Below are 144,179 nucleotides of genomic sequence, written 5' to 3'. Positions count from 1 at the left end.
CTTTCTGGCAACACCAGCTTGCATCCATGCAGCTGTCTCCAAAATGAGCTGACATTAATGAGCTGACAACATGCTCCTGCCCAAAGGAAAGCGGGATCTAAAACTAAGTGTAGAAAAAGTATGGAACAACCTAGGACTGTCCATTGCCCTGTTTCAAAGGACACGGAGGAAAGAGATTTTTAAGCCAGAAAGGGTTGCTGGAGCACATGATACAGTCTTTGACACATTACAGTCCACTGTGTTTCATTCAGACCCCTCATCTTTCAAATCATGGACTGCAGATACCACCCTGTCAAGCAGCCATGTCTCCCAATGCCAAAGAAGATGTGGGAGAGGGTGTTAAAAGACGAGCCCAAAGTTGGACCCCAAACTCAGAAAAACCTCTGTTAGTCTGCTTGGACAATTGGCCTAGAAATAGCTTCCCAGCTCCAGCTAGACTACAAATGACTACTTGCAGTTGTGAGATACAGCAAGACAGGATGTTTTGCATCCAAAAGGTCCCCAGTGCCGTGGTGATGGATGAGCTGTAAACAAACACTTAAAGTAACATCAATGTTGTCTGGTTTTGAGCTGAATGGGGAAAGGAGGAAGACAGAAGCACACACTGTTGTATTTAGTGTCTGATTCCAGCATGCTCTCGAAAAAGATAATTGGGGTGGAAGGGTCTGATTACCAAGGGAACTGGCATCCAAAACAAGCTGATGTTGCTTGTTTGCAGTCTCTCTCAAACCATAAAGCTACCAAGTGCAAACAGGTTAAACCACTTGACAGTGGGAGATGGGTAGGGGAGAAGGAAACAAAGAGGAAGGATGAAACATGATGATGCTGCTTCCAATTTTCCAGTCCACTGAGGACAAATATCGAAGGAACTACTATCACTCACCCCCACTTCAGCAGCAGCAAGAGAGCTTTCTAGGAGTTTGACACCAACATAAGCATAAAAATCTCCAAAGCTGATTCAAGGCACTGATGATAACATGGATACATCGCTTAAAGCTTTTTGCTGTCACATTGAACAAGCAATATCCAATAAAATGAAGCTAAAGACAAGATGGACATGGAGAACACAGGAATTAAAAATTCTGTGAAAGAAAGGCACAGGACTCAGGTATGAATAATACACAGCACAATATGAGACCAAAGTCTTAAGGCCCTAATAGGGAAACAAACTGTAGGAAAATAAAATGTCTGTTTTGCTGGCATTAGGTATCATAGAAGATGCCAAACATGCCAAGCAAACTGAAACAAAGCAAAATAAAGCAACACAAAACAAAACATCTCAGGCTTTTTCTATTGCCAAACTTTAGTGTGGTCTACAAAATACAGGATGACAGACTGGTTGGATGTTGGTTTCCCTCCAAACACTACACAGATAAACTTCCATGGTTTAGGACATTTCATCCTCACACTACCATCTTGAAGATCACCATGGAAAGATAGGTCAATTCCTTATAGATGAGATGATTAGACTGAATGATAATTTTCTCACATCTCAGAACTCATTTTGTTTAGGAAATGCACTAGGAAAAATGTGATGTTTCTGTCACCAAAGATATGTGACATTCATTCTTGGAATCTGAAGCCTTACTGCAAAAGAAATAGCAAAAAACATGCTAAGGTCCCAATGAATCTAGAGATACAGGCATTCCAATGCTGTCCAGATATTTCCCCTTTGAAGTTAATGGGACCACGTAAGCATTTCTAAACTCTTTAGACCTTGAAAAACCATGATCATCTGTGTTGTTTGACTGACCCACACACAAACAAGCACAACCATTTCCACCAGACTGGTATTCCCAAAAAAAGGCAAACGCCCCCTGCCATCTGCTGGGAACAGAGAACTCAAATTGCTGCAGCACATGGTGGCACCAAATGGAACTACATAAGTGCCAGAAGGAATGGCAGCTACTTTGAAGATTTAGGAATACTTTAAATGTGTTTCATGTAAGGCAAGATGAGAAGACAGACATATGAAGACAGGAAACCAGCACGCTTGATACTTTTTCTTAAACTTCATCAGAAAACCATGAATTGCAATGAATTATAGAAACAAAGCAAAGGGAAAACAACAGCCCAGGGGTAAAACTGCATGTATTAAACCTATTACTTGCCTGCAGGATGATGAGAAATAACTTTTAATGTGACTATCACGAGACAGCTAGGAAAACAAAGGATCTCTACAGCTGTCAGAAAGGTTAAAAATAATGCCAGTGGATACTTCTTAAAAGGGTGTTTTAATACTGATATAAGGCAAAAGCCTTCACTGAAAGGCTGGGTATCAGCCCTGGAAGTGTTCAAGAAACAACTGGACATGGCACTTAGTGGCTATGATTTAATTGATGTGGTGTTTGGTCAAAGTTTGGACTCGATGACCTTAGAGGACTTTTCCAACTTCAGTGGTTCTGTGATTCCAATTTTTTAACATTTAAATTGAATTATACCAACTGCACATTAGTTTGACAAAATCAGAACTTGTTCACCCTCAGCCCTAGAAGGCAGGAGAAATCCAGGTGGCAGCAGGACAGGAAAAAGTGACAACCAAGGCCAAAGTCAGCTGCCTCTCCAGGGAAAAGGACACTTTCCCAGTCATTGCCATGCAGAACTAATGGTGTCCTTCTCTCTCATGGACAGAGGTGGCAGAAAAGAGGAGAGGAAAAATGAGGGGGGAGAAACGGGAAAAAAGTCACACTTCCCAAAATTCCACCTCCTAATTTAAAAAGAAAGAAGGAAAACAAACAAAAAAAACAAACAAACAAACAAACAGAAAACCCACAAAAACAAACAAACAAAAAGACAACAAAACCCAAAACAACTCTTAAAAAATAATAATTGAAAGGGGAGATGTTTATTCTTTTTGCCAACCATGGTATCTTTTGGCTCCTGCAATTTCACCATATGCTGGGCTCATCTGTAAGGAGATTTATTTTTCAAAGTCTCCAGTTAAGGTGATAGAAGAGAGGGAAAGATGAGCCACTGAGAACAGACAGTGCAGAAGACAATAAGAGAAAGGAAGGTGATTCTCAGTCAGCAGCTGAGCCACCTCAGTGCCCAGAGGCTGAAACAAGCATGGATCAAACTGCCAAGACCTGTTCATGCCTTACTGGGTGCAGTGGAACTGCCCTACATGTAGCAAAACCTCTTACCAACTACAGTGCCAGGTAAAATTACTGACTGGACCAAGGAGGTTCAGAAAATTACTACACTTCTAGTAGTGCAGGAATCTGCTATCTCTCCATATATTCTAGTTCTGAGATGAAGATTCTTTTATTGCCTTTGGATGTCTGAACCCATGTGAGAAAAAAACTACCAAAAATGAGAAGCTGCTTATTTTATTTTGCCAAAAGTACAACCTCCAGCACCTGGAGTTAGGAAATTATCTTTATATTCTTCAGTATTCAGTTTTCAGCTCTCTTAACAAAATAATTACTTTCCTACCATAAAGCTATATTTTTCAAAGTTCCAATATCATTAAAAATGTAAAAAAGATAGTATGTTTTCCTCTCTTTAAGCTAAAAAGAAGATTTGGTGATCAGTTTCTTGTCTATCAACTTAATTTAAACATTTAATTCATTTAAACAGCTCTGCACATTTCAGAAAAAAAGAAGACTGGAATTACCAATGACCATTAACAAGTCTTAAAAATGATAAAAGTTACCTTTCCCTGTATTGGCAACATAATCAAATTCTTGATAACTCTTCTACTGAAATTAAACATTCTGCTTTTAACAATATTTTCTTTTGGACTGAAAAAGCATGCATAATAGACTGCAGAAATGTTAGTAAACAATTATATTTTCTTATTTCTCATTGCATTTAAAGAGAAGGTTGTATACAAAGAAATTATGCTGGTTTTGAAAAAAGAGCTAGAGGTATGATTTTTTTAATGTTCTTTGCAAAGTAAGTGAAGAATTGACCATTTAAGTGCACGGAAACCATGGCCTTTTTGGGGCAGTTTTTTCACATTTTTCAGAATACAACCTAAAATGCTTATGTAACAACTCAAACTAATAGAATGGATCTTTGATCATATTACAAGTGTACAGAGATTACACATAAAGTACTTTAACGTCAAAAGTCTCAATACGTTAACAGAAAAAAAAAAGGAAAAGAAAATAAATAGTTCCATTGACATGAATAGAAGTAGGATTTAATCCCCAAATTCTACCATATTTGTAATATCTCTCAGCTTTTTACACTGAAGCTTCACCTCTCATTGATGCCCAAAGGCTTTCTGCTAGCCATTGCTTCTTTTGAGAATGCTTGGTTTTTCTCACATTTTATCCTCACAAACTCATCAGTGACTGGGCTGTTTCAGAACTTTGCTCTTTTTTTACTCACTCTAGTAAAGAACCAATATCTACTTTTGGCAACAATAATCACAGTTTGCTATTGGATACACAAACCATGGTTCCCTTCATGCATAAATTAGAAAACACCAATAGTAAAAAAATGGCAAAATATTTAGGCAAAAAAATGTTAAAAATAACGTTAGAAATATTGCTATTAAACTTCTTGCCTCATTGCAGTATGATTATCCAAACATTAGAAATGGCAAATCTGTGCTTCTTAAACCAAGTTTTGCTTACTGCTGTATACAGTTACTGATCCTCTATTAATCATGGCATTAGTGAGGGATTTGGGGTCATTTGAGCCATAATCCCTGCCATTCTCTGTGAATAAACCTGGAGCTAACAGATTGTGGTAGTAACACAGAGAAAGTGTTTATGAGGAATCCCAGCATTTTTTTTTCAGATTCAGCTTCTAAATAGCTTGGGAAAATATATGGCACATTAAAAAAATATATGACATTAAAAAAATATATGACAAGAATAAGAGTTTTATTCTAAGCAGTTTACACTTGAAGAATCTCCCTGGATGCTCAGGACACTCAGAAAATAGCAACTCTGTTCTGAATTTCAAGGTCAAGCTCAGAAAGCCCACACTGTGGTCCAGGCACAAAAATTGAGACAAGCACTGTGCATGGGTTGGTGGACAGATTGTACTCAGAACCCTGTATCAGTCCTCAGGAGACATGACAACAAACTGATATCACCTTGATAAAGAGTCATGTACTATTTCAGGTGAAGCCTGCTATGGATTTCACCTTCCACATACAGACCGGGTAACTGCACATCCCTTTTTTTGAGCTAGCCAGCTGAACAAGCCAAATGCACTGGTAGCAGGCAGAGGAATACATTAAGATAATGAAGACCTGGTAAAAGAACAAATATGAGTCTCCAGGCACTAACTGTAATCAAATTATTCAGTAAGTCAAGGTTCCTATGAAAATAATCCATGCTGCACCACACAGTGAAGGTGGAGCACCCTGTGTACTTTACAAACATTTCAAGCTCGGGCTCGGTTCTAAAGACAGAAAGGTCAGTCACTCATCTGACTTGGTGCTGAAATCAATGGAGCAATCCTGATTGACACCAGCTGATGATCCTGCTAATGAAGACAGGGAAGTTTTCTGATTTACTTTTACCTCGGGAGCTGCCCTAAGAACTAGTCTTTTGCAATTTAACGGCAATGGATATGCATATTCTCTTACTAGCATATAACATTAAACTGATGACATCACACTCCCATTTGGCCACTCAAACTCTTCTGGAGGACACTGTGACAATGCAGCACATCTCAGACTGCAAGGCTGAACACAATGTTACATTGCAGTTGCTGCTATTAAATATTATGCCTGAAATTAATGCATTACACCTTTCAGACTAATGTTCTCTAAATCAGACTTAATTTATCCATGGGTATTTTTAGGTAAAAATACATCCTCACAAGCAATGTAATGATCAGCACTTTTCCCCCAGATGCTCTAATATGGAATAAAGCCTATGCAGTAATTAATATTTATGAAGTGAATGAGTTCCTGTTAAACCCTAAATCACAAACATACGGGATTTGAACTATAAAAATGCAAACCCAAACCAATATAATAAAAATATATTTACATACATATTAATTGTGAACTTTGGTCAAGTTGTTATACATTGCTTTAAGTGAATTCAAAATTAATAATTACACAGGTCTATAAACTTAGGTACTGATCGATGTGATTTCTAGATTAGACATATACAACTGAGGAAGTTTCATTTTAGTACATTACGGCACCTATGAAACTTGATCAGCAAAAACTTGATCTTATGCCCTTCTGTTGTCAATACTACCTTCTTTCCACTCTCATGAGTGCTTTCCCCCACTGGAACTCAGAGAAAACATTATGCACAGAAGGAAGCTCCTTGCAAGATGAAATTATTATGATTCAACCTGTACCCTAGGAAGAGATTGTTTTACCGGTTATTAAAAATGAAAACAACATGGAAGGTTCCTGGAACATTCTCTATACACCAAGCAGTGGAAGAAGAGTAAATAACAGGTTTTTTATGTAGTCCTTTTTATCATCAGATTTTGAATTGCTTTATAAAAATTGCTATTCTACATATAAGCCACTAATACAAAATTAAAGGTTTACAATCCTTCTTATGGTGAATGATGCTGAAAATGCTACAACATCATTCAGAAATAATGTGATTTAGCAACACGAGACACATATTTGAGAGCTCCTATATGAATTCAGTAGGCTAACTTCAGGCACCCAAGCCAGAAAATGTTTGCTTTCATAAGGGCGTAAAAGGATTCAAAAGAAATGCAAACTAATTCAAGCTAAATATAGTAATGCCTCCTGAAACCATTATTAAAGTTTTATTAGCATTTGTTACTTCCTTCCCCTTTTCAGATGGCACAGTGCAGAGCACCCTGCATAATGCCATCAACGTCATCGTTGAAATGCAGATGAATCACTACAACAGACCAGCTTTGTGAAGGCTGTGCTTTTTTCATTGATAATGTATTAAAGCAAATGAGAAGAAAACTTTCTCCCTCTTCTTGTCCTGATTACTCAAGAAGCTGCCTTAAATCTGTTCAGGATAGGAGGACACGAATGGGAGAGGATGAAATGTGTACTTTCCCTTCCTCTTCACGCAGGCTATTGGTGGACTTCACTGGTACCAAGCCACCAGACATGGTAATGCCCAGAATATTTTAAACTCACCAACAACTTGCCATCATATGTCATCCCATTTTGTTCACCGATACTGAAGGCATTCTCCTAGAGGATACTGTTTATCTTGCCTAAGCTGTCCCTTTTCCTCTCCCTACTAAAAATACAAGCCTATTTGACTTCACATTTCTCCCTTCTTTTGAGCATCAAGAAATGCAGAGGTGCTTGACAAAGCTGCAGGTAGAGTGGAATTTTAGACTGAACAAAGAACACTCCAGCAAACTACAAGTAAATAATTTAGGTCTGGGCCTGAGGCATTACCTTTTATTCAAAGAGGTGTAATTGATAAAGAATGTTAGCAGAGTAATTTACAAAATGTTAACTATGCAATAGCAGAACATCCTGTTACAAAGTAAGATAATTATTTTACATACAAGAACCTCAAAAGTAAATAGATGAATGCACAGAATCTTCAATGTTGTTAGCAGATTAATGGGCAGATGAATGATATTGAAGGCAATGTAATCCCTCAAAATGTTCAGCCAAAAAAAAAAATAAAGTGTTCCAGCTTATTAAAAACACATGTTTGTTTGCTTTTATTTTCCTCATTAAGTCAAAACTTCTCTGCTGCACTGGATAACCACACTGGGATCCTGTTTATCATCTTCATAACAATGGGAATGATGGGGCAGAGCCCACACTCAGCAAGTTTGCAGGTGACACAAAACTGGGAAGAGCCATCCAGAGGGACCTCATGAGGCTGGACACCCCCTCATGCAAAGGGGTACAAAGTGCACCTCGTGGAGTCAAAAGGATAAATGCAAAGTCCTGCACCCTCAGAGCAACAAACCCTTGCACCAGTGTGGGTTGGGTACTACCCAGCTGGAAAGTACCTCAGAGGAAAAAAGCCTCTGGGTTCTGGGGAACACTGAGCTGAACAGGAGCTGCATGTGCCCTTGAGGCAGGGAAGTATCTTGGGCTGCATTATTGAAAATTAAGTTCAAGTATTGCCAGCAGGCCGAGGAAGGCGATCCTTCTCCTCCACTTAGCACTATTAAAGCCAATCCTGGAGTGCTCTGTCCAGTTCTGGGCTCCCCAGCATGAGAGAGACATGGATACATTGGAGTGAGTCCAGCAAAGGATCACAAAAATTATTAATATGCTGGAACACCTCTCCAGTGATGAAAAGCTGAGAGAACTGAGACTGTTCAGCCCAGAAAGGACTAGGGGGAATCTCATCAGTGTGGCAAATACCTGAAGGGAGGGTGCAAAGAAGATAGACCTAGGCTCCTACTTTATCAGTGGTGCCCAGTGGCAGGACCAGACGTGATGGGCACAAAGTTAAGCACGTGAGGTTCCCTCTGAACATCAGGAAACATTTTTTCCTGTGAAGGTGGCCGAGCACTGGCACAGGTTGCCCAGAGAGGCTGTGGAGTCTCCTTCCCTAAGGGTATAAAAAAACCATCTGGACACAGTCCTGGGGAACAGGCTGTAGGTGGCCATGCTTGAGCAGATAAGACAAGATGACCTCCAGAGCTCATTTCCAGCCTCAACCGTTCTGTCATTCAGTGATACAGATCCCATTCTTTCTCCTTACAGGAAAGCAGCTCTATTCTAGTCATGTGTTCAAGGAATATCCTACCCTGAAAGATGTATTATTTATGTCTTTCACCTGCATCTTCCCCTGATTCTGCAGTTACAGGAGACAGTGGGGTTGGGTGTTTCCACCACAGCAACTTTTCAGTCATCTTCTTTAAATCAGCACAGTAGGTGATTGCTAAACATCTTGTGCCTTCCTCCCCAGTCTGTCCCAGCTGGAAAAACTCACCAACCTGTTTCTTTCACTGGAAATGCTCTTGGACACGTTCACAAAGGTAACTAAATAAGCATCAGGTCTGCAGGATGTTGTTTAGAGCCAAAAGTATTTCTGCAATATGTGTATCTCTACACCGCTGTACACTTGTCAGTACTGCTGAAAAAGAACTCTGCAAATCCAAGATACATCACCACTTGTCTGTCTAAAAAATAGGATGTTTACTCTGCCAGGAACCGCATGGCTGACCAGGAATTAATTTGGAATCATTTCCTGGACTGGGCTGAGGAAAAAGACAAGCAGGACTAATGTACAGAAGCATAATTAATCACAGTTAATTGAATATTTACTTATTTATTTATTTAAATGTGGCTTATAACTCTCAGTTAAAGATAATCTATAAATTAGCATTTTGGGTTTTGCTTCCTTGTCTTTTGTTCAGGCAGTGTCTGCCTATTTATTCCCTCATATGGTGTTGTTTCCATAATGTAAGCCCCTAATTTCAGCCTGCTAAACACAGGGAAGATCTTTTGTGTGGTTCTTCTGTGATGAAGTAAGTAGAAATGAAATTAAAACACTATTCTCTTATATAACATATATAATATGTTATATTATATATGTTATATACAATATAATATATATATATAATAACATATAAAACAATATTCTCTTATGAAAACATGATCTATTCAGTTGTTGAGGATGATGAAAAGCAGCAGGTCTTGGAACAGAAGCAACTGTAGAGGAGGTCAGTCCATGCCTGTAAGATCTATTCTTGACATCACAGCCATGCCAAGGAAGCAGAGTGTGTGTGAAGGCAAAACAGGAGCTCTATTTCACTGTGCTAATCTAATAAGGATGCATCTACCAGGAGCATAATTCAGAGCTTCTCAGTAAGAGCACCAAGGAACTTGGGGGCCATCTGTCAGCACTGGTTAACAGCTCTCCAGGGCTGTCTCTCACACAGCAGAGTATCTGCCCAACTGGACTTAATCTTCTTGCTAAAGTAACCTCATCAAATTCTTTTAATTGCTCTTTAGAAAACCATAGCTGGTCTGTCACAGAGAATGGCCAATCTCATCAAACCTGAGTCTTAAACAGAGGAAACAGAGAACTTAATTTTCAACAACAGCAGTCGCACATGATTAAAACTATCTAACTATATTTAACTAAAACTAACTCTAAATGGAAATTGATTACCAAATCACTCAAACTCACATGGCTTTTTCATCAGTTTGCTATTCTCTTCCCATGGGAAACACAGACTAAGATAGACAAGATTCCTACCCAGCCTGTCCAGAAAGACAAAACATGATATCATATGCTGGATCAGCTCAGCAATGAGCTTAAAGAGAGACCAGTAATAATTAAGTCTAACATTTACTATAGGGAACAGAAGCACAGGGATATCAGCTTTGTCTTCTGTAATTGTGAGAAGCTAAAAGAACAGCATTTTCATGGTAGGATAGCTGAATTTCAAGCACAGCATATTGAGAGTAATTTTTTAAGGTGCTTGACAATGAAATAATGAAGAGTTTTACTGTGGATTGACTCACACACAGTGTGCACACTCAGACATACATATGGTTCTCTGTAGGTGAATGAACATACTGCCCACACCTCAGCTTTAAGGGAATAAATTCATCCTCCATCGGACTGATTCCTGACACAAAGATGAATGATAACCATCATATCATAGCTAAATTCAAGAGCCCTGCACCAAGCTCAGATAACTGGGGCTGGCACTGAGGAAGTGCACAGATGGGAGGAATCCTCCCCCACCACCTGGAAGATCTGCTACACCTGTAGCAGCAGCTGCTTTGATAGACACAAACTCTCATATATCCTCCCCCTCAGAACAAAGAAAATAAAGGTCTCAGCAATGGCAAAATTTCCAGGTTTATATGTTGTTGGTGCCTATTCCCTTCCTGTGAGTCTTACCTCATGCACAAACATAAATTCCTACCTTATTTTCTATAAGCAAAGCTCTTTGAAAATGAAGATGTTGATCGAGTGGAGAGATAGTGGGGACAAGGGTGAAATAGAAAATAAAGTACTGAATAAAGCTTGGCAGATAATGAAAACACACATTTATCCAAACTGTAGGTATTTTCTTAAACCTAGAAAACATTGTTAGTTCACCCATACAAACTAATTTGATTTTAAAACATGAAAAAGTCTTCTTGGACGTTTTGGCTTAATACTGCCAAAAATATCAATGTGACATAAAATATGCATTATGAAATGTGTACAGACATACATGCACAGGAGTCTATTAAAACTGAAAGCTGAGATAGTTTCTCATATAGAAATTCAAAACAGAAGATAAGAAAGCATAACCAAAATATTCTGATTTGAATCACTTTGCATTTTTCAGGTGACGGATTACTAAACTGATACTTGTATAGGCTCAATGTAAAAACCAAATTTCTCAAATGAAAACTCATTCATCAGCAATTTTGGGCCAAGTCCCCTATGATGTGTCATGCTTGATTAAATCCTGTGACAGCAGCAACTCCAGTTTTTAAACAAGGAAAAAAAAAAGACAGATAAATTTTCACCAAATATTGCTTTAAGGAAAGTAAGCCAAAACAGTTAGAAGGCCTAAGCAGTTACTGCTCTACAGTTGAGCCAGAATAAACATCCTGACTCTGCTCCTTCATGCCTTAAAGCAAAGCAAACACAAGGGCTTTTGAACTCCTTAGATAGAAACTCAATTGTTTTTCGTTGTGTGTTCATATGCTAAAGACAAGACCCTCTCGTGCAGTTTGGGAATTCTGCACTAGAAAATGACTGTCACCAAGCTAAAATGACATAGAAACCAATAAAAGTTGCGAAGAGAGAGCTCATGATAGTACCACATCGACAATAAAATGAGTACCCAGTAATCCTCACTCATATCCCTAGGCACAGCTGTTCATCACTCGGCATTGCTCAGGCTGTGACAGGATCAGACAGAGATTGACAGCTGCCTGTTGCATAAGGAAAAGCAAGGAGCCAGCATGTGCTTTGCCAGCTTCCAGCTAGGAGAGTAAACAAACAAGCCAAAGGGGTGTACAGTCATTTGTGTATAAACTATGATTGACTGAAGCTGTGTGAAAGTTCTGCAGAGGAAGCCCCAGACAAGGTTCTGTGCCTTTATGATGCCTAGGTTAATTTTAAACTGGACACATAGATTAAGTTTACTAAAATATTCACAAAAGTGGGCTAAACTAGAGGACTAGATTTGAAAGAGTCATTTAACTTCATATTTGAACTGTGTTTAGGCTCGTCAGGGCTGCATAGATTTTCAGATCACACAGGTTCAAATTTACATTTGATGTTTTACATTGATTTTTTTTTCCTGTTTGTCTTATCTGACTTTTACAAGGAGTTTTAAGAGAGAACAAACAACAGTAGATGTTTATAAATCTGTATCAATACATGCATTACTCCACTGAGAAAGCACCAGTAGCGTCAGCACAGCTAAGAGTCATCTGCTCTCCCATGCACAAGGAACTCAGTCAGTCATGCTCTCCCTTTCAGAACAATACAATTCAGAGTCTGACCTACACTGAAGCAAATTTTTTGGGAAAAAATCAACATGTATTAAATCATTACGGTAAATCTTATTTGAGATGGAGCTTAATGGGGCTCATTTCTTCTCATTATTGGTATCCCAAGTGAAAGGGATTTGGAATCTTCCTCTACTGGGGGCCTTTCTCCCACTTTATCCCCCACAACTACCAAGAGGTCTCAGCAGAACAGTCAGACAAGGATTATGATAGTGAATATTCTTTACCTTCCACAAACTTCAGCATACTTATTCTGTTCCCTGCAGGACAGTATGCATATCTGCTGGAGGAAGTAGTGACATTTCTTTGTATTTCCTGGGTTTATTTTAAGACTAGCCTTAACTCTAATGAGATGTAGTTTTATATTTAGTACTCTAGACATGGCCTTGTCTCCATCATGGGACTATCACAAATAAAAATGTGATTTTTTTTTTTTTTGTTTTTTAAACAAATCTTTGCACACTAGAGTTACATTTCCCAACACATGTGACTTTTTCTCAAGATATGTGACTTTTCTGACCATAGAAGACAACGCATCCATGACTAAGTCTGTGATCCACTGGAGCCAATTCTTTGTGACAATCTCAGAACCTCTCTGTTGAAATAAGGACTCAGTATAGTTACTGTGGTGGTTAACAAAGTTGTCATATATAGAGCTGGTGGATTAATAAACATTCCCCATCAGCAGCCTGGACAATGTTTCATGTCCAGTGCTGCTGCCGGAGATCAAGCTGCTACATCGTCTTCATTTCTTTCTGATTTGCATCTTGAATTATAGCAAACTAAAAAAAGGGGAGGCAATGGAAACAAACTGCAACACTGTAGATTTCCACTGCTGGGAAAAAGATTTCACCTTGAAAGTTGTCACAGATTGGGAAAAGGTTTCCAGGGATGTTGTGGAATCTTCCACCTTGAAGAAGTTCAAAACTTGACCAAAGAAGATCCTGAGAAGCCTAAGCAGCATAGGCCCTGCTTTGAGCAAGGATTTGGATAAAATTTCCTGCAGAGGTCCCATCCAACCCAAATTATTTTACAATTCTAAGAAAACACTCTGTGAATTTTCTTGCACAGAAAGAAACAGCAGCAAAACTGAGAGGAAACCCAGAACTTTTGCCACTTACTATTTTCTAATTGTCAGTGATTTGTTCATTAATTCCTCCCAAGAGATTTCAGAAAAATTTCACCTACCAGACTGAAATAAGACTCCTCTTTACCAGGTATCACTGCATTCACAGACTATTACAGAAATTTTTGTTCTTCAGATTTTGCTCCTGTCCACTGTCTTTCAGTAAACACCTGATACATTTAAGGAAGCAGATTAGAATCCAGTGGGATTAAATCTTATTGGACATTTGTGCTGATCTTAATTTTGAGTGGAAATTGAATCACCTTATCCAGTTAAGGTTAAATAGCATGGCAAGAAGCCAACAGTTAACCTTTGGGGCAACTTAAGTCTTGTTTTTGACAGGAAGTGCTAATTGCTGCCCAGTAGATCCATTAACTAATCCAGCCTTCTTGAAGCTAGCAGACTTATTCTCAGTCCTGACTAAAACACTGAGTGAATCCACGTATCCAAGCAATCCTTCTGGTTGTAGTAAATACAAACTTGACCATAAAAAGAAATGTTTCCATTTGTAAGGAAAACTGAGTTTGAAATATGTGTTGGAAAGCAGTGTTATCTAAACTCAAGCCAATGATTTTATTTTCATTGACTTACACATATAATTTTATTGATTGTTATAATATGTATTCTTTTTATTTCAACATAGCAAGTACAATCTGCTCTAACAGCAACTCACTTGACATCTTTCAAATACCTTTTTTATCATTTTTGTACCATTTCACTAGCTACATGTGCAGTTACTGAATAGAAGATGTTTTAGTAGAGTCCATGCCCCAAATCACTTGAGTGATACCATACGCGAGTTCTTGCAAAATTGCTATTTCATTTGGTCACATAAAAAGAGGCAAAAAGCAAAATTATGTATTCTACATAAATTCTTCTTTGGTTTCTAATTTTTGGGGTTGTCCTGCGGGGGGTCAGGAGATGAACATTACAATCCTTGTGGGTCACTTCCACCTCTGAATATTCTACGATTTTATCTGTAGATTTCATGGAGATGCCTGGTACATATGCCATCATTCATTCCGTCCTATACAACGAAAAGATTCTGAAAATGTTCTGCATTAAGCAGAAAATACAGCTATTCTATTTCAATAAAAAAATCTTTAAAAGTTACTGTATTAAATTATACACTGTTTGAAACTGTAATTCTTTCCCTATGTACTGTTTTCATTTGGACATCACCGAGTTTCTTGGTAATTACAATGCCTTGCACCTCCATTTACACTACAATGGTGGCACAGATAATTTATAAAAATCAAATCTAAGGTGCTATAGTAGTCAAGAGGCAGAATGAATCATGTTTCACACAGCTGGAGAATTTGCTATGATTAATTAAAGATTCGCAGTCAGACTTTTCTTGCTTTCGTAACTTAACGAGTAAAATACAAATTAAATATGAACGTTCACAGACAGTGATTTTCTGAGAAAGGTCTTCTGTCAATAATTCAGGAAAAGAGGTGCAAAGTATTTTACAGTCTCTCAGAGAAGGTTATAGAACATAACATCTTGAAGAATAACACTGAAATATTCTCATATTTTAAAAAAAGAAAAAAAAAAGTAAGAAAAAAAAATGAGAGAGAAAAACCAAACAAGCTCTTTGTTTGGGTTCAGAATAGGTAGGGTAAAGCTCAGGTGGTGAACTACATTGTATTCCCCTGCCCTTGCAATCAGCTGAATTAGGAAAATCTGCTGAACACTGTCTCTCTATTACTTTGAGTCAAGAGAAATTGCATCACTGAACTTATGAAATGGCGGGCAAGGTATTGATAAACCCATCTCTGAGAACGTAATTCAGAGGAGCCTTTGGAAGAGGTATGAACATACTGTCAACATGGGGCTTTATTCTGATTTCACCAGTATCAGTTTAAATACTGCGACAGATATAAATGAAACAAAAATAGGCATTATAGGAGAATATCTTCAGATTTCTGCATAAAGTAAATTTCTCAGTGATAGATTTCTTCCACTAAAGATTAGCAGGTTCTGAGAGAAATTCTTTCTGCAGTGTTGGAAGCTGCCAGTACAGCACCCATCAGATCTGACAACATGGACTACAAGAGAGAGCAGGTTATGTACTCTAGGTGTGTAGCAGATCTGACAATACGAGATCTGTAGGAGCACCAATAAACTCATAATTTCATTTCAGAAATAGTCTTGTTTTGCATTGTTCAAATGAACCCATTTAACATTATGACACCCTGCATACATTGCAATCAGCATTTCTTTAAATGTTATGAAAATAAGCTTGGCTTGAATTTTCAAGTGTATGCACTGACCTTAGCAACTGATGGGTAAAACCAAATTACTCGTGCTGCTGAAGGTTCCTCAGAAAAATAGTTACTGAGGTTAATATTTCATTAATCACCTTGTATGTCAGACATGGGGTTTTTTTCTCCTAGCCATCAAGCAGGAGAAAATAATGAAGGCAAATGTTAAAACCTACATCACTGTCAATGACTTACTAAACATATGAATGTATAGGTTGATAAATGAAGGAGGGAAAAAGAACAAGAAAAATGGAAAGAACACTCAAAATGGCATGGTGCTAATGAGCAGTGAATACTGTTAGAGGATGCCAGTCATCCAGCCATCTGCTAAAGACAGACAAAAGAGCAAACAAGGTTAAAGGGAACAGAAGACTTTGAAAATTAACGGTTCACTCAATTCTCATCTGAAGTTTTTTTATTGAAAGAAATATTTTGTTAAGGTTCTGTGGGGACCCTAGATGCCAAGCTTAATTTTAGCTCTCAAGGGGCACATGTCAGGTAAATAGCAAAATAGGACACAAGAAGTTTATGTTTTTATTTTCCAGCCTTTTTTAAAGGATAGACAAAGAAGTTAAGAGAGATTATGGTGCCAAAAAAACCGCAAAACAAACAAAAAATATTTTTGCTTAAATAATTTCTTTAAAAGAATCCAAAATGACTCAGCGTCTCAAGGATAAAAGGAAAATAACTATTTGAATAAATTTATTTCTACACTGTAAGAGAATTATAGAAGTTACCTCATACTTTCACATTTACTTTTTTATTTCTTTTAAGATTCCATCAAGCTGCTTTTATCTTTTCTTACCTGTATCTCAAAAGATAAAATAATTTGGGTTTTACTGGGGTTTGTTTTTTTATAACAAAAGTGACTGGAAGCATTTCATTACTCTTTTGGCTTATTTTATGCTGTAAATTTCCATCAGCTCAAAACCAGTCTTCTGGAAAAGTACCTGGCACTTTAGTCCAACTGTAACATCTTGAACACCAAGAACTAATATTTCCAGAAATTCAGGAGAGAATGATTTTTTTTCAGTCTGTGCACTAAATATTCATAAAGAAAAATAATGGTAAACATTAGTGGAGTTAGAAAGAATGTCAGTGTCCTTTTAAATTAAAGATTCCAGTTTGTTTTCTCGCAATTTTCCTGAAATTTTGGACAAGTGCTTTAAAAATTCCTTCACTCTTTGCTCATGTTGTGAAAAAAGATTTCCAATAAAAATACCTTTTGAAATCCACAAATATTCAGATCTTCAACTAAACAAAAAATGGCTATTGGTTTATTCCTTTGTAAAGAGACTTTAGTTGACTGAACAGCAAAATAAATCCATTCCCATATTTTTCAATTAAATTCAGAACTCAGCTAGAAGGCCTCACTCTAAGTGGTTTGCTAGGCATGAGTGGGTGATAAATTATGCTGATGCAATGACCAGAAATCAGAAACATCCTATCAAAACAATAGTCTTTAGACCAGGAAACAGCCTTTGCAAGAATTTAAGAGCCTCTAACTTATTTAACTCTAGATAACTCAGTAAATCCCAAGCATGAATATGAAAATAATGTGACTTTGTCAATATCAAGCACGTTTTTTAACACAAATTAATACAAAGATGGCAGAAGTTCCCTAACTATAAAAGTCCACACTCATAAGGAACCATTTGATATTTACAGCACTCAAATTCTTGGTCCATGTGCTATTGCAGTAGCACCAGGCAGGGCCAAACCTCTGTTTCCCCATTAGTGTCTCTGTCTTCCCCATCATCTCTGATGTGCTTCTGTTTATGCCTCTCATATCCTGTTTGGCACCTTGCCTCTGCTATTTTGATTGGAAAAACAAGGAGACAGCTGGCTGGTGGATTCAGAGAACCTCTTGCTCTAGTTAGAGAAAATGATTGTTTTCTACATAGCACTTTTTTCCACTTAAATAGCAGACTATAGCATTCACAATGACCTCACCTTCTGCTGGAAAACATTATTTCAGAAAAAAAAAACACTACCAGAGAATAGCCTGAATAGGTAAAGAACGGCATCTGCAGACTTCTGACTCATTGCAAAAATCCAAAATTCACCATCTAAAATGGACCTAAGATTCATAAGATTATTGCTTCTGGCTGCCCCTAGTTTGTAGTGCTCAATATGCCACATCACTAGTCCTTGCTTTTACATTACTCTTGGTGCATATTTTATCAGGAACACTTTGGTGTCTCCTTGTTAGATCCTCAACTGCCTTCTCTCAGAGGAGGCTTGGCACACTGTGAGAGAATGAAACTACTCTCTTTCATTATTTTATCTAAGGCATGAAAGAAACCATCCCGAAATTTATTTCTGTCTCTCTAACTTAGGAATATCTTTCTCACTCCTTTGCTATATCAGGAAGGCAAAAAATAATACTGTCAATTGAGACTTGCAACAATCACAAACAGGCTGATCACCAAAACACAGGGAAGTAGTCGCAAATGCACACATTCCCAAGCTGAAGTGATTCATATCTCAGCTTGTGCCTTCGGTGGCCCCTCATAAACTGTGTTTTTGCAGCCTCTGTGTTCTGTAAGCTGCAGTTTGCAAAATGCTCATTTTGCAGAGAGCTTGCTGGAAGAAGCCGCGTTGGTGAAACTTGAGAAACAAGTGTCATACACAAAGCCCCACCTAGCTCAAGAGGAGGAAGGAAAAGGAAGTAGGTTGAGAAACTGGTGCAGAGAAAGGAAGATGCCAGGGAGAAAACACTATGCAGGGGAGAGTATAGAAGGAGACAAAAGTAAAAACATATTTCTCCTGTAGGAGCGTTGTCTCAAGCTGGTAAATAAAGGAACAAGAGCAACTCTGCTCACTGTACCACAATTCAACATAAACATTGAAGTCCATTTCTTAGAAACAGAAACATATGCACCACATAATTTTTTTCCCTGTGACTCAAGGAATAAAGGACTGTTGAGGCAATATTCACAGCTATGCTTCAGAACTTGTTACCTTGTCCAGAGATGATTACTCTGTTTCTGTCTGAGCTGGATCAGCTAAAGGAACAAATCCCCAAAGCATGCTTCTTCCAAAACCTCATAAACTAATCTCTGCTAGGAAAACAGAGATAAGGCAGCCTAGATGTCTCTGAATCAGTATCATCATTTGCCTGATCTCTTCAGGCATAGAATCCAAGTCATGGAAAACTTCTGTTAATGTTGCCAGTTCAGCTTCTTGAAGAGCACACATTCCAATACCATCCCCCTCATTATCAGACACCAGATTTTCTATCCTGCACATGTGAGAGGCTTTTAATTACCCACATTTTAATGAGCTTTTATAGTCACAATAAAAGCCACATCTCTGGTGAGTGGTCAGGTTTTTTTGCTGAATGCCAAATACCTACTCTAGTAAAGTATCAAAGTGCCATAATTTGTAAATGAAATATTAACATATTTATTATTTTTCTTTAACAAGCATAGAGCAATGCACTTTCCTCTAACCTTGTTACAGAAAATGATTGAATCGTGTTATCTGGAATTTGCACACAGCAAAAACACACACACATACACATACACAGAGTCCTAGGCAGACTCTCAGCCTAAAATATTTCATTGCTGATTTACGTATGGCAAAGTTATAAGCAACTCAAAATGGAATTCCATCATGGAAAGCATCAGACTTCTTTAACTGTAGGCGTCAGTACTATCTGTCTAGTATATTTTCAACATTTTTCTAAATTTACACCATGGCTGGATTTCTCAAGTGTTTGCTTATCCACTCAAGTACTGTCAATATCTGTAGACACAATGAGCTCTGGTTTACACATTTTGGAAGTGGGTCTGTGCTTTGTCTATATGGAAACGTCATTGACAATATTTAGTGTTTGGTTTTAGATATTGCCATTGGACTGTCCCACTATAGTGCATCAATCCCTTTGATGAAACAACTGTTTCTGCATGCTGAACAGGAAACGTATTTTGGTCATGGTATATTTCAGCTGGCTCAGCTGGAACACAATTTCCTGGAAAAAGGGAATGTTAGCAGACTAAAATTAAGTTCCATAATTAAAGCTTCCAAATATTTGGAATAAAGTGAAATCTCCTAGAGCAGTACCCCTGCCACCTCCAATTGGTGTCTGATTGAGCTAGCAGGGGGTATGAAGCAGGTGTTTGCTCCTCACTCCAGGAAGCACCATGTTCCAGGAGTCCCTGCCATTCTCAGAGCTGCATAACAAACCTTCAGAACCCCAGCTAGAGACCCAGCACTAGCCCAGGCAGCACGAGAAACTCACAGCATACACCCTTTCACCCCCTCAATTATAGCAATGGTGTTATGAATTCCAACACTCTCGCAATTATTTGTCCACAAATAATAAAATGAAGTAAGTAAAAGCAAGAAAAAATAGCAGCGAAAGCTAGAAGAAACAGTGTGTTTCTTTTCCCCCCAATCCAGTAGCCTAATTTATATGCAGAACACAGGCAACAAGCCTACATTATGCAAAATGAGAGCACATATTAAATTCAAAGTTTGGGGGCTCTGTAGGTCTTGTGTACACACATTTCCTCCTGTATATTTAAGTTAACTCTAAACAGGAATGATTTCTTTATTAGTAACATTACTAGCATTTGAAACACTCTTTTCCCCCCTGCATTGTGAAATATTTCTAACACACAATTCAGAGGGATTTGTCTATATTGAGCTTTTTTAAGGAACTGACATTTTTTAAGGAACCAGAGCTCAAAAGCAGCTCGGGAGGAAATATGATTGCCCAACCAAGGGTCTTTGCATAGTTCTTTCAGGAAAGTAGCACCCAACAGCAAACACCACATGCTGTTTCTAATGCATAGCAGATATGGAACACCATTACTTCAACCATGTTTCAAATCATGCACCATTTTTGTGGTTTAACCTGAAGTGAAGCTTTCTTGCAACTACCAGAGGGTCTGGCCCAGCGTACTGTCAAGTATCCATTTTTACACCCTCTTTTCCCCAAATACGTTTACCAAGAAAAGGCAGTGCAGCCTGCTTCAGATATAGGTCTGACATGGTTGCAAGTTCACACAGCCCTTAGTACCTACTCTGGAATGGAAAAAAAAAGACTGAAGAAAGGTCCATTTTGAAATAGTACAGAGAGTTCATGCTGCTCTCTATAGAGACAGTTGTCTCTTTAGCACAGACTGTTGAATAATATTGTAGGAGAAAAAGGGAAAAGCTCCTTAAAACAGACTAGAACTAATAAAAGGAGAATATTTTGACTAGCTAATTACTTTTGGTAATTAAGAGGCTGCTATTGAGATGTTCTAGTAGTGATGGAGTTAAATATGTAAGATCCATACACTTGGAATAAGAGATATTAATACATCTGAGTCTATTTACAATGTTATCACACCTCTGCTTTTGCAATTTTGCTGATGTCTTCTCTAAGATACTCAAGCACTGTACTGGCACTGACCTATCTCATTTTTCTATTTTCCATTTTTCAGTAATGGGCACATTCTGTACCTGGAAGACTTCCATTATAATAATGGTTAATTATTAATATGTAGCTTAAGCAATGACATGAAATAAAGCTAATATTTTCCTGCCTTCAGAAGATAAAAATACTTTTGTTGGAATTTAGCAGCTAGTAAATTGTTCTGTAAAAATACAGCTCTGCAGCAATTTTCATTTTATGCGTACAAGTTACTGTGAAAGAAATCCTGGTCTTGTTGACACATAAGCCAAAAGTCCCACTGAATTCAAGGGAACTAGGGTTTGGTCCACACAATTTTACAAAGTAGTGATTTACACACGTACACACACACACACACAGTCGTGGCTTCAACAATCAGATTTTGCATCTCAATAAACAAGCACAATGGAGGAAGCTAGTTGGCACAGACCTAATTTCCAAGAAAACAAAACAAATCAAATCAGCAAGCAAAGGGAAGAGAGGAGAACCAGGAGAGAGAGAGAGAACAGGAAAGGCAGATGTTCTGTATAATACTGGGCTAGGTCCTGGCTTCTAAGCATTGCTACATTAAATACCTCAGTACCTTACTTCAGGTATCCTAATCTGCCACCTCCAGACACCTGCTCAGACTGCTACACTGAGGCTCTCCACAAACACCAGGGACCTCACAGCCAGAATATTCCACTAGGCCATGAAAACCTTGGATTCTCTATCTGCAGTGCACATTTCCCAGCAGGTTGACATAAGGTACTCCTTCCTCCTATAGCAAGTCTTCACGTTTCTTTCTGTGAGTTGATAAAATATTCCCTGTACTAGAAAAAGGTAAAACCTACCATATTTTGGAGCATAATATTTTCATAAAGGAAGCACCAGTCTGTATGCTGAGGTAATTAATTTAGGCTAATTGAAACCACTTCCATATGTAAATTGAAAAAACACCTGTTTGGAAGTTCCCTTATGGTTAGACAACTTACCAGGGACAGTAGGAGACTGGGATTCCTGATCTTGCTCCAATCTAGTTCTCCAGGAAAGTTTCCCAGTCATGTTTTCCACACTTCCACTGAGCAATCCAGTCTGTAGTGAGGGGTGTTAGCATAATTTTCTCTTTTTTGTTAATAGCTTAATGTTCACCCCTTTACCACAACCAACACTGACATGACTCTGTTGCTTACTAGGTGACAAGGTTTTCAAACAGTCCCAAAAATGTAGGTGACTATGTGGAAGTAGGTGGGAACAGATGCTCACCTGGCCACCAAATGTTTCATATTTGGTTCCAGTGCAGGGTAAGGAGATATTTCATCTCCTTACCCTTGCCCCTCCTTGCTTCTATCTTGCTGTATGATCAACCAAACAGAGCTTATCCAGGTGAAAGTGGCTTTTTCTTGCTGGTTTGATTTTCAGTCCAGAGGAGATAAGATGAACACAAGAAGAAGCCACCAAGGAGAGAAAGAATACAAAAACTGCCAAAGACAACATCACTGCTGGTAACTCTCCACAAAACCACATCTGTAGGGGTTGGGTTTATAATCTGCTGCAGTCACCCAGTGTCACACTGTCACCAAAAGGGGTGTGCCAGGTCCCTACTTCTTGCCACTGTTAGCACTCATGTGTGGTCATCTGGACCCAGGAATTCACAGAATCACCAGACAGGGGTCAGACTGCCCTCTTTCCATGAGGATTTATATCAGCTTAAACAAGACATGAAATTTTATCCCAAATATTTTTTTGGCCTTAGCTCATGCATACCTATCTCCTTAAAGCTGAGCTGCAATATCCCTACAGCTCCAGGTCTGAGAGAACAAGAATGGCAGAAACAGACTATGTGGGATAATTATACAATTTAATATATAAACACCCGTGATCTTCTATAATTACCTTTTTCTTATCTAGCTAGAATAAAAATAAATAGAAAGAATATATCTCCATAGTCCAACATTTCTTTTAAAACAAATTTCAAAGAAATTTTATGCTAGTTACAAAATAAACCATATTTTTGAGTAGCTAGAATCCTGGCATACCAAACAAAATATGTTAATTACTAAAAATCAACTGTCATATTTTACTCTAGATCTTTGAGTAAAAATGGTTACCTAGCTTTTTCCCAGATGTACAATTAGATTTTTTTTCTCTTCCAAGTACTGTTAATATTTGTATGCACTGCCCTGCACATGCAAATAAGCATAGCAACTTTTAGGAGCACAGTTAGTAAGATGATTTCCAAAGACATCACCCACAATGTCTAAACCCATCCCAAAGGGCCCTACAACTTTCACTGCTGTGTTCCAGGTTGTGGAATACATTCTGCACTGCCTTCTTATGCCCTGGTGACTTCTCATTCATTCTTCTGAGTCCTTAGAGAACATTTTTTTTTCCAGCACCTCTAGGGGAGAGGAACAAAGAGCACCTTTTCAATCAGCACTTCCATAGACATCCAGCTTATCTCAACCTCTAAACACTTCTTGAGGCTTTTGTTTCTAAACATTTGGCAATAAGTTTTTCCATTTTCTCTTTCTTTCTCTGCTAGCTGCAGCATGTCTCCGTGAGCATTTATTCCACTCCTTTCTCCACCAGACACACACATCTCCACTCTCAGAAGTAAGCCCCATTTTCCAGTGGCATTCTTTAATGGATTTCACTGTGGAACAACATCTGCATTCAGTTCCAGAGAGCCTGGAGATTACAGGTGAAATGTTAGCAAAATGCTTGCCAGACCTAAAAATAGATGCAGCAAACTAGCAGGATTGCCAGGAAAAAAGGCCATTTATGTCACTTTCGACAGGGACTGTAGGATCAGGCTTTTAACAGGTGAGATTTTAGGCCACTATTTTAAATGAAATTAATAGCTATTTTTGCACTTCTGTGCCATCAAAGTCTTGCTACTATTTTGTAGCTTTACCCTCTCTTTTTGTTTCTGAGAGAGAATCATTGTGAAAACTCCTGTCAAATTTATTCTACACCACCAAACCCAAGCTCAGTACTGTCTCTCTATTCCCTTGTGGCCAGGTAGAGAGACCAATAATGAACATACACAGCCAAAACCTGAAAAGTGCATGCTTGAGTTCATGCCAGCCACAGAAACTAGAGACTGTTTCCTCATCTGACTTTTCCTGTAAACTGCTAAAAGCTTTGAGAGAATACTCTGGGTCATTTTCTAGGAACTAAGGTATGTGGTTCCCCAGGCTGAATCTGAGGGGATTCTTCCTGCTCTCTCTTTACTATCAGAAATCATGAAATTAAAAATAATTAGTAACAATAATAACCACTAACTTCATTGTGGCCCTTTGAGCCATCATTAAAAATATTCTTGGGCAAGTGAATCTTATCTAGAAAATGTAAAAACAGAGTTACTGAGGCAGGATACAGTTGTCTCCATCTAGAGGGCAAAAAGGCAGTGGAGCAAGATGGAATTAAGGGATTTAGGGAAGAGATCTTTATGCTGCTCCTTCCCGTGCCCTTTCCTAAACATCACCACTGGATTGTCCCAGTCATGGGCAGGATACTAAGCTTGATCAAAAAATCAGGCTAACTATAATACGCATTTATGCTCCCATCTGGCCTCTAGATTACAATAACTCAGCCTCTCAGATTTTTTAAGAGAGTTGCACCTGTTTTGAAAGGAGGTGCTATTCCTCCAATTTTACAAAGAACTGAGAGAACGGAGGGGTAAGGAGTCCCTAAAATTTGCCCAAAAAGGTCTATTGCAGACCAGGATCCTCACCCCAGAGTCCTAAATTACAGCTACTGAAAAAGACTTTTTCCTTAATCAGGTGTGTTCTTTCCTTGTATCAAGTAAGATATATTTCCAACAGAAGAAAATAAAATGCAAGGCAAAATTCATCATATATCATGTCAATGAAGAGCATGAGGTCTCAGTTTTTGCATACTTTAATTTCTACAGTTTCCTAAAAGCAGAAAGCATTTAATTTGAGAGGATGAGGGAAGGAACAAGGTAAGGAGACTGCAACCTCTCCAAAACCTACACTGGTGTTCTGGTTCTGTAAACAACTAATATAGATGAAATCCTCTGAAAACTTGTATCTCCCTTCAGTCCACATACAGGATGACAATCTATGGTTTTCAAGTTCAAGTCAGTTCAAGGGATAACAGTTTTCATCACAGTTCCACACAGCAGACCTTAAATCCTCCACCTCAACATCAAGCCTGAGAAATGTGCCACTTGCAGAAATTTGCTCTTGACGTAGCTTCTTTAGCAGTAAAATCCATTACTTTTACACCTCCAGTTCAGCAAAGCCACACCCTCCAGCCTGAAGTAAAGCCAGAAAGAATATTCTTTTTACTCCTAATTTGGCCTCCTTTTCAAAGGCCATTACAGTATGGTCCAACTATGGGGTCACAGCCAGTTTTGCAACAGACCTGCCTTTCCATTTTGTGAGCACTGCGCTTCAGCTCCACAGCCAGTCCAAGTGCACAGGGAGAACATTTTTTAAGACCCTTGCATTCTTTGTCAGAGAAATTGGAAGAGAGCACACATCTATACGCTCACTTAAGCACCATTAACATGCACTTAAAGACCACTAACACTTTTCTCTGAATGCTGACACAAGAAAATAAGAAATATTTAATTGTCTTAATCAATCATAGGATGACCCTCAGCCAGCAGTATGATATGGGCATAGAAAAAGGTGAATATTTACACTGTGTGACAGATAGAACTAATAATACTGTTGCGGTTTTGAGGATGTTGCAGCAGACTTTACCCTAGAGCTTCTCTACCCGGCCCAGTTCAGCGCCTCAGTGCTCCAAACCCTCTGTCCCAGGGCTGGACACTGCGCTCTCACCGGCCGGGGAGCCATAAGGCTAACTCTGGTTCGTCTGCTTCCACAACCGGCGGTGATAAAGGAGGCGAGGAGGGTCTATGCGTTGTGTCCATGGAAGATGTTTATTCGCATGGTGCAGCAGAGGCCAACGACCTCCCCGAGGCAGAGATGCCTCGAGGGCTAAGGCCTCACATGCACAGCCACATGTGGAGCATAAACACACGTGGAGCATAGACAGCAAGATGGCGGAGGGTAAGGGGTTTTATAGGGAAACAGAGAGGGGCAGGGACAGCACACAGGCCCAGTGACCTCTGGGCACAGGGGAGGTACAGGGGCGGAGTTAGGAGTACAGGAACCAATAGGGGAAACCCGAGGGAGTGGCCAGGGCCACGTGGGGTTAGGGTACAGGAACCAATAGGGAAAACTGGGGGCGTGGCTAGGACCACATGGAGTAGGGAAGGCAGGACAATAGGTGACAAGTACAGTCGTTAAGAAAGGGGTGTGGGGAACTTGCAGCCATTATCCCAATATTTCCCCATTTTTTACTAAATTAAAGAGGGAAAGGCTTTTCCTAAAAACATTCATAGCAAATTTTTAAACAACAGGAAAATGGTAAAATAACATAATGTAAAGCAATAACAAAATTAGTTTTGCTGTGAGTATGGGGAAAACGATGATGCAGTTGGCTGATTTTGATGTTGGAGTTTAGTACAGGTTGAATTTTCGGACTGCAGTCATGTTTGTAGTCTGTTTTTCTTTTGCTGGGGCTGCTAAGATGAAGGCAGGGTTTGCAGCAGCAACGGGGTTGTCACCGAAGTCTTTCTCAGCTTAGGAGAGGGAGAAAACTTTGGATGCAGCGCAGCTCCACTGGGTGACACACAGCTCTTCCCTGCTGTGGCTCTGCCGGGTCTGGAACAGTTCCACTAGGCCCCAGCACGGCCAGACAGCAGCACAGCTTTAGGGATTGCTCTGGCGCAGCTCCACCGGGCTCCGGGGGCAGTGTCTGCCGCAGGGAGCTAGAGGTGCAGCCCCACCAGCTCCTCCGAGCTTGCCGCGGGCAACTGGAGGTGCGGCTCCGCTCCCGGCCAGGCCATAGCTGTTTCTGGCTGAGAGGGAACACCTGAGAGGATGGGAGGAGGGGCCCGCACCGAAGAGAAACACTCAGATGGGGAAGGATCTGTAACCGAAGGGAGCGCCCACCGACGCGGGGGGAGGGGCTACAACGGAACACGAGGGATGCAGGGGGTGGAGCTTCGGCAAGCCCGGGAAAATTTCAAGGGGAAGAAGACAACATGGCGTGCCTGACCATGCGGCCGGCGCCATATTGGAAAACACGTGGAGTCAGCTCGGCTGAGGTTTGGGGCACAGGAAAGGAGGTTAGCAGGGATCTCGAGTTAGAGTGGCCAGTTCTAACCCGGGAAAGGGACAGGAGAGGCTGAAAAACATACGATCAGCTGTCTCCTGAGAGACAGAGGGGGAGCACAAGCTGGTGGAGGAGGAGGTGCCACCAACACATGGCCGGCACCATGTTGGGGGATACATGCAGGGGAAGGTGCTTATCAGGGAGAGAACAAGGGTTTTTCACTGCTAGATAACTAAATAAAACAAAACACAGATTAGTTTACTTTATCTCTCGCGCGCAAAAACTTCCCACACAACAGCTGATTCCCCTTCCTTATAAAATATGTCTAATTTTATAAGAAAAACTTCTCCCAAAATGGGGGCACAAAACTTAGGTCTCCCCTTGTTAGAAATGGGTTTTTTCTTGTCGAGATTTCGCATGGAGCACGACTCCCTTCACCTCGACAAGACACCACCTCTAACCCTCCACCCACCCCGAGGCAAAAAGAACAAACTAAAAAGAAAAAAGGGACCCCCATACCAAGCCGACCACGCCTTCACCGGCTCCCCTCCCAAGTGGCTTTCCAGAGGGCTTACCAAGCACGGAGAATCAAAAAAAAGCACTCGGGATGGTCCACTGCCATTCGGCCGACCTCCTTGAAAAGCGCGACTTTTTTCCAGAGGCTACCAGCCGCCCCTTCGGTCTTCTCGCTGAATGCAAGCTTCTCGTCGGGGAAATGGCTTCCCAAATGCGACTACTCCCCTGCCGCAGTTGCGGCTTCAGGGGGATGCTTTCCAGGGTGGCTTCTGCCCCACATTGGGCGCCATTTGTTGCAGTTTGAAGGATGGTGCAGCAGACTTTACCCTAGAGCTTCTCCACCCAGCCCGGTTCAGCGCCTCAGTGCTCCAAACCCTCTGTCCCAGGGCTGGACACTGCGCTCTCACAGGCCGGGGAGCCATAAGGCTAGCTCTGGTTCGTCTGCTTCCACAACCGGCGGTGATAAAGGAGGCGAGGAGGGTCTATGCATTGTGTCCATGGAAGATGTTTATTCGCATGGTGCAGCAGAGGCCAACGACCTCCCCGAGGCAGAGATGCCTCGAGGGCGAAGGCCTCACATGCTCAGCCACATGTGGAGCATAAACACACGTGGAGCATAGAAAGCAGGATGGCGGAGGGTAAGGGGTTTTATAGGGAAACAGAGAGGGGCAGGGACAGCACACAGGCCCAGTGACCTCTGGGTACAGGGGAGGTACAGGGGCGGAGTTAGGAGTACAGGAACCAATAGGGGAAACCCGAGGGAGTGGCCAGGGCCACGTGGGGTTAGGGTACAGGAACCAATAGGGAAAACTGGGGGCGTGGCTAGGACTATGTGGAGTAGGGAAGGCAGGACAATAGGTGACAAGTACAGTCGTTAAGAAAGGGGTGTGGGGAACTTGCAGCCATTATCCCAATATAATACCTCAAATTTTGTATAGAGTTTAGCATGAACTGCAACTGAAATGGCAACAAACTGAGAGAAGGGCTGCTGTATACCTGAGGAACGAGATATAGCAAAATAAAGGCAAAGAGAAAATAAAATTGTGTTCTGTAAATATATCCACAGAGGTAAACATAAAGAGTAAAATAAATACTTAGTACAATGAACAATATCTACATTAGCAGAGATATGAATACATCTGACCATAAATAAATTAAGGCTAGAAATCAGCCAAAATGTTTTCAATCACCAGTATTGGTGGTTGGTTGTGCAGTATCTTTCTAAAAGGCATAGTGCAATTTATCAGTTTCAAGAAAGGACATGATTAATTTCTTAAAAGTATGATATGATTTGTCTGAGTGTGATAGAATAGAACAGACTTGATGATGAAGTTATTTTCCTATGACATTATCATTAAAGTAGCTGGATCTTGTCCGGAGGACTGGATTCAGTCCCTGTTGCTATCAGGGGGCTCCTTTAGGCTATGAAGTAAGGCATTGTAACCAAGCTTTTTCACAAATGCTCACATATTATGCTTATAAATTTCTTCTTTGTTTAGGAGACCCAGTCTAGAGCTTCTGGGCTCTAATTTGAGTCTGTGAGGTGCAAGTGCAGCTGCAACTGAAGTCACAAGGAGCTGGGCTTTGAACACAGAATACTTTCCAGTGCTAAGCACCCAGAAAAAATAGACACTAATTATCTTGAGGAGGGTATCCAAAATAAGTGGTTTCATACCTGTGCATCCACGCTCCACATCACTACAATGGAGATGAATCTGAACATCTCAAAAAATCCTCTGTAACACTAGAAGAATTTTTTGCACAGGGCACATGAAAGGTGATGGTTAGAAAAAGCCTAGGGGGAAAAATGAATAATGTGGATGTGAGAACAGTCTTTGCACAGCATGCACTGAATCAGGCTTGGGTCTGAACATTGACTAGCAAAGGGAAAAAATAGCTATTGAATTGCTGTTCTTTCAGTGTGCACAACTCTTCTGTGCTCTGAACAAGGCAGAATTCAGGGGGAAACCCAGTATGTGATCATGTAATTAAAGACTATATCGTGATGATGATTAAATATTAACATCAATGAGCTGGCTGCTGTTACTGTGTAGGGCTGAATGCAAATTATTTTTCTTTTCAAATTCTGCCTTGACTAACCAGGGAGATGAATGGGAAACACCAGTTCTCTCTCTTCTGTATTCCATAAGACTTTGATTTCCCTTTGTAACTCTAACACTCCCTTCCCTTTTACTGTCCTTGGATATCTTATCTTTCTGTTTTTGAGAAATAATGCCTTCAAGAGATGTTGCTCAAACTTTATCTTTTAATTGTGTGTGCTCAGCCTTAACAGAGTAAAAATAAGGGGCTTAGTATACTAAGAGTAAGGTGTTAGCATACTATGAGAAAGGGGCTAGTGTATTGTGGAAATACTTGCACTTTCCAAAACTCCTGTGAAGACCTAGTGCTATCATTTATTCTCTTTAGCCTTTATTAACAAAAATAGAAATAAATCTATATAAAAGCCATTTTCAGAGCATGACATGCAAAGAGCTTTTAGTTGACAACTGGGTTGCCTGCAGGCTGGAAAAACTGTGTATGGGGTTTTATTTTATTTACAAATTTAATTCTTTAAGAACTAGTGTAAATGTTTGAGAATATGCTGGGTTTGGGCTGAGGAAGTAAAAATCTCTGTGAAAAGTGTATCTCATTTAACACAATCAATTGCAGTAGTGAAGAAAGATGCAGCATGGAGCTTTTATGTCAACTACTAAGACAATGACACACATAAAACCACACAGACATACACACACAGGGTCAGATCTAGGCCAGTTAATCTTTTCACACCTACTGGAGTGCACTCATTTATTTTAAATGTTTTGTTTGGACATCAGTTCAGTTTGAGTGAAGAAATAATGGTGTTCCTTTCAGAGACGCTGAACAGAGGATTCTTGGTGAACTCAGTGCCAGCTCTTGATACTTTATCACACCAACTCACTGATTTCATGTATGTAGGATTCATTTGGAGAAACAAACACATCATTTTATATTCATTTAGTTAAATTAGAGGATGATGATGTGCTGTTTTATTTTGTAACATAGATCTGCTTTAAAAAAAGAAAAAGATCAATTCCACCCCAGTGTTTGGTATATCAATCTGTTTTACAATAGATTTGTCCAAACAGGCTTCTTAGAGACAGCTGAACATATTTCCAATGTTTATTTATATTTTATGGTGTGAATTAGCCTTTGACAATGTCAAGGTTTTTTCAAGAAAATTTCTTCTGTCATAGAAATTTTTCAGGTTTTAATTAAAAATCCATTTCAAGCACTTAGGTCAACCTGAGCCAGAGAAAAATAAATGGAGAAAGAGCACAGAAGAAAAAGCATACAGGCAAACTTGAACCAAAAAAAGCTGACAAACTTCTTCTTAACTGTACCAAAATGACAAAGGGCGCAAAGGTTTATTCCACAGAGTGAATTGTAAGAAATAAAAGCATTTATGCTTTGGCAGGAGATTGCAGGGAACATGGATCAGGAAAGGAATACTTGATCAGGGGTCGCAGAATGGGGGGCGAAAATAATGAAGTGTCTTTGTCAAGCAATCAGAGGAATCTGTGTTTTGGATGTTGGTACTACACCATGATCGATGATGATTTGATGTTTACATCAAAAACAATACAACCCAAATCTAATAATACTGCCATTGTACCCACAGAAGAGACAAGGTGAGTATGAGAGAGCAGAGAGTTGCAAGGCAAAGAGATAAGGCTCCAACCCTAAGGACTGTTCACAGGGATTGCTCCTGGCTAGTTTCTATTTTTTCTCCTCAGTAGATGAGAAAAAGGCACCTAATGCAAACAGCAAGTAGAAACACAGTGAACGGAATAGCAATTCATCAGACACAAGGCAAGTTGTGAGCTAGCAATTAAGTTCATCCCACTAGTTTATATCTCATAACACAGGAAAATTAAACCTTTTTTCTTTGCTTTCCCTCCTTTGCCTTTGCCTACTCATTTGTCTTGCACCTTGTTCCTTGAGATGTTTTTCTTTTGCAATCACAAATATGCTTCCACTACTTCCAATTCTAGAGCACCTGTGGAAGATAAAGATATCTGTGCTACAAATTGACAAATCTGTCTGTTCAGTGAGCACTGCTACTGCCCGGTGAGCTGGGGTAATAAATCATTTTAGCAGATGAATTTGTCATCCAATACAGTAACAGTATAAGAACAGCAGAGGCAACAAGCCTCCAGGCAAAGGAATAGTAACAAACCCTAAATTAAAATCTGAAAGGGAAAATTGCAACAATAAGGAGGATATTAGGAAAAAAAAAATTTAAAGAGCATGTAATCAGTATAATCTGTAAACCTGGTATGGCAGCAATTCAACTGACCCACATATTTTGGCTCATTCTAACCATTCCTATTAAAGTGAGCTGAAGGGAAAGCCGACTTGGGAGTGCAATGCACTTGCTTCCCCTCTCTCCCATTTGATAGGCAGGTGTCAATACTTGTTCCTACCTCCATGAGTTTAGTCACTGTGAACTACTACTCAGAATCCATCAATTTTGTGTTCATACTTGTCAAGTGATTGCCTGACGCTCTGAACCACAACAAAACTCTGGTTAGTGTGTCCAGGGGTGGCTTGGCTTCACTACACCCTTATTACAAGTAGGGTAAACCTCCCTATCTAAGGACCGAGTAAGGCCCTGTGTGCCCCATATGATGAACTGCCAAGATCAGTTTCTTTTAAAGATGACATTTCACGTGTGTGGTTTCAGAAGAGGTCTGTGGCTAACGCTTTCCACTGTTTAGTTCTTTGCTGCAGAACAGCAGCCAGTCACTACAAATTAAAGAGGGCAACAACATATAAAATTATGTACAATTAAACTTCCTGTAAACCCAAGCCTACAGAGCAAAGGAGTGCAGTGAGTTTTCTACAGTTCTTTAGGCAGTCAAAAGCCAAACCAAGAAAAGAGTAAATCTAACATATTAAGAAAAAATAAAAACTTCTAAAATTAAGAAGGCAGGAAAGCAGTGGTGAAGGCTGTAAAAGGTCAAATCCTATCAGAAATCATGGAGTTGTCACATTCCCTTTCAGGGTCAATACCTAATTGGTATGGCCAAAAAAATCCCAACTATCCAAGCTTAAGACAGGAAAAAACAGAGCTAGATTATTTTTGTGTATTAGAACATGTGTTAGTCATCACTGGAAAAGCCACAGTCAGAACACAGAATATACAGGAAATGCCTCATAGAAAGAAGAAAAGTAAACAGCCTTTCTCTGCATAGACAATGTCAAGTCTACAACACAAGTGTACAGTGATCTGCTTCAGACTTCAATTCCTGTGACAAGCCTCAGCTGTAAAACTGCTCCAGAGGTGTTGCAACAAAGAAGAGACACCACAAATGTCCATCAATATGCAAACATCTATGCAAATGCACTTGTCATCAGCACTGCCTGTAGGACAAAGCAAAAATGCGCATGGCAAACACACAGGAAGGGAGCTGCTGGCATCATGCAAGTCTCCCAAGCAGCAGAAATCTCTGCCTCTTGAGGATGGGGATACACCATGTAAGATGCACAGCGTGATTTTACAGCAGTGAGTTTTCCTTGATGAACCACTGTGACCCAATGGGCTCACACAGGATGATGCATGAGGGGCTGTTAGTGTAGACCGGCTGACAAGCCTGATAATTAGCCACCCAGATTAATTTATGGTGCCCTCTTTAGGCAAGCTTGAAGCAGAAACTGTGCCAGCTGCTGTAATTAACAGAATTCCTTGTAATATGTTGATTTAATTGATCTTTGATACCTTTAGAAGTAAACTACAAAAACTTGAACTAATACAGGATTATTACACAGACTATTCCTTTAAAATGAAGGTGCAGGTTGATTTTACTGGACAGAGAAACATATCTGTATATGTGACTATGCCAGAACCAGATGTTTTGTTTTTTTCCTGAAGTACCTTGTGCTTGTGAGGAGGGTGGGGAAACTAAAAAAACTCCAAAACATAAAACCCCCAAGTATTTCTGCCTAGAAATAGAAGTTACCCTTGGACCCAGGACCACACACCACCTCTGTTCAATCCATGCATACTAGGAGACAACCATACTGTTAAAGCACAACAGAATTAGCTCATGATTGTCAGCTAGAATAAGGGGACATATTTTGGGGCTTTACAACCTGCTGCACATCCAGTTATTTACCACAACTCAAGTACAGAGAACAAAGCAAAATACATCCTCCAATCCTGAAATTCTGATTGCAGATTTCCAATAAGCACAGAGAAACTTCAAGAATCAAAGCATGTCATGTGAGCCCCATGTGTTGCTGCACAAGTACTTCCACCTGTGGTGAATATGTGTAAAACACACCTCTGTGAAATTCTGCTGGTTGCTGTCAGCTAGTGCAAAGTAGTTCATTAAATCTCAGAAACTCAGTCATGGGTCTCAACCCAAAGCACTGCTCTAGACTGCTGCTTCTGCTGTGGGGTAATTTCCTATGTGCATATCCAAGAAAGTTTTAATCTACTCACTGAGTAGCACCAGCAGCTAATGCAAGAAATTAGGTAACAAAGCTCTGCAGCTAGATCCAGTGCAGCGTTTCAGCTCTGCAGTTTACAGTATTTAACCTTGCTGTCTCTGACCCCACCCCATATGCTGTAGTCATCAAAGTGAGAGCAGTACAGGTAAATCCTCAGCTTCTGTGATAGAGCAATAACTGAGCTTTGTCCCATTTTATTTAAATGCTTTGAGACCCACAAAACCTGGCAAGCATCCTATGCTATTGCTCAAGATTACTTCTCTGACAATGAAATTCTGGCTATCCTATCATCAAAGCACTAAAATACACTATACCTCAGCAACACAGATGAGAAACACAGCTGTAAAAGAAATATACAAACAGTATTTGAACTGCTTGGAGGAAAAAACCCAAAGTCACTGGCCTCTCTCCATCACGAAAATGCACTGAAATATTTTCTGCACAGCATCTACCATATTATAGCACTAAAGGATATAACGAACAAAAAGCCTAAGGAAAATCACCAGAAGTGTTTTTAGGTGATATAAATGAGCAATAGAATAATTTCCTAAAATGATTACCAACTAATGATAGCTTTGAGGTGATAAAACACAGAGTCGGTGCCAGATCACACTCTGGAAAAACATGATAATTTTTTCTCTACCTAGGTAACTGGAACAATCACACCATTTATGATAATGACATTATAAACAACCTTATGTCTCCAGACTAAATACTCCCTGTAGTTAGAAATGAAGGGGCGGGGGGAGGGTTTATACCACTTGCAAAAATGCTGAAAATGTATGCAAGGTACATCTGTGCTCTTGATACTACCTATCTAAAAATCAGCATGCAACAGTTTACATGATTTTGACAGATACTAGACCCCATCACTGCACAATCATGTGATGATCAGATTTGCACCCCACTTTGGAATTCATGAGGGTAGGCAGCTGCGGGCCTCCCTATCTTCAGAGAATTGCATATGCATAAAAGATGATCACAGCTTTCATTTATATTTTTACAAAGTTTCTATCCAATTTTCTGTCAGAGATAACCTTGAAAATGTAAAGGAAATAAAAATGATAGACAGATTTCTAGGCTTGAAAGGATTGAGAGCTATATTCAGTTTGAACAGAAGGCTGGAAGTGAGAAACCCAAAAAACACACACTCGCATCCAAAGAACTCGATTAAACTTGATTTATATCAAAAATCCATGCACAAAAAACCCCCAACTCTCCCTTCCAGATTATCTAAGAAAGCAAAGCAGGGAGACCTTTATCTCTAAAGAGAGGAAACTGCACCTATAAGTAGCTGGAGAAAAGTGAGCTGCGTCTCATGGCGATGAGGAGAGTGCATAGCAATCTTATTTTAGCCAGAAAAGACTAGACAAGAGGCTGTCTTGCAGGCCTTTCCCAGCCTCAATTACTATACGGTTTCTTATGGCTTATCTCCCTTCTCCTTGAAGAGTTGCCCTATTTTCTTGACATCATCCAGCTTGAGAAATATTTCCCTTTTGTCTTCATATTTATGTGCCAGGGAGAAAATTGGGGAGAGTGACAGAGAGCTATCTTCAAGTACATAAAGTGATGTTATAAAAAGAACAGGAATCAATTATTCCCCTTAATTAATGAGGACAGAAGAGGAAGTAATGAACTTAAGCAGCATCAAGGGAAATTTAGGTCAAATACAGTTACTGCGTAAAGTTTCACAGAGTAAGAAGAGTTAGGCAAATGAACCGACCGTCAAGGGAAGTTAAAGAGTCCTCATCAGTGGTACAGAGCCAAGGTTAGAAATTTCCCTGGAGGACAAGTAAGGAAAAATGAAGCTATTCCTATTCCCCCAGTGGGAAAATGGACAAGAGGTTAAACTCAAAGCTCTTCTTTGAACATTCACAATTCTCCTTCCCTCTGTTGTTCTTCTCTCCTTATCAACATCTTCCCTTCTCGTTTTGTCTTTTGTGAAGTGTCTATTGATCAGCCAACATTCTTTCAATGGTCCACAGGACTATTATACAAACTAGACATATATATAATATGCTCATATTATTTTTTTATTAATTTTTATTATTTATTACTAAACATTTTTGTTTTCCAAGCTTCATGGTTTTGTGTGATCAGGACTTCTAACAGTAAAAACATCCAAGAATCAGTATGGTGGAGATCCCTGATCCTTTCCATGCCTACAGATGGAATCTAGGCAGTATCCAATATTTCTGAGATTTCTGAAGGTAACTGAGAAAGATTTCAGTTTTGACTTACCACAGCTCTAAAGTCTGTACACACAATCAGTGAGGTACTGATTACTCCTAAGGAGCTTACTGTCCAAACAGAGAGGTGAGTGAAGACAAAGAAGCACAGAGTGATGGTGTAATTCAAAGAAAATAAAGCAAGGCAATGACAATAAGACAAGTTACCACCTCAATCAAGTGTCTTCATCATTAGAGCAAAGTAGTGGAGAGAGCAAAGGTGCTTGTACCCTGCTTGCTTCCACTCTGAAAACTGCAAGTCTAAATGCTGAAGATAAAATACACTCCTGACTTTAGGTTAATCTACTGCATAGTTACACAGCTGTGATTGCAGCTATTTCCCCTCTAGCTTTAATATAGCTAAAGAAAAGGGCAGCACAAGGGGTGGAATCCACTAACCATGAGACATACCTGTACTAACATATTCCACAATGAAAACATCACTGGCTCATTTCACCACTACTGCTGACATTGTCATCTAGGTTAGATATCCATCATTCCATCCACAAGGACATTATCCACTTGATTATTGCCTTGATAAATATACACAGATATCCCCATATCTTACCTTTATTAACACAACAGTCCAAGGCCAGCCAAATGGTTGAAAGATTCCACAATTCTGTCACAGTTGCCAATCTCACTATGCTTCTCCAAAGTTGCAACTGAAATTCTGAATTTGTCAAACCAAAGGACTCCTGTGACTATATATATTTATTTTTTAGAACCGACTTCTTTATGAAACAGAACTTTACTTCATGCAACACCGAGTTTAAGCTTTGATCCAAGAATGAGCTAATAATAAGGACGTTAAAGCAGTCATGATTAATTTTCTTCTGCTTGAGTCCAAGTTTAGGCTTTCAAGCAAACCCCCTGAAAATTCCAAATTCAGTAGAAGGGCTTCATCAGGCAGAAACTTAAGTCCAGCTTCTGAGTTTAGAAAGTGAGTATATGAGCTAAGTATACGAGTCAAGCCCTGATCAAAGTCCCCATTGATAGGAAGACTTTCCCAGTGTTCATATTAACATTAGGAAAATTTAACTTGACAAAATAAAACTTAGAAAGCCTTTCAGAAGCTCTGCATTGGGCAGTCAGGAAAGGGATGAGAAAGCATGTGCACCAGGTGATATCCTGTTATCTATTCACATTATCATTGTGGAAAAGAGCAAAGAATTTTGAAAAAGGGAAGAAAGAATGGGAAATTTAAGAAGGAGACAATGATAGGCAAAAGAAGGAAGACAAGTGGAGCGTGACCAGACATGAAAGACGATTCCCCATGGAAAAAAAGGAAGGTGCACAGAGAATCTAAAACTGGAGTCACAGGACTGAGCAGAGAAGTACCAACAGGTGAAACAGCCAGAGAAAATTCATGTTGACAGTAACAGATCCCTCTGGCAGTCACAAAGGAGAAGCACTACCTTGTGAAAAGCCAATTTAGGCAGCAGGATGTGGCAGAAAGCAATTCCAAAATGCAGGTGAAGGCAAGAACAGTCTGGACTGGCCCAGTCACTGCAGTATGTGCTGTGCTGCAGAGAACAAAATCCAAGTCTATTGCTATGCCAGTTATTTCTTTCCTAGAACAAAAAGGGAAATTTGCAAAGGAAGAAGGGGTCACTGAAGTTGTGAAAACAGAAGCAATTAATATATCTGGGCAAATTGTAAGCAGCAGTAAAAAGCTGCCACCAGGCTAGAAATATTTTAATTGAATCAGAGTGAATCCATGTTAAAATACATCACAGAAAAAAAGATTCCAGGGTCAAATACTGCTCTAGCGAATTAAAATATCTGGGAACTTTATTGTCTTCCAAGTTGTGTGACATCTTTTTCTTGTGTGGCTCAGAGTTATAGTAATTTAAAATGAATTTACAGCATGTTTGTCTCTGGGAGTAAAACTAGTGGTCGTGGAGATGATTATGAGGGGGGAAAAGATTTGTAACTCCCACTTCTGGATAGTAACGCTTTTAGAGACAAATTAAAACCCCTACTTCTATGCAAATATCCCCTACACTTAATCTGCAATTTGTACCAGAACATTTATTTCAAGATTCTGCATGATGCAATACAGCAGATGTGCCCAGTTTGCTTTGAGAGGCCCAGGCTGGGCGGCAGGTGTGGTACAGCTCAGGCAGGATGGAGTTAACCAGCTCTGCAAAAATGGGAGAGGATTTGTTCCCAGTCAGGACATTGAGCTGACACAGCAACATTTCTATCACTCGACCTATCTCATTCAAAGCTAGGTAAGCTGGGGTGTCTCTGCATGGTTTAGAGGCAATCAAAGAATTAGTTTGCTGAAGGAAAAATATTCTACAAAGTTTTCAAAGGAGGCAGCAAGAATATTTCTACATTTGGACTTACAGCTTAGCTCCTTCCCTTGCTATGCAGGAAAAATGCCATTTGGAAATCCAAATTTGAAGGCTTATTCTTCAAACTCTTATTGCAGGAGAATGATAACCAGTCCTTTTAAACCCCTGGAGCTATACATATGGCTGAAAATACTTCTATATATTAGATATAATAATACCTATTATAGATATTTTTAAACATATCTCTCTTCATAGCTTTCCTTCATCTATACTTAAAATAATCAGTTCACCCTGCTGTTTTAAGGCCCTCATGTCTAAAAATTCTTCTTAGCATTCCATGCTGTTGTTTTTTTAATAGACTCTACAATACATCCTGTCTTCATTTCATTTGCTTTCTGTCATATGTTGGTGTAAATAACAGCAACAAAACCAAACAGTTACAATCATTCTCACTACTTGAATTAAAAGTATTTATTGCAAAACATATGGTTCATCTGCCTCAGAAACAAAACTGCACAGGCTTTTCAAACCATAAATTAACATCAGCATCATTCTAGCACAATGAGCAGAAGTTTTCATACATGTAATCTTACCACTTAAAGCAGTCTCTAACTTACTGAAAGAGGAAATCTAATTTTCTGAGCAGTTTCAAAACCTGGTGATAATCAAAGTTCAAACATTTTGGTTTCTCTGTTTTATTTGGGTATTTTTCTTTTAGTGGAGGGGTCTTTTTTTCTACTTCAGCAAGCTTAGATCAGAACCGTCTAGTGTTGATTTTGACTCTTGTTTGGCTAAGATAATTTATTGTATGGAAAATAAAATTCCTAGTGAAACAACATTCATCCTCCTGTGTTGGAAAACATGTAGTCTATCTTGCCTTCAATGAGCTTGTTACAAAATATAAATCTGTGCAGAAATGCAAAAGGAAGGAAAATATCAAAAGACACCTGGGATGTGAACACTGATCAAACTTACTTTCACCTCAGGTTTAAAATTATAGCTTCAGAATTCACAATATGATTTAAGAATAATGTTAGATATTTAAAATGCACTTTGTTCCACCATTGGATCAGAAAAGAGCAACAAAGCTTTTTATCAGGCAACATAACCCCCATTAATATATTTTCCTCTGATTTTAAAAACATATTTTGTATCACTCAATGGATGGAGAAACAGTGATAGAAAGTGCTGTCACTCTGCCAAAAGCACATACAGAACAAGACAAGTGAGAGTAATTAAATTTCTGATCAGGATAATAATTTAACTGCAGATCTAGAGACTATAATCATCTGGAACATTTGAGCAGTATAAAATATTACAAGGACTATGTTCCATAAATTATCATACACAACTTGTCACCTGAAGGTACTTCACCTGAAGGGGTGTAAGCAGTTTCCTACCACTCTCCCAGAGATACTATTTCTCCTAACAACAAAGGCCTCAAAAAATAGAAGGTTACAGTGCATATAAAGAACTGTTTGTGTATCTACTCAGAGCAATACAGAGAGAAATCCCAAATGCAGGGTCATCATTCTGCTAGCTTCCTTTGGCAAGGTAGTGCTTTTATTGCCAAGACACTTGATTTATCATGAAAGGAAAAAATAACCCAATGCTTTGAGTAATCCCTTGTCCCATTCACATACAGAGTGAACTGGATGTTGGCCTCCTCACAATAAACTGAATTCATATTTCAGCATGATGAGGATAAGGTAAGGTGGGTGTCCCATATTCAGTCACTGGACAATGTCATGCCCCTAACAACTCAAAGATTCAGCACCATATTCAAAAACACCAACAAGAGGCCAGTCCTCGAGATTTAAAGGCGCCTTTTCACTGACATTTCAGTACCTCACAGGCCTTGCTGCTTGCACAAGAAAAGGTGGTAAGTGATGATTTCTTCAGCTGAAAGAGGAAAAGCATGGCTACTTGTTAATGCATCAGGTGCAGCTGCTTTATCACAGCAATTCTGAGGCAAATAATTTGGGGTGACATTCCTCTCAGTTCGTTTAGCAGTCTAAAAGTCAGGAGTGTAATCTAATCTATTCATTTAGCTCCACATGAAAGTCAGTGAAGAAAGCCAGATCCCTCTAGCAGACTCAGGATGAGACAAGTCCTCAGTGCATCCTAAAGCAGCTGGATGGATTGTCCTCCACTAGCACAGGAGAGACACATCATCTGTTTAGCCTCAACGTCTTTTACATTGCTAGAGTGAGGCAAGATTAATCCAACCATCCAAAGGACATTTGTCAAATTATTTATACCCCATGCTCTCACATAAATCTTACTAAACCTTTATTTTTTTTATCTTAGAGAAGCAAAGGGAGCTTAGGGACCCAAATTTGTTTTTAAAGGTCGCACATGCTCAATTTATGCATTGACTGTGCTCCTGCCAGATGAGACCAATTGCAAGAGGGTGTGGCAAGGATAAGATTGCAGAAGTCTGCAGTGATCTTCATATCTGAAGGCACTCTGTTTGCATATGGTGGCAGGGAGTGGTAAACTACCCCCAGGCTTGCCACAGCCCACTCCAGCAGGGAAGGGAAATGTGGAAGCTGAAACCATCCCCTTAGAAGTGGGGTGCAGGCAGTTTCCAATCTGTCAGTGCAGTTCAGCAGTGGTGGGTGGTTCTTTGCTGCTGGGAATCACCAGGCCATGCAGTTGGTTTCTTTTCTGTTTCAAAGGGCATCTTTCTTGTGTGAAACAGTGCTGCTGCAGCACGGAGACAGCTCACAATTCCAACCTGAGGGCTGTGGGGTTTTGGCAGGAGGTCTTACCAGACACGCCACAGAGACAAAGTAGTCATCCCTTATTTTGATCTATTGTATGGAACAACTTTTATGATTAAATAGCATCTTTCTATGCTTGGCTATTTCCACTTCTCAAAAGCACTTCCACCAAGCTTGTGTGGACAAGATTTCCATCAGATTTTGCCAAAAGTGTGATGTTTTTCTGCTGTATTATACAGCATTTGGACCCCATTCCAAACTCAGTGAAAGGCAGCAGCTCACTGCATTTTTCATCATAATACTGTGTGACAAATGCACTTATCCTGTATTCTGAGTAACAAGGCCTATTTCAAATTTTTAAAAATTACTGTCACTACAATTTACATTTAACAATGTCTTTCTTGGCTAGTATTGGGAAAATATTGCAAGGAGAATTCACAAACATTAATTTGACTAAAAGCATGCATTTGCTTTGACAGCATTTGCAAGGGTCATTGTTTGACTTGCACAGATATTCAATCTGGGTTTTTTTTTTGTTTTTGTTTTTGGGGTTTTTTTGGGTTTTTTTTTGTTGTTGTTGTTTTTTGGGTTTTTTTTGTGAAGTCACTTGTGAGAAAGCTATACCTGGGCAAACTGATAAGAAGGTTAATGGAATAATGCTTCACACAGCCATGAAGCCTCTCATTGTCCTCCCTGATGAACAAGGATTTATAGAATCATAGAATGGTTTGGGTTGAAAAGGACCTTCAAGATCATTTAGTTTCAAGCCAGGCTGCTCAAAACCCCATCAACCTGGCCTTTAACATTTCCAGGGATGCGGCATCCCTAACTTCTCTGGGCAACATGTTTCTGTGCCTCACCACCCTCAAAGTAAAAAATTCTTCCTAATACCTAAAACTAAACCTCCTCTCTTTCAATTTAAAGCCCTTGTCCTTTCACTACCTGCCCTTGGAAAAAGTCCCTCTCCATCTTTCTTGTAGGCCCCCTTCAGGTACTGGAAGGCTGCAGTAAGATCTGATACCAGCCCCCCAGGAACACCAGTCAGCCATGGTTTCTACTTGGACCACAGCTCCCTAACATCCATCCTGACAATTCCTTACCCATGGAATGGTCCATCTATCAAATCCACCTCTCTCCAGTTTTGTGACAAGGATGTCATGTCAGACAGTGTCAAATGGTGTCAGCTCTTCTTCCCTTACTAACCAATGCTGAAACCCTGTCATAGAAGGCCACCAAATTTCTCAGGCACAATTAACACTTAATAAAGTCCCAATCAGCTCTTTAAATTCCATGTGCCTTAGCACAGTTTCTAGGAGGATCTGCTCTGTGATCTTGCTAGGAACCAAGGTGAGACTGACAAGCCTCTGAGTTTCCCAGATCTTCCTTTTTTCTCTTTTTTAAAAATGGGGGTTCTGTTTCTCCATTTCCAGTCAGTGAGAATTTCAATGGACTGCCACAGCTTTTCAAATATGATGGATAGTGGCTTAACCAGTTCATCCATCAGTTCCCTCAGAACTCAGGACGTTCAGACATCGAATCAGCAAATAAAAACAAATCTACATGACAAAAATAGTGATCATCAAATAGTTACACAAGCTTGTAAAAGAAAATAGAATAATAACCCTTTCATAGAGAACTACTTAGCCATTTGTCTGGAAAAGCTTTAAAATAAAGTTCCAATCTGCTTTAGTTAAGCACAAATTATTGAACTCAGTATGGGAGAAATTAGATGAATTCCTACTATGTCTGCATCATAAAAAAGATTAGAGTTGATGATCTAATAGTCCCTTCCTGCCTAAAATCCTATCAATAAAAAGGAAAAGCTGCTGCACTATTCACATTTTCAGTAAATATAGCAAATAACCAATAGAAAATAGGTTATTTTCCCCTCAGTCAAAAAAACACTAAAAAAGAACATTGAGGTTTTTTGAATCCCACTGTAAAAACTCTCCTTGTATAACCATAATCTTCCAAAGATAGAGAGAAATAAAAGACCCAAAAAGGCACTCACACAAAGCATTTGCTGAGCAATTTTGAATAATGAAGGAATTAGTGGGGAAAAAACCTGCTTGTGGATTATTCATGAACAGAAAAGAGGACAACATTGATCAAATAAATTATTTGCTGTAAATAGTTCATTCAGCTCTAGCTTCAACACACGTTACCAATTAAACCAAACAGAGCCCAACACCACAGCAATTATTTAGAAATTACAATCTGGCCAGTTGAAAACAAGTCCAGATTGCTTAAATTTTTTCTTATTTTGTTGATATGTCATCTTTCCCCTCTCTCAGAGTTAGGCCACTCTTGTCTACCTACAATACTACTCAACATTTTTCATCTCTTTTAGCATATTTTCAAATTTGTAAAAAGTAATATTTTTCCAGCTACAACTGACCTAGGAAAAAAAAATTATTTTTCTTTTTTAGGACTTGTTATGGAAGTAGGTCTTGACATCATAGGTAAATCTATTTCCAGTTTCTTGTTTAACTTTCACCTTTTTTCCTAAAATGTCTATATGTACATTTAGGTTCATATCCAGTAAATCATGTCTGCCTTTTCATTTCCACAATTCAAGCAGTTATTTGTGTTAATATCGGGATTCATTTCATTGAATTCAATAAATTCTGAATAACAGTTTCTGCTAGATTAATTTCAGTCTCCAAATTAAAGACCAATTAATTCTCTCTTTTGCTCTTTATCTCAAGTCTTATTTCTCATATTCTGTACTTCAGGCCACTTCCCCGCAAACTGAATCAATCAGTTTTGCAGTCAATTTCTGTCAATAAATATGAGCCATTTCACTTGTTACCCTTTCATATTGTTGAACAGGATGGCAACAGAAGCAATCCTGATTGTGGGTATGGGTATGAAAAGTCTTTAGAACTTCAGATATGAGCAAGCTTTGTCAGCAAACACAAGTCCTGTGTACACCTACCAGTCCTGTGTACATTCATCCCATTAAAGTAAGGTCAAAATGCCATTGGGACTCTGCAAATTATCTGAAAACTGTGTCAGGCTCTAAGACTTTTTTTTCCCCTAATTTAAGTATTAAAGACCTCCATGAAGAAACTTCCTACTTCTATATGGATTCCACCTGATTGTCACGTTTCCTGGAATTGCTCAAAATGTTTTATAGATACTTTTACTTCTCATATTCTGCCAGCTGGGATTCACCATATTACTGGGTGTTTTCTAATTCACCTCCTCACCTTCATCTAGCTGTTTGGTTTCTCTGTCTTTCCATATTCTTCTTACATGTGAATGTTCTTTTCAAGGTGCTTATCATCCTGTGAGGCAATTCCTTGCAGTCTTGGATGAACACTTTCCAGGAGAGTTACATTTCTGCACCATATGGGTAGAACCAGTTTACTGGAAAAGCAAAGGCTAGTAATCAAAACAGGTAAATGTACAGACTAAGTAATTTTGCTCTTAGTGCCTTCCAGTGCAAACAAAGCTTTACCTTGATAAAAGCTGTAGCATCACAGGCAATATGATTTGACTCAGGCTGTTCTGCATAAAAAATGCATTTTCTATATTGCTCCTTGTATTTCAAACACATTTTATTCACTGCATTTATATTTGAAAGTAAATCTTCAAAAGATTTCTTCCTCCAAGTATATTTCGTAAGATGTCATACACGTATATACATACACAAGAAACACAAAACAAACCTTGAAAACTCCTTTTTTTTACTTTGCTTTCTAACAAAATCCAGATTCCACATAGGGAATTGAAGATGATTTTTCCTTATGGTACAATTTTTTGGAGTTGAAGGTATTCTTTAAGTAACAAAAATACGAGGTTCACATTGTGTTAGTAAGTAGATGAGAAGCTATCTGAGGAGGTGAGATTGCTCTATTGTATTGCTGACTACACCCAGCTAAACAGACAGAAATCAGCAAGGCAAATGCAAGATCCTAACCAGTGTAGGTTTTTCAGTGACAATTTAAGGGCTAAAATTTATAGCAGGTGTTACATCTTACTGCTCCATCCTGTAGCATATGCACAATTCAGAAATCACTACAACAACTGCTATGTCTGTAAGTCTGTGGTGAGTCCTAGAGGTGGTGACACAACATTTTTCTGAACTGAGCTCCAGGAGAGGAAAGAGGGGAAAAGACAGGGGGAGGAGCTGGGCAGTGTACAGAAAACACCTTCCCAAGTATGAGGAGGTAGCATAGCTAAAAAAAAAAAAAAAAAAAAAAAAGTAAGAAGAAATATACTCAAGCCTGCACATTTTCAGAGAACAGAACAGAGAGCTGGGGGTAATTTTGCCATACAAAAGGAAACCTAAAGGTCAGTGACACTCAGTAACTATTCAGGTGACAATAAAAATGCCTGTGCTTAATGCAGCGGAGAAAGCAAAAACAGCAGAAGAATAAAGTGGACAGAAAAGGTGGCCAAACAGACAAGTGAAGCAGAAGCACAGCAAACAGCCTTGAGAGCACATGGTCTGGAGACAGCCAGAGGAAACAACCTTAATCAGTTTGGACATAGATAAAGACAAGGACAAGTGCTTTGATAGCACAGGCTGAAAGGTCGGATCAGTGGATCTCAAAGAACATTACCAACTCATTAATTAAGGAGCTCCATAGCCCTGGAATCTGGGTACCTAACTTGATAGCCATCACAAAAATCACTAAAGGTTGACACAGAGTGGTTCAGTGACTTTCCACAAGGTCACTGAGCTGGGAACAAAATTCAGGCTGTACAAATCCTCCAGCAGCTGCTCCCAGAACCAGCCTGTCCTTTGTGCTTTTGGGACAAGGGAATTCACTTTATGACTCCAACTGTAGTCACGATCATTCTAGCAATAAAAAAACATTCAAAAAATGGTTTTGAGTGTTCAGCTCCTACAAATGTAACACAAAAAGACATTTTTACACAAATAGCAAAGACTATCTTATACCAAACTGGAGGCAGAGCTAGAAGATAACCAGCCAATGGCTTCATTTACAAGTGAGACAAATGGTAATGTAATTAAGACACAGGTTCTGAAATACTCACAAACATTCATCTTAGATGAACAGAATTTAGGAGAAAAATTGGAGAATGAAAACAAAGAAAAGTTCCTCCTTTGGTCCAACACAAGAAAAATAATGAACATAAATAATGTCATCTTCCATGACAAGTTTTTCCCATTTTCTAAATTGTAGAGCAAAAAAGATCCGTTTTGCTATACCAATAATAAGGCAACTCATTAAGTTGCAGCCTTTGCAATCAGATCTTGTAGATCAACTCATCCTTTTAGAGCCCTAATCAAAGTCATGACCAAGCACGCAAATCCAATTACAGTTCAGAAATGAAGCCAGATTTTTTGGATGCACTTTACCCCAAGGACTAACCTAGACTCAGAAGTTTAGATTACATTCTTGAATAAATACAAGTGACAGACATATAATAAAATAGATTATATATTATTTATAAACATGGAATTAATTCATCTGTAATCATTCTTGGGTTTTTTTATTTTCGCTGATTTTTTTTCAGAATACTAAATTTTCTAATTTTTCTTTATCTTCTTTTGCTAAGTAGCATTTAAAGTCCTGCAAGTATCACACTATATCAAGGAAGATATTTGTTTTCTCTGGATGGGAGCACTAATCCTGTCCCTAGAAGAAGGTTGAATTAAGTTGAGTTGGTTTAGATTATTTTGATAGGGGGTAAGTGTGTGGGTGTGGTATTTCTTTTTAAAAGCATGAGAGTTCAGGCCTCACCCAAATGTGTAGTATTTTCTCTCAACTGCCATTCTTAACATTGCAGTAATGTGTATTCCTGATTTTTTTAATGTAAGTGGTCCACACACCATTTTTATGTCGGGTTTTTTTCCCTTTTTGGAAAATCTGCCCTAACTCCCCCCAGCCAAGTAGAATATCACTAAGTTCCAGAGACCAGCTGGGTAAATAATGTTTGTTTGATTTACTCAGGGTTGTTTTGTTTTTAATTTTTTTAAATTATGATGTTTAAAGTTTCATTGTACATCTCCTTGTTCGCAAGTCTATTCAGGGAGGGATAGTTTTCAATTTAATTTCAAGCTGAACCCCACAAAATAATTTGTCTTCTTTACAATACATATTTTGTAGCAGTGAGGGGTCATTTGTATCCAAAAAAAAAACCCCAAAAACCCCACACCTGCACAGACCAAAAATATTCAGCTTTGGACTTTGAATAACTTTTGGGTAAAGGCTTCTAAAAAATCATCCTTTGGATCTGGTCCCATTCTAATTTTTCACAGGGTTAAAAAGACTAATATATTCTTTAGGTATGTGTGAAGCTGAAAGGCAATATTGTCCTTGCTCAAAGGACTAGAAAAGTTGCTATTAGATTAGCATAGCCAGTTCTGATTACTGAATCCAGTTTCGATCAATTACTCCAGAAGCTCAGCCACCACTTACAACCACACTCTTATTTCTCTATCTCTTCTGTTGTATAGGAGCACAGACACAAAAATATACAATGCATGTCCAAACTTTAAAAAGTGTAGGTCTTCATTTACCAGGGGCAAGTAAACTGTCAACATCCAAGTACTCTTAATGACCCATTAATCACACAAGCAAGGAATTGCTTTTCTAGCCTTATCTAACAGCATTCTCACACAAAATATAAAACAATTTAGAGAAGAATGTTCGGTAAATACAGTAGTTGCCTGCTTATACCAGTATTTTCCTGGCTGGAGGCCAGATAGATAAGCAAATCCACAGCAAAATGTGAAAAAGGACAAAATACCTCCCATTATATTTAGGAAATTATTTCTGTTTCTTTCTCAGTAAAGCAACATACAATGTAATTTATCAAAACAGGGAAGGAATAACACACATAGCTCAATATAGTTAATACTTTTTTTTCATGTATCTTTATTTAGTAATCTTTAAAATATTGTTTCCTATCCTATTTCTTCAGAAGTCATTCCTTTTAAGGTCCTTCCCTCCCTTTTAGAAAGTGGTTAAATATTTCCTTCAATCTAGACACATTATGAGGCTCCATAAATCTCAAAAAGACTTAAACATGTGACTAATGTTAAGCACATACTTAAAAAGCTTTAGAGAATCAGTTTCTATAAAAGAATGTAATCTGCACCAGAAAATTTTCACTGCATTGAATATACCTTTAGTTTGCCTCTATAACAGTCTTCATTTAAAAATGCATAGGTGATACACTCCATGCAGTATATAATACACATGGGCTCCTGTCCTGGTGTACCCAACCTGCTTTTATTTTTTCTCAAAATCACTATTCCAGCATTCTGCTCTTCTTCAAACACTTCAAATGCATTAATCAACCTGTCAGATTCACTTTAATACATGGGCCAGGACAATTCTGATCTTAATTCTGGCCTGCAATACTTTTAAGGTATCCAATAAAATACACAGAGCTTTTTAAGTAATTGTTTTATGGTTTTGCACCTTCCATTTTGTTACAAAAACCAGCCCATTAATCATGCCAATCAAGTTTGTGTCTATGATCCTCATAGCTTTTCTCCAATTCCTTTACAAACTCTTTCAGTATTTATTAGCATGCAAATGCACTTGTATAAATACAAGTGATTTAAAATCTCTATGCAACAGAAACAGAACATTTCAACTTCTGATTTTGTCCCCAAACCGAAACAAGAAAATTTGTCCCCTCAACTCCAAGAGGCTGAAAACCATGTCAAAGCAAACTGTATTTTCCATATGATGCCAGGAGCCACATGCCCCTATTCTCCTGTGGGGCTGATCCTTAGTCCACTCCACACACCCCAGGAAGCACACATGGATGCAGCACTGCCTGGCGAGGGAGTAGGACAACAGAGATGCATTCTCCTTTCTGCTCCTCATATAAATGGGAGAATAATAAGGACCCCAACTGCTACTCCAAGTGGTGGAATATCCAGGTAGAAAAATTAGTTTTGTTGGTTTGTTTTGAGCTTTGCTTTTTTTCTGTTGTTGTTGGTGAAAGAATGAAGCAATTTCTATTCAGATTAAATACAGCAAAGAGTACAGTATTTTATTTCAGTTTCCCAGAAATTATTTTTAAAGCCCAGTGAAATATAAGATCAAATTGCTTTTCATGTGGGGGATTGCAACATATTTGTGTCACCAAAAGAACACACAAAACTCTGGGCAGAATTTTGACCTCAAAAGGTATCTCTGGATAATCACAAAACTTTTGTGACATTTACTACAGAATAACGTAGAAAGCATGCTGAAATCTTTTTTGTATTCACAAGACTTTCTGTCAATTCACAGGAGCCTGCCTGAACAAACCTGGGACAAGGAGGAAACAGAGCACATTTTCACCTTGCTTGGAGATCTCTTTGGGAGCTGGGACTACTTAGACTTTTACAGCTGACTGATGACATGCAGTCTAGTCTGGGATGCTCAGCTGCAACTAGAATGTTGGAGGTCTGTACTGAGTAATTTCTCAGTAATGTCAGTCTTCTTTCAGGAATTTCCATGCAGTGGCTGAAGCACAGGACATCCAACCCCCTGTAGTCATTCTCAAAAATCTTGAGTAATGGCCCATGACATCCTCCCTAAAAGGCTTTCTAAGGTACCTATGTACGACTACAAAAAGCAGTAGAAGTCTGCAGTGGTCTGCAAAAGGTTTCACACTTGAGTATACAGCCACAACAGGGCAAAAAGATTAGAGGTACAGCCAGAGGGAAGTGGCACAGGAGCTCAGGGATACCAGCCGTCAGGCTCAAATGCACTTACACCAAACCAACACCCTACGTTAATCCTGAACTTAAGGAAAGCTGACAGCCCAGGAACTAGACCACAGGAAAAAAATGCAAGATTTTTCATTTTAAATTTGACCCACCTTTGTCTTTTATTTATCAGTTTAGAATATGTCTGTCATTGTATCTGGGCACACTACATTTATATTTGTCCTAAACTTTCTTTTACATTCTCATCCTTCTTTTCCAATTACATGACAAATAAACTCTGTGTTGCATGAGAACACTGAAAGTGGAAGCTTGAAAGAATGGGGTTTTTTTTTCCCCTAAGAGATATAAGGCACAAAAATGAGGATGTAAGCCTTCCTGTACATTTTCTAGAGAAGAAATTGCTCTTCTTTACTAACATGGTAGATATGGACAGATCAGATAAGGCAATATCTCCAGAGGCAGAAAGACCTGTGGTGTTCTCACACCAGTCAGTTGTGTTGATTAAAATCAACACAACTAATTCTGGCATTGCATCTAAGGGCTGTCACCACTCTGTTTAGTCAAAACTTATTTAAGCAAGCTGCAGTCTTAAGTGTAGCACAGGTAGTTTCACTGTAAGGAGTACTCTAGAAATGTTAACCCTGGTAAAGATAAGTGTTGTAAATTTTGTGTGTAGTTTGCTTAACACAGACGCACACAGAGTGTTTTACAGTACATCTCCCTGTGGCTACACATACTCTATTATGAACTTTTCTTTCCTACTTTGCAAGCAGATCACTAAAAAAATCTCCTTTTATCGAATCTTCCTTGCACAATGATAAAACAAATTTGTTATACCATTAAAAAAATGGAACTTATTTTTGCAAGACAGTATTTAGGAGTCACAGCAGCACACAGAGGCTAAGGCATAAATTCCACAAGATTTCTGTTCTCCCTTTAGTTATCTGAGCTATGACTGTTAGCAACGGTTTACCTGGTCTAAACTACACAGAGCCTAGAAATTAGAAAACATGAGAATAATCCCAACATATATTAGTTGATCCATATCTTGGATGTTTTTGTCACTGTACTAATATCTGTGTACTAATAGTTTGCCAACGTGACAAATCACTGACAAAGCCAATGTGCCTACCCAAAAAAGGCTACATTTTTTCTTGACACATCAATGAAGCAAAATTCAGTCAATCGAGTCACATGAGTTATTCAATCTGTCATATTAGTTAACAAGCAAGTGCAGGATAAATCCTGTGGAATACAAAAGGTTTCTACTACGACATTCCATTTGGAGCACTTCAAATGCTGGAAGCTTTGCATTTTGAAAGTTAGTTAATAATTCATTAGGTTAGTGAGGCTGAAAAAAACCCCTAAAAACAACAAACATGCAGCAGACCATTTATGAAAAAATGTTAGAAATGTTAAACCAAACATATTTATTCATTTTTTGAACCATTATACCATTCACAAGCCCATAGTTCCTTTGCTAGGACCTATGCAAAATGAAACAAGAAAGGCATTCCCTTGATATAAGTATATGGGAAATATTTCAGTGGATAAGAGGGAATAACCAAATTTCATATGATATATACACATTTAGATATTCAAACTGTCTCTTAAGCACTCAGATCACCTCAGTGAAGTATTACAAAAAAACCTTGTAAAGTTTAACAAAAGCAGAATCTCGCCCTTTTTCATTTGTGAAGCTACTTTGAAATACAGGTCTAGAATGTCTACAGAGCCACACAGATCAGAAGATTAAGGCTGTTGAGTTTCCTAAATCACAGAATACCCCAGAGTTAAGCCATGGGAAAGTATTAAAATGGCATCTGCAGAGAGTCTAACAAAAGTCTTCTTGAACAAAAACTACAATTGCCTCTTCAATAGACTTCCAACCATTCTGGCAGACAAGGGTAAAACCTTCATCCACTGATGCTTTAAGGAACCTTAAAAAAGACTGGATGCTGGATGAAAAGCATGTCATAGTTCAGATGTATCCTACCTCACACACCTTAGCATACTGTGGCTAAATGCCCTTGCACAAACCCAGTCAGCAAATCTGGTGAAAGCCCCTCAGGAGACAGACTGCAGTTTACTGTTCAAAACATTTATCAACTGTCCATTGTTATAGCAAGAGCAACCAGTAGCAGAAAACCCATAAAACATGGGTTTTGTTTGTTTACATTCATCATGTCAGCTCTCTCCTCTGTACTGCCAAGGCTGAGCAGAATTTGCTGTTTCAGTTTCCCAGCTTTTGTAAATAGAGCCACCTTTTAATCCCTTAGCTATTTAATCCGTAATGTTACTTGGTTACTGTGTCAAAACTCCAATATCTAAAGAGATTTTCAAAGATACCTAGATAAACAAAAATGAAAAAAAGAGTCACATAGGATTTTTTCAACAGCATTTAAGGCAGACAAATTACCTAATTTACTGAGGTTTAGGACACATCTGCATCAGGAATATGCTACATACCTAAACAAGCTTCCAGCAGCCAAGACTTGTTCTGGCCACAAAAGCAAAATAGTCACTCCAGCAGCGTAAAACACCAATGTTAACTACTACAAATTTGGTTTCTATTTCATAGGTCTAGTGATGAATAATTGAAAAAGTCTTAGCAATCCCAACAGGCACACACCTGGATCTTCATGCAATTCTGTATTTTTAAAACTCTTCTCTATAGAGTTTGTGCAATAGAAGTCTAAACTTAGGAAATTTAGCTGACATATTAAAAAAAACCCATGCATTTTGTGTTTATAATAGCCAGCAATAAATTTTGTCTCACATTTCTAAAAATAACTTGCCTACTTACAGGTTTGCAGAGCCAACTGCTAAAAAGCATTCAGAGAAGCATTTAGATTGGAAAAGACATCTAAGATCATCAAGTCCAGACTTACACCGATCACCACCTTGTCAACTAAACCATGGCAATAAGTGCCACATCCAGGCATTTAGTGAAGCCAGGGATGATGACTCCACCACCTCTCTGGGCAGTCCATTCCAATGCTTAACAACTGTTTCCACAAATACTTCCTGATGTCCAACCTGAACCTCCCCTGACACAGCTTGAGGCTGTATCCTCTCATGCTGTCACTAGTAGCCTGGGAGAAGAGGCTAACCCCCTCCTGCAAAAGGGGAGAGGGGAGAAGGAAGGAATATTAATTAAATTCAAAGTCTAATGAAGAAAGTAGCTTAATGAACAGCAAGAAATGCAAGAACACAAGATGCACGATCTTAATGTTGTACAGCTGCTCACCCCATGGTGAAATCCTTTGTGGAACAGAAAATAAGGAAAATGTGCATACTCCCAAACATCGATATTTTCAGTGAGCCAGTATTTTCATTTAGAGGATTTAAAACTCGTATCAAACCCTAATAAATTACAAGATTCTTCCAAAAGTCTGTACAATTGGTAGAACGTGAGTTCCATGGAATTGCAAATATGAAATAACAGCCTTTGCTTTGCTTGGATCCAAATTTATGCTTCCAATCCCTTTCCTCTTTGTAAGACATCAGTTCTCTGGTGCCTGGGGTTGTTCAGTAGTTCTAAAAATTAGGTCATTTAGATCTCTGTCCCTAGGTGTGAATTTAGAAGTCTAGAAATAACTCCATAGACACGGGCTTTCTGGCCAATGGTCTAATAAATGTTTGTTCTTTGATTTTTCCTTTGTGTTTAACATACCACGTTGAAAAAATGAGCCCATTTCAAATCCATATGTGTAAAATATTCATTACAAAGGCCAAAGTTCAATACATGTTGCCCACTCTGTGTTTTTTTGTACAGATTTAAAGCTCACTCTGAGAACTAAATAAGGATTGCCAGCATAGCCTGGATCTCCAGGTGAAAGGAACTGTTGGATGATTTCTCCTTTCACATAATGAAAACAAATAGTGGTAAGTCTCAGACCCAGACAGAAACCTTATGAAGTCCAGAAGCAGAACACCTGCTTCACTGTGATAACTGCAAGAGAACATATCCAGGAATCTCCTTATTTCCTGTGCTGGCAAAAGAAACCACGGTGGACTTTTGAGCTACAATTATCATTGCTCTCTAACAGTGTTCCCTTACACCACCAACCTAAGTGGAAGAAAAGATGATGCTCAAAAGCATCAAGGCTGTGCCAGTAGCTCCAAACTCTGCTTGCTTCATACTCCATCAGTCAGCTTTGCTTGACATCACTGTTGTCATTTTCTTCCAGTTCCACTCAGCCCTCCAGGTTACAAGAGCAGTGAGCAGCTTTGCTTGCCTTGATAATTTATGGGTATGACTCTCTCTTACTGACAGCAGCCAATTGTACCATTAAAGGGCAATATGTTGCCATGGTAAAGAAAGAGTATCCAAATGTCTCATACACAATAAAGGCATTAATATGCAGCTATTGCCACTTGCACCTCTTAATCCTGACAGAGGAAAGCAAGACTGCTAAAAGCAATTATGCTTTATTCCAAAAGGCTGACAGATATTTTAAGAGACAGAAGTGTCAGAACAGTAGCTGGAACTCCAGTAGCAGGTGAAAAGGAGACAAACAGATATGCACAATCTTAAAAGAGATGCGGTGCATCTGAAAGGTAAAGACATTATTCTTTATATATACGATATAAAAATATAGTCAACATGGTTTAGTCCCATATAAATAAACAACAAAGCAAAAATAAATAGCAATAAAAGACACTGGTTTGGGGTTTTTTTGTTGATTATTATGCATTTTGGCATGCAGATTTTTCAGTGATCACATTTCAGTGGTGGTGTATGGCAAAGGAGGGGTACAGTACTCCATACATGAATAAGCAAAACACTGAACTCTGAAATTCTATTCAAACCCCAGTATAAAGCAGAGATTATTTTTTACCTCTTCTGTGCCATTTTCATGCTGCACTCAGGGAGAACACATTAAAAAGAAAACAAAAAAAAAACACCACCAAAAACCCCAAATCTTTCATCAACTACTTAGTTTCATTGCTGGTACAAAAAATACATACAGAATTAAAAAAATGCATTGAGGAAAAATTAAATGCAGGCATTAATAGCAACCATGTTTACTTCAATTTGCAGTGATTCTTCTTACATGCTGACATTCAAAGGCAATATTTTGCCCTTCATCTGCCTCAATAAAAAGGCTCTTTCAAAGATAATTGCATATACTTCACGTATTTCTTTAAATACCACTAATCTCTCCTTTATCTGCTATGATTGAATGTTATTAGACCTCTGATTTTTTTCCAAAACTTTTATTGCAACATTCTATAGCAGAGTAAACCATTTTCCTGAAATCTCCTTGTTTGTCTAGAAACTGGCTTATTCAGGGAAAACTCTGGTTCAGAAAGAATTATCATGACCAAGTATTTGGGACTGTCTTAATCTTGTTAAGAATACATTTGAAAGCAGAAAGAACTAATCTGGGTCAAAGAACTGGCAATTTGTATTCCATAGTGTTGGTGTCACCTTCTTATAAATCAGTGTAAAAGAGCAATTCTAAAGAGCTATTCAAAAATAAGTTTTTGTTTTCCTATTTATCTCCCTACCAAACCCTTTTCAACCATTTGTTTAATTGAAAAAAAAAAAAGGGTCGATAAGAGAGGAACAAATTATATAAACTTTAAATATGGCATTTAACATGGTATGGGGTGACTAACAACTCAGTGTTAGTTATCTATTACATAAAATATGATGTATGGCATTTATAATATAGTGCAAAGAACATATGTAATAAAAATGTAGCTGTCAAACTAAGTCTCAGCAAAACAATGTCATGCTTCAAAATCCCCTCAAAATTTTTCCTTTTACAGAGATCTTTGTGTTTTCAACCTGCCTCTGCTCTCCAAGGGAAATATGTTTTGAAAGGTCATGCTTGGTGGTCAGAGTTAAAAATACTATCCCCACATTTAAAGTCATCCACACAGAACAGACCTGAAATACTTCAAAATATCTTGATATTGGTGATGGGAAGTGTTTTGTAAGTTCTCAAGGAAATCCATAAACCCTTGATTTTACCTATGACTATATATCTGAAGCAACCTTTAAACCCATATTAAAATATTCTATTTGCAGGCTAATCTTTATCATACTTTACCCAATAGAATAATCTGATAAACTGTATTCTATTGGTAACAGTGTTAGTGGTTAAATAATCCTTCAATTTCCAATTTTTTCTAAAAGTGAAAATAAATTTATCTTGCTCTTCTTTTGTCTTTTCACCAGTCAGATGTGTGACCAGTTTTTCTAAATGCATTTATGCCAAAAGTAAATGTATTACTGAGCAATTGTTATTGCTGTTGTTGGTGAAACAAAATATTATAAGTTTCATTTAAGACTGAATTTCAATTATTCCACCTCCAAGCCACTTCTTTTATCCTCAAAAAATATATTAAGGTGAGAGAAGGTGTAGCCATTGTCATTAAACAATAAAACAAATTTGACTGACAACCCTGAAAAGTGAGTCTTTCTATATTCATCTTTCAGAGGGTTTTTTTAATATTTTATCTGTGTACACTTAAATCCTTAAATGGCATGTGCAAAGCATTATTTAAGTGCTATATTTTTCAGATTTTTAAGGTGTTGTTAACATCAGTTAAAACAGTTTTTTGCCATTGAAATTTATACTATACAGATATGGTATTTCTGATACACAGTACACCAATTCTGCATTTTAGACCTTGACCCCAGAAAGTGCCCAATTAAATAAAACACTTATGTGAATGCAATCTTATTGAAGCTTTCTGTGTTGAATTTTTTTTTGTTTACGTGGCAGCACAGCTGGTCCTAAAAATTAACAGAAGAAAAAGGAATGAGTCGAGTTAAAGACTGTGATAAAGTAACTAGGGTTTGGCCTTCACAAAACATGGGTAATTGCATTACTTATTTCAGTCTCCATGTTTACCTTTTCCTTTGTGTTGGGCAACACAGCCTCTCTCCCTCACTGCTGTCAAGAAATTTAACTTTAATCGAAATTGGTGAACCCACAGAGATAAAACGCCGGCCTTAATTTCAAGAATGATAAATGTCTTATCTTGCTGTTCTTTTTTCTTAAAAGAACAACCAAAAAAAGTGGTCAAATCATCATTCCTGGAAGTATTTAAAATATGTGGTGCTTACAGGCATGGTTTAGTTGTGGACTTGGCAGCACAAAGCTACTGGTTTGACATGATGGTCTCAGAAATCTTTTTCAACCCAAAAAATCTATGATCCTTTACATACAGTCCTTAGGTAACAATCATATATTGAGCAATGCTGCTTGGAAGCATTCCCTAACAGACCTTCATGGAAAATTTCAATGATTTTTGTGAAAATTTCCAGAATGCATTTTTCAGAAAAAATTTTCAGAAAAAATTACTGTTTTGAGAAACATATATCCTTGATGACTTTTTTCATCAAAAGGCCAACCTCCTGAAATTAGAAGTATTTGGATTCTTAAATGCCATCCAGATGTTTCCCAGGAGTGAGTTTGGAATACCTTGTGCCACTGTTTACATTTCTGATAGACTTCCTTCTCTGTCATTGACTGTTCATGGATCATCGTTTGTAATATGAGAGATGAGCTGCCTGTCATGGGTTGTTGAGCCCATTTAGAAACCCCAATATGGAGGGAGATGTTGAGGAATTAGTAAGAATGTGCTCTGGATCTGTTATTTCACTGGCCTGCAATCTGCATAATCATTCAAGCAAGCATAAAAAGTCAGGTCTTTTAATTCTCTGCCATGTTTTTCCTGGTTTTATCACAAGAAAACATCTGCTTTGTTTACATGGCTGAATTGGCTGTAGTCTCAAATTTTCATGCAAGTTAGCTGCTGTATTTTAATGAAAATTACCTTTTTCATTTCCCTCTCAAGACTATAGCTTTCCTTTGAGATTGCCAATAACAAATGTCTCCTGCGGTGACAAGAAAATGAACTGGAGTGCTTGGGAACTACACTTGCAGGTATTACAGCATTTCAAAATTGGATTTGTCTGAAATCAGAACAGATGCACAAGTTTAGAGATTACCCAGAACAAAAATACTTTGAAATATCCAGTATAACAATCTATTAATTCCATTTTTATATTTTGCTTCATTACATTAAGCTTCAGTGAATGTTTCTGTGTAAAAGTTTAACACACAAAATAATGAATTTATGAACAGAACATTTTATCATTAATATTTACTGATCATGAGCATAGCTGTCTCCTACTAGTAGCAAATAAAACAGAAATATTCAAGGTTAATATTCAGCCATAAAAAGCAGCACATATTCAGTTAGAGCTCCTATAATAGAAAAGTTCAAATAAATTTAGTTTTATTTTGTTCCAAAAAAAAGAACATTTCAATTTTGCTGCTACTTTTTTCCCTTCACAAAATGGTTTCATTGCAGGTCAATCAAAATGAGTTTTTGCCTTGACCTCATTGCAGTTTTTTACCTCCCTTTCATCTGTTCAATCTGAATATATTAATGCCAAGTCATCTTAATTTACTACTAAACATAACATTATTTGTACTAAAAAGGAAAATGATTAGGTCGAAACAATTATCTTCATCATTGTTCAGCAGAGGGATGCATGCCCTAAAATCTGGATTATTTCAATCATTTTTTCTTCCAAACCAGAAGTATTTCAGCAGCACAAGTTATCCAAATTTTTGGCAGTATGAAAACAGAAATATAACTGTTCCCCCTGTTTCATGGTCAGAAATTGTTTTCCCAATTTGATCTGTTAATGCCCACAGAACGAGAAATGTGACCTCATATTTATATTTCTCCACTTAATAAATGCTGTTTGATATTTTCAAAGGCATGCTGGGGATTAGAATATGCATTAATTCTGATTTTAAATATAGCCTAGAGCTCTACAACAGCCTTAAAAATGCAGCTATTTTCTATAAGAAAACACAAAATCATGTCTGCTTCTACATGCACATACTCAAAAAAAGCTGTATGATTTAATTTTTGCCTTGGAAAATGAAGCACAGTTATTAAAAAGAAATTTCCATATATTGAATTTTTCTATAGCTTAAAATTTAAAACATTCACCATCTCTTGGTTTTGGTGACCTTCATTCTGACATTATCTTTTTTTTTTTTTTTTCCCTGAATCCTTCTATGTAGCCACTATTCACTTTATTTAAAAGTAATTGGGCACAGGTATTTACATGCTATATTCAGCAGGCTATGCAATCTAGATTTAATCACCCTGCATTCTGCAACAGATACAAGTAGAGATTGTTACAAATCACTTGTAAAATGCTAAATATAAGGACTCAGAAGAATTACCTACAAGACTACAGAAAATCAGCCATTAAGCTGCTGTTACCTCTGTATTTTTTACAGCCTTCAAGATGATGTCAGAGCTGTGCTGATTCACCTTAGGTAGGATAAAGTAAAGAAACACTTTTATTGGCAGCTCAGAGAGATGCAGCCTGAGAAGCCACTTTGGGCCATTTGTTATGAATGATTGATTCATAACAAATTATGAAGGAATCAGCTAAATCACAAACTTGGAATGTAACATGCACTTTGTAGTCCAATATCCATGTGCTTGCCTCACAGTGAATCTGTCATAACCCACACAGAGGCAAATTTCTATGTGAAAGGAGGACTTCTGCAGTCTTACCACACCAGGGAACAGGTAGAAAACAGCCACACAGGGTTAATTTCTCTTACATGACTTTCCTCCTAAATATTCACATCAACTCATTGGAAGCTACAGTGACAAATTTCATTAAATCAAGGCTTTATGTTCATTCACTCCACTCTCTTGGCAGAGTCTCCAGCACACTCCCAGAACTTCAGGAGACCTCTGAATCTGCAAGGTTGATTCCAAACCAGAATTTCTAGAGCTGCAATTGTGCAAGTCTAAGTTTTGATGGTGACTGCTCATCTAATTAGAACTTTTCATGACGGAAGAAACAAAACCAAACCGATTTCACTGATTCCCAAAAGGAGTCATCTCAGGGAAGTTGTGCAAGGCAGCACAAAGAACAAGGATAGGAAAGAGAAGTATCTTAAACAGATTCAAGCAGAAGACAATAGAGTGTAATTAGGAGGATTAAATATAGCAAGGAAATCACTGGAAATGCTGAAATCCACAGTTAACCTTATACAGTACTGGAGAAAACCAGAACCTAAATTCTGAATCAAACTTTAGAATGTCTAGCAATACTTCAATGATAATTCTACACATAAAAATTAGACTAATTTTTACAAAGAACAACTCCACAAAACAAAGATTTCTTTTTTTTTTTTGGAGGTTTTCCAGTCTCCCAGGAAAACCTGACCTTCACAGCCTGCAGTAAACAATAGTAAATGTGGCTCTACTCAGCTTGCATAACATGAAGGAATCACTGCCTAAAAGGGAAGGACAAGATGTTGTTGAGGTGGTCTACAACTGAAAGCTTTTCTGCTTTAAAACTGAACACTGCACATGTATTTTCACTCTGAGTTGGAAAAAAATCTGAAAATAATAGAATAGACCACTCATGTAGGTATAAGACTTGAACATTTTAAGGAGGGTTTGGCGGACATCTGCCAGGAATGGCAAAGTTTTACTTAGCCTTGTCTTAGAGCAGAGAAAGAGTTTAGGACAAGATGAACAAAACCTAAAATGTAAATTTTGTGTGCATATGATATTAAGAATACCAACAGCTGATACTAAAAGTTCAAGTCAAGAGAAAATGAACCAGTTGTCAAAAGTTAATGTTTCAACTTTTTTGTTTTCAAAGTTTGTCAGAATAATTCATTTCCTCTAACATTTCAACTTCAATAAAAGCACAGTTTTGATGAAAAACTGACAAAAAGAAATCAGACAGCTCTTATAAAGATTATTACACATCACAGTTTACACCTGTAACATTTTCCCTGTCAGCCAAAGTGCAAATTCCCTCACCGATGCACATTCAGTAATACTGTGGCAGTTTATATAAAAAAAAGCAATTATAATCAGAGGAAAAGAGCATATGGCTGAACTTAACAAAGGGATTAACATCTCCCACTGCAAAAATATCAATACCAAGAGATTCCAGATGAAGAAAAGTTGGTAATTAAGGATGTGTATCCTAAATATTCTGATACAAAGGCAAATGAGTAACAGCCATACATTCTTTTAGTTAAGACTTACCACAATAAAGTGGCTACAAGCACATGAGGAATCAGAAACTCAGGGACAGAGAGCAAAACTAGGAGAGTTCTCAAAGTTAAATATTTGAAAGGGTGAGAATGAAGGAAAATCGCATCTCCAAGCAAGACAAATCAGACTTTGCATGAATCATAGAGACAGTGGTGGGGAAGCAGCCTCTGGAGCAGCTTGGGCTGTGTTTTCACTCAGGCTGGGTGCAGCTAGCACCAGGGATTTTGTCCAGTCAGTTGGGATGGACACACTGCTCTGTAATTCCAGCATTCCTCAAAATCTGACAATTCCCACCCTCCTGGACTGCACATAGCCTCCACCATCTAAGAAATACGTATTCAGTGACAGGGTTTTAAATAGCATCTCAAATGTTTCTAAACCCTCATTTCACTCTAGAGCAAGCACCACTGTAACTTGCTTGTAATAAAACATAGCAGAAATTACTCAGAAAAATTTGGATCCCATTTAAAGTCAGCAGATATCCTTTCTTTGACTCAGGTCAAATATTCAGTGTACTCCCGTAAAACAGCAACTTCCCTAAGGAGTAAATGCACACACATATTTCAGAAAAGTACTTGTGATATTTAGGAATTTGCACAGGCTACATCCCCCTTAGGTTTCTCGGGTAAGAATAATATGCTCCCTTCCTTGGCTGGGGGAATCTGATATATGGTTCTGTTCTCAAATTCTTCTTAATCTTCTTAATGTTAGAAATCTGTGTCTTTATGCAACATAAATAATGTAAAGCTGACTGAAACTCTATACTACTTCTCTTCTGAGGAAGCAGTTTTAAATTTATTCTTACAAACAGCTGGAGCGTAGGCAACAAAGGGTTAATGCATTTGATTTCAGAGACTTTGATGAGACAATGAAGCAAGAAAGGACTCAGCAGAAAGAGCCAAAGAAGTGTTTTAAATGTACTCTGAAAATAAACTCAAAACTCTGTAAAAATATAGTACTCCACATGTGGGGGAAAAAAAAAAAGGAATGAGAAAAATAAATTGTTGAGTTGGAGCACTTGCATAATTCAGAATAGGCACATGTGAAAAAGCAGAAATTCAGCTAATGCCAATGCAGGTGGGATTTCCTTTGAAGTCTGTAATTCAGAGGGATATTTTATTTTCATTCTGGATTTTTTTTCCACATGTCAAATTTGGACATTTTAATATGTTACAAAATAATGAAGCATACAGAGAGGGGCAATTTGTGTGCAGGTTTGCATGTTATGAATGACTCCTATCAAGAAGCATTTCCAAAGTGATAGAATTTACTTTGATAAAGTTACAGTGAAGGCCACCATTCAATTGAAATGTGACAGCAAGACTACACTGCAGTTGAAACTACATTTACTGAACTTACAGAAAGCTGTGGTTCTGTAGTAGCTGTAGGAAGTCTGTAATAATGAACACCCTGAATGGGAAAGAGCCAGACAATATCTTCCAGTAAAGATTAAACTGTAGCCCCGTCACAAGAGAAGATACAATCAGCACAAACCCAAACTTTTTTACAGACTTATAAATGTGTCTCCCTTCCAAAGATCCATCTAAATTCAGCCTGGAAGGATAATGTAGAATAATGACATTGAATTTGGGATAGTGTGATACAAAAAGCAGGGGGAAATAGGAGGACACAACACAGGGAACAGTCAGAAATCAGAATATTACCTGACAAGCACAGGCTAGGTAATGTTGCACACAACAAGGAGTAAGTGAAGAAATTCCACTTCTCCTTAACCTGACTACTGCAGAAATCTATTATCAAGGAACAGAATTGATCTATTCAACATCATATTTAAATTATTAAAGAAAAATATTACTGAATGGAATTCTCCAGCTTAGCCCCATATGACGTCTCACCATGGAAGGCATTATAACTTGACAGGTGAGCCATGAATGAGTGGAAGGCAATGAGAAAACAAGAAACACAAAACCCCCATGATTTTAACCTACAGCAAGTCTGTAAGAAATAAATATTCCCCTGAGGGTCAATCCATACTATGCAACAGAGTAAGACAAAAATAATCAGCTTCTCCAGTAAGTGTAGATTAAAATTGTAGTATTCACATGCAATCAGAATTTCACATATATATTAAATTAAAACGAGGGCTACAGAAAGTTTCTTTGTAATCAGAATGCAAGACTATGATGTCTGAGGTTGAGTATTCCCTGCAACAGATGAGGGGAGTCACATCATCATGTCTGCATTTTCCAATTGAACCATGTATATGAACAAGCCTTTCATCTCCTAGAACTGTTCCTACCAATGCAATGCAAGTCTTTCTAGACACAGTCAGAGGTATTTTGACACTCAGGGATATAGATAGGTGCCCAGCATTTAACCTGTTAGTGTTTGGGGGTGTTGTAGGAGGAGAGAGGCATTTGGGTTGTTTTGGGGATTTTTTTTTTTGGTTGGTTGGTTGGTTTGGCTTTTTGAGTTTTTCTCCCTAAAGCAGCCAAACAAGTAAGGTGCACACCTCACCATTATAATTTCTAGTCCATGACAATGTTTTTTTCAAAGCCAACAGAACCTCCCTTTGACAACAATGACCTCAAAATGTACCCCAGCCATCCAGTTAAGATTCCATGTTGGTTAGGATCAAGTGCCAAGTGTTCACAGGAAGAATTAATGGAGTTGAAAAAAACTTGGAAATTCAAATAAGTATTCCTGGAGAATGTCCTGCCCTTCTCTGCTGGTTCTAATGTCAAGTAATTATCAGCTTTCAAGTGCTGCTGACCATCATCATTTCCACTTCTGAAAGCAACTAACAGCATGTAGTAAAAATTGCTTTGATTGAGAAGTGATAAGATAATAGTTGATGATCTTACACTCTGCCAGACTTGTCTAAGCAGGTAAGAAATTGCAGAATCAAAGTATGTTGCAGAGTACTAGAAAATCTACACCAGCTTCAGATGAGGGCCTTGCTGGACCCATTTGCACCCCCACAAGTTTATTTTAAAATCTCTCATCAAAGTAACTGACAAACAAGTGGAGGGTCTTAACTGAGGCAGTTCATGGTTAGAAATCCCTGAAACTGCTAGTTAATCTACAAATTGGACCACAATTCCTTACCACTGAGCATTAACAATACATCACTCAAGCCCAGAATAGTTTCTGTACCATACTTAAAGTCCTAAAGTTGATCCCATTTCTATACTGCCAACATGCTGTAATCACTGCAGGCTTATTTATGCTAGTTTCATCTAATGACAGAAGTCTCTTGCAAACACACCAATGCTTTACAGAAGCAGGATTGGCCCCAGTATTTTCCAGAACCCAATAAATATCCAGAGTGAAGTCTTAATGTTTTTTTGGGGGGGGTTTTGTGTCCATCAAATGAAGGTGTTTTTGACTAAATACTTACATACCAGCTCCACAGAAATCCCTGGTAAGATATAAGTACCACCTCTGCTGGAGAAAAAGAAGATTTTATAGGCACAGTGTTGTCTGCTTTGACACAGAGAAGCTGAATTGCTCTGGATGAGATATAGTGACAGATCACCCAATTGGTGGCAGGGACCTAAGTGCCAACATCTTCCCTTAAAATAGAAGGCTTATGAAATTTCTTTTTCTGAATGAGGGGAAAGTTATGAGGATATATAACTACAAACTGTTTTTTCCATTCTCTCTGCAGTGATTGACACAATTCTTGCAATTTCACCTGCTCTGTAGGGAATTCCTGCTAGGCAAATTCCTATTTTTCTTGATTTGCTTGTTTTGCTACTCTTATCTGGCCACATAACTTATGACAGTTTAGAACTTTCCTTTGCATGTCAATGTATGCTGACAATTTACACAACTTGACTCACTTGGGGAACTGTAATTTGCCTTGGTACATGCACCCTTAAATTGTGGTTTGGAAAACATTAGTCTTTCAAACATAAACAAGCTGCAGAATTAAATCACATTGCTCAAGTATACACAATTTGAATATTAAATTATCACTGAATGGAAAACAGACTTATCTGCAATAAGCAAAGACTCAAATATGATGTGCTAATAATACATTTCATGGGAGAAAATATGAGTGAATATAAACACCCTATGGATTTACAGCCAGCGATGAGTTGAGCCCATCTGAATTAAGAATGAGGTGTAATACAATTAAAATTAATAGGAAGCTGGTACAAGACTATTTTTCTTTTAATAATACTTGGAACTTCATTGCCATTCTAAATTCCCAGAGCCTTTTCAGCTTGAAAAGTCACTCAAATAATGGCTTTATTCTGAGTAAACCAGTGTGGTTTGATACTATAAATACACCTGGCTTAGACACCTGGACTGATTCTGCCAAGTCTTCTGCACATGTTTACATTTTAGAGACACAAATACTTTGACTCCACAGACCTTAAAAATTAAGCACCTGCCTACATATAGACATCTTTGCAAAACTCCTCTGCAGAGTTTATTAATATTCATTTTCATGTCCTTAGAGAGAAGGAAATGACAAAAATGGGCCTCAGCATATGTGCCTAATTTTACATAAATAATCCAGTTAACTTCCTTGTTAATATTCATGTGCAAAAAGTTAAGTACACAGATATTTGACAGATGGGGAGCTCTGTCATTGGCTTTCATCTGGATCCATTTGTATTTAACTTTTAAATGTTGGCATATTTGCACCATTGCTCTGTGGAGCGTCATCTTAGAAATGTGTGATGCATATTGGTTCACAACAGTGAGGTGCATGTTTTAGAGATAATTAGTGTCTCTCCAGATTAAGTGATTTATTTTACAAAAAAATATGGTTTAAGTGGAAACCAGTATGAGAAATGTACCAAGCTGAATTTTAAAGCTGGACTTTTATTTCCATAAAGAAAACTAATCCTGTATAATACTAATGCAAATCAACCTAAAGTTCAACCACATTACATAGTGTACACAATATTTTGAAATTACACAAAATAAAATGAAGAAGTCCTCCCCTCTTGCCCCTCCTCAAAAAAGCTGTAGTTACCTGTGGGTATTGTGAGGACATCTATGCAATTAAACCTACAAAGCATCAAAACAGTACATACTTAACCATAACCTCTACACTGATATAAGATTGCACAAAAATGCATTTCTTTTTTTGATTTTCTACTGCAGCATGGTAATATTTTTTTTACAAGGAAAAGGAGTCAAACTTCTTTTCCAGCATAAGAAACAAAATTATACTAGAGTCAGTGCTAAAGAACAACAAAAATGGGACTCAAAACCTCATTCCATCTTATAGCAGCAATTTAGTTTGTTCAACACCCTGTCAAACCTATTTGACATAAAATTCCAGTCTACTAAAAGGTGTTTTGTCCTCTAATTTATTTCTATTTATTTTTATAGCACTTTCTGTTTTGATTCTTCTTTATTGTACCTGGGAGGTAAGCTCCACCACATCATTGTTAAAGGAAAAATAATAACACTGAGAAGTATTTTAATGAATCACATTTCATGTTGAAAGAAAACATTGTCACATTCCAAATTCCATGCACACACAAAATCAACATATTATGCTCCTCTTCCAAGCTTCCTAGAATGTAAGACCTGAGCCTAGCTACACAACACAGATGTGAGGTTTTCCTTCTCCCCACACATTTCTAAGAGGTTGAAAACATGGCTTAAGGCAACCAACCCCAAAAACACCAGGTTTTTTTCAGGGCTATAGGTATAAATGTTCTCATGCATCACAAATAATTTTAAGTAGGAAGTAAGACATCCATAGGAGAGAATAGCTTCAATAAGTTGTTTTGCCAGTGTAGAGATACAGAGTGTGAAGCTTCAATGTCCCGGGTGAAAGCTCTGCCTTCCCAACTGTGTTCAGCTGTTACCATGGTCTATGGCTGGGTGACAGCAAATGCAGATTAAAATATCACAGCAGTGCTGCTGCATCACTGCAGTTTCCTAGTCTGAGGCAAACACACAGAAATGAGAAGCCTCAAAGTTACATGGCTGTATGGCAAAGAAAACTGTCGATGCTGTGTATGACTCTTTTCTGTTCCAATGTCGTGCTGCCCTTCTTCCCCAGCCCCAAGATAATCTCAGAGCTCTTGTCAGCAGTGTGAGAAAAAAAATGCCTCAGGATTTCTGAGACTATTAAACATTTTGCTTCCCTTGCTTGCCTTTCTCATTGTATCAAAAATATTAATACATGGATGTGGTTAGCTCAAGTTCACACTGCTGCCAGAGTGGCAGCACATATTCTCTCCTCAGAAAACACGGGAAATCCCAGACCATCTCTAACAAATCAGAGATGCCTGGAGAGAGCAAGAAGTGTAGGCTATCTGCAAAATTCTCCCTGCCCTTGAAGTAAGAAACTAGTTTTGGAATCTTAACAGGAACTTAATTGCTTACATGGTTACAAATACCTACATGATAAACAAAACTGCACAGGCAAGAATGCATATGTTGTTCGTCAAATTTTAGCGTTGTCCTATTACAGAACACTTTGTGTTTATATGTGTGCATGTAATTATATATGCAGTAATTTTGCCCATGAAGACACATGCTTAACAAAAGAGAAGGCAGTCATCATAAACCTGTTTCACATTGACTGAAAAATACAATCTTCTGAGAGAGGAATCTCTGTGATGTTTCAAATGGAAAACCCAAATTCTTACATGTTCAATATAATCATCATATGATTTTTTCTGAAATTACTTTTTTTTAACAAACATGTATTGACAGAAATGTTTGATGAGTTATTTGCCATAAATCATTGAAATGTCTGTGTACAAAAAAGGGTGATTGCATGTAAACATGATAAACTATTCATTCAGTGAATGTACACAAAACCTGAAGTCTTGCTTTTTTTTTTTTTTTTTTTTTTATTTCTTGCCTCTACTATACCCCAAGACGAGGATCTGCAAATTTGACCAGACTTGATACTTTCAGGAAGGAAGGATGGGAAATGGAAACGTTGTGACATTTTAAATGTAGAATAGCACATCCATTTTCAAACTCACCTAATTTTTAAAGATTTATATAACTTTGAAGGTAATTATTTCAGTTTTATAACAAGCGATTTCTGGAATCATAGCAGTTGTGACTGAACATTACATTACCAAAAATATCTGAGCCTTGCACATTGAGTCAAACATTTGTCCCACACACAAACCTGCCTAATTTTGGTCACTAGACTAAAGAAATCCATTACTTGCACCACTCCAAGAGTTTTATTTTCCTGTAACATCATGCTGCATTGTAATTTCTGCTATAAGAGTGTCTGGATGTGCTCCTGCTGTGCTACACACTGTGCCTATGGTTCCTTGTCTTTGTTACTAGTCTTTCTCATCTCTTATCTATTGCCAGTTTTTGGCATTAGTTCTCAAATGTGTTCACTAAGTCTATGATTCATTCTGCATTGCTAGCAGCAGTGCAAGAAAAGGATATTGTTTCACAATAATTCCATGTCCCCCCTATTCTTGCTCAGTATAATTAGGTTCTGATACATCCGTCAGATAAGAAATTACAAGAAAGCTTCTTGTGAAAAGCAAGCACTCTTGTTCCAACAGGTGAAAAGGTGCTATCACCTTGAGGACAATCTGGGAACATAAAGAGAAGACAAGTCTGCCCACAGAATGGTTTTACATGTATTAAAAAAAGCAAACTATGAGAATCCTGCAGGCACAAAATACATTGTATAGACCAGCAAACTACAAAGGGCTTCTGCTGTGTGCTACAAAGCTCTTTAAGAAGGAGAGCCAGTTGCAGAAATGAGGTCTTCATCACCCCAGGATAGGTATGGGCAGAAGGAAAAAATTTTTATTGAACCCAGGGATCCACAGTGACCCAAATTTAGCAATTCAAAAAATACTTGACAATCCCCATTACATTACACATAACAATGATCAAGGAAAAGATAGACAAAACATCAGGTTTTGTCTAACTTGTACTGCAAAACTGCTACTCTTCAAGCTTCTCAAATCTCATTCTTCTCTTTGCCATGATTGCTACTCTAGATCTGTTAAAACATGTGTGGTTAGGCAAAGAGAAGCAGAGGCGAGCTTTTTCAGAAGCAATTCTAACCATCTGCATCACAAGAATTTATTCAGTATTTACTCTTTCCCACTGAGTAAAGCTTCTGAGGGTTGAGAAAATACATTTTTCAAAAAAGTCATTTGTCACTAAACTTGAGCAAGACACTGCAGATAACTTGATATTTGTTTACATTTTAGCAATGTCCTTTTTTTGTAATTGGAATTTGAAACTGTAAATGTAAAGAATACAGAGCAAATCTTTTTCTTATTAGAATTTTCACGCTTCCCTGGACATAACAGCGACTAAGACACTTAGTTTTCAAGAATATTTTACTACAAAAGTAACAATTTCAGCCATAACTTTTAATGTGGGATAGCTAGGCAGGGAACTGAGGCTGTAAGCTTTTGAAAAGTGAGAGGTCACTGAGAAAGTAGATTCTCAATTTAAGCTTTAGCAAGAGTGGAGAAATAGAAAGTGTCACATTATTTTGACTAAGTTCTCTACAGAGCTAATACTTTCAGAGACAACAGTTTCATTTTGAATTAAAACTGGTTTCTGAAGTGTTTCACATATTCAGCACCAACTAAAGTCAACAGGAATCTCAGCATTGCCATAAGAAATTTGGTCACCATAAAATAATAATAATATTAATAGTAATAAAAAGTAAAAAAAAAAAGTGTACTTTACACTGAAGACAAGGTTGTCACTTCACTTCTCCTCTGTTCTGGGGAAAATGATAAATTAGAGGTGATGAGAGAAATACTAAAAAGGAATAAATTTTATGCACTTCTTATTGTCTTGGACAACTGCGTTGTTCTAACTATAGTTTAATGAACATCCATATTAATGTCAGGTTTATTTTCCTTCATTGCACTCTGGAAATGTAAACAACATCTAGAGCTGAATTATAATATTAGTTTTCAGCTTCAATAGTATCTCCAGGTGTTACCAGTACATAGCCTCTCTACATGCAAACTTTTTTTCTTCTTTTTAGCAAATGACTGATACAATACTTTCAACATCACAGCTTACATATGTGGATGGTTTGAACATTCACAAAAAGCAAGGGTTCCAGTTACAGAGAGTTATATGAAAGGAATGTAATTGTAATCACAATCAGCTTTGTGTAAATGCCTTTTTTGTGTATGTGTACATAGATATAGGTACATGTATATACAACCCCTGCACCTGCAGGGGAGTTATGGTCATCACATGTGTAATCTGTTGTCAGCACATTCTGCACAAACTCAGGCTGTCTGGCCCAGACACCCACAACCTCAGATGTGGAGGGTTTTATGCTAGCTCTCTAAAGATCACTCATTCTCACACTTGATTCTCCAAAGATTGCTTATAACAAGGCCTCCTTGGAGAGCCCTCAATAAAGACTCAAACCCACAGAGTTTATTGCAAGTATCTGACAAAGTCTCATGGGAGTTTGGGATATTTCTGCCCTTCCCCAGTTATCACAAACAGCAGCATTTTACTAATGGAAAACAATGACCATTTGCTTATCAGGGATCGCTGCACCCATCTGGGCAGAGAGAAGATACAAAAGGCTGTCTAAATAAGCCAACATGGCCACAGAAGCTAACCACCATCAGAAACGGAGACACAGATCATAAACAGTGCTTTGCATCATTTCACCATTCCTGCCCACATTAGTAACTCACAGAGATGAGGCCCTTAAACACACTCAGCTCCCCTCGTGGGAAGGAACAGAATGCCATGTACACTACTCACCTGTATATTTTCCTCCAAACTGTGTATTTGTGTGCCCAGTGGGATGATATTTTTTGATTTGGTTGTCAGCGAACAGAACTTCATATTATGCTCCTGTCTTTTTGCTTTCTTAGCTAGCACACTACAGAGAATAAGGGTTATTCTGTCATTTTTTAAAATTGTTTTTTGAATCTAGGTATTTTTCATAAAGCCAGACTTTTCCATTATTCATAGGAAGCATATTGTTGTGAAGGTGTGCATTGTGTTTTAGAACCATCAGTTTGAGGACAGGCATTTAGATTCATCTCTGACTCTCATCCTGCCTCTATCTGGAGATATCCAAAACCCACCTGCATGTGATCCTGTACAGTCTGCTCTAAGTGAATCTGCTTTATCAGGAGTTCTGGGATAGGTGATCTCATGGTTCCTTCCAGCTCCAGCTATTCTGTGGTTATATACATCTTCAGACACCCCAAAGACAAGTAAGGTGCTTGTTCTGAATGAACAAGTCAACAGGATGTGCCAATTAAAATACTACTTCTTCATTTTGAGGATTCATCTCTGGCTGACAAAAAAGTACCCTGCACTGAATCAGGAGGACAAAATATATACTTGAAATGAAAACTATCCATTAAAAAAAACAAAACAAAACAAAACAACGAAACAACACATCCTTGCCAGTAGAAGTTCCAAGCATATATTGCACTTTATCTGTGAGTGAAATTATCGCAACTTGTTACCTTCTCTCTGTGGAGCAGAGTTGGAGTGAGAGGTACTTCAGAACATCCAGTCCTAATGGATGCTTCAAAAAGACAGCCAACCCCTACTCCCACTGCACTTTTTAAAAACCTCCTGGACATAAAACTCAATGAGATTTCAAAAGTTAGGACGGCTTTTGAGAAAAGTTTAGTTCCTCAAGTTCTTAATAGTTTTCCCTTGTAAAGTACACATTATTAGAATTTATTTCAAAAGGTGATTTGCCAAGGCTCTTAATCTTAATGTCTGTGCTGTGTATTATATAAAAAATTTTGAATTTCTGTGGGGCAATGATCATAATCAACTTATTCCACTTTGCTGTAAATATGAAAGAAAGAGGTATTTATCTGAATACTGTAGTATGTAGTTTATGAAGTATGATTTGTTATTTATTCAAGATACCTAGATAATGGTTATATAATTCATTAGGATATACATGAATCTGTAAACGTTTATATCAACATCTATTCACATGTTCTCAAATAGCAAAGTTCATTTGTCCTGTACAGTATCTTCTTGTATTGCCAGCACTATCTGAAAAATCTTCGTATCATTTTAAAATGGTTTATGATATTTCACAATGTACTCTGTTACTTTTTATGTGACCTGGTAATTCTCAAATGCTTTCACAGGTACATGAACCTGCACACTTGAAAATCTCTAAGGTTTTCTAAGGGTACCATCTGTAGAGAAACACTGCTCACAAGTCCAGGCTTCCATATGCCATAAACATCCAGTTTTATCGTTTTCTTTCTTGCCCAAGGACTTCCCTTGTAATGATCAAAGCAGCAAAGATGGCAAAATTTAACATGTCTAGTTGGACCTTAAAGGACAGGACAAACAACAAGCTTTTGAACAAACATAAGTCCGGTCTGTCAGCATACAGACCAATCTCCCATTTTAGAAGAGGAAGCCTACATTCAGCAGCTTATATTCAATATAACTGTCCTTGGAACAGAGAGGATTTTAGATGAAAGTGCTCAGGCAGAGTGTTAATCCTAGACCCACAAGGCACTGAAAAAAACATCTTGCAGTGTAGTCAGAATGATTACTTGGACTGTATTGGACTGTATTTAATTATGATAGTTCCCTTCAGACATCAAATCAAATATCAGAAATGTAGATGGAATAAATAGAACCTAGAGTGCAGCCCATCAAAATTTGTAGGTTAAGGAAGGAGGAGAAAAAAAGGGAAAAGAAGTACCAAATTGTTGGAACAATTTGCTTTGACTCAGTGTTACCCCAGGAAAATCTTTCTTCGTGCCAGTAAAAAGGTACAAACTGCTCACAGAATGGTGAAGATCTTCAACCATCACTGTCAGCAAGTCCATAAACTAGGATAGCAAGGAAACAAAGTGAAGTCAGAGCAGAAAAAGGTAATTGTCAAGGAACAAATTTTCGTCACATCAAAAGTAGACAGTCTGAACAATCACAGAGTTAGTTACAGGGTTGCTGTTTTTATCAGACCTTTAGAAGCCATTCTACCAAATAATTCTATGCTTCACAGCATTTTCCTATCAATCAAAGAGAGGGAAAAATAATCAAGTAATATTCAAAAAATGTTAGAAAATTCAAGCATGCCTCAAAGCTACCTTGCCAATTTCCCAGTGCTATTTGTTTTTAAATAAAGATGAATTTTTTTACATAAATACCTTTGGTTATTTTGTGCCATTCATCCCTGATTCCACCTCTTGAAACAGTGTGAAAGTGAGTTTAATTAGTTATTTTTCCCTTGACACAATATATGAAGACTGTAACCTAGCTTTTTTTTTTTTTATTTTATATTTTCTCATGAACTTTAATGGATTTTCTGACTTTTTTCTCCTCCAAACTGTTAATACTGCATTTGCTCTTTCTTTCAGTTTCAAATGCCTTCTTTGCAAGTCCAGCTGACATGCAGAGCTGAAGTGAGGCAAGTAAGACTTGAAAGAGCCCAATAAGCATAGGAAACCAACTGAGATGGAACCTCTTCCAAACTGCACCTTTAGATGTTGTTCCCTAAACTGCACACAAAAATCTACAGCTATAAAGGATACTTTCAGTAGTAGACATGCAAAGATCAGTAAGTCCATGTGTACAACATAACATACCATGAAAGGAATTACAATTTTCTAGTTGCATTAGGAAAGCAGTCTTTGAATGCTGAGTTAGCAACCATCACATTTCAGGGCACCGACTGCTGGCACTGGTTCTACAGAAAAAAATAGAAGGATCCACCACCCCAGGCTAACAAACACACCTTCTTCTTATTCACCTCCTCCTGATCTTGATCTGAGTCACTGTGTCCCCCAAGGCAGCACAGATGTCCACAGTTTAGCCACCTTCCCAGGTGAAGTCATGGAGGTTGGCTCCCTCAGGCTCCTGTTGTGAAGGGGTGATGGATCTCTCACATTTCACCATCTTGTCCAACATCACTTTCTCTTGGATCTGATTTCCCATCTTTCCAACACAACTACCAGCACTTCCCATATCTTTTCAGTCCCTACATGAAATCTGATTTCTTACTTTCTGCCTCCTCTTTTAACTTCATGGAAGTAGTAGAGCCTGCCACGTGAGCATCCTGCCTTTCACATGGTGAGAATTAGACCAGGCCACACTTGCACTGGAGAGGAGTTAGGCTCTGGACCTAGAGCAACTCCTACAATTTTTAAAAATTATATCAGCTCTTTAATGCTTTTATTAAGGTGCAATGAGCAGAGATGACTGAAGAGTCAGGGGACACTGGTGCTTACACATGTATATACATTGAGTCAGTCACGATCTGAGACAGGCAGGCCTTTGAGCAGTAGAATCACACTGTCCCAACACTGTCTTGAGGAATTATAATGAAATATGAAAAGAAAAAAATAGTACCAGAGGTCAGAGGATTCCTCTCGCAGATCCAGCAAACACATTTCTTACTTCACTTGTTCTACTTTCATACTCAGTAGAAACGGAAGAGTTTCTATAGGTTACTTCTGACTTACCCCAGGGCAAACATCAAAATCAGGTCCAATTGGAGGAGAAATTGGGTCTCTTAAAAGGTGATTTGCTTTTAATCACCTTTAAAAAAAAGTGATTTTTTTTAAAAAGTGCATTGCGCTTTTAGCAAACAGCTGCTCTGTCTACAAGTCTTCAATCACAACTTGAAGATATAACAAGGAAATATGTCCTGTTGAGTTTGAAATCAGAGTTATCTTTAACAGATACTTCCCAATGAGCTATTCCGAATCCCTTCCTTGCAGAATACGTCTAAAGGCAAATAACAGGATAACTATGCAAAAGGACTTCAGTATCCAGACAAAAAAGAGAGAAAAATGCCAAAATGCCAATTTTATTGATGCCAGTAAAACAGATGCATGACAAAATTCAGGTTTTTTACCCATGTCCACCTGCTTCCTACTTATCTTCAGAATACTGCTATAGTAATAATCCCTCACTTTACTCTCCAGTAGTTGCTTACTGCTACTCACTAAGAGTTGGTTCTGCTCACCTGTACACAACGCTTACTGACATGGGAGCCTTTGAGGGAAACTGGGGAACCACACAAACCATGGAGTATTATTTACATCAACTTTTTTTTTTTTTTAAGCTTTGTAAATCCGTTAGATCCCGACACTAATCATCAAGACTTGGGCTGAACAGTGATTGATAAGATTTCCCTACTGTGAGAGCAAGACAAGCCAAAACTCACAGGAAGTCCATACTGAGTCCTGGCAGGCCTGCAAAGACCCTGTGATAAAATCCTGCACAGCAAAGAGAAAGAATTCACTCAGAAACAAAGCAGTTGTGTTAGAGAAAGACATAAGATCTGTAAAGGCCACCCTTCCCAAAGTCCATAACAGGAAAAAAGAGAAAAGAAAAGAAAACAACTGGAGAAAAAAAAAGTCTAACAAAACACATTACACCTCTGCACCACCAGATCATACTGGTATAAAAATTAAACTGTTTGAAACACCAATAAGAAAGTGCTTTAACGTCTGGTGTAAACAAGCAAAATAATTTATGCATTAAAAAAAAATGGAAGAATAGGACAAGGAAAGAGAAATAAAAGAGATATAAAGCCTATACCACAAGAAAGAACGAAATCTGTAAAAAGTTCATGTATAAAACTTTGACTGAACTTATGCACCTTTGGGTTTCACACACCAGTAGTTATTTCCATGCTCATATAACTCACAAATTAAACTTTTATTAAGTGCATTCAGAACTTTCTATTTTTGCACATTCCAGACACTTCAGACCTTCCATAACTGTCATCTAGAGAAGTCTCACTCCTGAAATACAGTGGGAGAAAAATGTGCGCTGTCTGTAGATATATAATACATGATGGCTGATCCTTTTTAGCACATTTATCTTGGAATTCTGGTGACATGAACAAGCCACTTGGGCCTTACTTTTGCATGGTCTTCTGGCCAGTGCGTAACCCCCTGGTTAAACTTGCTAATGACAATAATTAGCAACTAAAAATATTGTCGTTCTTTTGCCCTTGAATATTGAATGGTAACCTGTCACCTTGTCACTGAATACACAGTATCCTTCATATCACATGTAGCTAGCCTAACAGATTTCTCCTGAAAAATCCTCTCTCTAAAATATCTTAAGTCATTTTATGCCATTATTACTAACAAACTCTGTCATAGCTATTTGATATGGATTATAACTGATTTAAGAAAGAGAGAGAACAAAGCATCTACATAAAGTTTCACAGATGATGCAAAGTATCAGACTATGCATATATATATATATATATATATATATATATATATATATATATTTTTTTTTTTTTAGGTGATCCAAAATATCTAATTACATATACATACCTATATTTATGTGCAGGTCCAGAGTTTTTCACTCCTGCTTTTGCCGTTTTAGTTACAAAACAGTTATGATTGAATATCAAATAGCCTAAGCTGCAAACTGAGAACTTGTTTTATGTATTCATTTCCTTGAACTATGCAATCCATCGCAGTTTATTCAGATTTCTGACCACTGACAGGGGAATAATGTGTCATACTTAAAGCCAATGTTATCAAAACATTGAAATATAGATTTCAAAAAAACTGTGACCATTGTAATATGTTTGTCAAGCAACATTTCTTTGAAAGTATTTTAATAAACTCTCAATATATTTCTACACTGGACATTTACAAATCAAATGTAGTTTTCAAGAAGTTTAAACATATTTAAAGTGTTTGTTCTGAAAATTTAGCTTAAGTTTCTGCATTATTTTGAAGCAGAATTTTCTAAAGAGACATATTTTCCCCCTTTGTAACATTAAAATGTAGATTTCAGAAAGACATGAGATCAAACTCTTTCAAACTTCAGAAACACATACCTACACTAGATGCAAAGCAACAGAATGTACTCTTTGGTGACAGTAGTACACAGACACCCCCGTGCAGTATAGATTTGTCCAAATAAAAAAAAAATTATTCTCTAGTAATTTATTTAGCAGCTGACAAGGGGGAGCAGAACAGATTTTCTATGATGAATATTATTGAGCCAGATATAAAGCTGGTCATATAGTGAAAATACACATTCATAGATAATACAAACATAGATAATTTCATCATCAATTGAGTAAAACAGCTTGGACTGATTTTCTGTTCATAAATATTCTGCCCAGCAGTTGTGCTGTTCATTTTATTCTCTGAGCTACAGGATTTCTATGAAGAAACAAGCAAACCAAAGCAAAGTCATTTTCAAAATCTAGGGCTAGCATAGTAGGAAATGTTAGCAGGTATTTGTAAAATCTACCTCAATTTATATATAAAAATGATAATTTTTAAAATAAAAATTAACTAACACAAAATCCCATGAGAACACGGTGCCATACAATTCTTTTCAGTGCCCAGGGTAACAAATATTGTGCTTTTAAACCCAACCTCTGCAGGGTTAGCTTATGCCCCGGCCTTTGAACAAAATGTTCCTAAATTCACAATGTTCACAGCCACAGCACAAAGAATTGTAAAGACTCTTGCTGCAAAGGCTTTTAAGCTCACAAAACAAGGGGCTGCATGGTTTCTGGCACAGGAAGATGTAAAAGTCATTCATGAGTGACTGTCATACCTTGTGAGAAAATACAAAGCAGCACAGACTTCAAACCAGTAAATGAAACAGAGACCAAACGCTCAAAATGTTTTTTTTCTAGTCAATAGAGACCTACTGTGACTCAAGGCTCACAGATAGCTTTCAACTGGCTGCTGGATCTACTACCAGTGCTAGCGCAAATCAGAAATACGTAGATTTTCAGTAACTTCAGGAGAAAGCTTGTCCCAATGACAGAGAAGTTATGGACTACCTGGTTCCTTTGGAGGAAGAACTGGAGTCTTGCATAGGCAGCTTCTTCCTGTGGAAGGGGGAAAAGACCAGCAAACACAAGGATCCCATAAATCTTGGACAGGGGACAGGCTTGTTACTCACTTTGGAGAAATCCACATCACCCACACTGGCACAGCAGAAGCAGCTTGTGGGACTCCCTCCAGCTCCCTCCAGTTTGGCATTAGCTCACAGTCTCTATTCATCGAGATCATGGAAAAGTTAGGTGGAAGGAGGTATATCACATCTGATATTGGTGATTAAAAGGTTATTTGGGCACCTTCTATAAGCTAAAAGACACTTTCAAATGCATATCTAGCCTTCTAAGATAAATTATACTTGACTTCTGCAAATGATTCTTGCTTTAGCTTGATTAGTAGAGCCCAGTGTTTAACTTCCAGGTAAGATTAAGTCAGGCAAATTGATGGCAAAGTGTCTTTTTGATCTTTTTGTTGGTTTGTTTTTTGGTTTTAGGGGTTTTTTTAGGTAAATTAGGATATTGAAATCAGAAAGCAGCAGCTTGTTAATCTGTTTTTTGACAAAAAAAAATTACATATTTATGTATGAATGGAGATAGATAAACAAATAGATGTACAGACACATGCAGACAGGAGAGTCTTTCAGTTCAGGTCATCTGAGGAAATTACTGTCGATGTAACAGTGTTGATTAGAGATAGAGATTTTTTTTGCAATATTCCCACATTGCCAAAAACACTTGTTTAGATGTAGTTACAGCAATCTTACTGAGCTTTTGATGACATAAATGCTTTGGTTTAGCAACTCAATGTAAATTACTTTAATGGTAGTAGTTCTGTCAGGTATAATGTGCTTTTGCTCAACAGTGCAAGTATTTTAACCTTATCATTTAAAAGACAGTATCAAAGAAGCAGCAGGAAAAACTGTCTATCACAATGGGGAAAGATAATCTGGGTTCATTTATGGGGCTACTTCCTTTTATTTTTCTTTTGTGACATATTTAATGATAATATTTCTGAGAAGTTCCTGCTCCCTTTCTTTTCTTTCATACAGGAAGAAAATCACAGCCACAAGCCTCTTGTGTGAAACTTAGAGAGAAAATTCAGAAGTTTCTCCAAATAGAGGCTGATACAGCCAAACCAACATCTATAGTTATGAAAAAACTCTTTTTTTTTTTCTTCCCTTGAACAGGCAGACCATCAGCAATTCAAGTTCCTCAGTATTAGCTTACAAATGCACAGACACGAAAGGGCTAATTGGAGCAGAAAAGAAGTCACCAGCCTGTTGTTCTGCAGGTGTCACTTCTAGAGCAACATCAGCCAGAGACCAGAAACAGCCCCACACACCACCTCCCATGTCAGAACACAAGACCAGCCCTGAATAACAAAAAGAGTCTCTTAATAGCAAAAATCTTTGCCAATGTTAGGCCTATTCTTGGGCCTCTGAAGAAATTATTTATACCAACAAAATAGCTTCATGGGAAAAAACAAAAAGAAAAAAAAAGCAGCTCCCCAACCAGAAGAAGAAGTAGCAGACCCAGGGTCCACATGAGAGCTGGCAGGAGCAAGGAGGGACAGAGCACCTGCTTGCCACCTGGGCTAGGGCTTTCCACACCTTCTGGGGCTACAGGAGCCCTGCCTTGAAACCCAAGGAACAACAAGGACAAGGAAAAAACACAGCTACCTTTTCCAAAGTCAATATAGGATTATAGAATCCACCCTAAAGATGCCAGGAGACAGTTCTCAATCAGAAAACAAAAAACACAAAAACCCTACTGTCTCACTTTCCTGTAGGCCAAAGGTAAAACCCTTGTTTTCCTCCCCTCTCTTTGAAGGCAGGTTCCCACTGGAGACATTTCATGGAGTTCCTATGCCTGAGGAATTGAATCAAAATGAACCTTAGGTCACAAGACCAGCATATTTCTTTATTTACCACATAGTTTTCCCAGATTCATCTTTATGTAAAGCAGGCACTCTCCAGAGCAGAGCTAGCAATGTGCTCCTCAGAAATGTACACAATACATTAGAACATAACACAAAGCCTACATCTGTTTTCAGTAATAAAAGGAGTCCAGCTTGCTTCAAGAGCAAGAAGCACATCTCTGAGAGAAGAAAACCACACATGTCCACAAATACAGCAAATACATTTCTATGGCTTTCTCTTTTCATTTTCCTTGCACACATGTTGATAAAAGCTAAAGGGCAGCACTCAGCCATACACACCTCAGTACTCTAGCCCACCTTTCCCTTCAGAGAACTTTAAAATTCAATTGCTCTTCAACAATGCAACAAAGCCTTACAAAATACTCCTTTTCTGCAGGTTTGCACCAAAGAATTGGAAAAGCAATCAAGCTAGACATCTGCTAGAAAAGCAGCAATTAAGAGCCCAGCAGATATTAATGATACAGGTAATCTAGCCCCCCTCTCAAGTGAGCCCTGCAAGGCAGAGAGAACAAATACACTGCTGAAATAAATTCTTCATTCAACAGATGTTTTTAAATCACAAACTGACTGATGATTATTTGTAGTATGTTCTTTTAAAAATGGAGATTTTTTTTTTACCTCTCCTTCTTTTTCCTTTTTGCCAAGTGGGTACAAAAAGCCAAACTCAATCCACTCTTTATTGTGACATATCTGTGTACTCGCAAAAAGCTGAAAACACTTGTTGAAAAGCTACACAAAGAAACACAGAGCCAACAAACCCAAGCTGAAACTCCATAACAGTTTGAAATTCAATTTTGATTTATATGTTTTTCTAATTTCTCAGGTACTGAGGCTTTAATTCAGAGATGATTTCAGACAGAAATTTGCTCACAATTTAATAAAAAAATTATAAATATTTTATCATCAAGATGTTTATAAAAGGAGTACCTGCTGAAGTCAGAGTAGAGAATATTTTAGTAGTCTGTCTGCTTAGGGTCAGAAAAAAAGCAAGAACCAACTCCCACTATTCTCACTTCTACTTTAGACTTGATGTGCCTCCTTTCTTTTGCTCACTACATCTCAAATTATTTCTGATTTGATGGACAAACATGGTCACTTAGTGTATCTCTATTTGCAACCAAGACCTTGTGGCCATGCTAGGAGAAAACCATGGATTACGGTCCACATGCCCTGTATTTTGCTGTTTTCCTGGTTGTCACTGACAGCTATAACTTTTCAATATACCACGATGAGCTTGTGAAATCCCGTAAAGAAAGAATGAATCATTCATTTTAAACTGCAATTATCCAACAATGTACTTCCCTTTGACTTTTCTCAATCATCATTTCCTTCCAGTCTGCCTCTGTTGTAAATGTTTGTATATTAAAATTCAAATCAGATAAAGTCAAAATAGCTTCATTAATTTTTATTTGTTTGGTTTTTAAATGTAAAACTCTTTTTCTGTGCCATATTTTCTAGGAAGGTGTAACCTTGTATAGCACCTCATGAATTCCTTTTGGACTTGCTATTCACAAGAGGAGTGTGTGCACCTTCTCTGAGGCACAACAAACTGTGTACATTTCCTCAGCACATTAACCAGGGGCCTACAGTCAAATTTCAGAAGATTTATGTTTAGAAAAACAGCTCCTTCTGTGAGTGAGGGAGGATGCAGTTCATTATTAGGCTGTGTTGTAGCCTCACTAAAGTATACCTCAAGCAAAATACAGTTTCTGCCTGCTTTGGACAGCCAAACCAGTGGAGCAAATCTCCTGCCAGGCTAGACCAGTCAAGGTGTATGGAATGGGACACCCATACAGCTGTTCTTTTGTGTCCCCTTTGCCATCTTTTCCTCTGTAAACTATGTGCAGATTAATTATAATTTTGCCAACTGCTTGTTGGCAAAGAAACCACCAGGAAAATTCTAGATGAAAAGATGCTGAACAAAGCTAATTTTTAAAAGAGGGAAAAAAAGGTTTTGGGCAGCAAGCTTCTCTGTATCCATTTACTAATATATTCTTTATACCTCTAAAAAGAAGTATTTGTGTTTTTCTAATGAGTCACAAAACCAAACTTTAAAAGTAGCAGATTATTATGACTGGAAAAGGGAAGGAGGAGGTGAAAAGGGACTTTAGTAATGTTTTTCAATTCTTTTAGGGTAACTTCAAAGGCAAAACACTGAAACTAGGAAGAGAAAAATAGTTGGAATCTCTAGTAATAAGAATACCTTCAACTCTTCTGGTATGCAAGTATTTCAAGTGTCACAAAATATTTCCTCACAGATGCTTTTATTAGACTCTTTTCCAAAGGTAAAACAAATTGTAGTTCTTAATCTCAGACCAGAATAGCCATTTTAAAGATTAAAGTATTTGCTCTCCTGTCATAAAGAGGCTCTTGGATGCATTTTGCATATCCAGTATTTTCTCCATTGTTTAATTTACACTTCACGTAGTGGAATTAATTAATTCTACAGCAAATAATAGAACTATTCTGAGTTATTTTACTACCAGTAGAAATGGAACAATGGAAACATATTGAGAGAGAAACTGCAGTTTGTGTCTGTCCCTAAGTACCTGGGACTTGCACAAAGAAGGAAGACATTGGAGAAAGAAAATCAATGGGAAAATGCTTTTAGAAGAACGAAAACTGTCTTTAATTGTCATTAAAACAAACTTACAGCCCCCTTCTGTACATCAGCCTACCAGCCAGACAAGGTATTTGGTAATCTTTGTGGTTGACCTATCTCAGAACTAGACTTTCTCTTTTTTACAAATGAAGAAAAGGGCACAGACGGGGAAAGAGCACAGGGTGGAGGGAGAAAATTTCAAGTAAGGTAAGGGACATCAGGAGGTCAGATCATGGTGAGTGTCCTGGAAAGCTACAGTATTGCACTGAGGTGTTTTAGGGCAGATCCCTGTCATTTTGCATGGTGGGGTGTGTGTGGTTTTGCAGTTTTCAGGTTTTTCTTTCTCTCTAGAACAGTCACTGCTGAGGGAATATCTGATGAGCTGTCTGGGAGAGGGGATTTCCTTTCCTGAAACAGCTGCCAGCAAAAAAACATAGGGATGGATTCCACCCTACCAGAACCCTCAGCAGCCTACTTTCAAACTTGGTTTGTAATTATCCCTATGCATATTTCATTAATTTGGCATAATTTTAGGCCCTAAGATCTGCACAGCTGGGGCAATAAGCAGAGGCATCACCCAGCCCAAGGAGGTTCCTGCCAGGCAAGGGACATTGCCAAGGTCTGGTCACCACTCTGGTGGTGCCTGACTCTGCCTGCAGAGAAAGCAGAGCAGGTTTTGCCTCTCAGCATGCAAGGATACCAATTAATAATGGGAACTAAATAACTAGATGGAATTTATACATAAAATACAAGTGCCAACTAAATGCCTGTCTCCCACAGAGAAGCCAATATCGTTGCTTGAAATATCTAGCAAGAGAGTATCCAGAGTCAACTGTAGCTTTGGAAGAATCATAGAATGGTTTGGGTTAGAAGGGACCTCCAAGACCATCTGGTTCCAGTCCCCTCCCATGGGCAGGGACACCTTCCACAAGATCAGGTTTCTCAGAGCTCCATCCAGCCTGGGCTTGAATGCTTTCGGGCATAGGGCATACACAGGTTCTCTGGGCAACCTGCTTCTGTGCCTCACCCCCCTCACAGGCAAGAATTTCTACTTCATCTCTAATCTAAACTATCCTCCTTCAATTTAAAGCCTGTCCTCCTTGTCCTATCACCTCATGCCCTTGGAAACAATCCCACTCCAGCTCTTTTGCAAGCCCCATTCAGGGACTAATGCAAAGAACACAAAATTGAGCAGATATCAACTTGTAATACATAATTATTTTTTATTCATACTTCAAAACTAAAAACACAAAGGAAAGGAAGAAAGATATCTGGGGCTGAAGAGAAGGAGCACTGCTTCTTCAGACATCTAGTATTTCCCTGAAGTTTACTTAACAGGTTTCTAGCAAGATATGCCCCAATCTTACAAAAACTGGTTGAAAAATATTTTTAAACTGCATGTAACCAGTAAATAACAAGTAAAGGTGAATGACCACAAATATCTTGATTTATGGCACCAGAAACTTAAAAAAAATAATTTTTTTAAGGAAAGGAAAAACTCCAGGGAAATGTATCATTTTATATCACTGGTAAAACAAATCCTCCCCATGCAATGCTGAGACCCTCAACCCAAAACAGAGTTGTCAGCATACCACAACTGTCTTTACAGAGGTGATCTCTCAGGTATACCAGGTATGAGACATTGCAGAGCTTGCAATATAAAATAGAAATGGACTTCTCTCATGAGAAAAAGCAGCTTTCTTCCGTACCTCTGTTCCTCAAATTCACACATTTTCATTAAACAAAGCCCAAGGACTCTCAAGAGACTGGCTGAACAGTATCAAATGCAAAAGAGATTTAATGTTCAGATTTGTGGGACTTCAAAGATACAAACACTCTGTAAAACATAGGTCTGCATACAATCTCTAATTTACATGCATACATTTATTGCAGTCAAGTTTGTAAAAACCTCAAAGCAGATTTAAGGCACGGAAGAATTTGCCTAAAGTGCTCATGGTTCTAGGGTCTGTTTCAAATCAAAATTGTTTTCCTTTGATTTATCAAAACCAAAACCAGATTGATGTCATCCGATTTCTAGTTTCTTGTTTTCCTGCCACTCCTCTGCCAAAAATTCCTGTGCACTACTTTTATCCAGGCTTGCATTGATGTTTGCAGACATCTAAGGGTTCTCCCAGAACATTTCAGGGCCATACGTTTGCATGTCTCAGTAGAGAGCAGCTGAAGAATTTGTAGAGCAAAAGTACAGTTTAAACATAGGACAAGAAACACACCAAGCAATAAGACTTAAAGAATGACATTAAAACTCAGCAGGTTCCTGTATGAATCAGGCCCTTATATCTGAACACAAGCAAGGCATTCTGCTTCTACTTATGTTCTTTTGGCACAGGGTTTTTTACATTTAAAGTGTCAGCAGAGGAATAGTTTTGCATTTCTTAAATTAGATTAATTTTTGTTGACACAACAGGCATCATAGAAAGGTGACAATGATAGAGCTAGAAAACACAGGCAAGAAAAATGCTCCAAGCCTTTCCCATATGCACAGGAGGCATATTATCTATTTTTTTACAACAAATGCATTTTAGACTAGTTCAAGACGATACTGAGAAGGATCTAGTTATTACCTGCTTGTTTATGTAAGTGCCTCTTTACTGTGCAAGGCAAGTGTATTACAAAAACTTTCATTGCAGCAGAAAATATCTAAGCATGCAGATCCTTTCAAGCCCCTGAGGGGCCAATAACACTGTCCAAGGAATCAGTCTTTCAGAACCTAGACTTCAAGCCAGAGCCATATGAACAAATACTTCTCCAGCAATCTCATCTTTTAACAACACGATAACTTTTGCAAGCATCTGGTTTCTTTCCTTCTTGTGAGTAGCCACCAAACCTGTTAAAGGAATGGGGAACAGAAAGAAGCTGAGCAGCCAGCTAACAGGGACTTGCCTCCAGTTGGGCAGGGGTAGCAGGGGTAGCAGTGGCATAAAGCTGAGCAGCATCATAGTTTGATTGCTTCTCTAAGAGCAGAGAGAGCTGAGTTCAGTCCGTGGCTCAACCACAAAGCTTTTTGATACCTTCATATAAGATTCTTATGTGCGCTAGCCATCTGGGAGGAATAAATAAAAAATATCCAGAAAAAACGTGATGTTAAATGCTGTATATAGATAAGATTATGACATCAACACTGATCTTGTACATAAGGCACATACATTTTTCCATGAGTTTGTTTTATTTCCTCTCATGCCAGAGGAAAATTCATTTAAATCTACTATTACCTCATAAGCATCTTCATTACTGATAAAAACAGTAAGAAGAGATGCAAGAAATTCCTCCTTCTCCTCTCTGGGGATGATACCCATTAATTTCATTTGCTTTTTTACAAAGTGTTGGTAAAACAGTGTTTGCTTTTGTGCAAAAGAACTGGGGAGTGGAGACAAAAGAAAGCAGTCAGTCTGAAAAAGTGGGGGTTTATTTACCAATATGGTTTTGATTTAGCTTTATCAACACATTTGTCTGACCTAAAAAAAAAAATAATTAAAAACCCCACATCATCAAACACCAAACCACAAATATAACTAACAATGTAGTTCATATTATCAGATATATATTATAACAAATAAAAAAGAGCTAAAACTTTGAGACTCAGGTGCAATGCAGAGAGAGAAACAGGGATGTAAGAACATGCACAAGGCCGAGTAACTTCCCTGAAAACATTTAACCTCTCTATTACTTAGTTTGTCTCTAACAGACACAGAACAGTATGCCCTTACAATCCTAATTGTTCCCCTGGATAATATGAATAGTTAACAGCAGAATAGTTGGTGTACCACTTCAGACTACTTCATCCTATGCCATTCATAAAGGGTTTTTCCCTGCCATCTGTGTATATCCATACTTAATCAACATCAGTTCTTTTGTTTTCCAATGTGAAGTATAATGAGACCATTTTTTTCCACAAAAGCTGTGTTTTCGCCAGTTCTTTGTATGTGGGAATTCAAACTATTGAACAGCCCTCAGAAATCATGGAGCAGTGCCATGTGCAATGACCTCATGACATCCAGCCATTTAATCTGAGATGCAATACAAGAGAGGGGCTGGCAAAACACATGGAACTTTTTTGCATGCATGGAACCATGCAATCCTACTCCAGCCGTCATTTCTCCATCTTATCTTCCCTTCTCAGTTTCCAGAACTTGGGAGAGTAGACAGAGGAGCTTGGTGTGGTGTGGGAAAGAAATGGGGGTGGAATGGGGCTGAACAAAGATACCAGGAAATCTGAATCAAGGGCCAAGCTTTTTTCCCCTCCTTCCATTAGTGCTCAACAGATATTTACAAAATAAAACAGGATGAACTTCTTGATACCAAAACTGTGCCAGCATACGTGTGCCAAGGTAGAGGATTAAAGGAAGGGTCACAAGAGACCCACCAGCATCATGATGGATCAAGTGGTTTCAGAAAGCCATGATAAGGCCCAAGAGCCCTGGACATATATTTCTCTCCCAGGGCCACTGTCCTTGCACACAAGTGGTGATACCCTGGGCTCAGTATTTGGCCCAGTCCTGTTCAACATCTTTATTGATGATCCACCCCAAAATCTGTTTTCTGGGCTCAATAAGACATCCAACATGGACCCACAGAGCACCTGGGGAGAATACCTACCAGGGCCTCAAGGGTGCCAGCTCTCAGCCTGTCATTTTAGAATCTTTCAAGGGCAAAAGCAAATGCCAGTGTAATCTTTCAGCTGGTCTGAGACCAAAAATCTTTTCCCAAAAATCTTATCACTCCCTCCATAGGAGGGATGCCACAGCAATCTCCTTCTCCAGTCCTTTCAAAACAAATCGAAACTTCAACATGTGATCACCACAGATCTCGAAGGGTGAGGAGACTAAAAGAGAGAATCCACTAAGGTGCTTGTCCCATTTCCCTTAAAATCAACAGCAGCACTGGGAACTCGCATCAATAACAATGCAACCCAAGGAGAGATCAATAAGTTCAGAGAACGCCTCTGTAGGTAACTGGGCTTCTCACTTTCCCCCCCTTTCCCCCCGACAAATAAAATGAATAGATGTAGTAAAAGCACACACAGGTCTGAGACCCCTTTTTCCAATAAGGCTCAACAGATGTTGGCTTGTGGAAGGTTTGCTTGCATATACTAATACTACCTGAATATTTTACCAGTATGAGTGGGGAGGCAGAGAGAAAAAATTCTTTGTTCTAAGGAAATAAAGAGCTTTTCTCAGCCACATCGCAACAAGTTTTTCCGTTTTTTCTCCTCTTACTGTTTACGAGAATTTCAGCAAAAGTCTTTACTAGAAGATGAAATTGTATCGTTTCCATTTCAGTGAATGCAAAGCTTTTATTTTCACAAATCCTCATGTTTTCCCATTAGGTCTCTGTAAGGAAAAAGAAGAGTTGTGATATCATGCATATATACAATATGATGTGCATGAAGTACATCTAAAAATAAAATTAAAATCTCCAAGACAGATGTAATAAGAGTTTTGTGGTAAAAGTTATCAACATTAACACACTAGTTCTAATTTACTCTACTTCATGCATTTAAATTTATTAACTTCAGGCCTTATGTTGGCTATGGAGTGTGGCTCTGCATTCCTGAGTCAGTTGACAATGAACAGTTAAGTTCCAATAAATTGGAAAGGTGAAGTAGGGTAAGCCTAACTAATGGAAGAAAATGATGCCAGAGCAAATCCAATACACCACAGTACAGCAGCAGCACAGAAATATTCCACCATATGTTTCAAGGGCTGGCTGAAGCTTCATGCAGAAAGCTTTGATGTTTCCACTGTAATTGAGAATGTCAATACTTCCAGGGTGGAAAACTTGCTTCCATCGATTAAATACTTGATTTTCAGACTCCACATAGGAAGAATGTCTGCTTCCTCAAATTCACTCCACACTAGCCCACCTTATGTTGTTTTAGAGCATGTAAGACGGAGGATATACCTCTGTTCTTCTGTGGTTTTGTATGAGTGTGGCTTTAGACTGAAGAGCAAAATGGGTGAATGGCAATTTTCTAATTCAGAAGCCATCTGCACTCTCTTTCCAACAGTGCAAGTGGAAATTTGTGTAAAAATCAGATGGATCCCAAACATTTTGGCAAATTGAAATATTCACAACTATCCAAAATATAGACAAATTAAGGCCTTATCCATGGAGAAACAGCAGCACACTACATAACAAAAGCTAGTCAGAAGATCCACAGGAAAACAAGAACTAGAGACACTGAAAAGAAACCAAACTCCTGGGGACAACTGGCTCCATCTCCCTGCTCAGTCCAAAGCTGCCCATTCATAGTTTTTGGAGACATCATGCCCTTTCTCAGAGGAGCAAAAAAAAAAAAAAAAAGCGAAAACTGACAATACTTGAATACCTCAAAATAAACAGGTCTAATGCTCCTCTCATCTATCACCATGTCTTCCCCTTGAAATCAAGTTGCACAGAAGAATTTGGAGTGTAAATCCACATTCAGGTGCTGAAATAAGAGCAGTCTCATTTTCCAGAAGTTGCTAAGCACACAGGACCCCTTCACCAAGAAATTACTCCTTTCCTCCTTCTGCTCTCCCCCTACTTTTTTCTTTTTTTTTAATTAAGTTCAGAAGGGAATATGCTTTCAAAGCAGCTCTGATCTCCACTTTGGTTTGCGTCACTGAGCAGCCCCACAGCAAGATCCCTTCCAAATGAAATTTGGGTGGCAGAGGCACACCAGCACCACACCTAATGCTCTGCATCTTTGAATGGCCATTCTGTGCACAGGACAAAGCTGAAGGCAGTCTAAGGGAAAAATTCCTGAAAATATGTACACCCTGCATAACTTGTCCTCAGTGCTGTTTTGTTGTACAGATCTTCTCCCCTTTAGTTGCAAACCACCTGCAGCAAACCTTTATGGCAGAGCACAGCCCTCTACTTCCCTTCTGCTCCCCACTAACCAATGGATGGGACGTGTCCTAATTTTGCAGCTCCTTGACGGATGGGGTAAGTCTGAGTTGAAGTGCACCCTGTGAAGATCTTTGTCTAATGCAAAAAAAACATTCCCTGCATATGTTAACACAGTTCTACTTTGCATGGTTAAAAATAGAGTTAGCGTGACTTTAGGGATCTGAACTTGGTCATACTGTGCACACACATTAATTTCTATTATTTGTCAAATTAATTTTTTTTCTATCTGTGCCACTTTATTTCTGTCATAAAAGATGAAGGGACAGCTACACCCTGAGGATCAAAGGTAAAACCATCTCGAGGCAGAAAGTCAGTTAATGTTAGCAAGACAGTCCAACTTCAGTCAGAAACCCCTGAGGCACTACATATAATGCCAAGAGAAGAAGATTGTCCTCCCTGAAGACTTTACCACATAAACAGATGTCCAGGAAAATGGTGAGAACTGATTCAGGAGAAGGGAAAAAAAAGACTGAGGAAAAAGACACAGCCACAGTCGCCTCATCCTTCAGGAGGCGAGCCCAGAATATCTCAGAGCTGCTGGTCAAGGCACTGTGGTCAATACGCCTCATGAACCATAGTATATAAAGGCAATCCATTTGCCCCTCCTCTCCATACCCAAATTCTCCCTCTTCTCCTTGCCCCATCCCACTCACTTGCAATAAAAGTTAAAGCACATGTGTGACTATGGTGGATTAACACCATAGTGACAAATGTTGAAACAAGCAAAGCAGTGTCTTCTTGGTAAAGTTACAAACACATCTTCTCCTTTGCTTTGTTTTCCAGAGCTAGGGAGAGAGACACCTGATCCATTTTATAGGAGCTCTTGCACTGCACACATTCCCATGCCTTTGGGCAGCACCAAGCAGTTCTGTACCTTTCTTGGTCAGGTTGCAGATGCACAGCACCCTCCAGGATAAATTTTACACCAAATCAAACCAATATTTAAATAGACACCTCATCAGATGCTTTTCGCACACCATGAAAGTAATAGGAGGGAAAGTTAATAACCTGGATAATTATGTTTGTTGAAATTTTCGGCAAGATTTAGTTCACAGGAAAAAACACATCTCATTTCTCTGCCATGAACAACATTTTGACAATGTGAAAAAAAATTATAGGTGCCAATCTAGCAAATTACCATGGCTTGACTTCAGCCAGCAACCAAGCACCATATAGCCCTTAATTCATTCTCCTCCAACTGGAATTTGGGCAAAGAATTGGGAGAGTAAAGGTAAGAAAACTTGTGGGTAGAGAAAATGACAATTTAATAGGGGAAAGCAAAGCCAAACAAGGAATTCATTCACTGCTTCCTGTGAGTAGGCAGGAGTTCAGCCATTCCCAGGAAAGAAGGGCTCCATCAGGTGTAATCATGATGTGGGAACACAGGAGTCATCACTCTGAACATCACCTCCTTCCCCAGCTTTACATGCAGAGCATGACTGCATATAAATAGTATGGGATATCCCTGTGGTCACTTGGGGTCAGCTGTCCTGGCTGTGTACCCTGCCAGCTCTTTGTGCACCCCCAGCCCACTCTGTGGGGTGGTGTGAGAAGCAGAAAAGCCCTAGGCTCTGGGCAAGCACTGCTCAGCAGTGGCTGAAAGAGAGCTGTGCTATCAGCACCAATCCCAAACACAGCTCCATAAAAGTTATGACGAGAAAAATTAATTCTACCCCAGTCAAAACCAGCACACAAAGGAACAATTTAAGTGGTACAAAGTACATGACCCAATTTGACTATACAAGGACCTGCAGAAGCTGGGTTTTGCTTTTTAAATACAGACTGCCAAACTACTGACATCAGGGCATCAAAGGCAAAGAATAGACAGAAAGAAATCCCAAATCACAATTTACACATTTCCACACCTGTTAAACTCTATTTTGTTAAGATATTGCCTTTTTCCTACCATTATTTAAACTTGGAATATTTGATAGGTAGCCTCTAAAAACTCATTCTCTTCAGTATTTCCTCTTGTTGGTTTCATTAAGATAGGATTATAATTCCAGATCTCATAAAAGCAGGAAGACTTTACATAAACACTACCCCCCTAAATACTACTGATATTTTGATTTATATTTTCAGTATTTCACATGATTTTTAGTGGCATAAAATTGAATATTGGCCAATAATTTTGTTCATATATTGAAGCAATTTAGAGAGGAAACTAAATGTAGATTGTTAAGAAAACTAAGGGCAATTGGATTTTTTGTGTGTATATATACATGCACATATGCATATTTATTTTACCCTGTGCTGAATTTTGACATTGATTTTGACATTAATTTTATTCTTGCTAATTTTTGCAACAGACTGCTTCATATAATGCTGACATAATTCCAGATGGTAAAACAGACTAAACACTGGAATAAAAAAAAAAAAAAATACTAGCTGTAGATTAGAGAGCTTTTATACTACATACCAATGATGTATACATAAATTTATGTCACATTTAATTGAAAACTTCTACTTCTTTTCTAGACACATACATTAGTGTCTTACATTAATGTCATCCATTAACAGAAAAGATGTTGAACACCCCTTACTTGACATGAGTTGTAACAGTATTTCTTATGAGTCAGCCCACAGAGAAACTTCAAACAATGGCCTTGCAGTAGAGAGTGCATTTCCTTCAGCTCTGCATGCACAGGTGAGCACCCTATCAGTAGGCAGATGAATCAGAGGCTGCTCCTGACAGTTTTTACCCTCCTAATGATGCATTTAAAACCAGATCTAGACCATTAATGCATTTCACATTGGGCAAAACAATACTCTGAAGAGAAGGACTTTCAAGTAATTTCTAATTTAATCTGCAAACTAAACAACAAAGACAGGAGAATTGCTGGCTGGAGATCTTGACTTCTCTGTAATGCCTTTCTATGCTTTAATTCTGCAGAAATTAAAGGACTGATAAGAAAGCTGATAGATAAACTGCACTTTTTTTATATAGGCAGGTGTCAGCCTTGATGACAATAAGGATCCCTTCTGGTTTGAAATCTTTGGAACCAATAACAACGGAAGCAGAGGTGGCTTCACAGAGGGTACTACTAAAACAATCACTTTTTCTTTCACTATTGTACCAAACAATCGCCAAACAAAATTGCCTTAGCATAAAACTTGATTTGAACAGCTCTTTCAGCAATGTAATACATAATACCCAAAAGAATTCTCCTAAAAACAGCAGCAGATTTTTATCAGATGAGTTATAAACAAATTTGGATGCAGCAAGACGCAATCCACCAGTTTTCTCAAAATGTGATTTTACTTTATTTGTCCAATGTTCGAGAATGTTCAGTCGATATTTTTTCATTTCACGCTTCTCACTACAAATAGGGAGACCAGGAAAGGAAGGGACACTTAAGAGCTCACAGAATAACACACAGCTATACTTACCACAGCTACTGCCACCATTTTCCCAGAAATTTCTGGAGAGGTTTCAGGACTGACGTGGAGAATAACTGAAAATGAGGAGGGGCAGGAGCAGGACTCTACAAAGGACAAGTGCTGGTAGCACTCAGATCAGCTAGTCACCATGAGCCCTAGCACACATCTCTGTGCAGCTTCTCCAGATTGCAAGACAGAGGACAAGCAATGAATCCAAATGAACCACAAAGGTGGCATGGGAAGGAGAAGCTTCCTGTCTTCCACAGGCTTATCAACTACCACCTCCTAAATGGTTGAAAAAAGCCATCACAAGGCCACAACCTGGAGGAGGTACTGAGGGTCTAGGAACTGGCTTCCCTTGTATTATTATCAATGCACAAAATCCTTCAGACATATGGAACACATGAATCCTGCTTCTGGGGCCAGGCAGCTGAACAGGCTACTCAGTGGTCTTACCTTACAGTCTACTCAGAATATAGAGAAGTATATGTATTCTCCTATGCATATGCTTACAAGTAGTCAAATGCAGAAGTATAAACAACTGAAATCAGCTTTGTTTTAAAATAAAATCATCTCCCTTTTCTGTAATGTCTCTGAGATTTGCTACATTGCTGACACCATAAGAAAACACTCTCTTGGAGTGCCAAGGTGCAAAACAGATTTTGGAGCCCTTGAATTCTGCTTGGAACTAGAATCATCTACAAAAGTCTATGAGAAAGGCTTAGGAATGATGCAAAGAAGACTTTCTATAGCATATATTTAAACATGGGAATAAATGACGTGACAAAAAATAAAAGCAGCCCATTCACATGAAAACTACCAAGGAGATAAGGAAACTAAAGCATTGGAAGAAGCTCTAGATGACTTGCTAGGGACACTCAGCCCTAAGTCTTTGCAGTCAGTTTTCCAAGTCAGAGAAGAATGCAGCCCAGGAACTTCAGATAACCCTGTTTATATACTCTGCGATCAAATCTGCCTATTACTACTTAAATCAGAAGAGCATATTAACACAACAGTAGTCAAATCTGGCTTTTGGTATGCTTTTCTACTCTGTCTGATTCTGTTTTTAAAACTCTTTCACATCCTGTTACTTACAGCCAATATTACACTTACTCTCTCCTGTTTATTGCTTTGTCCTTTTCATTTTATGGACAACTTGTTTAAAAACACTTTTTTAGAAGTGTTTTCCATTTATTAAGGGACAGACAAGTATAGCTTTTTTCTGAATTGCTTCCAAAAATTATATCTAAAGTATTGTCAAACCTGTTAAGAAACAGATTGATTTTTCTTTCACAGTTTTCAGAGCATCAACACAGAGAATTGATCACAGCTAGATTTTCCATCGTTTAGCAAACTTTACAATGTCTGATACTTTTTCATTACAAACGTTTAGGTAAAATTTCAAAATTCCTTATGAATATGAAGGAATACAGCGGGTGGGTGTCAAATAACAGCTACAAAAATATGTCTCAATACACTAAAATATTTCACTTCAATAAGTTGCTTTGTATTCATTTTCACACGTTCAATACAAACACCTCACATATCTTCATTTCAGTTACTTACACTTCCTCCAGAATAGAGAAAAATAAAGACATATACAAAAACTATTTACATTTTTTCACAAAAGCAATTTCTGAAATTGGAATTGCTATACTAGGTAATTGTTAACCAAAAGTAACTTAGAAAATGTGAAAGCAGGGACACAGACCATATATGCCTACTAGAAATGCACATGTAGCCTCAACAAATTCTGAGGACCAGCATTAAAATTAGCAATACATCCCACTGCATAAAAAACACCAAACCAAACCACCTAATATGGAAATCCTACTTAATAAATGAGATTTTAGCATAACCCTGAATAACAAGCATGAGACTATTTGACACTATAAATCCCTTAGTTAACCAGCCCTCATAGGAAATACTATTTTTAAAATCTGTAACCATCACACTTAGGATTAAACAGAACACCAGATACAAGTACATGAGACCAAAAGAAGTGAAATAGCTCACAGATGGACAAAGATAGCCTGCAGCCAAGGACCTGGAAAACATGGGCACGAGTGTCTGTTCTCCCACAGATTTTGCATAACTCTGGCCAGTCATTTCACTACAGCCTTGAAGTGAGTCTGAGACAATCTGTCAGGGGTGAAGTTTCTGACACATTCTTTGCTGAAGTAGGGGACATTCTAACCTTCTTCAGCAACAGCCACCTGTGGCATGTTTTTTCCACTTTCTTGCTCCAGCAGTGGTCTTACCTGATCACTGTAAGCTGGGGAGGGAGAAATCCCTGCAGAAAACTGCTCAAAGCTTTGTTGCAGAGTTAATTGTCCCCTGGTTTAGAGGCTTCAGGCAGGTGTGCCATCAGTGAAATGGTGACAACACACAGCTGAGGCACATGAACTGAATTCTCCTTTTCACAGACAGAGTGGCACTGACACCGTACACCCTCCAGGCCTGCCATCCACCTCCTCCTCCTGAAACTTTCATCCTCTCCAAGCTCCTTTCTCCAGCCACTGTCACCTCACATCTTTCATCTCAGCTGCTCACATGACAGCAAAAGCCATGATGTCAGTCAAGAAGAGTCAGATTATTTTAGAGAATTAAATAGAAAGTGTTTGGTTCCTCCATTCCTTTTGCCCAGATTGCATTAGGGAATTCCTCACAGACTGCCTGGTTGTGGGGTGGGAATAGTAAATATTAATGGTGACTAGGTAGGGGAGACCAAGGTGGTGTGTACCACAAGATTTTACTTCTTCAAGCCAGTTTATCCCCAGCCTTGAAGGAATAATACCATAAAAAACATACCCATAAAAAGAAGACAATAGTACCTCCAATTTTTTGAGAGATGTTACAAGCATAAATACATTAAGGATTATGAGATGTTCAAAAGTTATAGTAATAGGGGAGATAGAGGTAGCTAAGATAGATAAACTGCTATAAAAATGCAGAGAGACTTTTAAAAGAAACATCCAGCTATGTAGAAAGCATAGTACTTTTGCAGTTGCTATTTATGTGCCATCTGTGAACAAGGAAAGTACTTAAATCAGTTTTGTTCACGCTTGAGCTAGGCAAATAATGCAAAATAGTTTCTTGTAAACCATCCTCCAAAGGTAAATTTTTCTTGATTTCCTCCCCGTTTTGTTGACCCATTTTACACACATACCATAATACAGGTACATGTTTGTTTGCTAGAGCAGACAAATGCTTGGAGGGCACATGCATTTCCCAAGTGTTTGATAACTCCTCTGTGGGTCTGGGAGTCAAACAGAGGGAAAAACTACCACCTGACACAGGACATCAATCCCAGAGAGCAAATAGCAAGTTAGGTACAGGAAATGACTAACATGATAGCTATTAGAGAGCTGCACACACCCAGCCAGCCAGTCAGCCAAAACACGTTCTGTCTAAACTACTCTCATGATAATTTTTTAGTAACAAAAGCTTCTGTTGATGTGAGTTTCTATACAGATACTTCATTATCAGAATAAAAGGAGCATATTCATTGAGTTTCTTGTTTCAAACAGATTTTCTCCAGCTCCAGCTCAGAAACAATACCACCAACAATACCATGAGACTATAAAGACACAGCAAAATGCTATAAACCAAGCCTTGATTTGCTTGTATTGCTGCTGTGCTGTTCATATGGCTTAAGCAGCTCAGTGACAGGGTGTCTTGTGGGATATAGGAAACAGATAAGGTGGAGGGAGACACAAATCCTGCTCACTTAAATGACTCTGGTATTTTTTACATGGGTTGTTCAATTGGAAAGCATCCCTACTCCTTGGAAGGGAATTCTCAGAAGGTTGATCTCTATGAAGTAAAACAGAGGTGGAATGACAAAAATGAGAAATGATCACTTCATAGGTAAGAGTAAAAGCCAATACAATTTATTTTTTGGTAATGAGATAAAAATGTGTAGATTCCAGGAAACTTTTCTTTCTGTTTGACGTTTCTGTTTTCACAGACTAACACACAATTGCAAAAATCCCCAGAGTTCCATTTCTGCTCTCTGGATATCATAGCCAGCATTTTAGCAATAGAGAATATCATCCCAGTGGGAAAGAAAAATATATTTATAGAAATAAAAAAGGTCTCTGCCAAATGAAATTCTTTGTGAGATGCCCTACAACAAGGGCCAGTCTCTCATTAAATGACCAGACCAACATTTTTCAAGAAAATTGGTTTTCTGCTTTGGGTTTGGTGGTTGATTTTTTTTTTTGCCTTGAATTAGGAACAAGGTTATTCAATACAAACACTGATTGCTCAGGTGGATGAGATAAACACAAAGTGGTTTTAAACATTCACATTTTCTTTCTTCCCCTCTCCCCCCACAGCTTCATTAGATCGGCCAGGGTTGGTAAGTGCTTCCTTATAGTTCCCATTTTGTCAGCACTACAATATCACTGCAGTAGCTGCCACAAAGAGACAAAAAATGAGTAGGAAGGAGCTGTCAAATAAAAAAGATCTTAAAGACTGTAAATCACCATAGTATGGAGTATATGGTGAGAGTAATCATTAAAAACATATCAATCAAGGGGAGCAGTTTTGTTAAGCGGAGAGAGAACCACCATAAGAAAACAAAAATTGATTATGTTGAAGGTCTTGAGCACTACACAGACAAGTACCTCTAAAAATGGACCTGAAGCACTGTGTGAGGTGGCCCACAGGCCTAGCCCAGCATGAATCTCTTCAGACACTGCTCATAATTGGGCTTTTTCTTTTCACTGTAAAAGAAAGTTGTCGGTTTCCCAATTCTATTCAGGATCCTGGCTCTCATCACAAAAGAAAGGGTTGTATTATATTATGCACTTGCTGAACTAGACCATCTTCAGGGCACTTATGTGCCTGCTAGACAGATGGTATGTCTCTCAGCTGTTTGAATATAAAAACTCAGAGAGTTCCTAAAAACACCAGGGAAATAAAGAAACAGTCAAGAGGAAGTAAGAGGGCAGAAAAAATCAAAAGGGCTGAGCAGTAGACAGTTTCAAGGTATTTTCTTAATCAGCAAAATCCATACATGCTGGAAGGTGAGCCCTGCACCACACAGCTCCTGTTTCATCAACTGAGGATGCCTCTTATTCTTGTATTACACATCTAAGAGAATGATCAGAAAGCACTTCTTTTGCGGTACAACTGCACAGCACCAGGAGAAACAGAAACAACAGGATGTTGAAGAACTTCATAAGTCCCAGGCAAGACCAGAGCTATAGTCATTGGGCAATAAACCAATATATTCTTGTGGTTCTTGACTTTATGCAAGATTTTCTACTACAAACATGACTATAATCTGTGTAGGTCACCACAAATATGGAGAGGGATAGTCTTGAACAGCAAATGCTTTTCCAGTATTTTTGGAAAATATCCTTTCTAAGATTTTTAGTCTTACTGTGATAACCCTATTTTTTTTCATGATCCCAGAACAGGTTTATGTCTAATATTACTTGCAGCTTTTCTGAAATCTAGGTGTCAATTCTCTTCAACAGGAGGGATTTTCAGCTCATCTCAACAGGCATGTAGAAACCTTAATTTGAAAAAATATAGAGCCTAGGTTTAAGGCAGAAAATCACAGTGTTAATTTTTTAAGAACTATAACCTGCAGTTTAAGAACTATAACCTACACTGAAAAACCTACAGTTCAGGAACAAAGCTGGTAAATTGAAATGAAGCTGGTAGGGAGGAAGATGTTTGAGACTTGTTTGGATTTGGTACAATTTTTACAGCAAGCAATTAACATTTCATTGGATAACTGGAACCTCCCAGGGCATAGCTGTTTATCAGGACAACAGTGTCCTACAGAGAAGCAAAGAAACAGTATTTTCCCTGGAGAGGCTTCAGGGAACCACACACTCCCTGATTCAAAAGCAAAACTCTCCCTATCTTTAGAACTAGAGACCAGCAGCTTGCAGCTGATTCCTGTAGAGTTGCATGGGCATCCCTTCACATGCTTCTGTCATTGCTGTAAAAATTCATCAAACTCTAGAGATTTTAAAAACAGTGTCACTGCAGGATTTTTTTCTTAATTGTTAAGACTGATGGAGAAACACACATGATACAAATGGGCATTACCAGAGATGGTCTATTATACTTAGCATAATGGGCATAAATATCCACCACTCCTTGTTCTTCTATTTGTCCAGATTTGTTTGATATATTATCAAATACACAAATAATGAAAAGGTCCCTGAAGTTCTGCATATCTTCTCTATGATACATCAATCTTTGTATAAAGATAGCCAACACCTGAAAGTGATAGGAATACTTGCAGCCTGTGAAGCTGAGCAGTGGATACCCTCCTCATGATGGAATATTACAGGCAAAAGTCTTCTTTGTCCTTCCATATTTTACTGTAAATGTACACATAAACACTATGAAAAAAATTAAGAATACAGTATAAAGTACAAAGATTGTGAGAGAGAAAAAGCTTTTTCATGCCGAAAAATCTCTACAAAGATTTTGCAAACAAGCAAAAAATGGACATACAAGGCACAAGGTTTGGTTAATGTGGTTTTGGAAGTGTCTGATCAAAGACATGGGAGTAAAAATGAATGTGCACTGAGAAATCATAAGGCAGCAGGCCATATTAATCTATTCAGAGTTACATGACAGTGATAATTGATGTAAAATAAGCAAATATATTAATGACAGTCACAGGGGAACAGAAACAGAATTTATAAATAGGTTTAGTCTGTTAAATAAACAAAGGGAAACAATCAGCAATGATTACAAACAGCTTATTTAAGCAGTCTTTAATAAGCTCAATGGCTTGGAGAAGACAAGCCTTTTTAAAAGTGATAAAAATCAGCCTCTCCATTGGGGGAATAGTTAAGAACCATCTATAAAACCCCGAGGGTCAATTTGGTCCCATTGTAGCAATATGGAGTTTATCAATTACTTTAATTTTGCCCTCTAAGTATCACCTCACATTCACCTTCCACTAAAAGCAATAGCCATCGACCCCAGTAGGGAATTCTTCTTTTGATCCTCCAGTAGTTCTTCTGGTGGGGGTAATATTCCACTTCTGCTGTAATTTCTGAAGTCGTGAGCTTAAGCTTCTAGGCAAAGACTTGCCAAGACACACAACCTGCCAGAAGTGAAGTATTATAAACAGAGACTGAAAGCTGCAATGAAAGAATTATGCTCTCACTTGCTGTTTATCCTCAAAATGTTTCCTCTGTTCTCTCATGCATCTACCTGTCAGGCTGTCTCTGCCACCTAGGGCAAAGTTAGATCAGATGGGGCTATCATAGATAAACATCAGTACAAACAGGCTCAGCTCACCAGCAGGGAAGGGAGTGCCTCAAACAAACCACCAAGCTTCATGCAGCAGAGCTCTTGGCATCACAGCACTCAGCCTGACCTGCCTCCATATCTCAGTCCATCTACAGCCTTTTTCCTGTTGATTGCTCCTGTTGCATTCAGTCTACACACAAGAATGACTTGGGAAAATGTAGCTCAGCTCGGTTCTGAATAATACAGTAGGGGAAAGAAGTGGGGGAAAAAAACCCAAAAAACAGACCAGCAAACAAAAAGAAATTTTTCTTGGGGTTTTTTAAAGGGATTTATTAAAAACACTTTATGGTGTGGGCTAAGAAGTCAGAAAGAGCAGAAAAGAAAGTGGAAGTGTCCCATGACTGCTGCTTGAGCTCCAGGGCTGAGGAACATAGCAGAATATTAGGCTTAATTCAAAATGCTTTTCCTTCCAACATGCCATAAAATTCCTGTCACAACACTGTCATACACAATTATTAAAAGAAAAAGTCCATCTCTGCAGTTTCAGCACACTAATCCACTCCTTTCCTACAAGGTATATCCTACCATTTGACATATTAAAAAGGACTCTTTTGCCAAGAAATCAGATTTTCTTAGAGTGAATTAAGATAGGATAAAAGCTGATGTGTTTTGTCCTGACCAGCAGAGAATAACTGTCCCTGAGCAAACCAGCATCCCATGGCAAGGCTTACAAAAGGCCATGCAGACAAGCTGACTGTGATAATGCCAGACAACAGTCAGAAGTGCCAGCAGCTGGCAAGAAGAGACAGAAATCCAGCACTGGGGACAGAACAGCTGAAGGGGGAAAGTTTCTACTAGCTCAAACCAGGAATATCATCTTAATTATTTCAATGCCCCCTGTACCTTCAAATGTGTACCTCTCGCCCTGCCTGGGTGCTCCAATATGCAGTTTGAACTAGAGGAGCACAGCCCCTGAAAACCAACAAGAAAAGTTGCACAGCCTGCCTCCTTAATTCTATCTTTCCCCTTTGTCTTCACAAGCCCTCATAGAGAGCTGAGCCTCAGGGGTCACAACCCCAGCGCCACATCCCATTGCAGGGTGAGCTTCCTGCTACCACTCGGCCTCCCATTTCAGAGTCTACAGGGAGTCAGATGGCAGGAGGACTGAAACCACAACTGAAACCAAAAGTTCAGGGAGAAACATGACAGAGAAAAAGCAGGAAGGGAAAAAAAAAAAAAAAAAGCACTGATACAGCTCAGAGAAGACTGATTAAAAGCAGTAGTAGCTGGATTCAGAAAACCCAGCCAAAAACCAAGACAAAAAGGTCACTCTACCTAATTCAAGTACTGCAAAAATGACATATTTATTTCCTGCTACTGAGGAACAAGTTCAATGAGCACTCCAGAAGAAGCCCTTCTTATCGCCCCTTAGTTCTTTGTTCCTTATTACCTCCATCATTTTGAGTACCAGACGTTCCTCCTCTACTCGGTGATGGGTTTGATACATCCTCTCCCTCACTCCTCCTGCTCTCCAGCCTAGCAGGTCGCAGTCACCCTCCCACTATCCTGCATGCCACAGCCTCCATCCCTTAGCAGAGATTGCAGGTGTGCACTGAGAGATTTTGGGTCCCTTCCTCAGTATGGGTTCAGCTCCCACCCCGCTCCCTTCTCTGATTCCTGTCAGAATACTCAGTGCTTCACTTCTAACTGCCTGCTGCTCAGACAATCTGAAAGGATCAGAGTTCACTGTGGTGAACCAGTCAGAGCAAGATAGGAGAAAAAGATTGGTGCAAAATATTACCATGTGACAAGCCTAGAAGGTTCAGATGCTGGAGGAGGACTCTGACAAGAAGGAATAATTGGGGATATCACAGCTGAACAAAGGTACAGCTCTGAGATACTAACCTGTGATACAAATAAAACGAACACAATTTATTTTATTTCTCCAGATCAATCTAACCTGAGCAGACAACTACTGTGGTTACACTGTAATTGCTGTCACAGTGCCTAGTGTTGCACCTAGAAAGAATAGAGGAAAAATTAAACAAGTGAGCAAATGACATGGAAAGAAGAGGTGAAGATAATATAGCAAGTTCTGTTCTGTGTTTAAACTCCACAATCCTTTCTTGAACATTTTGGGTGTTTTTTTATTTGGATGTAACATGAATATCTCGATGTATTTACTAAAATTGCAGCAATTTTTCCATACAATTGTTGTGTAACTATTTGTCTTCTTTTAGTAATGCCAGTAGACTTAGACAAAGAGAGAGAGGAAAATCTTGCTGTGAGACACACCAGCAGAAAATCCATTTACTTCAAGTGATATTTTCATGGGTTTATACCACCACATCCACAAGACAAACCCATATCACAAAGCAAGTCAGAAGGGAAGGAGAATTTCTATCCACTCTGTGCAACAATATGAAACATTGTGTCTCTGTCTCATGCTAAAGAGGCACCTCTGTCTCCTCATCTCACTGGAAAATGTGGCATTTCAAAAATGCTTGATTTTTGATAGTTATATATGCTCTACTCTTCTGTAAGTAGCTATTATAGTGCTGACCACAACACTGTTGCAACTCCATATTAAATTAATCCCTTCAGGTACCTTCTAGAGCTTCTGGCAATGTCTTGCCAACCCCTGAGGGTTACAGGAGATATGTTAGCCATTAATCATCTGCATAGTTATAGAGGGACATAGTAAATACAGACCAGAAAGAGTAGAGAGGTTGAAGTCAGCTGTAGAAGTTCACTTGCCATCTCTAGCAGCTCTATCAAAGTGCCATTTTGACAGAGACTCCTGTCCAGAGAGAGACAGATGGGACACTGTTGTGCAAAAAGCATTGTTTAAAGTTCAAGAGAAAAATGGAAGCCTATAATCATGAAGTAATGTTGCAATGATCCAATGCCACACAATCCCAGACAATTTATATGTGAGAATTCCTACATGGATTTGGCATGATACTTGAGATTAAGTTAATAGCAAAATACAAGAATGGTGTCATGGGATTCTAGCGAGGTGGTAGTGCCTCTGGGTACCATATTTAAGAAGGAGAAAAAGACAAAAAAAAACCAAACCACAACAAAAAAAAAAAATTACCCAGAGCTACTTCAGCGGTAAAGAAGAGTGAGAATATGCAGAATATGAGCGAGCCCTGCAGACAACAAGGTCAGTGAAGAAGGAGGGGGAGTAATTTCTCCAGGTGCCAGAGCCCAGGCAGGATGTGCCCATGAAGCCCATGGAGGTCCATGGAAGTGCAGGGATCACTGCACCTGCACTGCAGCCCATAGAGCACACCATACTGGAAGCAGGGGGATGCCCAAAAGAGACTGTGACTCTGTGGGAAGCCCATGTTGGAGCAGGCTCCTACCAGGACCTGTAGACCCATGGACAGAGGTGGCCATGCTGGAGCAGGTTTGCTGGCAGCACTTGTGACCCCACAGGGGTCCCATGTTGGAGCACAGCACCCCATGGAAGGGGCCACACTGGAGCAGCTCACTGAGAACTGCAGCCTATAAGGACTCACATTGGAGAAATTTGTGGAGGACTGTCTCACATGGGACAGACCCCATGCTGGAGAGTAAGGGAAGAGTGTGAGGAATCCTCTCACTGAGGAGGAAGGACCAGCAGAGACAACATTAAAGTTAAGCACAGTAAGAAAGGAGGGGTAGGGGGAAGATGTTTTGATATTTACTTCTCATTTCTCATTACCCTACTCTGATTTGATTTGTAATAACTTAAAGTAATTTATTCAAGTAATCTGTTTTGCCTATGACTGTAATTGGTTAATGATCTCTCCCTGTTTCTTATCTCAACCCATGAGCTTTTCATTCAATTTTCTCTCTGCCTTGTCCAACACAGGAGGGAAGTGATAAAGTGGCTTTTGTAGGCCCTTGACATCCAGCCAGGGTTAACTGACCACAACTTACTAGCAGACCAAATAATAGCTGTTTTTTACTTCTGTTTCATACTTTTGGTAAACATTCAGTAATCTTTCCTAAATCATCTAGGAAAACTTTAATATACAAGGTGCCCACACAGACAATGGACTCACTACAAGTCCCATTCCTGACAGCAAACATGAAGATTTTGCAACCCATTAACAGTAAAGAGGGAAGAGATCCTCAGGTGTGCCCTGTCAAATAAGGGTACTGAGTTAACTAGATAAGAATTGTCAATAGTTGCTGCCAAATTTGAAATTAACAGATTATAGCAACATTGCCTTTAATAAAACCACAAATATACTATTGCTTAGAGTCTGAGATAATCAGGACTGTATTAAAACCAGTGTTTGGATGACACATAGAAGAGTGCACAAGTTCCACCACTGCAAATTGGCCAGAACAATGGGTCTCTGAATATCATTCAGATGACACCAGGGGAAAACAAGTTCCCATCTTTGCCTCCAGTCACTTGCAGTAAGCAGGCTGGCCTATCTCCTCCTCCAGGGCTGATTTTTTAATTATTATTATTTTCTTACTAAATCAGTCTGAAATTTGTACGGACATGGAGAAAGTAATTTAAATAACACACCTGCCAATACTCCACACTTATAATACCCATGCCTCTTGAAGAAAAACCAACTGAACTCCTTTACAATTATTACTCAGAAAGTGGAATCTAGTCCTAGGCAGAAGGAAAATTGTGCTATATCTATTTACATAATGTATCATTTTGTAATATATGGCATACTCTTATTGCAACATTATATCAATTATTTACCAAAAAAAGCTTTAATAAATTTAACTGTGTTGCTCCCACTTACCAACCACTTTAGAATAATTTAAAGCTCATTTCCTGATGCACTGAAATTATTTTAAACTGTGCATGCTGGCAAACACAAAAACCTTTTTACTCCCCATTTGCAAAATGACATCTGCTCTATTTCCATCTTTGTTTTCAGACTCAAGATTACTTTAGCACTTTATTTCTTAATCTGTCAAATGGCATCATCAAAAAGCAGCGTAACACTTACTCCTCAAACCCCCATAGATTCAAAGTTACAAAAGCTACACATAACATTTTACCAAAGTTGCATATCAGACAAAAGAAATCACATAACCTTTATTCCTTTCCTTTATAAAAACATCCCCTCTGCTAAAAAGCCTGCAAACATTTGTAACAACCTGAAGGGAGAAAGCCTGACGGATTTGTTATTACAGAATGCCTGCTGCATGGCTACAGTGAAAGGCAGCTTTCCATTATTAGCTGAATTTTCAACCAACTTCCTCTTTCTATTAGTGTAAGATCACTCCTGTTCTGGTCTCAGGCACACGAATACAAAGAGACAATAGAAGCCATCAGTGCTGGTGCAGTCTCTCGCATTTGAAGTTTTAGCAGTCTGAAAAACTAAAAGTGAAAAAGATACAGAGAAAAAGGTGTTTTCTTTACTTCCTTTACAATCATTCTACACATCAGAACCAAATACAAGCAAGAGACCTTGGAGAATACTTAAAAATAAGCATGTTAATACAGACCCACTGGCATTCATTTCATCTCAGATTTCTGCCACAATTTCACACTGTGCTTTTTGCCTTCCAATTCTCTGATCTGGGAAAGGCTTATTCACCTGCTTATCTTGGAGTCCAAAGGACTGCAAACTCAGAATTAAATATGTATTAATAGAATCAGAAGCCAAGGGTTTCCTTTTATAAAACATAAGCAAGGTCAATACAACATATGACTAAAATGAAGTACAGTGTCTTGTTCTGGACAAATGACTATTCCTAGAGAGTCCAATATTTGTAATTTTTATTTTTTGAAATGATCTATTTTTAATAATTTCGTAGTTTTTATTTGGATGGTATTTGCACAGGTTTCTCTCTTTGTTGTTATTGTGCAAAACTGAAGGGGCAAGGAGCAAACCAGCTCTGGCAGCACTGACAGGGTAAAATGCAAAGCCATTGCAGGTCCCAGGTCAAAGTGCTGGGAACAAGAGTGGAGATTGAAGCTGAGTTCAGGACATAATGAAGAGGTAAAAAACAGACTTAGCGTGTCAGGAGGGTGGTGGGAATGTCAGCAGAGAGGGCTGTGTGTGGAGGTGAAGGATGGGTGAGGAACACAGACACGTTTGAAAAGTAGCAGGACACAGAATTGTATGCAAGCAAAGAAACTGGGACAGAAGAGCTTTTTCAGGGTACCAGAACTTGAGTAAAAAGGTTGGGTGGAGTTGATAGAGGAGGATTAAGACAAGCATTCAGAAGGAAAAGGGTGACAGAAACAGCCTAGGTATATAAGCTAAAAACACCGCAGAAGGGACAAAGTTCTCAGCTCTGGTTTGCAGCTGGCCAAAGGGCCTCAGGAAGAAGAAGAAGCAAAAGACAAAGGTGGTGAGAAACAGCTTCTAACCTGGAATTGATGAGTGATGGTGACAGACAGCAGAAGGAGCCAAGTAAAAAAAGTATGTTTCTTTAAAAAGATTGGTTTGATCCATGACTATAAAAAAACATATTGCTTTTAATTGCATGGTTACCAGATGGCATCACTGCACAGCAGAAGCACTCCTATATATTGTGAGAGCATTTGCACACTTAAATATATTTGCATTTCTTTAACTTCAGTTCTGGATGTCCCACTACTTATAAAATTCTAGTTTAAGACAATTATACCACATCTCTAACACCACTTTCTACCATTACCACTTCTGTTGGTGATGCTTTCGATCAGATGAACTCAGGGCTCATTTACAAACTGGGTCAGCACCATTATCCCCATTTTACAGATAAAAAATGAAGGTGCTGTACATCAGTCTGCATTATTAATGTCAACTTTCAACCTTTAATTCATTTTACTGTCATTTTCATTGAAATATTCATTTATACTTCTGCACTAAGGGTATTTTTGTCATGTATTTCTAATGCATGTCAAAAGTATCTGGAGCATAGTAGGGGCCATTTTTAACATTCTCAGGACTCTAGATAACATAATAAAGTTGCACAGTGCCAAACTCCCACACTACCCAAAAGAAATACACTCTCCCCCGAGCTTATCTCTCTGTCTGAACATGTTCCACCTTAACTGTAACATCTCTAGGGAAAGCTCGTTTGTGTTCCCACAATTCAACTTGTTTCCACATCCCCATCTTTCCTCCTAGTCCACACAGCTTGAAAAATACAATAATATTATGTAATGTACTCCATTCAATTTCTATGGCAGGCACCAGCCATATCCTGGATTTGAAGCTTTCATTCTTCAGCACCTAAAGAGAGCATACTGATCATGGCTTTTTGCAGGTGTCTGTGATGTTCTGGAAGACTTTCAGAAAAAAAGCTGGGATATCTCACTGGCTTCCTTAGACACATTCACATGGGCTTTTCAGTATTTTGAGAAGGGCAAATGATCAGGGGCTGCCCTTAAACCCAAGGATGAGTTATAGACATGTACCAAACTCCCTTCTCCCTCCCATATTTTTTTTTTCCCTAAATGCTAACCTTTAAGAGGCCTCTCTCTTCCAAAGTAAGAGAGATTGGGCCCCATAGCCTGAAGGAGCAGCAACACAACAACTAAATTTTCTCTTATTAAGAGCTTGAGGCCTGGCTCTCTCTCAAAGTGCACAGGTACTCTTCTACTTCCACAGGTGCCTTATTTTACTCTGCTAGACAGAATACGAGACCTAGCCCCACCCTTGAAATGAAGACCAGTGAGCTGCCCCCAAATCCCTACAGGTGCAGATCAAATGCTAATAGGGAGGACTTAATGCCAGACAGCATGGCTTTCTAAAAAACTACAATCTGATGGTAAAAGTCAGAACCTTTCTAAAACTCTGAGATTTCATCCCAGATTTCCTTCTTGTACACAACACAATGTTTTTAAAGAATTTCAGTTGAAGCTGTTGCTAGAAAAAACACACATTACAGATGTGCTCTATGCACATCTGCAATGTTCCCTGCCAGCCCTTAAAAAATGATGCTTATTGCCTATTCCTTTGCACACTGGGAGGTACTGATTGCCCTGAGACAAGGACACCATGGTATCCATTCTGCCTTTGGATACTAATGTTCTGCTTGTACACAAATTCACATTAAAAAAGAAAAATGAAATGATGATGCCACTGTGTTCTCAGTGATTGCATTGCAGACCAGGATGACCTGTTACTGAAGAGCTATCCCATATGGAAGTAATGAAGAACAGTGGTTAAACAAACAAAACAAAAAAATCATCATGCAGAACATCTTAAATATTTATCCAACAATTACAACATAAACTGACAAGGCATGAAAAAGATCTGATATTTTTCCAGAGGCTTCTTGCTTAGTTGCAATTTAATAACATTTCACGGAACTGGCAAAGACTGAACTCTACAGAAAAACTCACTCATCTTTCAGGTTTCAAGGCCTAGAGATGTTAGAGCCACTGACAGAAAATGAAGCTGGCAAGATGTCCTTGTTTGTTTTTTTGGTTTGTTTTTTTTTTTTTTTGCAACTGGTGTCATTGTGAGAAACCAATTGATTTGGTGCAAAAACTAGATTTCAACCTGAAGTTCAGGCTGAGGCTCACTTACCCATGCAGTAAATGTTTAATCTAATGGAAATAAGAAAATCATGCATCATCAAGAAAATGGCACTTCTTTAGGGAGTGTGGGTGTATGACTGTTGAGGAGGAAAGCAGAGGTCATTTAATTACATATTCTTCTTCCCTCATCTCTAGCATTTACTGTCTCTTGTCTAAGTGCATTCTAGGTCTTGACAACTAAATGAACAGATGCTATCCTGTTAGTAGGCTTGTTTTTAAGAATGTTCATTCCAGGAGAAGATTTTTCTAAAAACATATGGTAAGCTAAATATATTGAAGATTTTTCTCAGCTGGCTTCATCTGTACAGGAATATACCTCTAAGGTGAGATGCTCAGAATACCCACCATTAAGTCATCAAGGTTAAAATCCCCAGGTGAAAGGTAAAACATACCCTAGAAAGTGTGAAAGAGAAAAAAATTATCTCTCCTTGTTAGTCCTAGAAATCTGATCATGATTGCAATTGATTTTTACAGTGATACAGCACTGCCCTTGCTGCAGATCACTGTAATATCATCCATGTTCATTTAAATCTTACAAAACATAACAAAAAAGACAGGCTGCAGAGCAGCCCACTGTATGAGACCACAGCATTTGACAGATAATCAGAGGTCAGGCTGACCACAGCAAGTCACCTGTGACACCAAAAGACATGCCAAAATTCAAAGGCTTTACCACAGTGCCTTTGAGCAAAAAAGTCTAGCCTGTAAAAATAACAATACATGCCACACCTCAGCACATTAGCTTCCCCTGACAGCGGTGCTGAAGAATGTCCGAGCCTTTCTCCTTCTCTAAGGAGCATCTTTTGCAGATCATCTAATCATGAGAGAATACAAATTCTGATCCTTAACAGCTGAATAAATATTTCATTATTTTTGTAGCAGCAAGCTAAACATAAAAGCAAAGGATGTTAGCCATGCATAAGTAGGTAGGATCAAATACTCGGCATTGTGTTTGGTTCCCAATCTTAACAAAAGGATTTTTAGCAGATGACTAAGCACACTAAGTGGCACAGTCAGTCGGATAAAATTAAACAAGTGGAGTTGCGTCAGCAACATTAGGCCCTTAGCTGTGTGTGAAGAACAATATTAGAAGTGACAGGGGAATGAGTTCCACACCGCAAGCAAAGCCTGAAGACTTCTTGCTGCATCAGCAAGGGATGAGGGTAGACACCCAGAGATGCACTCCCTACCTTTTGTTTGTTTCATCCTTTAGCCAGAAGTCGACTCTGACATTGCAAAGCCAAGCAACAAGTAGACAGCAAGCCATACATCACCACTCAGAGCACAGGCACAGACTGAAAAATAATCTGTTTGCAGCAGCCTGTTTGTACTTACTGAAACACCACAGGAATTTGACCACAACTGACCACAGACACAGGAAAAGCTCCAGGGACAAAAAGTTAAGCAAACTCATCATGGGGAATGTTAGGTAAAGATAGCTCAAATCCCCCTCTGCATTGGACCTTTTTCCAGAGCTTCCACAACTCCATCAGATTAGCCACCACATATTTTCTTTTCCTTAAGGAATGGTAAATGTCTTATCATGACCCTGGAAAATATATACAAAATTTAGGTCTTACATACCAAGAGCAAGGTAGAAGATGGGAAGATTGTCATACTCCTCTTGTGACCTGACCTGAGATTTCCCAGAAGCTCGTAACTTCACTTGCCAGCTCAACTGGTGGGTTTATTTGCTGACCAGGAGCTGCTGCTGCACAGGATTGCAAGAAAAGAGGTAACACCCCAGGATATATTTTCACCTAGGAGAGCCCCATCCTTAAAGAAAGTCTAATAACCAGCCAAGAGTCCAGCAGAACCTGCAGCTCCTGCCTCACCAGATACCACCACACACATCAGACATTAAGGCATTTGAAGGACCTGCTCCTTCTGATTTTGTGCATTTTCCCTGGTGGAAATACTGATGTCTAAAGTTGATATAGACCACAATAACCCAAGCTGAAATCATGGCTGTGAAGCAAAAGTGATTTTGTGAAATCATCATAAGCTTATCCCTACATGAGACGTCAGACTAAATTTGAAGATTATAAAAGGCTTTTTCTGAGGATTTCTGAAAAATTGTCTCATTTTTAAATTCCTGCAGTCTTGATGCCTTCAGTGGTGGCACTGCACATAGAGCATACATCCAAACCATAGAGCATCCCATTTTACCTTCCTTTTCCAAGTATAACAAATTTCCCATTATCAGAGCAAAAGAAGTATGTTAGGAGACAAGAAAAGCAGAAAGGGAACAAAGGAGCTAGGAGAGTTACAAACTAACAACTCACTTTTCTCTCTGACAAACTCAACATTTTTTTGTCATGATTATGTTTTCTCTGTACCTTGCTAAGAGTTTCCAAAAATTTTGGAGAGTGGAGGGCAAGGAATCACATATCAATTTTTTTTCTTTTGCTGTTAACACCTGTGGTATGGGGGGAGAAAAGGGAGAAGTGAGTATTAATTAGAAATGAGAATTTTAAATTTTTTCCTCTTCAAATTTTCATGTCAATATGTCACAGAATATCCTGAGTTGGAAGGGACCCACAATAATCATTGAAGTCCAACACCTGGCCCTGCACAGGACAACACAGGAATCCCACCATGTGCCTGACAGCATTGTCCAAAGGTTTCTTCAGCTGTCAGGTTTGGTGCTGTGACCTCTTCCCTAGGTGCCTGTTCCTGTGCCTGACCAGCTCCTGGGTGAAGAAATTTTTTTTTCACATCCAACCTAAATCTCCCCTGACACAACTTCAGGCCATTTCCTCAGGTTCTTTAAGTGGTCACGTGATTCTATTTATTGTGTCAAAGTGATAAAAGTTGCTATTTTTTAAATTATTTTTTTTAATTTTTAAGTGAAAAAGATATTATTACTACTTACCAAAACTGATGATCCCAAGGATTTTCTATAGGTTACATTACGTTAGACAAGGATAGAACAAGCGTATTAGCTAAATTCACTTAACCAAGATCAATACCTTCTCTCCTGCACAATACTCTCTTGATACTTACAGAGATCACATTTTTCTTTCCTGAGATATTTCCAATTTTGCAGCCCCCAAAAGACCCATATGTTTTTTGCAACTGACCAAGATTTCCAATTTTGAAGAAGTTTAAGTGTGGAAGTGTTCACTTTATAGACGTTTTTTTGCCAGAATATTATAAATTATTCTGATATTTTTGGAAACCAAGTTTGATCATTTCATGTTCAACTCTAAAGATAAGCAGCCAAAAAGCAATCAGTTTCTTTGTGATCAATTCAAAAACAATTGAAGCACAACTAAAATGATCAATGTAAAGAATATGCTTTAACACAATTACTGAAGAATGCAATTATGGATCACTAAACCTTTTAAAGAAAGTTCAATCTAAGTTAGACAATTCCATAGCTGTAAGTGTATCTCCATATTAATCTTACTTACAACCTAGTAGACCTCATAAACAGGAATCAAGTTGCCACAGTATGCAGCTGAAGAGAAAGAGAAGCTTTAGGCACAGATTTAGATGAGCTTATGTGCATGTTGGAAGAAAGCCTTGTGTACTTGGGCATGAGGTTCCCTGCATGCAGGAATTTGCATTTTTTGTCATGTCATGTTTTTCCTCTCTGCTGAGTCCTCTAGCCTGTCCACATCTTTCCCAGTGGCAATTCAACCTTTAAGTATATCAGTCACTCTTTCCATGTTTGTATCATCTACAGACGTGGAGAAGCTCAAATCCTGTCTCCCACTATCCAGATTTCTAATGAAGAAGACAAGCAGCTTTGGACCTACCATCAACACTTGGGGTACTTCACTAGCAATTGGCTTCTCACTCCCTTTTGTGCCTCTGACCACAGTATTCTGAGCCCAGTTCAGTTGGTTTGCAATCCTCCTCTCTGTCCAGTTGTATATCCTGTAACATCATTTCAAGGCCAGGTTAGTTAAAACCTTGGACAACCTGGTTTAGTGGGACACATTCCTGCCCATGGCAGAGGGGGCTGGGACTAGATGATCTTTAGTGTCTCTTCCAACTCTTGACATTCTGTAATTCTATGATCATCCATTTCTGTGAGGATGCTGCCAAATATCTTTCCAAAGACAGATTAAACAACATCCACTTCTCTTGTGTCCTCCACTGGGCCTCTCATTTCTTCACAAAAGGCTATCACTTGCCCTTCATAAATTCATGCTGGTCACTTCTGTTCACTATTTTGTCATTCATGGACCTAGAAACAGTTTCCAGGACTAGTTGTTCCATTGTTTCCCAAGGATGAAGGAGAAGATGGTCAGTCCATAGTTCCTTGGATCTTCCTTCTTGCCCTTCTAGTAGGGTGTGATGCTTGTCATCTTCCAGACCTCAGACATCTCCTGATCACTGTGTCACTGAGTGGCACATCACTCAGCCCTCTCAGCATGCTTGGGGGCATCCTGTTCTAGGGACTTGTACGTGACCAGTTTAAGTGTTCCCTGACCCAATCCAACACCACTTAGGTTGTCTTCCTAGCTATAGACTTTTCTTCTAGTCTCATGAACCTGGGATACTTTAAAGGAATCTTATTAAAAAACAAGCTGAAGAAGGTATTGAGTACCTTCAGCCTTTTAGGTGTCCTTTGTCACCAGAGCCTCTGCTCTGTTCAGTGGCAGATCCATTTTCCCTTAGCTTCTTTTTGCTGCTGACATACTACTAGAAGCTTTTTTGCAACCCCTTACCAGACTCAGCTCCAGGTGGATTCTTGGTTTTCCTAACCCCATCCTTGGCAGATTCAACAGTTATTCTACCTACTGTCTTGGCTACCTAACCCTGCTCCTGGTTCTTCTACCTGTCCCTTCTGTGCCCAAGTTTTGTCAGGAGCTCCTTGCTCACCCATGCAGGCCTCCTGCCACCTCCTGCTTGTCTTCACGCTCATGGAGATAGACAGCTCTTGAGCTTGTTGAACTTAAGAGCTCTCAAGCTTGTTAAGTCCATTTTCTCCATCTGGCTGGAGTTAAAGAAGATGTAAAGGAGTTAGAAATACCATCCTGAGAATGAGATGAACCAGGAGCAGAGTAGCACAGGAAAGTACAAAATGTATAAGGACGCTGCTCTATGGCTGGGATGGACTGCAAAGCACAGTGCAATCTCAGGATCCTCTGACGTTGCCCTAATATTATACCTAAGAGCTGTCAGTTGTCCCAGCATACAAAGGTGGATTGCAGCTATCCTTCTTTCTTGTTACCTTACATTCTGGTTCAAAGAGAACAACTGAGAATTGGGGTCTCGGGAGCCAAATGTCACACTCCCTTTTCTGACCCGAGGCAAGGGGAGGCTCTCCTCATACTTTTAAGCTATTCAACAGCTCTCTTCCTAAATTACTGAGTGTGACTTTACTGCCTGATCCTTGAGAGAAACCCTTGCTCTTTCTCACTTTGGTATCTCTGACCTGCCTTGCCTTAGTCTCTCACTGCAGCTTATTCCATTAAAGTTAGAAAAGTACAACTTTGCTTCACTATCACTCCAAGCTTCACTTGCACACTTCTAGAATAATTGTTAAAAAAATTACCCAAAGATGTTATCAAAAGGTAAAACATCAAAGATCAATATTAATGAAGTTGCAACAATTTATTACTGTGTCACGTGTTTAGCAAAACCATAGCCTGTTTGGCACTAGAAAGGTTATGACTAGTAAAAGTTTAAACAGGAGCTTGCTTTGTTTGCCTGTGAAAAAAGCACTCATTGAACTCACCAAGTCTCGTGCTCCAGGACGCCTCCTGCTCACTTATCAGCTGTCTGCAGCTGTGCTCCAGGTCTCACTTGTTGCCATAGAGAAGAGAAAAACTGGCCACAGCTGAAAGGATCCCCCCAGCAGAAGTCCCAACATGCAGCTGGTGGAGCACAGGACCCCTGGCACACTGCTCACCACACACCTGAGGAGGCATGGCCTGCTCTGGGCTCATCTCACCCTCCAAAACCACTGCAATCTCCCCTGTCAACCGACTCAAAACGTGGATTTTCACATATCAGCATCCAGATAATCCAAGAAGTCTGATGTCTGTGGCTCTTGGCCCAAGCAGTTGGCTAATATTCAAACCTCTACATCCATTAGAACACAGTTCAATCATGGGAAACAAATTAACATCTGCAAATCAGTTTATTAACTATAAACATGCTCAAAACATCCACCCTTCTTTCAAATACAACAGGAGCAAAGGCTTGGCAGCTTCCTACCCCAGAAACCTCAAGAGTCTCTCACATAAACTCTATTTGAAAGAACTACTTCATCTCCTGTCAAGGCAAAAATCACATTTGCTCTGTCTACATGCACAGCCTGCAATCATAAATCCATGCCCTGCTATTGCAAAGGATACTCCTCATCACCTATAGCTTAAATAAAACTGCTATAGGTGCCTACTACCTTAGGCTGTCTTTATTCACAGCTCTTTTCACTACTGGTAAAAAAGCTTTTTTACTTCTCTGGAGTCATTAAAGGGTTATTTTTCAGGCTCTTTAGAGCAATCTATCATCTCCAGCTGCCAGTTATTAGTACCTTCCAGGCTGTTTTTATTTCTTCTGTAATGAGGTAAATTAAGCAAATATATACATACATGCACATATATATAAATTAAGCATATATATATACATACATACATATACATATATGTACTTGAAAACAAGATAGCAAAGGTATTGTTTGTTAGGCTATTAGATAAAGCTAGAAGAATTTTTTTTCCCAATTGAAATGCTTTGAAAAAATTCAGAAAGTGGCTTTGAATCAATATAACTTCCTCAGTCAATCCTGCAATAAATTCAAAGCAAGGAAGATGACTGCATCCAAACTGAGTGAAAATTACATCTCTTAAGAGCTGAAAAGCTAAACAAGATTTGAGTGTTGCAAGAAAAAATTGACGAAATGTTTAAATTACAAATAACAATAATTTTTAAAAATCACTACACTGCTAAGCAATCCTATCAGTTTCTGCCCCCTGGCTTCCCACTCTAGGCTTTGTTCTGGGTCTGTACCCCAACCATCACAGAGTTTATTACCGAGGCAAGAAGCTGTGTAGCCCTGCAGATCTCAGGTTCAACAGAACAAGGGCATGGAGGGGATGTGTCACTGTCACACAGTTCTGCCACACAAGACTGAGCCATAGAGAAACAACCCAGAGACCAAACGCTCACTTCACAGCAGGGAAGGCATCAATGTGTCAAGGACTCTCATTTCTCCCATATCCCTTGACAATTTGATCCTACAAGAAATAACTTACATTGAAAGAGGTCGTGCAAAGTTACACAGTCAAGTCTCTCCCTGCACCCTGAAGAACATTTTCTCAGGGGAGTAAAGTCTCAGGGGGGAAATAATAATTCTCTACAACTACCCGAAAGGAGGCTGTAGTGAGGTGGCTGTTGGTCTCTCCTTCCTGACGCCAGGATGTGAGAAAATGACCTGAAACTGTACCACAGGAGGTTTAGATCAGATACGAGGAAAATTTTCCTCTCTGAGAGGGTGGACAGACATTGGAATGAGCTGCCCAGGGAAGTGATAGGATCCCCATCCCTGGAAGTGTTCAAAAGGCATGTGGATGTTGCACTGGGAGATTGGGCTTAGTGGTGAACACCACTGTGTTAGCTTGGAGGTCTTCTCCAAACTCAATTTCTCTAAGCACTCAGCTTGAGGGCAAAAATTGTATGCATTATTGCTTAGATACTGCTAGTTAGAGAGAATGAAGTTCAGCATCCAGATTCACAGGGATAGCTCACAGGTACAGTGCAAGTATTTTTGGTTTTTGTTTTGTTGGGTTTTTTTTTATTTGTTTGGGGGGATTTTTTGTTTGTTTTTTGTTTTTTGGGGTTTTTTTTCAGACAACAGTGGGAAGAAAACACATCTTCATCACAAATTGTTTTCCTTTTATTTCATTTTGGTTTTGCTTTCTGTCTCTTAAAGGGGTGCTTTTACCGGCTAAACAGACACATCAGATCTTGCCCAAGGTTCTCTCAAAGATTGGCAAGGAGCCTAGTACACTGTTATGGCACATATAGGAAGGATACTTCATTAGGAGAAAAGGGAAAAAAACAAAAAAAAAGACATCCCAATTTCCTTCTGACATGAAAGGAAATATTTTGGTACCTTGTACAAATAGGTACAAACCCTAGAAGTTTTCTTCTCTCTACTTCTGTCTAAGATCAGAAATGTTCTAAGCTACCATAGAATTCAGTAGGTCACTGATTTATCCTTTTTTTTGAGTTGAGAGTCTAATTTTTAATTGATTTCTAATGTGTTCCTTTTCTTCTAAAGAGGTGTAGTTTAAAAAAACCCCTCTGTTTTCAGAAAGTGCTATATCTCCTCTCTAAAAAAGTCTGTCCTTAAACTCTACAGAATCAGGTACATTAAAACTATGTCTCTTTAAAACAAATATGTCTAAAAGAAGGTAAATATAAAGCAGATCCAAAGTGGCGTTTCAAAAAGACTTATCAACAGGCATTTTGCTGCCAGCCAAAAGAAAACTCCATCCATGAAAGCTACTCATGAATTTTACATACAACCACAACTCAGCAGTTGTTCTCAGGTTTTGATAAATGGAATTCTCTATCCTGCTGGAACCACTGCATAAAATACATCACCAAGGGATCAGTATGGTCCTTCTTCCCAGCATATCTACACTAATAAAAGACTTGAAACTAGTGGATGTACCAAGTGGTTTCTAAAATGATGGATAACACCGACATTCACTACACAGCTCAGGCCTCACACATCACTTCTGCCACCCAACACCAACACTTTGATCCACAGGAACAGCAAATATGCACCACATGCAATGTGAGGCCAAACATGGTAGCCCTTTTACCTCCAGGAGGAAAACACTTCTACTTCAGAATCAAAAGTCAGGTCAGAGAGACTCAGGACAAAGTAAATTCCACAGCTCTGGAGCTTGTGAAGGATCTACTGGTCCATTTTAAAATACACTATGGGGGGGAAAAAAGTAAAGCAAATTCACAGCACCTGCCGCAGAGCACCTTTGGTTGTGAAGTGGGTTGATCCACCCAAGAACCTGCCCATTCCTTGGGAATGTCTCAAATTGCATGTCTCAAATCACGCTTTTAAGTGCTGTCATGTCTCCATAGCAGCCACTGCTCCAGCTGGCCATGGAGAAGCAAATCCTTAGCTCTAAGGAAAAAGACAAGCATGCTTTTATCAAGCCAGTGCATTGCCTGAGATACAACGTGTAAGCAGACATGCCTGTACCTTTATCATCAAAATGCTGTTTGGACAGAAAAGAGCAAACTATGTGGAAAGAGGCCAGAAAGAGAAAGCTGGCTGCTTAAAAGGCAGAGCACTGCAGGAAAGGAGCAGAAAATGTTCTGTGTGTGGGGTGGCATCATCCCCTACACTGCCCAGGCAAGAGCACTTTTATTTCAGCCAGCAAATTACCCACCAATGACAAAAAAACTTGGAATATTCAAAAGAGCAAATACAAGGAATCATATTATCTTAGGAGCAAACAAACAAGTACATGAACTGCATCCTCTGCTCCAGAGGAAACGAAACCCCACAACCAAGCATCCAGGTGCAGTAACACTGGCAGAGGATGTACATTGCAAGCTGTGTACAGCCTCCCAAGCCAGTGAAATGTTTGACAGGAGAATACAAGCTGGCAGCATTGGCTAATCTGCATTTCAAGGGCAGAGCTGAAAATGCAGTTGCACACAGTGCAAACACAGATCATTGAAGGGAATTCTTCTACACCTTCTCCTGATGGAGGCCAGCCAATAAACTCCCTTTCCAAGAGCAGGTCTCTACACCTACCCATGCTCCAGGGAGACATGAAAGTAGAAAGTGGTTAAATAAACAGCTCTGTGCCTCTTATTGGCTTAACAGAATACCAATAAGAGCAATCTAGAGAAGGCTTTATTCTTTGGAGTCCTTTTTGCATCAAACCAGGTTAATAAAGAAGTAGAACCTTAACCTGTCTCTGTTCCATGGGAGCATATTTCCACAATTATCACTACTGATCAGTAAAAAGGAAGGCAGTTGTCTTTTTTGGAAAAGCATGACCTGTTTCCTAATGTCCTATTTCTATAGCTAAAGTCTCTGGATGCTCAGTTCAGCTGTTATGAAGTAGCAGCAACTGCTGCACAGGAAAAAACAAAGTATCTGGATTCCCTGCAGTTCTGGAAAACACTTCTACCAATACATGAAAAAAATTACTCCAGGAGATGTGTTTCACAAAAACAGAACAGTAGGGAAGCCCTGCCAAAATGAAATGTTCAGAGGCCCCAGTTACCCAGCATTAATAGCCTGATTTTCAAAGCTCTTGAGCCCTTTCTTCCCTCCAAAGAAAATTCTGAGCACTAATTTATTTGGAGGGAAAAAAACAAATAAGGTCCAAAACAAGTGAAAATTTCAGTTAGTCCTTCGAGCACCAGCCCTGGTGCCTGGGGAGTGGTGGATGCACATCCTGCTTCTGTAGCTCGGAAGAGTGACACCACCCAAGTATTCAGTGCAGAGGTAACACACACTTTACTCTGCAACAACCTTGCAGTATTTGCAACTAACAGGATGCTTTTCCTCCCCTTTGGAAAAGGGTCAGATGTAAACCATTAAGACTGATGATCTCATTTTTTATGCAGATCAGACTGAATTCAAGGCAGAGTTGGGAAAGAGGTAACAAAGGGCAGGTACACTAAAAACATATACAGTTGTGGATACCAAGTACAAAACCAAAAATTATTCTCAGCCCCCAAATAAAGAACTATGGAGGAGGTAGGGGCACAGCTTCAAGAGAAACTCAGAGATAGGAATATCAAACCCAAGGTGTTTCTTGGAATAACATGAAGTTATGTTCCTTGCCACAGAACATTATGGATACATTTCCACAGGTCTGAAAAAGCCTAGACACAATTACAGAAGAAAATGCTGCTAAGGGCTAGTAATACAAATAATCTCCTCTTGGTTCAGGATGCCCCTGTGTCCCTAATTCCTCTGTCTGGGAAAGAATTCTAGGAAAACACTGCTCAATGCCAGACTTGCTCCTACACCTTCTGTTAGACATTACTGACCCTTATCAGAGAGAGGACACTAAGTTAAATGGGCTTGGATCCAGCAAGACCATTCTCAGGAGAACACAGACTATTCTAGGACACAGGTCTGGACTATCTACAGGAGGCAGACATGGTACAGTGAAGAAGGCCCAGAGTCAGAGCCCCTGGTTCTGTCTGACAGAGCATCCAGCCCTGGTGAAGATTTGTTACAAAAAGAACAAGTAATACTATCAAAGATATTAATATTCAACTAGTAACAAGGGGAGCTGAATTACCAGTTGTAAAACAACATCTCATCTATTTTTAATATTAGCACTCCGCTTAGCAGTATGAGACAGGGATGAAGAAAGGAAGTATAAAGGAAAAATAAGGAGGGAATGTCTTACCTGTTAACCTCTTCATGGCAAATGGCAAAAGAATCACAACTCAATTACAGGAATAAACACCACAGAGATTTATTAGAAGTTAGGTCAAAAAAAATCCTGACATCAAAAGAAATGTGGAATAAAAAAAATCCAACACTGTTTGGATAATTCCTCAAAACTCAAAAAATTCTATGGAATATCTTTAACAATCTTGGCTTGCATGTAAAAACATCAAATATATTCGCTCATTTTTGAAACATACCACCAATTATATATTGGCCAAGTATCTAATCATTCAAAGAGTGACAAGTCCAAAATGATAAAGAACATTGTTTCTGTGGTTATGATGATCTATTCTTGCTGCTTCTCACATTTTTCTCTTTCATCACATAGTGATGATACAGATGAAACAGGCCACTATTGTAAATCACACAACTACAAAATACATTCTCTCTCCCACCCCAGTCTTTTTCAGATTTCCATTCAAGATATAATGCAAGCAAAAAAAAATTGCTAAGATCCTATTGTTAACTTTTAGTACAATGAGCTTGGGAACAAAGAAAGTGCAGTCTTCAAATGTGAATATTCAAAGCTAGGCACTGAAGTCCACATATACCATTCAAATAGGAGTTGAAGTACCTGAAGTGAAGTCCCTCTTCTTTACTCAACTGTCCTTCAAAAGCAGCTTCTGCACTTTTTCAGAGGATAAGTCTGAAGTGTTGATCTCAATATCTGCTGTTGCCTCATTAACATACATTTTACCTCTTTTCCTTGTCTGTTGTGCTTTGGTTTTTTTCCCTAGTGAATTGGAATCTTATTCTTTAATAATGATGAAGACCTTGATCCCTTGCTAAAAACTGTCTGTCAGGTGCAGGCAACTAGCAGGCAACAAATGCAATTTGGCTACTCAGAGTATAAATCAGTTTTGCTGGATAGTGTGAAGTCAGAGGAAATGTGGTTTTAATACTTTCATTATCTAATTGCTGGTGCCTGCAATAGAAGAATGTACTTAATTATCCATGTCTTTCCCACATACATTCCTATGCCGAGAATTTAGCATGGAGATGACCAGATTCACTGTGGAACCACAGAAATGCAGAAAGCTTATCCTAAACCATCTATCAGGTTGATTCTTACATTAGGTGCAGCATCCTTGCTTCCTTTGTAAAATTATTAATCTGCTTTCATAGGGTAGCTACACTTAGCATAATTGCCTTGGTTTTACTAACACAAGTAGCTCATACAAAGCCTGAATGGTGCATATTGTGCTAATCCCAGAATTTTCAGTATAACTTGCCTGAAGGAAAAATAAGGATCAAGTTGTCAAAGTTTTAACTTGCCACCCTTCAGCTTATGAATATATCACACTTTAAGGAAGAGCTCTCACCAACAGATGTACCTGGTGCTGATACCACTATGGCAGGGTAGTTAAAACCAACTGATTTTTTCAAGTTCATGTAAATATACATGCATACATATGTAATTAAACACACATGAGACAGTCAAACACTTGCAAAGAAAAATGAAGCTTTTCCTTAACCCAGATTATCACCACCTAAAGAGGGTAAAAAAAATCTATTAGATAAAAACATAAGGCTAGCACAGATCTATTGCTTAAGTCATTAAAAAAAAATCAATTAGCAATTAACAGCACAGACTTTGACCACAGAAGGCAGTTGTCCCTGCTGTTTCCTCTCCTCCAAAGCAAAACACACCCCAAATACCCCACCTTCTGTATTTTCCTTCTGTCTTGTACAGGGTTTTGTGAGAAGAGCACACAGGCTCAAGGTCTGCCCAACCCAGTGTCTTCTGCCCACCTGTAGAAACATCAGAGCCTTAGGAACTGAACTGCCAAGCAGGGATGCTTCTGCAGTACCACTCTTCCTCTCTGTTCAGCAGAGGCCTTATGGCCTGCCCAGGACTTTTGTGCTTAAAATCCCTGAACAGACTTTCCTTCTTAAACTGGTCCAATCACTTCTGTGGCCATGCAAATCGTGGCACCTCCTGTAGCTCTCCAAGTGTGTGCTGTGTGAGGATGTGCCTCTTATTTGGGTTGATCTGCCATCAGTGAGTTACATTTGTTGCCCTGTTGAGAGACACTGAGCCATCACTCCTCATTCACCATTTCTGTGGCTCTTCCTATACCTGTCCCCAGTCACCTCAGAGTTTGATTTGGATGTAACACCTAATTTCTACCTTTTATTTCCACATCAGCAATGCCCAAGTGCCTCTGTTTGCCAGGAACTCTGCTCTAGCATACGGGCAAAGGCTGTGCTGCCAACAGCAGGAAGGACACTGTCCATGGATGGCTCCTAGCTTTGAGATAGCACACACACACAGAATGCATGCATGGTCTAACACCAAGGCCTTTAAACACAGACAGACCTCATGTGTCATCTGCAGTGACCTTAGTTACAGGAAAATGCAGTAAGACTGGGTTTATATGGTCTTTTTTAACAAATGGTTTTAATTAGGGTGTGATTGACCCTTTGCTCTTACTCCTTCTACATTGGTATTACAACACCCTTTTTTCAAGGCTCTACAGTACCTGTCTACAGGGAATGAGAAAAATAGGCAGACAAAAGTATATTTCTGTGACCTTTCCTTTTTGCCTATAGTGAAACTTCACATATCCCTTGATGAAATACAAGGTTACTCTGAGTGGTGTCCACTGTCATTTTTAAAGGAGAGTCAACAGTTCCTAGGACACTAATGCTCTTCAGCCCCTCTCACTCCTGTTGGATAAAGAACAGAAGGGGAGGTGGCATAAAAACCCTCTCTAATAGGTATTACTCAGAAGCAAACTTTTTATTTCTATGTTTTTGAAAATAGGACTTAAATACTTTGGACATCCATCAACATATTTCCTGGAGATAAATCAGTCTTTCCTCAGCTGCTTCTGGAAGAAAACTGAATAGGGGCTGGTTTTCTTTCCTCCTTACGCTGATGTAGCTTTTGGCCGCACAGAAAGCCAAAAGGGTATCCACAACTATGTCAGCATCACAGCTCATTTGCAAGCTACAGAGGGGCCAAGATGACAAAGACAAATAAAACCCCATCCTACTAAAAAGTTTTAAAAGACAGCATCCTGCAGTGTAACTTGATGCAGCATCAAGAGATGGTACATATTTAGCTGTGGTAATAGTGGTTTTCCCCCTTTGCCCTGCCCTTTTCCCAGCATTAACTTGGCTTCCCCCCTTTACCTCCTCAGATCACTGGAGTAATTCTGGGTTCATCTTAAAAGGCCTTGTGGCTGTGAGCAAACAGGATGAGTTTGATCAGCATTGATCATTCAAATCAGGCAGCTAAATAGAACCAGCTGGGGCTGGAGCAAACCAGAGAGAAAGTCCATGCTTAACTGGTGCCACTGTATCATGATTTCGCTTCTAAAAGCATTCATCACTCCTCTCCCCTTACTTAACAGAAGGCATGTCATCTGGAATGCTGCTGAATTGTGTCTGGCAGAAAGTAAAGAAAAGAAAAAGCTAACATTTTGTGTTTGTGCAAGTGGTTCTGCCAGCATTTGGCCCATTTCCAGCCTATTCTGTGCAAGCTTGCAGAGGGTTATGATGCTGTCTGTGCATTTGATGAAAACTGTAGAACCTCAGAACGCAGGCTTTTAGGTGCAAATGGTCTGCGCTGAATTGCAATGCAGAGTTGCACTGACATTTGGAGCAGAAAACTGAAATTTCTCAGAATTTGTTTCCCTTTTCCCTCCCCACCTAAACAGGGATCTTCTGATGTCCCATTAATATTCTGTTCTCTGAAAAATTACATATGTAAGGAAGATGAATGTTACAAATTCACTCCTCTGTAATAGCTACTATCTTGCTTTGAGGAAAAAAAAGTCCAGTCTGGAAGAAAGTCATCCTATTATTTTTAAAATTTTGTGTTAGAATATATAGGCAGCATTATCATTTGAACTACACCTACAATGCATGAGAAATTTCTAAAACCTTCACAGATTTAAATGTTTTTCCCTCTCTTCAGATGTTATAAATAGAAAATAATTCTCCCTTCTGCTATTCCTAGCATAAAACCTTTGAGAACTGGTGTCAGATGGAAAGAACTGCAAACCAGCTACAGACAAAACACACTGCAGCTACCAACTGCCTAAGGAGATGGATAATATGAGACTTTACACTTCACAGTCCCTCAGGTTTGAACCTGCTCCAGGTGTGTGATACACTTCAATGAAACAGAACAGTTGCAACACATTTCAACATGGAAGAAAAGAAGATAGAAAATAAAACAGTTGATCTGCACAGAAGTAGCAGCTACAAAGCCTGCATAGCTGGACAGAGTCAATGTCAGACTTTAAATGTTTAACACAAAGAATTCAAAGTTAACATTTTGGCATTGAAATAAGTGTTTATCTTTACAACCCAAAGTATATTTTACAATAAAGGATTATAGGTGTACACCTTAAGAAAGACTAGATTTAAGGTGTGAATTGGTAAGACCAGGCAACAGGAGGGCAAAGTGCTCAGGCAAGAATTCATAAAGAGATACGAAATCCCATGAGCCCAGCCTGATTTAGCTTCAGAATCATAAAAAACCCCAAAGGAAATGTGTTGGAAGAAGCACCAGACATGTAGCAGACAATCTTGGACTGAACATTCACGTGTTTAGGAGACAGTAGAAAAATTGGCATGTTGTACCACAGATATTCCAGACCCGAGTATCAAGGGAAGAAACAAGGGGAATATAAACCACTTCTATTCACTCACATATTCCAACCTCTAATTGGAATTAGACTCCTCTCTAATTCATATGTACTTTCAATTAAAGTTATGGTAAAGCTGTTTCAAAGCAAAAAGTTCCTGTACAGCACCACAGTGTAGATCCTCATTTGTTTGGGAACCTGGGAGCAAAACATTTTGTCCTTTGAACTTCTGGAAGGTTATTTCCACTTGCACTAGAGGCCCAAAAGAAATGTATCATTATTGAGCTTCCTCGTGATTAAAATTGAATAGCCAGAGATCAAGACAGCTTTGATATCATATCTAATTACGTACAGTAATTACAAAAGAAAACAGCAGCAATTGTCTCATAGTGTGACAGACACACTGAACAATTTTTTGTGTGGGGTGCTAAGTCTTAATTTCAGCAGTCCTCTAGCTCATGTCCACTGGTGCCTGCTTAAGTCACCAAATGAAGTTTGACATCACTGACCTAGATCTCAGTGTCAGGAAAGGATTTACAAATTAAAACTAGAATCTAGCAGACTTGCCTAATAGGCTGGAGAGATCAGTGTTGATCAGAGCATGATTTCAGCTGTTAAATGTGCACACCTAGAGCTGTCAGAAAGGGTGTCTGTGACAGTGCCCATACTGGAAAAGGCACTATACACACCCTTGTCCATCACAGAGGACAAGAACCATTAGGGGGTTCAAGATTCCTGCATGTCAGACTGGAAGAGAACATTAGCGCAAGCTACAGAAGATCAAGTATTTCAAAACCATAAAAACAGGAGAAATAATTATGATAAAAGCTCTGTGAGAAATAGGAAGAGACTAAGCAATTGCAAAATGCGCAGATAATTCAAGTGCAGTTGAAGACCATTCTAAAGTGATTAGACTGGAAGTCAATACTTCTGAGACAGACAAAGTCATCTTAGAGGTGATGTAAAACATTTCTTGCTGCACAATTGAGCTGTTTCCATCAACACCTAGATGTGGCCCAGAAGTGTTACAATATTTAGACATCTAACTATTTGGTAAATATCACTAATCTAAAAAGGACAGAGTTATCCTTTCATTCAAAAATTATATGATGCTGAGAATTTAACCAACCAGAAATATCTCAATCAAAAAATAAAGTTTTGAAAATGCTTGCTCATTGAAATGTTCCTAGTGTAAATAAAATTTCCATCTCACGTTCAGGAAATTGTAACAGCTTAACCACACAAGTATCTCAACAATTTAGAAATTTGGACAGAGTGATTTTGCAGTAGATATTTCCATTTATCTTTTACAAGAGCTCAAATAAAAACAGATTGGCCTGACTCAAATCTGGGATTTATGTATAATTGTTTTTTAAATCAATAATTTGCATCAACTCAGGACAAGAAAAAAAAACCACATATCCAAAGTTAATATAGCGAAATCAGAACAATTATCGTCAAACAAAGACATGCAATTCCACTGACTGAAATATATGTATTCTCATTTGTTCATGTGTCAAGGTCCTCCTTGTTGGCATCTTTGGCTTCAAGGAGAATTTAGGGCATGAAGCCTTGGACAAGACTTTCTCTCCAGAAAACTGAGAAGCAAACTCCACTAGGTACAAGAGGCTGGGATATCACTTGCAGAAACTTACTATTAAAATTTTTTTGGGAGTAATAGAAGTTGTGTCTTAATAGAAATTTACATCTTCCATCTTCTCATCTTTCCTGGGTTTATACATTTCTGATCTTTTATGACTCTTTTGGTAAAACTCAGGTGCAGGAGACCATTATACAGCACAGGAAACGAGAACGAAAAGGCCATGAGGCTTCGGGCTGATCTCTCTGTCCATTTAAGACACCACTGCCTCCACCCCAAATCAGTAACTGGGGAGAGCTATTTTCCATTGTGCACCCATTTAGATAAGAGCTAAGGTACAGCCAGAGTTATAGCTGCAGTGAGTGAAGGAACCACAAGAATGGTTGATTCTATTCTGGGCTCCTGCCACCCTCTATTGACCTTCCCTCCCTTACTGATCACTATAATCATAACATTTTCTTCAAATGTCTTACCAGCTGTCAATCAATGACCCAAATCTACAATCAGTTTTGCCTTTGATTGTGAAGGAGGAAACAAAAGTACAGCTGTAGCCAGAACACAAAAGTGGCCCAGAAGAGAGGTAAAGCCCCATTCCACAAAGCCCATCCTTACATTTTGTGTAAGTCTCACCAAAACTTTGGTGTATAAGAGTCACCAAACTTCTGACAAAACTCAAGTCCCATATTTTCTCTTGCAGAGCCGTAACGTTTGTCAAAGAGTAAAATGCATTCTGTCCCGCATCTAGCAAGACATCTAACAAGATTGCTAGATATGACAAGAAATAACTGGAGAATTACTTGCATCTGTGATTTACACAATGGTGTAACTTTGCTTTTTAGGACCAGGTGATGTTAGCAAGGTAGCAGGAGGGAAGAAAATAGGCATCATGTGAGATAGGAACATAATCCAAGATCTGAAGAGAACAAGCTGCTGGGGTTCTTTAGTTATCCATCTCTGCAGAGTCACTCTTTCCTCATTAAAAAAATTAAACTCCAAACCAGTCAGCCTGCCTTCAGCTGCTTGCTCCCAGAATAACTATCTGAAAGGAGATAAAGTAAGATGGGAAGGTGTACAGGCAGTGGAATCTCTTTCTTGTCCTTGTTGGACAAAAAATGCTGGAGTAAGTGTACCTCAGATTCATTCCCTAAAAGGAAATTATTTTCAGAAGTGCTCTTGAAAGAAGACCCTGGTCAGTACACCCACCAAAATATAACAAAAATGTATTCCATGTCTGCTGCCTCAACATCAGTTACTTGAGCCTTAGCTGCTTAAAAACAAACTTACCCTTTACATTTCTGGCAGAGTTGTTGCAAACCTATCTGTTAGAAAACAAAGCTGGAGAAGAACTGAAGTATACACACATGAAATGAGCAAATTCAATTTCCTTATTAAAACAAATATTAGGCAGAAATCGCCACTTTTAAAAGTCCTATAACCCTAGGGAAATCTCAGCATGCTTTCTGTCTTGCAGAAATGTATTCATATAATGACTAATATTTTTTTAACTCATCACCAGACTAGTAATTTTCTTTACTGGTGTTCATCTACCACTGAAAGGTGAGTAGATGAGCCCAATCAGTTGTTGCTGTACAGCTAGAGTACAGTAATGCAACCACCTTTCCTTTTACAGAGATGTATTTTTGTAGCACTTCTTTGTTGATTTTCAAGAGTGCTTCCTATTTAGAATAGACATTTTCCCTTTTTGTGTAGATGGGTAAAGACAGAAAAAAAGAATTGAAGGCCTGGGCATGAAGTCAAAAGCAGAATTGTAAACCTGTATATTCATCTGTCTTTTAATTCTCAGTTAGATGTTGGTCCACGCTGCCTTGTTTTTGCTGAAATGAAATATTTTGTTGCAAAGTACACAATCATATTTGTTTTATTTTATTCAGTTTTTCAGTTTTCATATATAAGATTAAAACCAGAAAAGTCATTCTTAAGTGGAAGACAGAAGATTTTCTTCTTCAAAAACATTTTTAATAATTCAAGAGCAAAGAGTTCACCACCAAAAAGCTGTTCTTACTGAAAAATCATGATAGCACATATTAAGAAGCTAGTGAAATTTCATTAGGTGTGTGACAAATACCTGTGCCTTTCCTCCATGCCTCAAATAAATTGTTCCTTGAACCATATTTTCTTCAGTTCTCCCATCTATGCTGTCCCATTTCCCAGCCTTCAGGGCAAGTCTTAAACTAAGCCAAAACAAGAAATTCAAAACCTGTTCTAGCTAAAAAGAAAGTGGATTTCATGCACAACTGAGAAAATGACACAGACACCACCTGACATTTTTACTTTGGACTGACCAGGTATTTGAATGTTCTCTGGCTGAAGAGGAAAGCCACAGAAACTGGAGTGTCCAACTAGAATGTTTTTGTGCCAAATTTTGGACCCTCAGTGAATCCCCTGCTACTCTTTGCAGACTGAACCAGTTCTCAGCAATACAGTCCAAGTGACAGAAACTGTAGCCAAAGGGCTTTTTTTGGTAAGCTTTGTTTCAAGAGTAAAACGTCAGATGCTCATTTCTTAAAGCTAACCCACCTCGACAGTTGTCCCACACCACAACAGCGTGAGTTGCAACCATCCAGCTGAGTGCCAGAGAGGCTTTCTGTGAAATGTGTCACAAGGGTTTGTCAAGCGTGTGGAGTGACATGCGAGAGACGTGCTGTCCTGCTTTGCCCTCTTGCTCTGTGCTTTCAGGATTGCTTTAAGAGGATGTGCACAAGGAGGGAGTACAACTTGCTGCTTACCACAGGGGGCAGTTGATGTCAGGACCCTGGGATTTTATCTTCAACTTTGTCTTCCACTCTCTGGTTTAGATTTATGTCCCAAACAAGTCAGAATTTCTGCCACTGAAAGCATTAGGAAGCAAGTGAGAAGCTGCTTCAGTCTGCATCCCATGTAGCATTAGAAAATCAGATGATTTGCTTCCAAAATTTGTGATGCATATTAGCCAGCTGTGATTCACTTAAGCCTCAGATACAAAGTATAACAACTATACTGTCTGTTCAGGATCATGAGAAGGCATGATCAGGCTACCAAATATTAGAGGCCCATCATTTTCTGTCCCCCTTGAAGCAGCACAGTTTTTCCATACAAGCCTGAGATGTCAAACTCCAGACTTCTCCCCCGGCTCTTCACTGTTCCTTACCTTGTTAATGACAAAAATGATATAGCAAAATATATCTATGTTATTTGCCTTTAAAAAAATCTATTCCTCTTCATCTGCAAAACCAAGAAAATTCATACTCAGACTTCAACATGCTTTCTTTTAAACTCTGAGAGAATATTGCCAAAGGTTATGTTATCTCCAGCTTACTTCCCCTGTGAAACAGAGACTAGATACTGATAAAACTGAACACTTGTGCCTCACTACACAGAACTGGTGTATAGCTATAGCTGCTCCTGCTAGTCTAGTAAGAGAAGCTTATTTATTCTTTATAAAGCAAGCACAAACACACACCTGAAGCCAAATATTTTCAGCGTTATCTTTGACGTGGTTCTATACGGCACATTTTAAAATGAGAATTTAGTGCCCTCCACATGGCCCTGTTGTACTATGGGCATTGATGATGAATTCCTACTCAGTGAAAAAAGGACTGTTCAGCTATTTAAACTTAGCAACTCTACAGCAAGCATTAGTTCAAAACTGTGGGAGAAATTGCCAGATACTTTGCTTACAAAGTTACTTAATCCTTTTTCAGACTATGTCAAGAGCAAAGATTTGGTTCCTGTTCAAGTCCAGCCCACCACACTTTCTCGGGTTTTAACACATTAGTCAGATTGGCTTCTATTTCATTTTAGCAATTACTTTCTAAAAAATAGAAATTTGAAGATATTTTTCCAGCTTCAGCAGCAAATATAGTTACTCTGTTTTGATGTGAACTGCAAGATAAAATCAGGGTCCTTATTGTTTGAGTTGCAAAGAAACTGGAAGCCAGTGTCCCTGTCATGCTGTCCCCTTTCCTGAATAAGCCTTGTTTCTGAGACACTTGAGGACCCAAACAGGGGGCGGTTGTTGGGCTTTTCCTTACAGCTCCCGGGTGCTTTTAGCCAGATCCTGAGCTCCCAGCACTGGGCTGCCTGTGCCCATTCAGCCACATTCTTGGCTGGCAGTTCCTTCCCATGCCCGTTTCTATGGCACTTCCTCATCCCCCTCCCACCTGCATCTCTGCTCACAACAGCACTAAATGAGAACCTTTGTTTGGGGTTGGGACAGGCTCAGGCTTTTTGATGGAGCTGCCTTTTGGGTTTTTTTCCTAGCTCATGGAGGGTAAACACTACACTCCCCAATTTTAATCAAAGGTTAAGCTTCACCTATAATGGCATTAATACTTACAACTGTGTTGCACACAAATCAATCTAAAGAGCAGCCCCTTGCACCACATCCTGACTTTGATTTCAAAAACTGTTTCTGGATTGCATCTGCACATTGCTGTATTGATATACCAAATCAATCCTTGCCACTCAGAATTCTCACTGTAACTAAGAACCCCAAAAGAAAGCTGGATGAATAAAGCATCCCAATAGCAAAACACTTAGATATTCTAGTAATAAACAAAATATAAGAAATTATAAAACTAACCTGTGGTGTGGCTGGAAAAGAAAATGCTTCAGAACATCACTAAGTGAATTCATACTTGCCTACTGAATTGAATGCTATGTGAACCCATATTCTGGCTTTTTTTTAGCTATTAGGACTTAAGAGCCCTCCTAGTATTTCATGATAAAACAACTGCAGACATCACAGCGAAGAAACCAATTAGCTGACTTGGTATGTGTAACTCTAGTCTACAATAGCTAATAACCAGAAACAGTGACTGAAGGAAGAGGTTTGACTAGACTGATCAGAAGGTTCTTCCTGAACTGTCAGTGTAGTGGTGGATGATACCACCTCGGGAACTGCTGGGGAGCCAAGGGGTGCCAGTACAGCAGGGTTTCACTGGTGGGAAACATCCTAGTCCGAGTAACATGATAAGTCCCTCCCCAAATTATGTAAATCCCCCTGGCTGTAACCTAACCCCTGACTCCATCCCTACCCTCTCCCCATTGGTTGTGGTGTTCCCCCCGCCTCCTCCCCCCTGACCCCAGGTGATCCCTATATCTAGGGACACCTGGGGCTTCTCTTCCTCTTTCACCCTGGAACCCTTCGGAATAAATATGTGGAATATCCAGCTGATTGAGCCTCTGGATTCTTTGTCTCTGGTAACGCGTGAGCTATCCAGCTCTCTGGGTGAGTGAGAATCTGTGCCTTACTCCAGCTCAGGTGTGAGAAGGGTCTTTCTGTACAGCACCAGAGCAGTGCTGGCTGGAGTGATCTCTCAATAGCCTCAGAGACACTTTTGGTAAACGCAGAGGCCTTGTCCCACCCCTCCTCGTCCCACTGCGTTATGTCAGCACTCAGCATTGTTACAAGCAGCAAGAGGTTCATCCTCTCCATCACTAACTGCTGTGGGCAGAGGAGCTGTGCTTCTCACCACACTTTTTAAGCACACAGCAACTGAGACCCATTTTGGCCTTGATATGCAATCCAGTTACAGGTTAAATGAAACACTGAACAGTAACCCCAGAATATGCCCCAGCATCTGCCACTGCAGAGCATCAGAATGGAAATTCCTGTGCCATCCTCACGAGACCATTATTCCACTATATGGCTTTGTTTGTTTAACCTCTTTTCATTCTCCAGCTAGCATTGAGGTTGAAGAACAGGCTCTGGAATGACTCCCCTAGGGACAATGGCTGACCCTCACAATCTGACAACCATCTGCTGAAACTAAATTTAGGGAAAATATGCCCATACAACCCTGGCTGCCAAAGAACCACACAGAATATAAGCAATTCAAACCAAACTGAAAAGTGGCCAAGGAGGCATTGCATTACCTTGGTTTTATAGCAAGGACTTTGCAATACAGCAACACAGCTAGAATAAAAATCTGATTCCTAATGTGAGAAACATAAAACAATACAATATTATTACCTGATTTATTTTTTTTTTTTCCTGGAGCAGAACACCACAGTTTTTCTCCTTTCAGGTCATTTAAAATGGATGTCATTCTACGTAGTCAAGTCCTGGCCACTGTAACTAGACCCAAAGGAATTGAGGAAGATCATCGAGTGGAGTGGCAAGATAGAAGGTCATCAAACCAGAAACATATTACTCTCCTGTGACATCTGATAGAGCCATGACAGCAGTTTGGACGCTAGATAACATGAATATTCATCTTTATGATTTACAAGTTATGTTGTGACTTTGGAGTGACACTTCCCATGTGCCCTTGTGGTACCCTGGTTACACTGTGGGGAATGAGTAATGTCAGAACTCTGACTCTGGCATGAAGTATCACCTGCTTTTTTTTATTGTTATTATCATCACTTCTTTTGAATAAACCCCTGCAGTTTCAACTGCAACAAGCTATAAGCAACAGGCTGGGATAGTAAAGGAACATATTAGCAAATTTGTAAAAGTCAACAGAATGCTGTTACCTCAAAGCATTTTCCCAAAGAAGCTGTGACCTCTCTGTATGCAGCTCTAATAACAAAATCTGTGGTTTCTACAGTGAAAACATTTACACCAGAAAGCTTCCCCCTCTGGAGAAAACTCATTTCAGTTCAGAGGTAGATACGACAGAAATAATAACTGTCTTGAGCTTTTAAGAGAATTTCTTAAGAGAGAAAACTTATAGGGGCGGGTTGAGCTGGCAGAGATCCATCCTGGCCAATCCTGCAGATGTAGTACTGCATTAGAACACCTTTGTTTGGCCTGGAATTTTTGCTTGAATAAATAGCACACCCATAAAAATTAAGACTCATATTACAGTGTGTCTACCAAGTTTGGATACTTCCTATATCGAGTTCAGAACGTTTTATGAAAAATCAGGCTGCTAAAGGAGATCTGCTTGTCCTCCTGCTTCAAAGAAAAAGAACAAACCAGCAAATCCCAGTCTCTTCGAGATCCTGACAGAGAGTTATCAGAGTCCCACGAATGCAATGAGCTAAAGACCTGACCTGATGTTTTAGTTCCCTGGGATTCTTCACTGGAAGGGAAGATCTTCTGAATTCCTGCAAGCTTTCTGCTCGCCTAACACTAATTAACAGAAGCACATGAACAAAACGCTCCGAGGCAAAACATGGCATGCTTTGGTGACAAGACATGGGAAGATTTTAAACATTCCTCAGTGCACTTCCACCATACACTATTTCTTTCCCCTGGTACCTCGGCGGCTGTTTCGCTTCTCCCGTTGCTCTCGCATCAGCGGGTGCCCCATTCCCGCTGGAGCTGCGCTTCGGGGGAGCCAAGAGACCGACGGGAGCGGCGCCGGGAACTGCAAAAGCGATGGCCCGTACGGGGATCGAACCCGCGACCTTGGCGTTATTAGCACCACGCTCTAACCAACTGAGCTAACCGGCCCGCCCGCGCCCGCCTTCGCGAGAAGCGCGTCCAGTTCATGTGGGAGCGGAGTGGCGCCGTGCCGCCATGGTCACTGTCACCGCTGCGGCTCCCGCGGGGCCAGCGCCGGCGGCACGGGTGTGTGGGTGGGTGTGCTCCCCGAGCCGGCCCCGGGCTGCGGCCGGCCGTGCTCCCCGAGCCGGCTGTGCTCCTCACAGAGGCACCCTGCGCTGCCCCCGGGACAGGGACGGCGGCACACACTTTCCCAAGCGGGGACAGGGAGGTGACAGCGCGCGGTGTGGCCGTGCAGGCTCCGTCTTTGGAGGTTTTCCCGGCTCCTGGGCCGAGCCCGGCCGCCGCCAGTCCTGCCCTCACGGCAGCGCTGCCCGGAGCACGGGGCTGGGGCCCTTCCCGCCCGGGTTATCCATGTCTGGGTGGAACTCGGCACAGCCTGCGGCAGGACGGAGGGCAGGAGCAGCCCCACAGAATGTGGTCTGATGAACCCGGGAGTAGGCACGGGTGGCCAACACACACCTGCTGAAATTCACCTGGCTGAATGAGACCCAGCCTGAAAGCACTTCCCTTGAAGTAACACAGGGAAGAGTTACTCACAGGCCCTTTTTAATCCCTATTTTTTCTTACACAGCCAAAGGTTTCAGTTTCACCTTGTTAATTTGCCTGGCTTAGACTGTTAAAAAAAAAAATCAAGCTTTTCAAATGGTTGGTCTTCTTGGCAGAACTCATTATAGATAAAAAAGACCATGGAATATCTGTATCTCAGCTTGGGATGAGGCTGACTCAGGATCACTGGGATGACAGTGCAGTGTTTTTTCTAGTCCACGCTCATCCTTGTGATCAGTGCCCCCACTCCCACTTCTTTTTGCCTCACAGCATCAGCTCCCCATTATTGCTGTTAGCCCACCTGAGGCCCTCAAACACCCATCAAACCCCCCAAACTTCATTTTGCCCAGCCTCCACATAAAATCCTTCATCCCTAGAAGCAAACTTATCAAATCATTTACAAAATCCAAACTGTCATTTCTCCTTCCCCTCTTCTATTTGATGTCCATAAAGTAGCAAGCAGCCAACTGCCAGGAAGCACATATGCTCTGGGATCTTGATAACTAGCTATATTTTCTGGGAAATGTCACCCTGTGAGAGGCTAAACTCACTCAAATATTTAAAAGCAAGGTCACATCTGGAGCTTTGAGACAGAGATGACAAGTGAAAGGGCAGAAAGAAAACACAATTACAGAATTTCCTGAGCTGGAAGAGACCCACAAAGATCACTGAAGTCCAACTCCTGTTGGACATTCTCCCAAACAAGCCATAGCATGGGTCTGTGTATGGAGCCTGGGTACTCTCCAGACTGATAGAGCAATAATTGGCAGGTACAGAAACAGCAGACCTTTTTTTGTGCATCTGTCACCTGGATTCTCACATGGATTCTCACTCTGGTTTTAGATAAGAAACTGTTAACTAATTTTTTTTGTTGTTGTTAGTTGCTCCACAGAGAGCAAGGTAGCAGGGTTGAGGATTAACCATCTTTCTTGACTTTCTGACCAGAGTATCAGTAGAAGTAGCTCGAGGCAGTAACATATTGCCTCAATTCATAGCTGTGCACCATAGTTTTTGAATCAAATCAGGTCCAATTATGCAATGAAAATACTCAATGCCCTTTGGCCGTTTCTTTCCACTACCTCCTGGTTAGGCTAAGCAGACTTGTCTTTTTTGACAAAGTTTAATCAGCAAGATGCCAAATGCAAACCCCAGTTGTTCCAAACCCTCTTCTACATACAGAAATAACATCCTACCTTTTTAGGAAAGATTCAGTTGGGGCCTGCTGTACAAGCAACAGATTTTCCATGATTAGACAGTGACAGATAACAGAACAGTCCAGGAGATCAATGCTGCCTCCAAGAAAATAAAATTTTCTAATTGAACAGTAAACTCTGCTTTCTCTCCAGGGTGTGGAATCCATACTCAAGCAAAGAAACACACCAGCTTAGAATGAGAAACAGTTATCAGGCTATATAGTGGATGTCTGTACCATTGTGGAATTTAGAGGTTGTACACACAAAGTATTTGTAAGTATTTTCCAGCACTGTTGGTGTTGGAAAATTGTGCTCTCAAGTGCTTTATCAAATAGAATCTGAGCTCCAAGGGTTTTACTAATGCAGGGCCTCAGCTGGACACCTCAACAGCTTCAGATTTTTACAGCACATTTAGAAGATCTGTGATAATGTTCCACTCATAACCTTAATCATTATATAGAGTATTTTCAAAACTCCAAAGCATCTGTATTTAAAAAGGGCAGAGACAGCAGGATACTGAAGAGTGAATGTGGTCCAGGTGCCTGAGTTCTGTCTCAGCTCTCTTCAGTTGTTTCCTCTCTGCCACAAGTCACAGAGCAGCACAGTTCCTGAGCTCTCCGGCTCCCTTCCATCCCTGGCACACAGCTGGCTTTGGCAGCCAGTGGTGCCCTGCAGTGAGTGCAGTTCCAGCTCGGTGCTCCCAGCTGTCTCCCAGTACAGCCTGCACCACCTGGGCTTTGAGCTGGAGTCCCAGCAGCTGTGCCCCAGTCAATTGTTTGCAGAGGAAAAGAATGCTTTCCTCAGACTCAGAGCTGTTCAGGATTACAAAGATGCTTCTACCTCTGAGCCTAAGCAAATTGCTTCTTTTCCTTCTCACAGGCAAGACATTGCCGAATTATATAAGCTTCACACCCCACTGTGCTGCCACAGGCCCTGCCATCATGAACTCTGCCTCTGGATGAAAGCAAGACCGTGTTCCAGAAGAAACATATTTATAGAGAATGTAAAACACAGCATGCTCATGAGCTTCTCTCTGCCTCTGTCCCTTTCCAAGTTCCTGTGCTGCAGGACACATTAAGATCTTATTTCACACAGACCACTAAGGCATCTTACAAAATGGTCTTTTGTCACTGCTCACTTCCCAGCCCAAAATGGATCTGAACCAGCAATTAAACAACAAAGTATAGTTTTAGGCATTCTGAAGCTACATCCTGTTTGCTCTAATCTGTCATCAATTCAGAATTGACAACTAGGGGAAAAAATATCATTAGCTGCCAAAATAAAAGGGTAGAGGGAGTTAATGTTATCAGTCTGAACACTATGCAAGGATTTATTGATAAACTTGCCATTGAAATCTCACTCATAAAAATGCTAATGAAAGTTATTTGCATAATTTTGTGCATCAAAATAGAATAAAGACCCATGATGTTATATTTAATAACACTATTATTACCCCAATCATAAAGTAAACATTTGGTGGTCATAAAATGTGTGTTGATGTTTAGAATTCTATATTTATAGAATTTTTAATAATATCTACTGTGAATAAAACAGTCAAGAAGACTGTTGTTGTCCAGCCATTATTTGCATTTGGAACTAGAAACCTGCAGATTCAAAAACCATTTTTAGAAAAAGGGCATTATATCCAGTAAAACCACTACAGTAGATTCCTGCTACAGCAATAGCAAAAATGTCATGCTTTGAACAGAAAACCCAAAATTAGTTTTAGCTTCTCCGTGTGGGCCAACAAGCAAAGAAAATTCCAGAGTCCCAGGAAGAGGAAAAAACCCTTCACTTCAGCCACCTAAAATGAGCCCCCAACAAAGAACACTGGTCTTGCAAAGTCTGCATGCCATCACCATGCTTATTTAATGCCAAATTTATGACAAATCATAGAATAGTTTGGGTCTGAAGAGAACTTAAAGATCATCCAGTTCCAACTCCCTTTCTGCCATAGGCAGGGACACCTTCCACTACACCAGAGCCCCATATAACTTGGCCTTGAACACTTCTAGGGATGGGCATCCATAACTTCTCTGTATAGCCTGTTCAAGTGCCTCACCATCCTCACAGCAGAGAGTTTCTTCTGTAATCTGACATAGGAATAAGCTATCCAAAGGACACCAGAAGTTCCACGTTTTCCCGGAAGACCTTTTCTCTGTGGCATATAGAAAACACCCATATCTAGTAGATCCCCGTAGCAGACTAGGCCCCTGAAATAGTGTAGCTATACACACAGAGCTGTCCCCACCACTGCAAGAAACACATTGGATTGAAACTCTGCTAGTATGGTTTTAGTGCCCAGGCTGGTGGTAGAAGACACAACTGTATAGACATTTGGCTTGTTTACCTGTGCCACTGTTCCTAAATCTGGTTTATCCCCCTGGAAAAAGTTTTGAGATGCTCTGCAACTCAGCCTCCAGCTAACACCAGGCATCAGTTTACCATTTGACATGCCCCATTAAGCCTACAGTAAGCATTACAGGGGTCACCAAGATGAGTTATTATTAATACCGTCTCATTGTTAGTGCTGAAATTATTGGCAGCTTCTCCATTTTTCACAAGTGCCTGTTTGCTTTGTTCCTGCTATTGATGAGCAGAATGGATTACGCTACATAAGCTTTATATCAAGCTCAAGTGATATTTCCTTGCAGACAGAAATAAGAGTTTGATTTTTCCCTTTTTTACTCAGAAAAAAATTGTAAGTTTGAGCTTCGTCAAACCACACTCATCCTTTTACATTTATGATGTGAAGATGGAAGTTAATTGTTGCTCCAGAGTGGTTAGAAACTTCATTCTAGTATATCTGTTTTATTAAAAAACTCTGTTTCCTGGTGGCTTTCATTAAAAAAACCCAACACCTTAGAATGTTAAAAAGCCAGAGTACCATGTGATTCCACTAAAACTTGCTTGCACATGAGTATTCTTGACTTTTTAAGCAAAGACTGCAGAACCACCTCACAATTTATTTTTATATTTTGAGGAAGCTGGTCAATGTAGTTCTTTCAAACCTGAATTTTCAGGGAGGTAAGTTTTACAAGTTAGTTATATTTTAATTAGAAACAGTCAGCAGCTTCTTGGAATATCTTGACCAAGTAACAGATTACTTTTCCCTCCCCTCCCGAAAAAAAAAAAAAGGATATTGAGAGTTCTTATGAAGTTGCTAAAAATCACGTCCTTTTCACTCTGTTTTGTACAGCTCCTCCCAGCTACAGAGCTTACATAGAACAGCAGTACACCAGAAAATGTATTTTGCATTAAAACAAAATCCACCTTCCATCCAATGAAGTTTTACAAATGAAATATTTTTTCCTAATATGCCAGGCCTCTGTACCTTTAGTCTGCATTGTGAATCTAAGTGTCCTAATTATAATTCACAATATTTCCATGTGAAAAGGCCAATTTGTGATCAGACAAGTGTCCATTAGCCTTCATTCAAAACCACTGCCATAGCGATAATTTTTTTATTAGACCTGTAAAACCTGCTGTTTCTGGCCCTCCTTTTACTTCACTCCAAGCAGACATCCTCTCTTCTGTTCTGTAACACACCCAGCAGTCATTAAAGTTCCATTTGAAAAGAATTAAAAAGGACTATAATTTTTATGCGATTAAATTGGACCAATTATTTCTTGAAGCCACAAGCGTATAATTTCCTATAAGCACTGAAGAAAAATCAATATCCCAAGTTCATAAATTATTTATTACTCCATCAGGCTGCCATTTGTTAATGTAACAGAAGGACACCATTCTGGACCTGAACAAGAACTGCAGCTTTCATTCATATAGATAAAAAGATGCACACCAAAAAAAACAGTGAACTTAAAGAATAGTTCAAATACCAGAAGTACTCCCAACTTCCTATGCCCCTGCTCCCTGAAAACAGCTATTTCTCAATAAGAAATGCTGGCAAACAAAATGTCTCTGTATTAATAAAAAGTTGCCCATGGTCCTTGTCAGAGGTGACATTTTGGTGGGTTTCTTGCTAATTTTGAAATGGATTCCATGTACCACCTACAATTAGATTTAGTGTTTATGGAACCAAGTTTCTGAATGCTGGAAGCAGTGTACATGCAACTTCAAAGTGTTTAAAGAGAAGTACCATAATATTCCTATACTTTTTTGCATCAGTTTTCTTAATGCCACGAAAGATGCAGCAGTTTATATTGCTTATCTACAGGTTTGTTATGTTGGTTGTTTTGTTTGGTTTTTTTAACCTAGGGTCCTCGTTGTAGGTTTTCTCAGCTTCTGTCACAGTCCACAGCATTGTCACTGCTCAAGGCTCACGTGGCTCTTTCCATCTTTACATGTAACAGCAATGAATTTTTGCAACCACCATACACATTAGCATATGTTTCCATTTATACAGAGGAAGAAGCAGCTGAAGTATTCAGAAAAATCAGGGATTCATGCAAGGCAAAACACTCACTCCACAGTTCACATCCTGATGGGCTATCAAACCATTACATCTCTTGAAAAAAGCATTTGAGACCAGTTGGAGACAAATCATGCTAACTCCCATTATCCCAGGACCACAGGGGTGTCATTACCCCAACAGCAGTACCTGGTCGTGAAAGCACAACTGGATCAAGATCTAGCAGGGTCAGCTCCCCTTTCCATCCTCCTGACATAGATAAATTGAACAATACATAGTTTATTCTGTATACAACTTTGTGATGTGACCTTGGAATAAGAGTGCCTGTCTGGGTGGATATGAAAGTTTCCATGTTTCTTCCCAAATAAAAGGAGGCTTGGTTCGGTGTTATTAGGTCAAACACTTATTTGTCCTGTGAAAACCTACTCTGACCAAAGTCAAAAGCAATTTTGCTCACACGTTGCTGCCCCTTCATGTCTCTGGCTGGTTTCTGAGTTAACAACCAGCATGTCCAGAGGGGATACAATACTTTAAGTTATGGGATTTTATTTGAAATATTGCTTCTTGAAGTGTGGAAAAAAATTGCTTTAACCTAAACACATACACTCCACTTCATCATCCCAAGCCTGGGAATACAAGTTTTAGAATGACGTGATCTACCGAATTTTATGTTTCTTGCCATCCATCAAGGCTTTCTGGGTCCAACAATTCAAAAGCTACACATGACCTCAGAGAGCTTTCACTTTTCTACAAAAACCAATCAACTAAAAAGATATGCACAGTTCCTCCTCCTCCCCATATTGTAAAGTTCTTCAGTCAGCTGAAAGGGGAAGTTTAGCACATTATTCTAAGATTAAATATTAAAAAGATTCTCCACATACAGATTTTTTGCTTACCTGACAACCATGTCTGTAACCACATTTTCCGTGAATTCACTTTTGATCAAATTTAAAGCAGTTATTTATGTTTCAGTAAAATTGACAAAGGAATAGAGATCCAAGTGTTTTTTATTTATTCAACATACTAGAAAAATTATCAGGAGGCACCTCAGTCCTGATCTTGGTAAAGGCAGGATAAGGGCTGTAAGACACTGGCAAATCCAAACACAAGATTTCCTAATAGGGCAGAGAAAGGGAAGGAGAAAGGATTTCAGGGTTTTGTTTTTTACAGAACATCTTACACCAAATTTTAATGGTCTGAGAAATGGAAAACAAAATGGAACCAGTTCTCTATATGTTCTTTTCCCTAACAGCATGATATCAAGGTCCAGGATCACACCAAACATTAATTTTTTGAGCACACTTCAGTTTGTGGACATAGCAAAGAGTTCCTTAAAAATTCTTCAATACATAGAAGAAAAGGTTTATCTAGTACAAGCTCATAGCAGTCTATTTTTTCCAGGGCTGGATCTTCATTTTGCTTGGCACTGGGAACAGAATGGAATTTACCAGCCATGACCAACTAATTCAGAGACACAAGGCTGAGCCGTGTCTTTGCTGCCAAGCCACCCCAGCTCCCGTTGTGGAGCAGTACAGCACAGAGCAAGGCAGGAGCCTGAACCAGCTGTCACAGACACAATGGGCAGTGCAGCAAGGGAGCACAGCTTTTCAGGGCATAGCTCTAGTAAATATCAGCATTGTCCAACCAAGAAAATGTTTTGAGTTGTGTACACCAAGAAGTATGAGTAAACTTAGCACAGCCAGAGCGCAGACTGAAAGCTTAAGCAAGGATTTATGTACAAAGCCAGACCCTGTTGGACAGGATCAATTCAAACAGAGGAAAGAAAAAGAGCAAAAAGCCTTTTAGGCAACACTTGAAGGAGGATGACCTTCTGGGACCCTGCTGATTACTTACATGATTTCTTGCCAAGAAACAAGTGCTGCACTGCTCTCCAGCCTCAACAGCCAGCATTTAATGATCCTTGCACATTGGCAAATTTACTTCCAGCCCCAGGCTCAGCTGCAGTTAGAGAATATGGTGACAAACTACTTTGAAATATCTGGTTTGTGACACATTAAAAAAAAAAACCAAAAATAAAAAACCCCCCCAAAAAAAAAACCAGTCCTTTTCAAATTTGGAAGTTTGTTTTAATTTCTTTTTGAGGCTACAGAACTGTAAGTAGTCTGCTTTTTTAAATAATCCTCAACTTTACCACTGGGTCTGCTGGCTTAGAGCTGGATATAAGCTAAAAATCTCTTAACTATACCTTGATCCAGGATAGCAGGTCAGCACAAGTATAAAGCAATGAACGATAAAAAACTTAATTATACCGATCATTCCAAGCAAAGGAGCCTCCAGGGGATTAAGCCAGGTTGGAGTTTTTTGATTTTGTTTTTATTTCTGCCCTCCTTACTCTCCTTCCAAAACATTAGATCATTGCACAGGTAAATTAAGACTCAGTGCATCTTGACATGGATTTTTAGGGGTTTCATAAATAATTGCTAAATAAAACAAGCTTTCCCCTGCTATTTACCCAGGTTAGCTTTCAGCCTGTCTTTGTCAGAGAGGTGCTCCATCTCTCTCATCATGTTTGTGGCCCTCCTCTGGACGCTTTCTAACAGGTCCAAATCTTTCCTCTGCTGGGGACCCCAGCAGTGGCTTGGCAACAGCATCCATCTTCAGTACCCTGCAGGGATGTATGCCAGTATGTCCTGTAAACTTGTGGCTATTCAGCTTCATCAAATGGTCCCAAACCTGCTCTTCATTTATAGTGGGAGGGACTTCATTCCCCTCACACCCACTCAGAGGATCAGAGACTTGAGGAAAGTGGAAAGTCTGACTGCCAGTGAAGACTTGAGACAAAGAACTTACTGGGTTTCTCAACTATCTACGTATCAGTCACCACTGGTTCACCCTTTTTGCATACTGCGGGGAGGGAAGAGTGTGGGGGGTACACTCTCCTTGGCCTTTTTTTTCTGAGCTTTGCACTTACAGAATCCCTTCTTGTCACTTGCCAAGTCCTGCTCCAGTTTTGTCTTGGCTTTCCTGTCTCTATCCCTACAATTCGAATCACATCCCTGTACTCTCCCCACCTGTCCCTGCTTCCACTAGCTCTGCATTTCCTCCCTCCTATTCACTCTGAGAGGCAGATCCTTGCTCACTTATCTCAGTTTCCAGCCTGCCTTGCTTGATTTCCTACACACTGGGATAGGGAACCCTTGACTCTCAGAAAAGTGGCCTTAAAGAGATGTCAGCTCTGGTCAGCCCCTCTTATCCTTAGGGACAGCTACTCAAGAGATCTTCTTTGCCTACTCCCTAAAGAGCTGGGATTTCACCCTTTCAGTTTTCAGGGTCTTGACTTTGCTCCCGGGAGTTCACAAAATCAATTAGGACAAGGTTGTTAGAGTCTGCCACCAGTCTTAACTCTTTTAATAAGCTCATCCACACTAGCAAGCCCCAGGTCCAGCAACTTCTCATTTCTGGTTGTTTTGTCCAGTACCTGGACCAAGAAACTACCCTCTAGACCCTGCAGGAGTATCATGGACTGCTTGCAGCCAGCTGTATTGCTTTCTCAGAAGACATCTGGATGGTTAGAGTTCCCTGCAGCTGAGGGTTTAGTTAGCTCTCTCAGCCTTCAGGAGGTCTGTTTTAGTGTAGGCATCTACCCAGGGAGTCTGTGGCCTTTCTGTCTGGGTTTCAGCCTCAGCCAGGCAGTTGTGATGGGTAGACACCGTTTTTGTTGCCAAAAATAGGCTGCTTCTTGTTGATCCCTCAACGGGATGGAGAGACCCCCTCCTCTGAGCCCTTCCTCACTAACAAACATGCAAAAGATGCACCACATCCTGTTTGCCACTCTCTGGGTGTCCTGCTCACTCCCACTGGTGGTTGGAAAGAAATCTAAGTTAATGAGCAGGAAGAGAAAATAAACTACTGCATTGAAATTAAAGAGAGAGCAAATTATTTTGAAGCAAAAAGATGGGTGTGAGCTGGACTCCTGCTGCTTTTATTTTCCAGCAGAAATTAATGACATGCAGTAAAAGACAGGGATAAGATAAATGTAACCCTCTTTTCTCCAAATAACAGTAACTAGTCTCTTGCTTTATGCTGCAGACCTGTTATTTGGGCAGTGATTTTTATTTTAAAAGATTTAAGTGATTTGAGGAAGAGAGGTAATGGAAGGGATTTTAAGACTTCCCAGTACCTAGCAGTGTCCCGCAGGGACAACATTAAAATTTATTCTGGAAGTGTTTACCCCCCTATTGCCTACATTTTAGCAAAATTTTATCCATAAGCTGAGTTTTATTACAAGAAAAAAAAAGAAACAAAAACCAAGACTGCTTATTAACAATAATTCATTCACTGCAACTCAGTGATTTGCTATTCACATTTATGTTTGTGCCAGGCATCCTGGGTAGTGACTGAAAACCTCAAATCTTACAAGTTTT

General features: G+C 39.2%; 1 long non-coding RNA gene and 1 other non-coding gene across 2 annotated transcripts; both read right to left on the bottom strand.

Annotated features, from left to right (window-relative positions):
• Positions 1 to 23,267: 23,267 nt before the first annotated feature.
• On the bottom strand, positions 23,268 to 133,674 carry LOC146445358 (uncharacterized). Its single transcript, XR_014851721.1, has 3 exons — positions 133,435 to 133,674; positions 29,509 to 29,628; positions 23,268 to 23,846 (listed from the first exon to the last, which is right to left on the bottom strand). It is a non-coding gene; the product is annotated as an uncharacterized LOC146445358 (long non-coding RNA).
• TRNAI-AAU (transfer RNA isoleucine (anticodon AAU)) lies at positions 133,556 to 133,629 on the bottom strand. Its single transcript has one exon. It is a non-coding gene; the product is annotated as a tRNA-Ile (tRNA).
• Positions 133,675 to 144,179: the final 10,505 nt, after the last annotated feature.

This window comes from Lichenostomus cassidix, chromosome 1 (assembly GCF_008360975.1).
Source record: "Lichenostomus cassidix isolate B80296 chromosome 1, HeHo_3.0, whole genome shotgun sequence".
Lineage (NCBI taxonomy): Eukaryota > Metazoa > Chordata > Aves > Passeriformes > Meliphagidae > Lichenostomus > Lichenostomus cassidix.
The sequence above is the reverse complement of the archived record's forward strand: the minus strand, read 5'-3'. Positions and strand labels throughout refer to the sequence as shown.